General features: G+C 47.8%; 1 protein-coding gene and 1 non-coding gene across 4 annotated transcripts; both read left to right on the forward strand.

The window, feature by feature from the left end:
* Nucleotides 1-14016: 14016 nt before the first annotated feature.
* Nucleotides 14017-14088, forward strand: TRNAE-CUC. Its single transcript has one exon. It is a non-coding gene; the product is annotated as a tRNA-Glu (tRNA).
* A 6063-nt stretch (nt 14089-20151) lies between these two features.
* Nucleotides 20152-76937, forward strand: DNAJC5 (DnaJ heat shock protein family (Hsp40) member C5). Of its 3 annotated transcripts, none has more exons than XM_040330003.1 (6): nt 20152-20254; nt 63217-63335; nt 63979-64192; nt 66774-66945; nt 73024-73136; nt 76159-76271. In XM_040330003.1, exons 2-6 carry the CDS (start codon nt 63226-63228, stop codon nt 76177-76179), a joined length of 630 nt encoding a protein of 209 aa, XP_040185937.1. In that variant the 5' UTR covers nt 20152-20254; nt 63217-63225; the 3' UTR covers nt 76180-76271. The 3 variants fall into 3 exon arrangements, with proteins under 3 accessions (XP_040185937.1, XP_040185939.1, XP_040185938.1); XM_040330004.1 differs by lacking the exon at nt 20152-20254 and adding an exon at nt 58896-59052; XM_040330005.1 differs by lacking the exon at nt 73024-73136 and having other exon boundaries at nt 76159-76937.
* The last annotated feature ends 48125 nt before the right edge of the window (nt 76938-125062 follow it).

Genomic DNA, 125062 nt, shown 5'->3' on the forward strand with positions numbered 1-125062 from the left:
AAAGTAGTTTCTGTACTTTTTGCGATTTCGGCCCACGGTTTATATTGATATCTGTGCAGAAGCTGCACAGATATCGCTGTAATCGCAGGCTTGATCGGGACTGACAGGCGGCAGTAAAATTGTGCGACTTCAGCTGAACTCGCACGGCTTCATTCCCGCAGCCCGGTGTAAACCTAGGCTTACTTAGGGCCGGTTCACACTGGAGCACTGTGTGAGATCGCATGTCATTTGCACCGCACTGCAAATCACATGCGATGCAGTGCGATTTCCACCATACAGATAGTATGGTGGATATCACACCGCATTCGGATCAAACACACACGGGACCCTTTTTTTGTTCCGCACCAGAATCGGATCGCATGGGTGTTCACACCTATGCAATCCGATTCATGGCCGAACTGTCAGTTCGCAGTGCGATATGCGAGCTGAAATGGGGGTGTCGTTAACATTGTATGATACTCCCCAGCAGTTTGCATATGGCAGTGTGAACTGCTGTGCGATGCGGGAATCCAAAGTGGATTCGCAAGGTTCTCGCATCGCAGCAGTGTAAACCCACCATAAAACTGGAGGCTGCAAAATCTGGTGCAGCTGTGCATGGTAGCCAATCGGCTTGTTCAATGACAATAAAAACCTGGACGCTGATTGGTTCCTATGCAGAGCTGCGCCAGGTTTTGCATGCTCCGGTTTTAGTAAATCAACCCCTGTTTGTGGTCGCAGGAGAGCCATTTCTGGTTTAGTCACTCCAGTTAAAGAGCAGACTCTGCATCGCCCCCAATTTCCTACATCTTCTAACCCGCGTCGGTTAACGGTCTCCTTTTTGTTGTTGAGGTTCTTAGTTTTACGCGTCTTTCTGCACTTCGCTTTCCGAGCGCTTCGAGAATGTCTCGTGTCCTCGCAGGAAACTTTAGAATGCAAAATAAACGCACACCCGCTTACAGGAAAAAAATAAAGGCTTCTCGTCCCTCTCTCCGATACTTGAACTGCTCTGCGAACCCCGAGCAGAACAATGCAAAGAGAAGCGATTCCAAATACAATATATAAAAACGTATAAAGAAATGTATCCCGCCAACCTTGTCTGTGGCTCATGTTAAGTATGCCTTCGCTTGTGAGATGCGTGTGCCATTTCCGTCGCTTCATGGTCACTTTTTTTCTTTATTTTTACATTGGCACCTGTCATCTAAAATATATGGGAGCCGTTTTGTGGGGTAAAAGGACAACTTGACAGTTGGCTCGGGTACCTTGAATTTTGAATTGCACATGGGCCGCCTAGTACAGTGATGGAGAACCTCGGCACCCCAGATGTTCTGCAACTACATTTCCCATGATGCTCATGCACTGCTAAAGTGTAGGTGAGCATCATGGGAAATGTAGTTCCAAAACTTGTGAGGTGCCGAGGTTCATCATCACTGGCCTAGTCTATTCAGCCCGTGCATAATGCAGCCTATTGAAGCTGCCAATTCCAATTTTTTTATTTTTATTTTTTGCAGGGGTCCAACTAGTTCAGGGGTCTTCAAACTACGGCCCTCTAGTTGTTCAGGAACTACAATTCCCATCATGTCTGTGAATGTCAGTGTGCTACAATGCATCATGGGAAGTGTAGTTCCGCAACAGCTGGAGAGCCGTAGTTTGAGGATCCCTGGACTAGTTGTTCAAAATCTGGTTGGTTGCTTTGTCCTTGGTGTCTCATCATTGCTGTTCCTCATGGCTGTTTACATATGCTCCTTTTAGGATGGAGCTACATGGGCAATTTCAATCTCTTGCTACTAAGAGATTTAACCACTTTCATGCCGTCACCTTATCAGGGTTAAGCTGCTTAGGGGATGTTTAGTAGCTCATTCCTGCTAAATCACTAGCATTGTATTACTAGTGGTAGCAATTACTCACTATGGGGTTGGATACACAAGTAATATGCAGCAGCCTCTTGTGATCATTTGCACATGAGGGGTTGATTTACCAAAGGTAAATAGGCTCTTTGCTATGGAAGGAAATCCTCCCCCCCTGCTTGGTGAATGTGATGAAAATGTACATAGAAAATCTCTTAGGGCTCTTTCACACGGGCGGCCCGTTCAGGTCCACCTCCCAGTTTTTTAGGCCGACCTGAACGGGCGCTCTGTGCTCCTCTATGGAGCCGCGGATGTCAGCGGTGACATGCCCGCTGAAATCCGTTCCGCTCCGATCCGCTAAAGTGTGACGGAGGAAAAACCTACTTTTCCATCCGTCTGGCGGATCGGGTGAACACGGACAGACGGTCCGTGTTCATCCGATCCCCCCCCATAGGGGAGAGCGGAAAAAAGACAGGGCGGTCCCTGCACAGTGTGCGGGGACCGCCCTGTCATCCGCCGGCTCAGCGGGGAACAACGGAGCGATCCCCGCTGAGCAAGCGGAGGTTCGCGGGGCGGATCATTGCTGATCCGCCCCGTGTGAAAGGAGCCTTAGTCTATTTACCTTTTACTAAATCAATTTGAAAAGAATCCCCAGAAATTTTGAGGAAGATTTAAAAAGTTTTTTAGGCGGACCTGAACGGGCGCTCCGTGCTCCTCTATGGAGCCACGGATGTCAGCGGTGACATGCCCGCTGACCTCCGATCCGCCAAAGTGTGACGGAGGAAAACCCTATTTTCCATCCGTCGATCGGATCGGGTGACAATGGACTCTATGGTCCGTCGTCATACGATCCCCCATAGGGGAAGAGCGGCACTCTTGACAGGTCGGTTCCTACACAGTGTGCAGAGTCAGACCTGTCATCTGCCGGCTCAGCGGGGATCGACGGAGCGAGCCCCGCTGAGTAAAGCAGAGCCCGAAAAGGTCCGCCCCGTGTAAAAGAGCCCTTAGTCTACTTGCCTGACTCTTTGAAAAGAATACCCAACAAGTGCAAAGAAATATTTATAAGAATAAAAAAATTGATATTTTTGCTACAACATGATTGAATAATGGAAGTCGGCAGCGCTTCATCTCATTCACTACCCTAGGGGAAAGATCCCTTAGTCTATTTGCCTTTAGTAAATCCCCACCAGTGGTTGCGGCATTGCTCAGTTGTGCGATTATTTATCTGCTGCCGTGTGCTTGCATGTATAGTATACACCAGGAATATGCAATTAGCGGACCTCCAGCTGTTGCAAAACTACAAGTCCCATCCAGCCTCTGCCTCTGGGTGTCATTCTTGTGGCTGTCGGAGTCTTGCTATGCCTCATGGAACTTGTAGTTCTGCAACAGCTGGAGGTCCGCTAATTGCATATCCCTGGTATACACCATAGGCAGCCATTTGTTCTCTATGTTTAGTGATCAGTTGCTGCTTCTAGTGATTTAGTAGCATGATTAAAGTGGACATCCAGCCTAACACTATGTACCCTTCCCCCTCCTGCTACCTATCCTGCTCGTCCCCTGTAAAAAAAAAAGAAGAAGAAAGTGTGTATACTTTTATTTTTAGTCATGTCTGGTTATGTGATCCCCTATTTCAGTGAGTAGCAGCTGCAGGGGAGAGGAGGGAGTGCTCAACAGCAGCCATGACATTACTCGTTAGGCTTCCATGTCCCATCCGTTGTTGGCGCTTACTCCTCTCCTCTGCAGCCACTGCTCACTGACACCGGAGCTTCCAGGGAGGACTAATAATAAGTACAGTGGAACCTCGGATTACGAGTATAATCCGTTCCAGGCGATTGCTTGTAATCCAAAGCACTCGCATATCAAAGCGAGTTTACCCATAGAAGTCAATGGAAACTAAGATAATTTGTTCCGCATTTCCTTCTATTGGATGCAATACTGCATGTGGCCAGAGATGGGGGGAGGGTGGCGGAGAGCCTCGGAAATACTCTGGGACAGCTCGGCTGAACTCAGAAACCCTTGGAAAAGGCTCCGAGTGTCACCAGCGCCCCCTGCACCTCTGGCTAAATGTGGTACTGCACACCCCATTAGCTTGAATTCTGCTCGTTTTGCGAGACAACACTCACAAACCGAGTCAGGATTAGAAATAAAATAAAAAAAGTTGCTCGTCTTTCAAAGCGCTCAGGTTAGGTAGTGGGAGGGAACATTTTTTTTTTTTTTTTAGCCATGGTTGGTGTCGGGCTGTAATTTAAAAATTTCTGCATATATCTCTAGCTCAAGGAGATGTTTGTCATCAAGAGGATATATCTATCAGATTAAAATTGTACATATTATAGTTTAGCCTTTATTTTCATAAATGTTGGTTGGTTGATCTGGAATGTGTGTGGTCAATCACCAAAGATGATGAGGGAACCCCAAGCATGCTGGGAGTCTCGCAGGTCACCCATCGTCCATAACAGAGGACACTTCTACTCCACAAAACGATTGGGTCAGTTGTGGTGACAGGTGCCCTTTTTAGAGCTTATATATAGAGATTGAGCGCCATCTACTCGCTTGAAGGGAGAGACTGCTGCTATTTAGTGATAATTCAGATGACTGGGTCAATGGGTGTGTGTATTAGTAGATTTGGTTTGATCTGCTAGAGGTAAGAAAAAAAAAAACATTTGCAAGAGTTCCACTTCTGTCCGCATAAAGTCTGTCTGTTGTCTGCATTATTAGTTGTTGCTGTGCCGTTTTCAATTTATCACTGTGACACATATAACCAAAGCATTCAAACTGTCCTGCCATCTTGCAAGTTCCTGTTGTGTCCACTAGGGGGCCTCTACCTCTTTCTGTCCCCGTTGCAGCATAGAGGCGTGGCTGAGGTTTGTCAGAAATGTGATCCGGGTCCTGCATGCAAGAAGGAAGGCTGCTGGGCTTGCAGCTCTGTATACTGCCCCTCCCCCCTCCCGTAAGAGGGCAGGACCCAGGGCTTTCTCTTGCTCTCACCCTATGTTACCGTTGGATGCAGAGCTATGTTAATAAAGCATTTACTAGTAAGTTTTTGTTGTTTGTGGTCTTTTCTCGGGGTGGATTGTGATTTTTTTTATATGTGTGAAAAATGGTTTAAACCACTTCAATACCGAGCACTTTCGCCCCTTGCCGCCCAGGACAATTTTCGGCGCTGTCGCACTTTGGATGACAAGTGCGCGGTCGTGTAACACTGTACCCAAACTACATTTTTATCATTTTGTTACCACAAATAGAACTTTCTTTTGGTGGTATTTGATCAGCGGTTTTATTTTTTGCTAAGCAAACTAAAACATAATGAAATTTATAAAAAAAAATATTTCTCTTCCGTTCATAGACGGATACAGCCTTCTTTGACATTAGGGTTATGCTTCTTCCTACCAGGAGAACTCTCCTGGTAGGAAGAAGCATAACCCTAATGTCAAAGAAGGCTGTGTCCGTCTATGAACTCAGAGAAATGGATTTTACGGTGAGTACAAAAATCCTATTTTTCCTTCACTGATGAGTTGGCACTGATATGTAGAATTGATGGGCACTGATAGGTGCAACTGATAGGCGGCTGTGATGGGCACTGGCGGGTGGTTGTGATGGGTGGTACTGATTGGCATTGACAGGTGGCACTGAGGTACTGTGGTTTTACTGCTGGGCACTGTGGGTGGGCACTAATTGGCACTGTCAGTTTTTTTATGGGGCACTGACTGGCAGCTTATTGGCACTTTTTAGTAACTGTGGTGGCACATCTGATGGGGCTGTGCTGATAATCAATAAGCTGATTATCGGCAAAGGCCCCCCCCCCATGACAGGGAGAGCCGCCGATCGGCTCTCCCTGTCAGCGGGAACCGAGGAATGCTGTTTAGCGGCACTTCCTGGTTCACGCGATGATCAGCTGTGATTGGTCACAGCTGATCACGTGGTAAGAAGCCTTGGTCAGGCTCCATACCACGATCGGAGATGCGGCGTGTCGGGCTGACACGCCGCACTCGAGATCGCTGCGCGCCCCTATGTTATCCAGCTGGACGTCATATGACGCCAAGTCAGGATAACTGAACCATTTCCCGGCCGTCAATCTGCTTTAGGCCGGGCGGGAGGTTAAACAAAAAAAAAAAACGCAGAGGTGATCAAATACCACCAACAGAAAGCTCTACTTGTGGTAAAAAAAAGGACGTCAAATTTGTTTGGGAGTCACGTCGCATGACCACGCAATTGTCAGTTAACGCGTCGCAGTGCCGAATCGCAAAAAGTGGCCCGGTCATTTGGCTGCATAATGGTCCGGGGCTGAAGTGGTTAAGAAACCTGTGAGAATACAAATGTGAACTGTACTGTTACTGAATTGTATTTATATAGCAAACAACAGCCAGTGTGGCAAGGAGGTGAGAAGGCTCTAGAAAATGTGTTTTTCTGGCGTATCGACAAGCCCGCCCCCAAGGTTCTCAGCTGGCTAATGATACCTGTGAGAATAGAAATGTGAGCTGCCGTTGCCATACTGCTCTTTTTACAGCAAATTAGCAATGGCAGTGACCATATTTATATCTCAACAGGTTCTCTTTAATGTAATGGTACCCAAAGTATGAAAAAAGGAGTGCCAGTATTTAGCGTTGGGTAAGTAAAAGCTGCGCATGTTTCTGGGCCGTGATTTAAAAGTTGGTGTTCACAAAGCCTACTTTCTCTTCACCTTGTGAGTTGGCCTCCTGCCTCCTGTGTCAGACATTTATAATCACAGTCAGGGACGGCAAAGGTGTCCAGGATTGATACGATTGCATCATAGGTGAGTCAGCATCCTAGTCTAGGAAGTAGTGACCTTGGATGAAGCCTGAACAAAGTTGGCACCATCCTTCGAGGAAAGTTTATATGTTTACAAAAGTATTGGGACGCCTGCCTTTACACGCACAGGAACTTTAATGGCATCCCAGTCTTAGTCCACAGGGTTCAATATTGAGTTGGCCCCGCCCTTTGCAGCGATAACAGCTTCAACTCTTCTGGGAAGGCCGTCCACAAGGTTTAGGAATGTGTCTATGGGAAGGTTTGACTATTCTTCCAGAAGAGCATTTGTGAGGTCAGGCACTGATGTTGGACAAGAAGGTCTGGCTCACAGTCTCCACTCTTATTAATCCCAAAGGTGTTCTATTGGGTTGAGTTCCTCCACCCCAAACTCGCTCCTCCATGTCTTAATGGACCTTGCTTTGTGCACTGGTTGCTCAGTCATGTTGGAACAGGAAGGGGCTGTCCCCAAACTAAGTCTATGCCAGGGATATGTAATTAGCGGACCACCAGCTGTTGCAAAACTACAAGTCCCATAATGCCTCTGTCTCTGTGTGTCATACTTGAGTCTTGCTTTGCCTTATGGGACTTGTAGTTCTTCAACATCTGGAGGGCCGCTAATTGCATATCCCTGGGTTATGCCAACAGACCTGAATTTGTAAATTAGCCGATTATAGGGAACTGTATCAAATGCTTTTGCAAAATCTCGGGACACCACATCCACAGCCCTTTTTTTATCTTGGTGGCAGATCACTTCCTCGTAGAAAGTCAACAGATTGGTCTGGCAAGAATGATCTTTCATAAATCCATGCTGATTATTACTAATAATGATCCTGTTTTTATCAGCAAATACTTGTAAATAGACCCTTATAATCCCCTCCAATAATTTACATACTATCGATGTTAGGCTGACTGGTATGTAGTTTCCAAGTATATAGCTCAGTCCTTTTTAAAATATTGGTACAACGTTGTTGTTTTTTGGGCAATCAGCTTGTACCATTTCAGTCACTGAAGAGGAGTTTGTCTCCTGTGAAAAAAATAAGTCAGCAGCTACAAAAACTGTAGCTGGTGACTTTTAAAAAAACAACCACTCGCCTGTCCCACGATCCAGCGATATGCTCACCCCAGTGAGTTTCCCCTGCTGTCTTCTTTTCTCAGCACCGGCAACTATGGGCACCCGGCTGTGACAGCTTCACAGCTGGGTGCCCACTGTGCTCTGTGCCTATGCGAGCAGTGCTGTGCATCCTGGATGCAGACTTCTGGGACCTGTCACGAGTCCCAGAAGACTGCAGGGGGGAGGCAGGAGAATTTTGGCTTCCGATCAACTAGGTTGGGGGTAGGCAACCTTGGCACCCCAGCTGTAGTGAAACTACAAATCCCATCATGCCTCTGTCTCTAGGAGTCATGCCTGTGGTTGTCAGGATCTTGCAATGTCTCGTGGGACTTGTAGTTTCACCACAGCTGGATGGCCGAGGTTGCCTACCCCTGGCCTAGGCGGTCGGAGCAGAAGTGGGAGCGGGTTCCTGTCAAAAATCAGGTACCCACTCCTCAAAAGTGCCAATTAGTACAAAAAAACAAGATTGGTTAAACCCACAAGTGGGACAGTTGGGAGCTATGCAGTTACAATACAATTCAATACAGGAGGAATCGGAGGGCCCTGATCCTTAGAGCTTACAATCTAAAAGGGAGGGGTTTTTCACCAGAATTGACCTTTACCATTGATATCTGTAACGTGGTCGCGTTCAGCAAAAATGCAGCTGGGATCGGCGTTTGACCTAAACCAGTAAGACTTGTTCATTGCATCTGCTGATTGACATTGTATTGTATACAGTTCTCGCTGCACAGAAATAACAATGGGCCGTACCACTGCCGTGGATAAATAGGTGGAACAGAGTGACATGTGATACCAATCAGTGCCGCCTTGTTATATACCTCCCAACTTTTTGAGATGGGAATGAGGGACACCTATCGGCAAAAGTATGCAGGCATAGGACACACCCCTTGCCACGCCCCCTTAACCACTTACCCCCCGGACCATATTGCTGCCCAAAGACCAGAGTACTTTTTGCGATTCGGGACTCTGTCGCTTTAACAGACAATTGCGCGGTCGTGCGACGTGGCTCCCAAACAAAATTGGCGTCCTTTTTTCCCCACAAATAGAGCTTTCTTTTGGTGGTATTTGATCACCTCTGCGGTTTTTAGTTTTTGCGCTATAAACAAAAATAGAGCGACAATTTGGAAAAAAATGAATATTTTTTAGATTTTGCTATAATAAATATCCCCCAAAAATATATAAAAAAAACATTTTTTTTCCTCAGTTTAGGCCGATACGTTTTCTTCTACATATTTTTCGTAAAAAAAAATCGCAATAAGCGTTTATTGATTGGTTTGCGCAAAAGTTATAGCGTTTACAAAATAGGGGGTAGTTTTATGTCATTTTTATTATATTTTTTTTACTAGTAATGGCGGCGATCAGCGATTTTTTTTTTCGGTACTGCGACATTATGGCGGACACTTCGGACACTTTTGACACATTTTTGGGACCATTGGCATTTTTATAGCGATCAGTGCTATAAAAATGCATTGGATTACTATAAAAATGCCACTGGCAGTGAAGGGGTTAACACTAGGGGGCGGGGGAGGGGTTAAGTATGCCTGGGTGTGTTCTTACTGTGGGGGGGGGCCTCACTAGGGGAAACACTGATCCTCGGTTCATACATTGTATGAACAGAAGATCAGCATTTCCCCTGCTGACAGGACCGGGAGCTGTGTGTTTACACACACAGCTCCCGGTCCCCGCTCTGTACCGAGCGATCGCGTGTGCCCGGCGGCGATCGCGCCCGCCAGGCACACGCACGGGAGTCGGGGGCGCGCGCCCCAAGTGGCGGCTGGCAGAGAGGACGTCATATTACGTGCTCTCGCCCAGCAGAGCCACCTTGTGGACGTATTTCGACGGCGCGCCGACGGCAAGTGGTTAAAGGAGAATTGTAAAAAAAAAAAAACAAGATTGGTTAAACCCACAAGTGCTTTTATTTACCATTACTTTTCCTTTATATTGGCTTTTGCTGGGCCGCCATCAGGGGGGTACAGGTATTACACCTGTAAGGGGCCCGGCTGGCCCCCCTCCCTTTTGGTGACAGCGTATATTTAAAAATGGATCAATACTGATATACCGACGGCCTATCTAATTTCTTGAGGCCCCAAAATGTCAGGTCAGTACAAATACCCCCCCACCCCCCAGGTAAGGGGCATGGGTGCTCAAGCTGTGGCCCTAAAGCTGTTGCGGAACTACAAGTCCCATGAGGCATTGCAAGGCTAACCGTTACAAGCATGACTCCTCAAAGGCCGAGGCATGATGGGAATTGTAGTTCCGCAACAGCTGGAGGGCCTCAGGTTGAGCACCCATCGTCTAAAGGCAGTGATGGTGAACTTTGGCACCCCCAGATGTTTTGGAACTACATTTCCCATGATGCCAGGGCCGTCTTAATAGCATCATGGGCCCCTGGGCAAAGTAATGCTCTGTGTCCCCTACAATGGAGACCTCGCAGGTAAACAGACCCGATATCCCCCCAGCACTCTGACCCCTCTACACCCCAGATATCCCCCCAACACTCTGACCCCTCTACACCCCAGATATCCCCCCAACACTCTGACCCCTCTACACCCCAGATATTCCCCCAGCACTCTGACCCCTCTACACCCCAGATATCCCCCCAACACTCTGACCCCTCTACACCCCAGATATCCCCCCAGCACTCTGACCCCTCTACACCCCAGATATCTCCCCAGCACTCTGACCCCTCTACACCCCAGATTTCCCCCCAGCACTCTGACCCCTCTACACCCCAGATATCTCCCCAGCACTCTGACCCCTCTACACCCCAGATATCCCCCCCAGCACTCTGACCCCTCTACACCCCAGATACCTCCCCAGCACTCTGACCCCTCTACTCCCCAGATTTCCCCCCAGCACTCTGACCCCTCTACACCCCAGATATCTCCCCAGCACTCTGACCCCTCTACACCCCAGATTTCCCCCCAGCACTCTGACCCCTCTACACCCCAGATATCTCCCCAGCACTCTGACCCCTCTACACCCCAGATATCCCCCAGCACTCTGACCCCTCTACACCCCAGATATACCCCCAGCACTCTGACCCCTCTACTCCCCAGATTTCCCCCCAGCACTCTGACCCCTCTACACCCCAGATATCTCCCCAGCACTCTGACCCCTCTACACCCCAGATATCCCCCCAGCACTCTGACCCTCTACACCCCAGATATTCCCCCAGCACTCTGACCCCTCTACACCCCAGATATCCCCCCAGCACTCTGACCCCTCTACACCACAGATATCCCCCCAGCACTATGGCCCCTCTACACCCCAGCTATCCCCCCAGCACTCTGACCCCTCTACACCCCAGATATCCCCCCAGCACTCTGACCCCTCTACACCCCAGATATCTCCCCAGCACTCTGACCCCTCTACACCCCAGATATCCCCCCAGCACTCTGACCCCTCTACACCCCAGATATCCCCCCAGCACTCTGACCCCTCTACACCCCAGATATCCCCCCAGCACTCTGACCCCTCTACACCCCAGATATCCCCCCAGCACTCTGACCCCTCTACACCCCAGATATCCCCCCAGCACTCTGACCCCTCTACACCCCAGATATCTCCCCAGCACTCTGACCCCTCTACACCCCAGATATCCCCCCAACACTCTGACCCCTCTACACCCCAGATATCCCCCCAACACTCTGACCCCTCTACTCCCCAGATTTCCCCCCAGCACTCTGACCCCTCTACACCCCAGATTTCCCCCCAGCACTCTGACCCCTCTACACCCCAGATATCTCCCCAGCACTCTGACCCCTCTACACCCCAGATATCCCCCCAGCACTCTGACCCCTCTACACCCCAGATATCTCCCCAGCACTCTGACCCCTCTACACCCCAGATATCCCCCCAGCACTCTGACCCCTCTACACCCCAGATATCTCCCCAGCACTCTGACCCCTCTACACCCCAGATATCCCCCCAGCACTCTGACCCCTCTACACCCCAGATATCCCCCCAGCACTCTGACCCCTCTACACCCCAGATATCTCCCCAGCACTCTGACCCCTCTACACCCCAGATATCCCCCCAGCACTCTGACCCTCTACACCCCAGATATCTCCCCAGCACTCTGACCCCTCTACACCCCAGATATCCCCCCAGCACTCTGACCCCTCTACACCCCAGATATCCCCCCAGCACTCTGACCCCCTCTACACCCCAGATATCCCCCCAGCACTCTGATCCCTCTACACCCCAGATATCCCCCCAGCACTCTGACCCCTCTACACCCTAGATATCCCCCCAGCACTCTGACCCCCTCTACACCCCAGATATCCCCCTAGCACTCTGACCCCTCTACACCCCAGATATCCCCCCAGCACTCTGACCCCCTCTACACCCCAGATATCCCCCCAGCACTCTGATCCCTCTACACCCCAGATATCCCCCCAGCACTCTGACCCCTCTACACCCCAGATATCTCCCCAGCACTCTGACCCCTCTACACCCCAGATATCCCCCCAGCACTATGGCCCCTCTACACCCCAGATATCCCCCAGCACTCTGACCCCTCTACACCCCAGATATCCCCCCAGCACTCTGACCCCTCTACACCCCAGATATCCCCCCAGCACTCTGACCCCTTTACACCCCAGATATCCCCCCAGCACTCTGACCCCTCTACACCCCAGATATCCCCCCAGCACTCTGACCCCTCTACACCCCAGATATCCCCCCAGCACTCTGACCCCTCTACACCCCAGATATCCCCCCAGCACTCTGACCCCTCTACACCCCAGATATCCCCCCAGCACTCTGACCCCTCTACACCCCAGATATCCCCCCAGCACTCTGACCCCTCTACACCCCAGATATCCCCCCAGCACTCTGACCCCTCTACATCCCAGATATCCCCCCAGCACTCTGACCCCTCTACACTCCAGATATCCCCCCAGCACTCTGACCCCTCTACACCCCAGCACTCTGACCCCTCTACACCCCAGATATCCCCCCAGCACTCTGACCCCTCTACACCCCAGATATCTCCCCAGCACTCTGACCCCTCTACACCCCAGATATCCCCCCAGCACTCTGACCCCTCTACATCCCAGATATCCCCCCAGTACTCTGACCCCTCTACACTCCAGATATCCCCCCAGCACTCTGACCCCTCTACACCCCAGATATCCCCCCAGCACTCTGACCCCTCTACACCCCAGATATCCCCCCAGCACTCTGACCCCTCTACACCCAGATATCCCCCCAGCACTCTGACCCCTCTACACCCCAGATATCCCCCCAGCACTCTGACCCCTCTACACCCCAGATATCCCCCCAGCACTCTGACCCCTCTACATCCCAGATATCCCCCCAGCACTCTGACCCCTCTACACCCCAGATATACCCCCAGCACTCTGACCCCTCTACACCCCAGATATCCCCCCAGCACTCTGACCCCTCTACACCCCAGATATCTCCCCAGCACTCTGACCCCTCTACACCCCAGATATCCCCCAGCACTCTGACCCTTCTACACCCCAGATATCCCCCCAGCACTCTGACCCCTCTACACCCAGATATCCCCCAGCACTCTGACCCCTCTACACCCCAGATATCTCCCCAGCACTCTGACCCCTCTACATCCCAGATATCTCCCCAGCACTCTGACCCCTCTACACCCCAGATATCCCCCCAGCACTCTGACCCCTCTACACCCCAGATATCTCCCCAGCACTCTGACCCCTCTACACCCCAGATATCCCCCAGCACTCTGACCCCTCTACATCCCAGATATCCCCCCAGCACTCTGACCCCTCTACACCCCAAATATCCCCCCAGCACTCTGACTCCTCTACATCCTGCTTTGGGGAAAGTGCAAGGGGCCCCCATGCAGCTGGGGCCCCTGGACAGTGCCCAGGTGTTCCCTCTCATTAAGACAGCCCTGCATGATGCTCACCTACACTGCAGAGTACATGAGCATCATGGGAAATGTAGTTTCAAAACATCTAGGGAGCCAAGGTTCCCCATCACTGGTCTAAGGCATTTAGTAGGAGGCATGGAGGATCGGGTGAGTAGAAGCTTTATGATCACCCCTGTACAAAACAAGCAGTGAAACCCATACAGTAATGGCACAGCCCCATGGGGGGAAAAAAAAGATTGCCCAGGGTTCAATTCACGTTCATGCGTTGCGGGAATACACATCAAATGCGTTGCAGTGCCATTCATTTTGGGCTGATCGCCTTCAGAAAAGTCTATAGATCTCCAAGATTTGCAATAACAAATAAAAAATAGGTGTATATTCCACGAAGACCAGCAGAGGGCACCTGTTCACTTTAGCTGGCTTATCATAAAGATGTCACAACTTCCCTGGTGGTCTAGTGGTTAGGATTCGGCGCTCTCACCGCCGCGGCCCGGGTTCGATTCCCGGTCAGGGAAAGAGAATTTTTATGTTTTCTTATTATTCCCTGTGGGCCAGATTGACAGAATAAGTACGCCGGAGTATCTGCTGATACTCTGGCGTACTTTCAAATTTGCCGCGTCGTATCTTTATTTGTAATTCACAAACAAAGATACGACGGCATTTGGCTAAGATCCGACAGGCTTACGGCTTCGTACGCCTTTCGGATCTTAGGACGCAATACTTCGGCGGCCGCTGGGTGGAGATCGCGTCGTTTTCCGCGTCGGGTATGCTAATTAGCTGTTTACGGCGATCCACGAAGGTAAACGCGTTCGTTACGTCGTCGCTAGTCGGCTTTTCGCGTCACAAAGTTACGGCTGCTATTGCTATAGACAGCCCATGTTAAAGTATGGCCGTCGTTCCCGTGTCAAATAACCTTAAAAAATATATTATTGTTATTAATAATAATAATAAAATAACAAACGCCCAAACTCGAACAAAAAAATACATTAATAATAATAATAATAATCATAATAATATTGTAGTTAATATTTTTTAAGGTTAGAGCTTAATTATTATTTATTAATGTTATATTACATATTATTTGTTTATTACACATATGATGATTTTTAGTTATTTGTGTATTTATTTTACATGTATTTATACAAATAGTGTTTAGTTGTTTTTTTGTAATAATATATGAATAAATAAATAAATAAATGTATGAATAAATAAATAATTGTAAAATAAATACACAAATAACTAAAAAATAAACATAAGTAAGTAAAATAAATTAATAAGGTGTAAATATACATTAATAAAGTATAATTAACCTTAAAAAAATACATTAATAAAAATCATAATAATTATAATAATAATATAATAAACACCCAAACTCGAACAAAAAATACATTAATAATAATAAAAATAATAATTTATTTTGTGTTAGGGTGTTTAGGTATTTATTATTATTTTATTTTTTAAGGGGTAAGGGTTGAAGTTAAGGGTTAATTATTAATTTATTGTTACTTTATTGAATGTATTTATTTTTTATTTATGATTTTTATTTATGTGTGTATTTATTTTACATTTACTTATGAATTTGTTATTATTCATATAATAATATATAAAATAAAAATAAATAAAATAATAATAAATAAAATAAAAATAAATAAAATAATAATAAATAAAATAAAAATAAATAAAATAATAATAAATAACCCCAAACCTAAACTGAACTCGAACCCCTTACCCTAACGAAAAAACATTATAATAAATAAATGAATAATAATAAAAGAAGAAATAAAAGCTAATGGAAAAGCTAAAAACCCTGCAACAAATGATGCAACAGATAAAAGTTTTCTCTATTGGCTAATAAAATAAAAAAAAATAAAAAAAACACGCCAAAGCTCAAAAACGCTGCATACAAATGCACACTATTTAGCTTGTAGGAGCAGAAAAAAAAATGCTAATAGCTTCTAGGAGCTTAAAAAAAGTCTCATCAGTACTGCCAATCAGTGCCTCATTATCAGTGCCCACCAGTGCCACCTATCAGTGCCCATCAGTACTGCAAATCAGTGCCTATTAATCACTGCCCTCCAGTGTTGCAAATCAGTGCCCACCAGTGCCACCTAATAACTATCAGTGCCCACCAGTGCCACCTATCAGTGAAGGAGAAAAATTACCGGTTTGTAAAATTTTATAACAAAATCTGAAATATTTTTATATTTGTTTAGTAAGCAATACAAACCCCAGAAGTGATTAAATACCACCGAAAGAAAGCTCCGCCTCCTCCATTCATCCCCTACACCCCCACCTCCTCCATTCATCCCCTACACCCTCCACCTCCTCCATTCATCCCCTACACCCCCACCTCCATTCATCCCCTACACCCCCACCATTCATCCCCTACACCCCCACCTCCTCCATTCATCTCCTACACCCCCACCTCCTCCATTCATCAGCTACACCCCCCACCTCCTCTATTCATCCCCTACACCCCCCACCTCCTCCATTCATCCTCTACACCCCCCACCTCCTCCATTCATCCCCTACACCCCCACCTCCTCCATTCATCCCCTACACCCCCACCTCCTCCATTCATACCCTACACCCCCACCTCCTCCATTCATCCCCTACACCCCCACCTCCTCCATGTATCCCCTACACCCCCCACCTCCTCCATTCATCCCCTACACCCCCCACCTCCTCCATTCATCCCCTACACCCCCCACCTCCTCCATTCATCCCCTACACCCCCACCTCCATTCATCCCCTACACCCCCACCTCCTCCATTCATCCCCTACACCCCCACCTCCTCCATTCATCCCCTACACCCCCACCTCCTCCATTCATCCCCTACACCCCCGTCTTCTCCATTCATCCCTACACCCCCCACCTCCTCCATTCATCCCCTACACCCCCGCACCCCCGCCTCCTCCATTCATCACCCTACACCCCCACCTCCTCCATTCATCCCCTACACCCCCCACCTCCTCCATTCATCAGCTACACCCCCACCTCCTCCATTCATCCCCTACACCCCCACCTCCTCCATTCATCACCCTACACCCCCCACCTCCTCCATTCATCCCCTACACCCCCCACCTCCTCTATTCATACCCTACACCCCCACCTCCTCCATTCATCACCTACACCCCCACCTCCTCCATTCATCCCCCTACACCCCCACCTCCTCCATTCATACCCTACACCCCCCCACCTCCTCCATTCATCCCCTACACCCCCACCTCCTCCATGTATCCCCTACACCCCCCACCTCCTCCATTCATCCCCTACACCCCCACCTCCTCCATTCATCACCCTACACCCCCCACCTCCTCCATTCATCCCCTACACCCTCACCTCCTCCATTCATCCCCTACACCCCCACCTCCTCCATTCATCACCCTACACCCCCCACCTCCTCCATTCATACCCTACACCCCCCACCTCCTCCATTCATCCCCTACACCCCCACCTCCTCCATGTATCCCCTACACCCCCCACCTCCTCCATTCATCCCCTACACCCCCCACCTCCTCCATTCATCCCCTACACCTCCCACCTCCTCCATTCATCCCCTACACCCCCACCATTCATCCCTACACCCCCACCTCCTCCATTCATCACCTACACCCCCCTCCTCCATTCATCCCCTACACCCCCACCTCCTCCATTCATCCTCTACACCCACCTCCTCCATTCATCCCCTACACCCCCCCCCCTCTTCCATTCATCCCCTACACCCCCTCCTCCATTCATCCCCTACACCCCCACCTCCTCCATTCATCCCCTACACCCCCCACCTCCTCCATTCATCCCCTACACCCCCACCTCCTCCATTCATCCCTACACCCCAACCTCCTTCATTCATCCCCTACACCCCCACCTCCTCCATTCATCTCCTACACCCCCACCTCCTCCATTCATCCCCTACACCCCACCTCCTCCATTCACCCCCTACACCCCCCACCTCCTCCATTCATCCTTTACACCCCCACCTCCTCTATTCATCCCCTACACCCCCCACCTCCTCCATTCATCCCCTACACCTCCCACCTCCTCCATTCATCCCCTACACCCCCACCATTCATCCCCTACACCCCCACCTCCTCCATTCATCACCTACACCCCCCTCCTCCATTCATCCCCTACACCCCCACCTCCTCCATTCATCCTCTACACCCACCTCCTCCATTCATCCCCTACACCCCCCCCCCTCTTCCATTCATCCCCTACACCCCCCACCTCCTCCATTCATCCCCTACACCCCCACCTCCTCCATTCATCCCCTACACCCCCACCTCCTCCATTCATCCCCTACACCCCCACCTCCTCCATTAATCCCCTACACCCCACCTCCTCCATTCATCCCCTACACCCCCCACCTCCTCCATTCATCCCCTACACCCCCACCTCCTCCATTCATCCCCTACACCCCCACCTCCTCCATTCATCCCCTACACCCCCACCTCCTCCATTCATCACCTACACTCCCCACCTCCTCCATTCATCCCCTACACCCCCACCTCCTCCATTCATCCCCCTACACCCCCCACCTCCTCCATTCATCCCCTACACCCCCATCTCCTCCATTCATACCCTACAACCCCGCCTCCTCCATTCATCCCCTACACCCCCACCTCCACCATTCATCCCCTACACCCCCACCTCCTCCATTCATCCCCTACACCCCCACCTCCTCCATTCATCCCCCTACACCCCCACCTCCTCCATTCATCCCCTACACCCCCACCTCCTCCATTCATCCCCTACACCCCCACCTCCTCCATTCATCCCCTACACCCCCACCTCCTCCATTCATCCCCTACACCCCCCACCTCCTCCATTCATCACCCTACACCCCCACCTCCTCCATTCATCCCTTACACCCCCACCTCCTCCATTCATCACCCTACACCCCCCACCTCCTCCATTCATCCCCTACACTCCCCTCCTCCATTCATCCCCTACACCCCCACCTCCTCCATTCATCCCCTACACCCCCACCTCCACCATTCATCCCCTACACCCCCACCTCCACCATTCATCCCATACACCCCCACCTCCTCCATTCATCCCCCTACACCCCCACCTCCTCCATTCATCCCCTACACCCCCTCCTCCATTCATCCCCCTACACCCCCACCTCCTCCATTCATCCCCTACACCCCCCTCCTCCATTCATCCCATACACCCCCACCTCCTCCATTCATCCCCCTACACCCCCACCTCCTCCATTCATCCCCTACACCCCCCTCCTCCATTCATCCCCTACACCCCCACCTCCACCATTCATCCCTTACACCCCCACCTCCTCCATTCATCTCCTACACCCCACCTCCTCCATTCATCCCTTACACCCCCACCCCCTCCTCCATTCATCCCATACACCCCCACCTCCTCCATTCATCCCCCTACACCCCCACCTCCTCCATTCATCCCCTACACCCCCCTCCTCCATTCATCCCCTACACCCCCACCTCCACCATTCATCCCTTACACCCCCACCTCCTCCATTCATCTCCTACACCCCCACCTCCTCCATTCATCCCTTACACCCCCACCTCCTCCATTCATACCCTACACCCCTCACCTCCTCCATTCATCCCCTACACCCCCACCTCCTCCATTCATCCCCCTACACCCCCACCTCCTCCATTCATCCCCTACACCCCCACCTCCTCCATTCATCCCCTACACCCCCACCTCCTCCATTCATCCCCTACACCCCCACCTCCTCCATTCATCCCCTACACCCCCCACCTCCTCCATTCATCCCCTACACCCCCCACCTCCTCCATTCATCCCATACACCCCCACCTCCTCCATTCATACCCTACACCCCCCACCTCCTCCATTCATCCCCCTACACCCCCACCTCCTCCATTCATCCCCTACACCCCCTCCTCCATTCATCCCCTACACCCCCACCTCCACCATTCATCCCTTACACCCCCACCTCCTCCATTCATCTCCTACACCCCCACCTCCTCCATTCATCCCTTACACCCCCCACCTCCTCCATTCATACCCTACACCCCCACCTCCTACATTCATCACCTACACCCCCACCTCCTACATTCATCACCTACACCCCCACCTCCTCCATTCATCCCCCTACACCCCCACCTCCTCCATTCATTCCCTACACCCCCCGCCTCCTCCATTCATCACCCTACACCCCCCACCTCTTCCATTCATCCCCTACACCCCCACCTCCTCCATTCATCCCCACCTCCTCCATTCATCACCTACACCCCCACCTCCTCCATTCATCCCCTACACCCCCACCTCCTCCATTCATCACCCTACACCCCCCACCTCTTCCATTCATCCCCTACACCCCCCACCTCCTCCATTCATCCCCTACACCCCCACCTCCTCCATTCATACCCAACTCCTCTTTTTACCCCCCAACTACTCCATGCATCCCCCTTAATCTTCTAAATGCACCCCCCACTTCCTCCATGCAACCCTCTACACTCCCCCATCATCTCCTCCATTCATCCCCCCCCTCCTTGTCTCCTCCCCCCCTCGGCTCGCTCCCGGGTCCCTCCTTATCTCTCCCCTCTCGGCCGGGTGCGCGCTTTCTGCGGTGCTGCGTGACGTCACCAACCGGAGCCGCGCACGCACCGCCCCCTTCTGCGCCTGACTGACTAGACGTGACCGAGCTGAACCGAGCGGTACCGGAGAGAGAGGTGAGACCGGGGGCCCGGCGAAGTGGCGGGTGTGAGGTGGTGGGGGAGGAGGAGGGGGTGTTCTGCTAACCGAACACCGGGCCTGAGGAGAAATGCAGGGGGGAGGGGAGGATCCGGATATCATCACCGGCCATCATCTCCATTCATTTCTATGTGTGTCTCTGTCAGGAGACCCCCCACCCCTATATATATATATATATATATATATATATATATATATATATATATATATATACTGGACGCCCCTTCCTATAATATATATATATATATATATATAATATGAGACCCCCTCCCCCCATATATACAGGCGACCCCCCATATATAATAGAGGGCACCCCTCCCCCACATAGGAAGGAAACCCCCAACCTTATACATGGCACCCCCCCCCCCCCAGATATTAGAGGAACCCCCCCCCCCATAAAAATATATATATATATGACACCCTTCCCTCACATAGGAGAGGAGACCCCTCCATAAATTATATATACAGGTATACCCCCCCCCCCCCACCGTCCTTCACAGGAAGGATACCCCTCCCTATAATGTATACAGGGATTCCCCTCCCCCCATATATACTGTATACGGGGATGCCCCTCCCCCCATATATACTGTATACGGGGATGCCCCCCCCCATGTATACTGTGTACGGGGATGCCCCTCCCCTGTGTATACTGTGTACGGGGATGCCCCCCCCCCGTGTATACTGTGTACGGGGATCCCCCCCCCCCATGTATACTGTGTACGGGGATGCCCCTCCCCTGTGTATACTGTGTACGGGGATGCCCCCCCCCGTGTATACTGTGTACGGGGATGCCCCCCCCCATGTATACTGTGTACGGGGATACCCCTCCCCATGTATACTGTGTACGGGGATGCCCCTCCCCTGTGTATACTGTGTACGGGGATGCCCCTCCCCTGTGTATACTGTGTACGGGGATGCCCCTCCCCCGTGTATACTGTGTACGGGGATGCCCCTCCCATGTATGCTGTATACGGGGATGCCCCTCCCCTGTGTATACTGTATACGGGGATGCCCCTCCCCATGTATGCTGTATACGGGGATGTCCCTCCCCGTGTATACTGTATACGGGGATGCCCCTCCCCGTGTATACTGTATACGGGGATGCCCCTCCCCTGTGTATACTGTATACGGGGATGCCCCTCCCCATGTATGCTGTATACGGGGATGCCCCTCCCCCATGCATACTGTATACGGGGATACCCCTCCCCCATGCATACTGTATACGGGGATGCCCCTCCCCGTGTATACTGTATACGGGGATGCCCCTCCCCTGTGTATACTGTATACGGGGATGCCCCTCCCCTGTGTATACTGTATACGGGGATGCCCCTCCCCATGTATGCTGTATACGGGGATACCCCTCCCCCATGCATACTGTATACGGGGATGCCCCTCCCCGTGTATACTGTATACGGGGATGCCCCTCCCCGTGTATACTGTATACGGGGATGCCCCTCCCCTGTGTATACTGTATACGGGGATGCCCCTCCCCTGTGTATACTGTATACGGGGATGCCCCTCCCCCGTGTATACTGTATACGGGGATGCCCCTCCCCCGTGTATACTGTATACGGGGATGCTCCTCCCCGTGTGTACTGTATACGGGGATGCCCCTCCCCTGTGTGTACTGTATACGGGGATGCCCCTCCCCTGTGTATACTGTATACGGGGATGCCCCTCCCCTGTGTATACTGTATACGGGGATGCCCCTCCCCTGTGTATACTGTATACGGGGATGCCCCTCCCCTGTGTATACTGTATACGGGGATGCCCCTCCCCCGTGTATACTGTATACGGGGATGCCCCTCCCCTGTGTATACTGTATACGGGGATGCCCCTCCCCTGTGTATACTGTATACGGGGATGCCCCTCCCCTGTGTATACTGTATACGGGGATGCTCCTCCCCCGTGTGTACTGTATACGGGGATGCCCCTCCCCTGTGTATACTGTATACGGGGATGCCCCTCCCCCGTGTATACTGTATACGGGGATGCCCCTCCCCCGTGTATACTGTATACGGGGATGCCCCTCCCCCGTGTATACTGTATACGGGGATGCCCCTCCCCGTGTGTACTGTATACGGGGATGCCCCTCCCCCGTGTATACTGTATACGGGGATGCCCCTCCCCTGTGTATACTGTATACGGGGATGCCCCTCCCCTGTGTATACTGTGTACGGGGATGCCCCTCCCCGTGTGTACTGTATACGGGGATGCCCCTCCCCCGTGTATACTGTGTACGGGGATGCCCCTCCCCGTGTGTACTGTGTACGGGGATGCCCCTCCCCCGTGTGTACTGTATACTGGGATGCCCCTCCCCGTGTGTACTGTATACGGGGATGCCCCTCCCACGTGTATTCTGTATACTGGGATGCCCCTCCCTCGTGTGTACTGTATACGGGGATGCCCCTCCCCCATGTGTACTGTGTACGGGGATGCCCCTCCCCCGTGTGTACTGTATACTGGGATGCCCCTCCCCCATGTGTACTGTGTACGGGGATGCCCCTCCCCCGTGTGTACTGTATACTGGGATGCCCCTCCCCCGTGTGTACTGTATACTGGGATGCCCCTCCCCCGTGTGTACTGTATACGGGGATGCCCCTCCCACGTGTATTTTGTATACGGGGATGCCCCTCCCCGTGTGTACTGTATACGGGGATGCCCCTCCCTCCCCCTCCCTTAACCCTTACCTTACTCCAATCACTGATTGGGTGCTTTTCCCAGCTGCAGCACCGCTCTCCTACCTCATGGGGGCAGCAAGAGTCATAAGCTCCTTCTGTTTTCAGTCTGACTTCTGTGAGAAGGGAGCAGGGGGGGGGGGTGTGGCTTGCTGGTGCTGGATGGGTCTATGGATGCACACAGCCTGGCTCAGCCCACATGGGTGTCCTCTTAGCACACGGCTTGCTGAGGGGTGCCCAGAGGAAGGGGGAGGTAAGGGACCACTCTGTGTAATACCAGCACTGCCATTGCACAGAACACGCAGGTATAAGAGATTGGTGTGTTTCACGCAGAAAGAAAAACTAAAAAATGATCCTTTCCTCACACTTTAATTTACATGTTTACAAAAAGGTGTGTGTGTGTGTTATATATATATATAGATTACTTTTTTTTCTGTTGTGTTCTGTAGCCCTGATGAAGGGGGAGTTTTGAGTCCCCTGAAACATGTTGGTTCCATTCTTCATCAGAAGTCACACTGGAGTAAATATTTACCTGGACAGATGATTCTTGGTGTGGCGCTTTAAAGCGGTTGTGAACCTCACACATGAAATCTGAACAAAGCACATCCTTCTATAGTGAGCACCAAGTGTCATTTCTGTCTGCTGCTCCGTTCCTCTGCTTTCAGCATGAGTCTCTTCTGACAAGTTTTCCTGACACCGACTAAAAAAAGGTGACAGGGGAGGGAGCTCCAGCACACAGCCTGTGATTGTCATCCTCATCTCTGTTACTGTGTGAAGGGGGTCACCCCTTTCCCCCTTTGCTCTTTCCCCCTTTGCTCTTTCCCCCTTTGCTCTTTCCCCCTTTGCTCTTTCCCCCTTTGCTCTTTCCCCCTTTGCTCTTTCCCCCTTTTAGATGGTGTGTCTCTGTATATAGAGCGGTATATAGATGGTGTCTCTGTATATAGAGCGGTATATAGATGGTGTCTCTGTATATATAGAGCGGTATATAGATGGTGTCTCTGTATATATAGAGCGGTATATAGATGGTGTGTCTGTATATAGAGAGCGGTATATAGATGGTGTCTCTGTATATAGAGAGCGGTGTATTCAGGTATATAGAGAGCGTTATATAGATGGTGTGTCTGTATATAGAGAGCGGTATATAGATGGTGTCTGTATATAGAGAGCGTTATATAGATGGTGTGTCTGTATATAGAGAGCGGTATATAGATGGTGTCTGTATATAGAGAGCGTTATATAGATGGTGTGTCTGTATATAGAGAGCGGTATATAGATGGTGTGTCTCTGTATATAGAGAGCGGTATATAGATGGTGTGTCTGTATATAGAGAGCGGTATATAGATGGTGTGTCTGTATATAGAGAGCGGTATATAGATGGTGTGTCTCTGTATATAGAGAGCGGTATATAGATGGTGTGTCTGTATATAGAGAGCGTTATATAGATGGTGTGTCTGTATATAGAGAGCGTTATATAGATGGTGTGTCTGTATATAGAGAGCGGTATATAGATGGTGTGTCTGTATATAGAGAGCGGTATATAGATGGTGTGTCTCTGTATATAGAGAGCGGTATATAGATGGTGTGTCTCTGTATATAGAGAGCGTTATATAGATGGTGTGTCTCTGTATATAGAGAGCGTTATATAGATGGTGTGTCTGTATATAGAGAGCGGTGTATTCAGGTATATAGAGAGCGGTGTATTCAGGTATATAGATGGGGTGTCTCTGTATATAGAGAGCGGTATATAGATGGTGTGTCTGTATATAGAGAGCGTTATATAGATGGTGTGTCTGTATATAGAGAGCGGTATATAGATGGTGTGTCTGTATATAGAGAGCGGTATATAGATGGTGTGTCTGTATATAGAGAGCGGTATATAGATGGTGTGTCTGTATATAGAGAGCGGTATATAGATGGTGTGTCTCTGTATATAGAGAGCGTTATATAGATGGTGTGTCTGTATATATAGAGCGGTATATAGATGGTGTGTCTGTATATAGAGAGCGGTATATAGATGGTGTGTCTGTATATAGAGAGCGGTATATAGATGGTGTGTCTGTATATAGAGAGCGGTATATAGATGGTGTCTCTGTATATATAGAGCGGTATATAGATGGTGTCTCTGTATATAGAGAGCGGTATATAGATGGTGTCTCTGTATATAGAGAGCGGTGTATTCAGGTATATAGATGGTGTGTCTGTATATAGAGAGCGGTGTATTCAGGTATATAGATGGTGTCTCTGTATATAGAGAGCGGTGTATTCAGGTATATAGATGGTGTGTCTGTATATAGAGAGCGGTGTATTCAGGTATATAGATGGTGTTTCTCTGTATAGATGGTGTGTCTCTGTATATAGAGAGCGGTGTATTCAGGTATATAGATGGTGTGTCTGTATACAGAGAGCGGTGTATTCAGGTATATAGAGGGTTTGTGTGTCTCCCGCCGGTCTCCTCTCATGTCACCTAAGGGGACCATCTGTCAGCGGCAGCCCGGAGCCGTGTGTATGTAACACGCTTTGTACTCTGTGTATTATAGCATTAGGGTTTACCCTGTAATATGTACCGCCGCCGCTGCTGTCGTCGTTGTAATTACATCAGAGATGAGAGTCTCCTGTACTCAGGTGCAGCAGAGGAATATATATATATATAGAGAGAGAGAGACTCTCCTAGACTGTCTGTGGGGGGAGATTTACTAAACCTGGAGAGTGAAGAATCTGGTGTAGCTCTCTCTGCATAGAAACCAATCCGCTTCTAATTTCAGCTTTGCTTTAATGAAATCTGATTGGTTCCTAGGCAGAGCTGCGCTTTTTGCACTCTCCGGTTTTAGTAAATCATCCCCTATCCATCGGTTGTCTATATGCGCCGCCTTCCCCCCCCTTTTTTTTTTGTGTTTTCTAAAAAATAATTATCTATCCTGGCATCCATTCATTGCTCCTCTGCTCGGCGGGGATCAGCGGAGGGCTCCTCTGCTCGGCGGGGATCAGCGGATGGCTCCTCTCCATGGGAGAGCATTGAAGCCACCACTGGCTCTTCTATCACAATAGCACCCTTGTGTATGCAGGATCATAAACCAAGATGTCAGGATTGGTCAGCTGCAGCTTCTTTGTTTTTATGTTCTCTTAGGTTGTATACATAACATCTGAGCTTCTGTTTTGTCCCCCCCCCCCCCCCCCAAATATTTTGACTTTGACATATCTCCTGGTCTAGGGTGAGAACATTGATGGCTCATTAACAGTGCCCCACCATGGGTGTCAGTGGGAGAAGTAGTGCCCCACCATGGGTGTCAGTGGGAGGGGTAGTGCCCCACCATGGCTGTTGGTGGGAGGGGTAGTGCCCCACCATGGCTGTCGGTGGGAGGGGTAGTGCCCCACCATGGCTGTCGGTGGGAGGGGTAGTGCCCCACCATGGCTGTCGGTGGGAGGGGTAGTGCCCCACCATGGCTGTCGGTGGGAGGGGTAGTGCCCCACCATGGCTGTCGGTGGGGAGGGGTAGTGCCCCACCATGGCTGTCGGTGGGGAGGGGTAGTGCCCCACCATGGCTGTCGGTGGGAGGGGTAGTGCCCCACCATGGCTGTCGGTGGGGAGGGGTAGTGCCCCACCATGGCTGTCGGTGGGAGGGGTAGTGCCCCACCATGGCTGTCGGTGGGAGGAATAGTGCCCCACCATGGCTGTCGGTGGGAGGAATAGTGCCCCACCATGGCTGTCGGTGGGAGGAATAGTGCCCCACCATGGCTGTCGGTGGGAGGAATAGTGCCCCACCATGGCTGTCGGTGGGAGGAATAGTGCCCCACCATGGCTGTCGGTGGGAGGAATAGTGCCCCACCATGGCTGTCGGTGGGAGGAATAGTGCCCCACCATGGCTGTCGGTGGGAGGAATAGTGCCCCACCATGGCTGTCGGTGGGAGGAATAGTGCCCCACCATGGCTGTCGGTGGGAGGAATAGTGCCCCACCATGGCTGTCGGTGGGGAGGGGTAGTGCCCCACCATGGCTGTCGGTGGGAGGAATCATACTCCAAGGGTCGGATAAAGACAAGCAAAGGGCCGCAGTTTGAAGATCTCTGCTGTAGACAAATGAAAAAGTTGAATTGTTTGGAGAAAACGCGTCCCAGTAAGGATCGTCCTCCACTGTGGAAACTCGTACAGTACATGGCGGCATTTGTGGGCGCATGCAGTAAGTTTGGTAAGTGACGCCATAATAATCCCTTAATAGAAGAAAAGAAAAAAAAGAAAGCTTACATCTTTCTCAGCTCTGGAGTTGGACAGTAAAGAGGAGCGAATCTCCTAAACTGCAAACATTTTCTTCCCTTTGCCAATGCGGTTCTCAGGTTTGTTTGATCTGTAGCGAAACGCGTAGTCATAAATCCTGGTTCTCTGTAGAAGAAATCTGCAGCCTTGTCTTCTAATGAATACCTGGTTTGTGATTGATTACAAATGCTGAGATTTGTGTGGGGGGGGGGGGGGGGCTCCTCAGATCATGTGAACTATTGACATTTCTACTAAATCCATTCAGTTCTGTTTTGAGGAATGAGGTTTCCAGCTGCACTAATGATGTTTGCTAAAAACCCGGAGGACACGGCCGTCTGTTTTATCACCATTCAGAAATCATTCTTCTAAGGGAAAGTTCTGGACGTCACCCGGGGTGATGGTTGCTCCCGGCAGCACTTCTGTTGACCCATTTCCAGCCATGGCAGTTACCAACTTATAACTTGGAAAAGTCAGTCTGAACGATTACAGTATGTTTGTAAGGCTTAGAACACAGGTGTCAAACACAAGGCCTGCGGGCCGAATTCCGGCCCTCCAGGCCATTTCATGTGGCCCTCGCACCTCTCTTGCCGCTGCAGGAGAGCTCCGGTCCTCCTCTAGTCCCCCTCCAGACCCTTACTTTCTGCCTTTAAGCAATGTATCCAGCTTCTTCCCAGCAGCAGCATAAGGGAAGGGGGGTGCACTGTGATGTAAGGGAGAGTGGGGGACTCAACTTCTGATGGTGGGGTGACTCTTTACATCTAATGTAAGGGGGAGGGGATGCGCTGGACATCTAATCTTACAGATACAACCGGCCCTTTTGAGGGCAATCATAATGCGGCCCACAATGAAATTGAGTTTGACACCCCTGGCTTAGAACCTCTATCAGTATTGTTTCCAGGGGGCACGCCGTGTGGGGGGTTCCAGGGGGCGCGCCGTGTGGGGGGTTCCAGGGGGCGCGCCGTGTGGGGGGTTCCAGGGGGCGCGCTGTGTGCATGGTGCAACCCCAAGGGCCACGTGATGAGGCCTGCCGGGCTTTGTGTTTAAAGAGGATGTCCGCTGAAAAAAATAAATAAAAGCCAGCAGCTACAAATTCTGCAGCTGCTGACTTTTTTAATATTAGGGCACTTACCTGTCCTGGAGTCCAGCGCCGTCCGCAGCAGAGGACGAGCGATCGCTCGTCACCCTGCTGCCCCCCCCCCCTGCCATCTTTGGCGAGGGAACCAGGAAGTGAAGCGCTCCGGCTTCACTGCCCGGTTCCCTAGGGTGCATGCGCGAGTCGCGATGCGCCGTGCTGACTGGCTCCCGCTGTGTTCTGGGAGCCGAGTGTTCCCCAGAACACAACGGGGGACAGGAGGTGACGTCCTGCCTGCAGTTTACCCGCAGACTGTGTGGCTGGAAGTGGGTGCAAATACCTGTCTTTAGACAGGTATCTGCACCCCCCTCCCCCTGAAAGGTGTCAAATGTGACACCGGAGGGGGGAGGGTTTTCCGATTTGCAGAAGTGGAGGGTGGAGTTCCGCTTTAACATCTGTGCTATATCTTGTATGTCAACTGTTGTCCCATATACAGAAGCAGCCCCCGCTGATCCTGACATAAGCAGACAATCGTGTAATCAGGTAGGTACACATCAGGACAAGTACAGTATCCTTTACCATCATATACATTGTATTGGTATTTAGGACCTATTCACACCAGACTCGGCTATTGCAGCTCAGTCCCACTGCAGCACAAGACTACATGCCTTCCCTCGTACCTTGTGGTGGTGTGTACTGAAAACAAGTCCGACACCCAATACTTTTTATTCAGCGAAGTGCAACACCATCCTGCCACCAGTAGAACTTAATGAAATGTCACTTTGTGACATTTCAATAAAGTTTGTTAAAAAAAAACAAGTAGTTCACAGGCACCACTGTTGTCCTCCAGCAGACCAGCGGTTGCATTCTAGTCTTCATGTCACGCTGGTGAGACAGCAGGAGCTTTCACAATATATCCGATCACATGTCCTACTTCATTCAGAAACTGAAACTTTCACGTGTCTGTGTTTTTATTGCCCTTTTTTTTTATTTAACCACACCCTAACGAGTTGGCATTTTATTACTAGTTTGTCATTCATGCTGACAAACGGGTACACAGAGCGGCAAGGGACAGCATATTGCTGCGGCTGGGCTGATAGGTGTAGCCGGGAAGCCTGTAAATAGCGATGACAGGCTGATAGGAGCCACATGTATCCACACATTATGTGGGGACACACGAGTCCCCGGACTGACATCCGCTATCAACTGGATCTGCGAATACATCTGAAATACAGCGGCTCTTCTCAGTCTGTCGTTGCTTTCACTGCGTTTCAGGAGGCATGGTAGCCCATTGCATTCAGTGTGCAGGTGGTCGTTGCTGGGGCTGCATTGAGTGTGCAGGTGGGCGTTGCTGGGGCTGCATTTAGTGTGCAGGTGGGCGTTGCTGGGGCTGCATTGAGTGTGCAGGTGGGCGTTGCTGGGGCTGCATTGAGTGTGCAGGTGGGCATTGCTGGGGCTGCATTGAGTGTGCAGGTGGGCTTTTCTGGGGCTGCATTGAGTGTGCAGGTGGGCTTTTCTGGGGCTGCATTGAGTGTGCAGGTGGGCGTTGCTGGGGCTGCATTGAGGGTGCAGGTGGGGGCGTTGCTGGGGCTGCATTGAGGGTGCAGGTGGGGGCGTTGCTGGGGCTGCATTGAGTGTGCAGGTGGGCGTTGCTGGGGCTGCATTGAGTGTGCAGGTGGGCGTTGCTGGGGCGGCATTGAGTGTGCAGGTGGGCGTTGCTGGGGCTGCATTCAGTGTGCAGGTGGTCGTTGCTGGGGCTGCATTGAGTGTGCAGGTGGGCGTTGCTGGGGGCTGCATTGAGTGTGCAGGTGGGCGTTGCTGGGGGCTGCATTGAGTGTGCAGGTGGGGGCGCTGCTGGGGCTGCATTGAGTGTGCAGGTGGGGGCGCTGCTGGGGCTGCATTGAGTGTGCAGGTGGGGGCGCTGCTGGGGCTGCATTGAGTGTGCAGGTGGGCGTTGCTGGGGCTGCATTGAGTGTGCAGGTGGTCGTTGCTGGGGCTGCATTGAGTGTGCAGGTGGACGTTGCTGGGGCGGCATTGAGGGTGCAGGTGGACGTTGCTGTGGCTGCATTGAGTGTGCAGGTGGGGGCGTTGCTGGGGCTGCATTGAGTGTGCAGGTGGGGGCGTTGCTGGGGCTGCATTGAGTGTGCAGGTGGGCGTTGCTGGGGCTGCATTGAGTGTGCAGGTGGTCGTTGCTGGGGCTGCATTGAGGGTGCAGGTGGTCGTTGCTGGGGCTGCATTGAGGGTGCAGGTGGTCGTTGCTGGGGCTGCATTGAGGGTGCAGGTGGTCGTTGCTGGGGCTGCATTGAGGGTGCAGGTGGTCGTTGCTGGGGCGGCATTGAGTGTGCAGGTGGGGGCGTTGCTGGGGCTGCATTGAGTGTGCAGGTGGGGGCGTTGCTGGGGCGGCATTGAGTGTGCAGGTGGGGGCGTTGCTGGGGCTGCATTGAGGGTGCAGGTGGTCGTTGCTGGGGCTGCATTGAGGGTGCAGGTGGTCGTTGCTGGGGCTGCATTGAGGGTGCAGGTGGTCGTTGCTGGGGCTGCATTGAGGGTGCAGGTGGTCGTTGCTGGGGCTGCATTGAGGGTGCAGGTGGTCGTTGCTGGGGCTGCATTGAGGGTGCAGGTGGTCGTTGCTGGGGCTGCATTGAGTGTGCAGGTGGTCGTTGCTGGGGCTGCATTGAGTGTGCAGGTGGGCGTTGCTGGGGCGGCATTGAGGGTGCAGGTGGGTGTTGCTGGGGCGGCATTGAGTGTGCAGGTGGGCGTTGCTGGGGCAGCATTGAGTGTGCAGGTGGGCGTTGCTGAGGGTGCAGGTGGGCGTTGCTCGGGCTGCATTGTGTGTGCAGGTGGGCGTTGACCATTATTTTGCTTCATGGTTATTTAAAGTTTTTTTCCTGAAGCTTCCCTCCTAAAATGAAGGTGTGTGTGTTATACGCAGATAAATACAGTAATACAATTGTATATAAAATTGAAATATATTTTAAAAACTTTAATTTTCAGTTTTCGGACACGCCCATTCTGCATTTTCAGTTTTCGGACACCATAATTTCCATTCGGTTCATCTCTAAAAAATAAAATGGGGCGCTGGCACTTTTTGCAAAGGACCTTGAATTTAGCTTTAGCAGCAGCAGAAAAAAAAAATCGAGTCTCCTGTCTGGCCAGACAGGGCCGTGCGGTCTGACAGAGCCGTGTAACCCTTAGGACTGGATGGACAGACATACAAATCCTCTGACCCCCCCCCCCCCCCCCTCTTTACTTGGATTTCAGTTTTGATGTGGAAGTGACAATTGCAGGTTCAGCATTGTTCACGACTCCATAACGGGGATTCCTGCATTGCTGCAACATTGTTGTGCAACACTGTGATACAATTGCCACAACTACGGCAGCTTTTGTTTTATATCCCCATCCTGTCCTGGGATTTGTAGTCCCCCCAGTCACTGCGGTGCCTACACAGCCCTAATTAACCAAAACTGAACTTCACATAAGGAATTCATAGCGGCTTCTTTCTTTTTTTTTTGCACCTCGGAACTTGTGAAAGTCGGCAAGATTTGTTTTTTAATAAGATGGGGGATTACTGGAGTGCATTTAATTTAACGCACATCACACTGTTTTTCAAGCAGCAGCGATTAGCAACTCCACCAAAGAGAGCCGGGTTATATCGGTAGCCGGAGGCACGGCAATGATTCTTCCATGACCTGGGCTCTGTCATATTCTATTCTCCCATTTATATAGAAAGAGAGGAAGTTGTGGTTGGTTGATAGCCACAGTAAGTGATGTCACTTCCTGTGAAGTGTGTGATGTCATTTGGGGGGGGGGGGGGTGTGGTTAAGCTGGCAGTTCTTTAGGTCACACTGAATACATATTTAGGCCAGTAAATACATTCCCTAGTGCAGGGGTTGAAAAATTTGCTTGGAATCTAGGAGCCAGCTAAAAAAGTTAGGAGCCAGAAAACGCACCCCGTCCCGATGAGCTTGCGCGCAGAAGCGAACACATACGTGAGCAGCGCCCGCATATGTAAACGGTGTTCAAACCACACATGTGAGGTATCGCCGCGATTGGTAGAGCGAGAGCAAGAATTCTAGCCCTAGACCTCCTCTGTAACTCAAAACATGCAACCTGTAGATTTTTTTTAAACGTCGCCTATGAAGATTTTAAAGGGTAAAAGTTTGTCGGCATTCCACGAGCGGACGCAATTTTGTAGCGTGACATGTTGGGTATCAATTTACTCGGTGTAACATTATCTTTCATAATATTAAAAAAAAATGGGGATAACTTTACTGTTGTTATTTTTTTATTAAAAAAAGTGTATTTTTTTCCCCCAAAAAAGTGCGCTTGTAAGACCGCTGCGCAAATACGGCGTGACAGAAAGTATTGCGACGATCGCCATTTTATTCTCTAGGGTGTTAGGATAAAAAATATATATAATGTTTGGGGGTTCTAATTAGAGGGAAGGAGATGGCATTGAAAAATAGTGAAAAATGACATTAGAATTTCTGTTTAACTTGTAATGCTTAACTTGTAATACCAACGGCCACCACCAGATGGCGCCAGCTCACACATCTGGTGGTAATAACTTGTAATACCAACGGCTCACCACCTTCCAAGCCAAGTCGCCAGGACACTATTTCTAGTCGCCCTGGCGACCGGGATTTGTCGAGCCCTGCCCTAGTGAATGGATCAGGTATTGATTGCCGTGTGTTTTCTGTGACCTTCATGTTCCTTTTGATGGAGAAATACCTAAAAAATGGCGAGGAAGCCAGTCAACCCCTCTAGCCCCCCCCCCTAAGTTTACACTGATGTAATGAGTTTTGTAGTGCGATTTGAAGGATTACAGCCGGTGCGACTACACCTGCGATTCCACTGCGTTTGCAATGTGATTTTGATGTAACTACGATTTTATTTTATGGCCTGGTGCTTTTCCCACTTATCTCTATCTATCTCTCTGGAAAGCACCAGAGAAACACAGCCCTATCTGCTGGTGCTTTTCCCACTTATCTCTATCTATCTCTCCCTGGAAAGCACCAGAGAAACGCAGCCCTATCTGTTTGTGATTTCTTGCGCAATTATCTAAGGATTGCATACGTTTCCCCGATACAGACTATGGATCCTGTCAGCTGCACATCTCGTGGCCATTGGTTATTTCACACGGCGGTCCTCATTATTCCAGGGCCACTGCTGCAAGGGGGGATAGGTGTGACATTCTATATTTACTAAGCAGATTCAGTCATCCCATAGAGGTGTGTGTGACTCATACAGCGCATGGCGAAGAAATCTCTGCTGCAAAGCAAGCTTTACCCTGCTGACAAAATGACACGGCTCTTAGATTACCATGCTGGGGACATGTCTCTGCTCCTCATCGTTCTTGGTAAAGTAGATGCAAATTCCACTCCATGATATTTAGCTTTCTAAAGTGCCGTGTATTATAAAGTGAAGTTACTTTCAGATATCAGTTTTCATGTTAGGTGCACCTGACCTCTCACACTATACTCTCTTCAGAAAGTCAGAGTCTGTTGTTCAGGCATCATCGAATTTCACTGTCTACTTGGATGCCGGCTCAGAGATGACCAGCCATATAAATGGCTGTGCAGTCCTTGGCTTTTGTTTGACACAGCAAATCGGCCCCTGATGCAGCCTTGGACTTTGTGACTTGCAGCAAAATTAGGCCAGTTGCACACTGGGACCGTCCAGCCGCAGGGCGTCCCTCCGCCCAGCCGCAGGGCGTCCCTCCGCCCAGCCGCAGGGCGTCCCTCCGCCCAGCCGCAGGGCGTCCCTCCGCCCAGCCGCAGGGCGTCCCTCCGCCCAGCCGCAGGGCGCCCCTCCGCCCAGCCGCAGGACGTCCATCCGCAGGGCGCCCCTCCGCCCAGCCGCAGGGCGCCCCTCCGCCCAGCCGCAGGGCGCCCCTCCGCCCAGCCGCAGGGCGCCCCTCCGCCCAGCCGCAGGGCGTCCATCCGCAGGGCGCCCCTCCGCCCAGCCGCAGGACGTCCATCCGCAGGGCGTCCTTCGGCCCAGCCGCAGGGTACCCAGCCGCAGGGCGTCCTTCGGCCCAGCCGCAGGGTACCCAGCCGCAGGGCGTCCTTCGGCCCAGCCGCAGGGTACCCAGCCGCAGGGCGTCCCTCGGCCCAGCCGCAGGGCGTCCCTCGGCCCAGCCGCAGGGCGTCCCTCGGCCCAGCCGCAGGGCGTCCCTCGGCCCAGCCGCAGGGCGTCCCTCGGCCCAGCCGCAGGGCGTCCCTCGGCCCAGCCGCAGGCTGCCCAGCCGCAGGGCGGCCCAGCCGCAGGCTGCCCAGCCGCAGGCTGCCCAGCCGCAGGGCGGCCCAGCCGCAGGCTGCCCAGCCGCAGGGCGTCCCTCGGCCCAGCCGCAGGGCGTCCCTCGGCCCAGCCGCAGGGCGTCCCTCGGCCCAGCCGCAGGGCGTCCCTCGGCCCAGCCGCAGGCGGCCCAGCCGCAGGGCGTCCCTCGGCCCAGCCGCAGGACGTCCCTCGGCCCAGCCGCAGGGTGTCCTGCCGCAGGACGTCCCTCCGTCCGTGATTATTGCTAGCGGCTGTAGCAGCCACTTGCGATTACCTCATGTAAAATCCAACAAGCTGGTTGTACCCAAGTTAATCGATCATCTGGTACATTCAGCCTGCCCATACACGGTTTAAATCTCGGCTGGTTTCTGCTGAACCCCCGGCTGAGATTGGAACCATCTATGGCCGGCCTTAGGTTGATATCAGAGATATGATCTGTTGGGGAGAGAGGTGGTCATCGAGGAATGTCACCTTGCAGGGTAGATGTGTGTTTTCCAGTTGATATTCCTGTTTTTCTTGTTTATATTGCTAGTATTGTTTGTGGTGTTCACAGTACACAAATCAGCCGTCTTATCTCCTCTGCTGTCTGTATTGTATCCTCAGGGATGGACAATATGATGGGCAATTCCAGAGTCAGGTTTGTTCATAGGTTGGCTATTGAGAACTGCTAATTATAGATTGCAAATGTGCAACATAGAATGAACTAGGGCTGCGACTAACGATTATTTTCATAAGTGATTAGTTGGCCGATTGTTTTGATTAATCGGATAATAACCTTGAAGTGTGGTGTATAATTTAGTTAATACGTTAAGCTTAAAAAAAAGAAAATTGGGATTTATCCCTAAATATCTATATGCAGTGGTAAATATAAATAACCAACTACAGTGGATATAAAAAGTCTGCACACCCCTGATAAAATGTCAGGTTTCTGTGATGTAAAAAAAAATGAGACAAAGATAAAAGCACCCCGTCAGCGGGCAAAAAGCTGTCAGCGTGAGGAGAAAAAAAAATCGTCATTGGCTGACAGCTGATCACGTGGTAAGGGGCCGGGATCAGCCCTTTACTCCGATCAGCTGTATGTGTGCTGCACTATATTTCCTGATATATAAACAAATAATGCATTTTGTATGCAGACCAACTAATCAATTAGGAAAATAGTTGACAACTATTTTCATAATCGTGTAGTTGTTCGATTAATCGATTCGTTGTTTCGGCCTTAGGATGAACATATTTTCTTTGCTATTATTGTCACAAGTTACAAAATTTTGCCCAATAGGGTTAAAGGGAACCAGTGCATTGCCATCCACTTTAATGGCCACATTACCCCAAATATATGCTCCCCTTCTATCCGCTCTGCTCCCCTTCTATCCGCTCTGCTCCGCTCCTCTTCCATCCGCTCTGCTCCGCTCCCCTTCCATCCGTTCTGCTCCGCTCCCCTTCCATCCGTTCTGCTCCGCTCCCCTTCCATCCGCTCTGCTCCGCTCCCCTTCCATCCGTTCTGCTCCGCTCCCCTTCCATCCGCTCTGCTCCGCTCCCCTTCCATCTGCTCTGCTCCGCTCCCCTTCCATCTGCTCTGCTCCGCTCCCCTTCCATCTGCTCTGCTCCGCTCCCCTTCCATCTGCTCTGCTCCGCTCCCCTTCCATCTGCTCTGCTCCGCTCCCCTTCCATCTGCTCTGCTCCGCTCCCCTTCCATCTGCTCTGCTCCGCTCCCCTTCCATCTGCTCCGCTCCCCTTCCATCTGCTCCGCTCCCATCCGCTTCCCTTCCATCCACTCTGCTCCGCCCCCCTTCCATCCGCTCTGCTCCGCTCCCCTTCCATCCGCTCCCCTTCCATCCGCTCTGCTCCGCTCCCCTTCCATCTGCTCCGCTCCGCTCCCATCCGCTTCCCTTCCATCCGCTCTGCTCCGCTCCCCTTCCATCCGCTCTGCTCCGCTCCCCTTCCATCCGCTCTGCTCCGCTCCCCTTCCATCCGCTCTGCTCCGCTCCCCTTCCATCCGCTCTGCTCCGCTCCCCTTCCATCCGCTCCGCTCCCCTTCCATCCGCTCTGCTCCGCTCCCCTTCCATCCGCTCTGCTCCGCTCCCCTTCCATCCGCTCTGCTCCGCTCCCCTTCCATCCGCTCTGCTCCGCTCCCCTTCCATCCGCTCTGCTCCGCTCCCCTTCCATCCGCTCCCCTTCCATCCGCTCCCCTTCCATCCGCTCCCCTTCCATCCGCTCCCCTTCCATCCGCTCCCCTTCCATCCGCTCCCCTTCGCTCCCCTTCCATCCGCTCTGCTCCGCTCCCCTTCCATCCGCTCTGCTCCGCTCCCCTTCCATCCGCTCTGCTCCGCTCCCCTTCCATCCGCTCCCCTTCCATCCGCTCCCCTTCCATCCGCTCCCCTTCCATCCGCTCCCCTTCCATCCGCTCCCCTTCCATCCGCTCCCCTTCCATCCGCTCCCCTTCCATCCGCTCCCCTTCCATCCGCTCCCCTTCCATCCGCTCCCCTTCCATCCGCTCCCCTTCCATCCGCTCCCCTTCCATCCGCTCCCCTTCCATCCGCTCCCCTTCGCTCCCCTTCGCTCCCCTTCCATCCGCTCCCCTTCCATCCGCTCCCCTTCGCTCCGCTCTGCTCCGCTCCCCTTCCATCCGCTCCGCTCCCCTTCCATCCGCTCCGCTCCCCTTCCATCCGCTCCGCTCCCCTTCCATCCGCTCCGCTCCCCTTCCATCCGCTCCCCTTCCATCCGCTCTGCTCCGCTCCCCTTCCATCCGCTCCCCTTCCCTTCCATCCGCTCCGCTCCCCTTCCATCCCCTCCGCTCCCCTTCCATCCGCTCTGCTCCGCTCCCCTTCCATCCGCTCTGCTCCGCTCCCCTTCCATCCGCTCTGCTCCGCTCCCCTTCCATCCGCTCTGCTCCGCTCCCCTTCCATCCGCTCTGCTCCGCTCCCCTTCCATCCGCTCTGCTCCGCTCCCCTTCCATCCGCTCTGCTCCGCTCCCCTTCCATCCGCTCCGCTCCCCTTCCATCCGCTCCGCTCCCCTTCCATCCGCTCCGCTCCCCTTCCATCCGCTCCGCTCCCCTTCCATCCACTCCGCTCCCCTCCACTCCCCTCCCCTCCACTCCCCTTGCCTTTCCTTTCCTCACCTCCCCTCCACCATTCTAGGAATTTCCAGGTACTTCAGTGTGTACGGAGCATGTTGATTGTTTATTGCCCAGCAGCAGTACTGTGGTTTGGGGGAAGGGGTCATATCTTTGCTATTGTAGAACAGGGAGTCAGTTTGCCCTGCCTGTTTATATCTTGGTGGACTGGACACATTCTATGCAGATGTAAAGTAAACAACAATAAATAAAAATCTAGTACTACCGGTGCCTTGGTGCTGGTGAGTGATATGCTGGCTTCTTATACATACAGCAAGTTCCTGGATGTCATTCCTGGAATAGTTACTGTGAGCTACTGGCTTTGTCTGTGTGGCTTCAGTATAGGACATGCACTTCAGTCTTTTCCTTCGTGTCGGCACTGACCAATCAGAATCACTCTGCTCCATCCTGAAAGCCCTACAGCAAGAAGAAGCAGGGATTTCAAATCTCTTCGGACAGCGAGACCGGCTGCATGGGCAGTGACTCCTCATCACCCACAAAGGTAAGTACAGCGGGGACCAGAGGGACGGTGTACGGTATTAGTCCATTGTGGCAGCAGGCAGGGTAAATTCCCTGGTTGCATCCAGGATGCAGTGTATATATCCCCTAGGTCAGTGATGGCGAACCTTGGCACCCCAGATGTTTTGGAACTACATTTCCCATGATGCTTATGCACGCTGCAGTGTAGCTGAGCATCATGGGAAATGTAGTTCCAAAACATCTGGGGTGCCAAGGTTCGCCATCACTGCCCTAGGTTCAGGCTTTATGCCAGTTTATACCTCTAGGGGGAGTGCTGGGAGGACTTGATGAGCCCAGCTGTATCAGGTGGGCTCGTTGGGTCCTCTACAAAAACTCCCAGCATGCAGAGAGATGCTCCAACCTGGAAGCAGATCTGTGTGATTAGTCTGGGGAGTGTGATCGCTGTGCGGTGAGACCAAGCCTGTGTGGCTATTGCTAAGAGATTTAAACAGCAGGGAGTCAGGGACTGGGGCAGCACAAGGCTGTACCCAGTTGTTAGTTAGGGACATCAACGTGTATAGCGAGCAGGCCAAGCTGACCAGGATTTATTTTTGTATTTCTTTTGTTTTCTGTCATATTTTTATTTGTATATACCGTATTTATCGGGGTATAGCGCGCACCCCTAAAGTGGACCCGCATTCCTGTAAAAAAAAAAAAACATTTAATACTTACAGTTTTGGTGTCTTGTGCGGCGTCCATCGTCGGGTCCGGCATCTGTCTGCGGCTTCGGTGGTGTCCTCCTCGTCGGGTCCGGCGTCCTTCTGCGCTGTCCTCCCCGCTCGATCCCCGCTTCCCGCGCTGAGTTTGAACCACTGCGCCGGCATATACCGAGCGCAGTACACTCGGGTATAGTCGGGCAGGCTCGGCTCCTCTCGCGGTCACGTCCTGGACGTACAGGACGTGACCGCGAGAGGAGCCGAGCCTGCCCGACTATACCCGAGTGTACTGCGCTCGGTATATGCCGGCGCAGTGGTTCAAACTCGGCACGGGTATCGGCGTATATCTCACACCAACGATTTTTCCCTGATATTCAGGGCAAAAAAGTGCGCGGTATACGCCGATAAATACGGTAGTTCAAATAAAACCGCACCTTTTTTGTTTTCCTCCTACCACTGTCTGCTGTGCCTAATGTTTTTTGTGTGCTGAACCCTTCCAGGGGGTCACACACACCCGCTGCCGGGCTAACCCCTCACACCATCTATTTAATTTCTTTCCAAAAAGGTTAACCAACTCTTTGAAGAAGAACTTCAGCTTGTTTTTGTATTTACAAATATAGCTACAAATACTGTAGCCTGCCATCCAGCGCTGTCTTCCCACAGCTGCAGGTTCCTGGCACCGCCATCTTGGATACAGAAGCCAGCTGTGGCTTCCTGAGGAACCACAGCCAGCTCCCCACAGCACATGCACAAGCTTGCGTGGCCCTTAGTGATTGGTCCAGCGGCCCCTTAGGGGCATGTGACGGGGAAGCTGCGGAAGGGACGGGGCAAGGGAAGTCATCCTCGTCAAAGTGAGGATTGCCGAAGTGGGAGCACATATGGATAAAAACTCACTATGTATGACACCGTTCTATATACCATGATGCCATGGTTCGTGTCTTTTGACAAACTAAATAAAACATAAAAAAAAAAGTCACTCCCCTCTCCAAAAACAAAAAGCCTATAACTTGGTCACAGGCCGGGTGAACCAGCGGGACGTCATTTTTTTGAGCGAAGTTTCTTTTGCATTCTCACCAAATTCTCTTTTCGCGCGCAGCTGCACCCGACATCTTAACTCTTTTTAACTGGGGTGGGCACAGAAAATAAGTTTAACCAGCAGTTGGTCAATCAAAGTTTTTTTTTTTTTTTTTTTTTAAGCAGCCATCACTCATTAATGAATTATCTACTTGGTTTTAGGGAGAAAAAAAAAAGTTAGATGTGACGGACCCATCCGTATACTGGACATATTGTGTTCGTCTGCTTTGCCGTTTTACATGAAGTCGCCCATTCGTATGTCGACCACGAGGCGATCGGACTATGCGGATGGGATCTGGGCGCTATTCCCCAATAATATGCCCTCAGTTCCAGGCTATCTGGGGATACGTTATATGAATATAAAATGTTCGGCAGTTATAAAGTTATAGATTTTAAATGTCTGTTATTTCAGTCTCCCATCTGGTCCCCTAGGGGAGTGTCCACCAGGTGGGAGACCTGCATAAATACGGGCGGGTAGCCCACAGTAAATGATTTCGTGTTTTACCCTCATAATGGAGCTTGGTCTCGTTACTGGAGGGGATTGGGTTACTGGCCACTAAGGACGGTGTATGGAGAGAGTTGCCGGTTGGAACCTATTGCACTTCGGCGGTTAGCGGTGGTTCGTGTACTTTGGAGCTCGGGAAGAGAGGTACCGCAACATTAGATAAGTTCAAAAAGTTATAATGGGCATGACCTTTCCTGTGAAGGAGGAACTGTAGTCTTGTGGATCTGCTTTCTGGTACACATATGAAAAGAATCAACCTAAAATAAAGCTTACCCGCACTAAAGGATACTCGGTTTTGTAGAACATGTGACTAAGAAATAAAAAATACATTCCTCCATCCACAATATGCAGCGCAGATGGAAGAATCGCCTGCTTATGACAAGTTGGATTGGATGCAGCAGTTTTTTTGGCTGACAGTTTATCAGGCGGCCGCTTTGATTTTTTAATCTAGTGACGTCGGGCGGGAGGCGGCCTCCTTGGGAACCGGGCGAAATTTGTACAGTGTGGGCCAGATTCGCGTAGGAGAGCGTATCTTTAGTTGGGCGTAGCGTATCCTATTTACGCTACGCCGCCGCAACTTAGGAAGGCAAGTGCAGTATTCACAAAGCACTTGCTCCGTAAGTTGCTGGGGCGTAGCGTAAATCGGCCGGCGTAAGCCAGCGTAATTCAAATGTGGTAGTGGTGGGCGTGTTGCATTCAAATGTGCTGTGACCCCACGTAAATGACGCGCCTAACGAACAGCGCATGCTCAGTATCATGTTGAATTTACGCCCTAAGATACGCCAGGCCCAATGCCTGTGACGTGAACGTAACCTACGCACAGCCCCAGTCACGTACGACTTACATAAACAACGTAAAAAGATACGCTTGCCGACGTCCATACTTTTCATTGGCTGCGCCACATATGGCAGGGGTGACTTTACGCCGGACGTAAGCCTAACGTAAACGGCGTAGCGGGCGCAAGTACTTTCGTGAATCGGCGTATCTACCTAATTTACATATTTGGCGCGTAAATCTACGGAAACGCCCCTTGCGGCCAGAGTAAATATACACCCAAGATACGACGGCGTAGGAGACTTACGCCGCTCGTATATTGGCCAAATCTATGAGTAACTGATTCTAAGAATCAGGCACATCGATACGACGGCTCGCATTCGGACTTACGACGGCGTACGTGGAGATACGCCGTCGTAAGTCCTTTGAGAATCTGGCCCTGTATGTTCAAGTTTAGAGCCCTTTCAAACTAAGGAGTTTTTTAAGCTCTTTTGCATTTAAAAAAAAAAAAAAGCGCCTAAAAAGCTAGTTTGACACTAAATTACTAATGACTACATTAAAATCCTGCACGCAGCTACAGCATCTTTAAAATATGTGTAAAGAGCTAAAAAAAATAAAACGCCCCTCTCCATTAAAAACCTGCAAGACAGTCATAATGAGCTAGTATGACTAGCATACTAGCTCATTATGCATGCACTTGCCTTAGAACGAAGCACTAGAAGCTGTCCTCGTGTCCCCCCTCCGCCGCATCCATCGCTCCCTGAGGTTACTTCCGGGTATCGCCGCTCCGGCGCTGACACGTCAGACCATGCGTGCGTGCGGGAGCCGTCAAATTCGGCATTGCCAAATTTAAGACGGCTATTCTCAGTGCGCCTGTGTGCCGTTGTCTACGGCAGCGGTGCCTGTCATTGGCGAATATGGTTTAGGAGATATTGCCAACACCTACAGGTAAGTTTTTTTTAATGTAGGCTTACCTATAGGCGTAAATGACAAAAGTGGGGTTACAACCACTTTAAAATGAATGGAAAGCGCCTCAAATGCACCTGGAAAAAACACCTAAAAAAAAACCACACACAGCGTTTTTGGTGCAGTTTTTGAATCGCATGTCCTTTAAAAAACGCACTGCATCCTTTTTAAAAACCGCACTGCAAACGCCTAAAAAGCGCTGAGCGTTTTACTGGCAGTTTTGAAGCGAACCAGTGTGAAAGGACTCTTACTGATTGTGTCCAACTAATCTTCTTATGTCACTATGGAGGTGATTTACTAAAGCTGGAGAGTGAAAAATCTGGTGCAGCTCAGCATAGAAACCAATCGGCTTTCAGTTTTTTTCTTTTTTTGGTCAAAGCTTAAAGTGGTTGTTAAGCCACCAACTGATCATTATATCATCCCCTCTTACAGATAAAGCTTCGTCCTAGTGCCTGTGCTTTATAAAAATAAATGAAAAAAAGAGTCAATTTCTACCTGTTTTAACAGAGTCTCCCAGCGATCACGCGACTCCCCGCTCTCCCCATCTGATATCTCCAGTGGGCGGGGCCGAGATTCCCCTGCTGACATCAGCCAGAGTGGAGCCGAGAGCCTGGAGTCATGTGATCGCTGGAAGATGCTGTTAAAGCGGGTAGGAATTGTGTGTGTGTGTGTGTGTGTTTTTTTTTTTAAAGCACAGGCGCTAGCATACAGCTTTTTATTTGACAGAGGGGACGATATAACGACCAGTTAGTTCTGAAGCAGCAGGGAGAGGAGCAGAGCGGCGCTAGTGAGAGCTGACAGGCAGGGAGGGGGAGGGAGGAGGAGGACAGAGGAGAGCTGCGGATAGCTGCGTATGATGGAGGCACATACACTGACCACAGTGTCAGGGCTCAGCAGCCATGATATATCCGGGTCCGCGTACTGACCGCAGAGGTGATCAAATACCACCAAAAGAAAGCTCTATTTGTGGGGGGAAAAAAAGACGCCAATTTTGTTTGGGAGCCACGTCGCACGACCGCGCAATTGTCAGTTAAAGCGACGCAGTGCCGAATCGCAAAAACTGTCCGGGTCCTTTAGCTGCCTAAAGGCCAGGGTCTTAACTGGTTAAAGTGGTGATTTTTTTTTTTGTTTTATTTTTTTTAAACTTGTTATACTTACCTGCTCTGTGTAATGGTTTTGCACAGAGCAGCCCAGATCCTCCACTTCTGGGGTCCCTCACCGATGCTTCTGGCTCCTCCCTGCCTTCAGTGTGCCTCAATAGCAAGCTGCAAAGTATAGTATAGAGCGCCTGCTATAGCAAGGTAAAAAAAAAAACTTCTGCCTTTAGAACCACTCACTTCCTGCCCAGGACTACATGTCCCATGAGGCATTGCTCCTCACACTTTCACAAATCCTCAGGCACTTAGTGACATGTATGGGTGGTGTACTGAGCTGTATGTGTGCTGCACTGTATTTCCTGTTATGTAAACAAATAATGCATTCTATATGCAGGTCGATTAATCGATTATGAAAATAGTTGATGACTATTTTCATAATCGATTAGTTGTCGATTAATCGATTAGTTGTTTCGGCCCTAAATGATGTATTAATGTATTCAGAGTTGCAGTAATTTATATCTGCCTGCTGAGTGTCTTCTATTCCCAGGAAAATCCTCCATAGTGCTCAGTTTTATGCACAAACCTATATAATGCCAGTATAAAAAAATATATATATAAAAGATATATCAAATTGCACTGTGAATATTAGACAATTAGGGGTAGATTCACATAGACTTACGACGGGCGTATCAGTAGATACGCCGTCGTAAGTCCGAATCCCCGCCGTCGCAACTTTAAGCGTATGCTCAAACTGAGATACACTTAAATGTTGCTAAGATACGACCGGCGTAAGTCTCCTACGCCGTCTTATTTTAACTGCATATTTACGCTGGCCGCTAGGGGTGCGTACGCTGATTTAAGCCTAGAATATGTAAATCCACTAGATACGCCGATTCACGAACGTACGCCCGGCCGTCACAGTTAAGATACGCCGTTTACGTAAGGGGTTTTCAGGCGTAAAGTTATTCCACCAAATACATGGCGCAGCCAATGTTAAGTATGGCCGCCGTTCCTGCGTTGAAATTTGAAAATTTTGCGTAACTCGTCCGTGAATGGGGCTGGCCCGTAAATTTACGTTCACGTCGAAAGCGTGGCGATTTGCCGACGTCATTTGGAGCATGCGCACTGGGATAGGTCCACGGACGGCGCATGCGCCGTTCATTAAAAACGTAAAATACGTGGGGTCACTAGTATTTTACATAAAACACGCCCCCAACCAGCCTATTTTAAATTAGGCGGGCTTACGCCGGCCCACTTACACTGCGCCGCAAGTTTCAGCGCAAGTTCTTTGTGAATACAGGACTTGCTGCTCAAACTTATGGCGGCGTAGTGTATCTGAGATACGCTACGCCCGCCTAAAGATAGGCATTTCTTTCTGAATCCGGCCCTTAGTATGTTTGCGGTTGACACCTCATAGGTTTAAATATAGATAAGGGGCGTGGCCTTACCCATCGGGTATCAAATATGATCCTCTTTTTACACTTTCTATCTGATCAGCGCAGCCGCTGAGCAGACAGTGTGACTTCACATATAATTGCTGTGCAGGAGATACAATGTAATATAAGAGATTGTTGGGTATTGGAAAAATAATTTGAGTGATGACTCCCAATCTCTCTCATTGTATATCTCTGACATAAGCTATTGTGTGACTTCATCATCACGCTCCGTCTCCCATGTGTCACCCACCACTTTCCTCACACTCATTCACTCGCACATCTGCTCCATACTCCTCATTCACCGCTTGTTTGTTCAACAAAAAATGTGTTTGAAAAAAAAAAAAGGAAAGCAAATTGCATTTTTAAAGCTGAGCACCAGGCAGATATAAAATATACAAATGAATGCAGCTCCTTCGTCATTGATACATCATCATATGTATTGTTTCTTTTAAAGTGGTTGTACACCCTGTATGTACCACCACTTTTACCTACACACCCTGTATGTACGGCCACTTTTACCTACACGCCCTGTATGTACCACCACTTTTACCTACACACCCTGTATGTACCGCCACTTTTACCTACACACCCTGTATGTACGGCCACTTTTACCTACACGCCCTGTATGTACCACCACTTTTACCTACACACCCTGTATGTACCGCCACTTTTACCTACACACCCTGTATGTACCGCCACTTTTACCTACACGCCCTGTATGTACCGCCACTTTTACCTACACGCCCTGTATGTACCGCCACTTTTACCTACACACCCTGTATGTACCGCCACTTTTACCTACACACCCTGTATGTACCGCCACTTTTACCTACACACCCTGTATGTACCGCCACTTTTACCTACACGCCCTGTATGTACCGCCACTTTTACCTACACACCCTGTATGTACCGCCACTTTTACCTACACACCCTGTATGTACCGCCACTTTTACCTACACGCCCTGTATGTACCGCCACTTTTACCTACACACCCTGTATGTACCGCCACTTTTACCTACACACCCTGTATGTACCGCCACTTTTACCTACACGCCCTGTATGTACCGCCACTTTTACCTACACGCCCTGTATGTACCGCCACTTTTACCTACACACCCTGTATGTACCGCCACTTTTACCTACACACCCTGTATGTACCGCCACTTTTACCTACACGCCCTGTATGTACCGCCACTTTTACCTACACGCCCTGTATGTACCGCCACTTTTACCTACACACCCTGTATGTACCGCCACTTTTACCTACACACCCTGTATGTACCGCCACTTTTACCTACACGCCCTGTATGTACCGCCACTTTTACCTACACGCCCTGTATGTACCGCCACTTTTACCTACACGCCCTGTATGTACCGCCACTTTTACCTACACGCCCTGTATGTACCGCCACTTTTACCTACACGCCCCTGTATGTACCGCCACTTTTACCTACACGCCCTGTATGTACCGCCACTTTTACCTAGAGGTACGCCTAGATTAGGACTTGCCTGTAGGTGCAACAAATATCTCCTAAACCTACACGGTTTGGGAGATATTTACAATTGAGACGAGCGCCCACGTCTACGGCGCATTGCACTGTTGACAAAAAACGGCGCAGGTGCACTTTAGAAACGACAATCGCATTAAAAAAACGTGGTGCGTTTGGTAATGCGATGTGGGAGACGCACAGGTATCGCTGCGAATCCCACACCCCATCAGTGATTTTGCAGAATTGTTTTTTTTTTTTTTTTTTAAAGTGTAAGTTTACCTTTTACATAAGATCTGTAGGGTGACCTTACACTGGAACTCCTCCCCACCCCCCTGTACCATAATTCCACAATCCCCTACTGTCAGGCCTCGGGACGTCGCTTCAGTGGTCCAGGGTTTTGAACTCCCCTCCTCACAGCACTAATAGGATAGGCTAAATGGATTCTGATTGGTTAGCACTGTACATGTGATGGTGTTGACCAATTAGAATGCCTCTGTTTCCAAACAGGTCATTTTTCTCCTTCTATAATGGGGACAGCACTGATGGGTTCTGATGAGGGTGGCACTGATGAGGGTGGCACTTGTTGTACCCTCTGTGTTGTGAGAGACACAAAACTCTGGTCTGGAACAATGGATGTTTATTTCAGTACAGGCTGTACACTGTAACATGCATCTCAGGACAGTACAGGTTATCTGCTTCCTACATGTGCTCTCTCTAAGATGGCTACTATGCCCCTTGACCCTTGTCATCACTGCTGGGTGGAGCCAGCCTTAAAGTGCCAGTACAAGTGGAACCCTTCAGGTATAACAGCACTGATGGGCTCTGATGAGGGTGGCGCTGATGGGCTCTGATGAGGGTGGCGCTGATGGGCTCTGATGAGGGTGGCGCTGATGGGCTCTGATGAGGGTGGCGCTGATGGGCTCTGATGAGGGTGGCACTGGTTAGCAGCACTGATGGGGACAGTGTGAGACCGACGTCCCTCTTACAGAAGCCGCTGATCGGCTTTATTGTTTTTACCTCACGCTGACGGCGTGATGAAAAAATAAAGCTAATGACAGGCTTCTGTTCACATCACTGTCATTGGCTGATCACGTGTCATTGGCCCTTCATGTGGTAAAGGGCCGCAATCGGAGCGTGCCACCTGCGCGCCTTAGGGAGTGCACTTGAAGCGTGAAAACGGTAGGACATCCAGCGCAGGCCCGGCATTTTAGGATCAGGCTGTAGCCGTCTTTTGGCTATAGCGTGGGCGTGAAGTTGTTAATAATAGAGGTAGGTTTAGGAGATGTCATGCACCTCCTTGGACTTGTAGTGTGCCTGCACATTTTATAAAGTGGCTGAATTCCTGGATTTTAGCTTTATTTAATATTTTAATGGTCTATTTATTTTGTTTATTTTTTTCTTACCACTGGTAAAGCCAGCTGTCTGAACTGCTCCTTGTGCAAACACACAGTGCAATGTGTCATGGGGATGTGAACACTTTGGTGGCGGGGGTGCGGCTGGCGTTCTGGTCTTTTTCTGTGCTGGCCAAGTCTGCCCAGGTCCGGTTAGAAAATAGTATTTATTAGGGCTGACCATGCATACCTTGAAAAATGCAAGACGTGTCATTCATAGACCAGCTGACCCGGTTGGATGCAAGTTATCGCACTGCTTGCATAGACAAAGATGTAAGAACTCAGACTGCGAGAGGGAGAACCAGCACAGAGCGCCAGTTGGTTCTGCTTCAATGTTCATGTGACATGGCGAGAGCAGAGTGACAGACAGATGAGCTTATCAGCCTGCTGCTTCTCCTTTCACTGTCCAGTCACAGGCTGGGGTAGGAAAAAGACCTGTTGGCCCTGGTTCACACTGAATGCAGCTGAATGTGACTCGCTTGAAATTGCATGCTCTCAGAGCCGCATGTCTGTGTGACTTCAGGTGAGATTTGACTGACATCTGCGTGTCTTCATGCACAGATATCAATGCAAATCGCTCCTGAAATTGGCAAAAGTAGTGCAGGAAGCGGTGATGGCGAGTGTGCGACTCTGGGAGAAGCGGCGATGGCGAGTGTGCGACTCTGGGAGAAGCGGCGATGGCGAGTGTGCGACTCTCGGAGAAGCAGCGATGGCGAGTGTGCGACTCTGGGAGAAGCGGCGATGGCGAGTGTGCGACTCTGGGAGAAGCGGCGATGGCGAGTGTGCGACTCTGGGAGAAGCGGCGATGGCGAGTGTGCGACTCTGGGAGAAGCGGCGATGGCGAGTGTGCGACTCTGGGAGAAGCGGCGATGGCGAGTGGGCGACTCTGGGAGAAGCGGCGATGGCGAGTGGGCGACTCTGGGAGAAGCGGCGATGGCGAGTGGGCGACTCTGGGAGAAGCGGCGATGGCGAGTGGGCGACTCTGGGAGAAGCGGCGATGGCGTGTGGGCGACTCTGGGAGAAGCGGCGATGGCGAGTGGGCGACTCTGGGAGAAGCGGCGATGGCGAGTGGGCGACTCTGGGAGAAGCGGCGATGGCGAGTGGGCGACTCTGGGAGAAGCGGCGATGGCGTGTGGGCGACTCTGGGAGAAGCGGCGATGGCGAGTGGGCGACTCTGGGAGAAGCGGCGATGGCGAGTGGGCGACTCTGGGAGAAGCGGCGATGGCGAGTGGGCGACTCTGGGAGAAGCGGCGATGGCGAGTGGGCGACTCTTGGAAAAGCGGCGATGGCGAGTGGGCGACTCTGGGAGAAGCGGCGATGGCGAGTGGGCGACTCACGGAGAAGCAGTGATGGCGAGTGGGCGAATCTGGGAGAAGCGGCGATGGCGAGTGGGCGACTCTGGGAGAAGCGGCGATGGCGTGTGTGCGACTCTGGGAGAAGCGGCGATGGCGAGTGGGCGACTCTGGGAGAAGCGGCGATGGCGAGTGGGCGACTCTGGGAGAAGCAGCGATGGCGTGTGGGCGACTCTGGGAGAAGCGGCGATGGCGAGTGGGCGACTCTGGGAGAAGCGGCGATGGCGAGTGGGCGACTCTGGGAGAAGCGGCGATGGCGAGTGGGCGACTCTGGGAGAAGCGGCGATGGCGAGTGGGCGACTCTGGGAGAAGCGGCGATGGCGAGTGGGCGACTCTGGGAGAAGCGGCGATGGCGAGTGGGCGACTCTTGGAAAAGCGGCGATGGCGAGTGGGCGACTCTGGGAGAAGCGGCGATGGCGAGTGGGCGACTCTGGGAGAAGCGGCGATGGCGAGTGGGCGACTCACGGAGAAGCAGTGATGGCGAGTGGGCGACTCACGGAGAAGCAGTGATGGCGAGTGGGCGACTCACGGAGAAGCAGTGATGGCGAGTGGGCGACTCACGGAGAAGCAGTGATGGCGAGTGGGCGACTCACGGAGAAGCAGTGATGGCGAGTGGGCGACTCACGGAGAAGCAGTGATGGCGAGTGTGCGACTGAGGGTCATGTGTGAAGACATACATAGAATTTTATGGGATAGAAACACAGAAAAGTGACGGCAGAAAAACGCTGAGTATTCCATGGCGTCTGCCCATTTTATCTTCATTCCCTAATTGAGTATAGATCTCTGTTTTGTTCCAAGCCGCTTTCTGCTGACTCACTCACTACCTCTGCTGGTCGTTTTTGTTAAGACCCCTTTCACGCCGGGGCTTGGGGGCGTCGGCAGAGCTTTGCCTTCATTTTAGCTGCGCTTTTCGGCCGCTAGCGGGGCGCTTTTAACCCCCGTTGGCAGACGAAGCGCAGTTTGGAAATTTGGACAGAGCATTAGGATTTTGGTGATTGAGTTTACATCTACTTTACATAAAACCTCTGCGACCCTTCATAGGTCACTATAGGTGATTGTCGGTGGATATTGATTAGTCGTTCTATTTAAGTAACTAATTAAAGGGACAATCCTCGGCCTACTGGATTCTTCTGACCTTTCACATTTATTCCCTGATGCTGTGTTTTTTTGTTTTTTTTTTTCTTGTTTTTTCTTGTTTTTTTTTATTGCTACGTCTGCTGGTATTGGTTCATTAACACAGTCGTCATACTCTTCTTCAGACATGTCTCTTGTGTTTGGTATGGGCGATGGAGGGATATTTCGTTCTCCACATTGCTATGAGTTCTGTGCTTCTCTAGTAAAATATCAGGGCTCTGTACTCGGGGAAAAGTGATTTATGTTTTTACTTCCTATCTTCAGACATGAAAGGCATGTAATGTTTTATTACTCCCAAAGATCAATAAGGGCTGAGGTTTAAATACCTCTGATGGTGCAATGAATCTCCCACGGTATGATCTGCCCCGACGACCTACACAAATTCTTCCAGCTTGTTTATTCAGCACTTCATCCGACTGCAGTGCCCCTCCGAATGGCAATTTTCACTAGGCATGGTGAGATCTTCAAGAGCCTGTAACCTGAATATTGCTAGGAGGGGCGGCTCGTCCATTGTGGGCGCACGGACACCGCCTCCCCTATCCGCCGCCGGCCTCCCTATCCATGTGCCCGGCCCCTTTCAGGACACCGTGCGCATGAATACCTATGATGGCGGGGTGTGTTTTTTTTTTTTTTTTTTTTTTTAAGCCAGAGGCTTCAATAGGCTTCAAAATGGCGTGGGCTCGGGGCGCAGAGCATTGCGTCTGAATGAATATTCGCTGTTGCAGCACTGATCCTCCTCCCAGCCCAATCGGAAAACGGGTCTGATCCCCGTCGCCCGATTGTCTGAAAGGACAGGCGATCCTATTGGACGCCTAGGAGGAAGGGAGGAGACGCATGGCAGAAGCGAGGAGGAGAAGAGACGAGAGCTACTGCCCGTGGCCTAGATGGGGTAAGTGCCGATGGACTGGCAGATGGAGGGGGGGTTTGAGGTGCCGGGGGGTTGGGGTGGTTGTGTTTGCCGCCACCCCAAACAAAGAAACGCCAGCCGCCACTGACTGCTAGCCATACATGGATTGAGTTTTGCCCGATTCCTGCTGAATCTGATGAAATCTAAGCAATGCATTGGCACAGCATCCATTGATGTACGAGGTGTGACCATTTACCGTATTTATCGGGTATTGCGCGCTTCGGCGTATAGTGCGCACCCCTAAAGTGGACCCGCATTCCTGTGGAAAAAAGATTTTTGTACTTAGTTTTGGTGTCTTGCGCGGCGTCCATCGGCGGCCTCGTCAGGTCCGGCGTCCGTCTGCGGCTTCGGGTGTCCTCTTCATCGGGTCCGGCGTCCTTCTGCGGCGTCCTCCCCGCTCGTTTCCCGCTTTCCCATGCCGTGTATGAATACTGCGCCGGCATATACCGAGCGCAGTACACTCGTGTATAGTCGGACAGGCTCGGCTACTCTCGCGCTCACGTCCTGTACGTCCAGGACGTGAGCACGATAGGGGCCGAGACTGCCCGACTATACACGGGTGTACTGCGCTCGGTATATGCCGGCGCAGTATTCAAACTCGGCGCGGGTATCGGCGTATATCGCGCACCCATGATTTTGCCCTGATTTTCAGGGCAAAAAAGTGCGCGGTATACACCGATAAATACAGTAATTCCCAGAATGGATGATAAAAAAAATAAAAATCAAACACCCCTGCATTCTTCAAAAGATCGCATCAAATTTGAAGACATTTTTTTTATTTTAAAAGTTTTATTGAAGTGTTTTTTGACAATAACAAATAGATAAATGACAGTAACATTCAAGAATACAGAGCAGTACCTATCTAGAGTATCTAAACTTGTGAATCATTCTCCAATAGGGTAAGCTAAAATGGCAATCTATCTCAACCCCACTGTAGTACAGACACAAATAATATCATCACTGCGACCGCTATACCCAATCGCTGGCAATAACATGACGGCCCCTCAGGCACCGTGAGTCTCGGGCCCCCCTGCCCCCCCCCCCCCCCCGGATTGAAGACATTTTTTTCTGATCTTCTTCTATTATGATTTGAGGCACCATCTTTGCGGAAATCTTTCTTATTCCCAAATCCTCAGGTTGTAATCCTGCTGCACTTCCTTGTTCATTTCCATTCTTCTGCCATCATTTGCATACTTATTTTTCGATCTGAGCGAAAGAAGGGTCGCACTCTCTACATTTGCATTTTTGGCTTTTCACGTCTTGTGTCATTGTGGACATTTTCTCACCCCCTCCTTAACCACTTCCCTACCCCCGTATTGTCAAATGACGTCCGCAGGAGAGATCTCCCATCCTGGGCGGGTGTCATATGACGTCCTTGGCTTCCCGGCCGTCTAGGGGGGCGGGCGCGCCCACCGCGTCACTTGGGAGCTGATGCGCGTGACCCAGCCGCTGCGATGTCCGCTGGGCACCCGCGATTGCCTGTCACAGAGCAGGGACATGGATCTGTGTGTGTGTAAACATACAGATTTATGTCCTGTCAGGGGATAGGCGACCGATCGCTTGACCTTTCAGGCTCTGAAGAAAGGGGTACGCCCCAGAAACGTCAGCCGTTTCGTCACGAAAGGGTACCATTGAATCTTCGGTATCAAGTCTTGCTGGCAGGGACCAAGAAGACTGGTCTGATTATTAGACAAAGCTGTATTCAAGATCTCTTTTGTGAGTAGAAATAACTTTTCCTAAAATTAAAATCTCTTATGATAATGCACTAGGTCGGTGCGCCCTCCCTCTTTTGTTTTTTCTTTTCTCTTAGTCTATGAACACCCATGGTTCAGAGAAGGGCGGCAAGACCTGTGATTTTATCTTACGATTGGACTACATTACCCCATAACAAAAACACCAGAGCGCAGGAGAATTTTTGTATTGTAGACCGATCGCTTGTACAGAGGAACACAGATCGGTCACCTCCCCCCCCCAGAGTTAGAATCACTCCCTAGGTAACACATTTAACCCCTTGATCGCCCCCTAGTGTTAACCCCTTCCCTGCCAGTGACATTTACATGGTAATCAGTGCACTTTTATAGCACTGATCGCTGTATAAATGTGAATGGTGTCCGATATGCCCGCCACAATGTCAGTCACGATAAAAAAATTGCAGATCGCCGCCATTAATAGTTAAAAAATAATAGTAATAAAAATGCGCTATATATATGTCTCTCTCTCTCTCTCTCTCTCTCTTTCTCTCTCTCTTTCTCTTTCTTTCTCTTTCTCTTTCTCTTTCTCTTTCTCTTTCTCTTTCTCTTTCTCTTTCTCTCTCTCTCTCTCTCTCTCTCTCTCTCTCTCTCTCTCTCTCTCTCTCTCTCTCTCTCTCTCTCTCTCTCTCTCTCTCTCTCTCTCTCTCTCTCTCTCTTCTCCACTATTTTGTAGACGCTATAACTTTTGCGCAAACCAATCAATATACGCTTTTTTTTTTTTAACCACAAATATGTAGAAGAATACATATCGGCCTAAACTGAGGAACAAAAATTGGAATATATATTATAGCAAAAAGTAACACAAATAAATATATATTTATATTAAAAAAAATTCCCCAACTAGTCACTCTTCTTTTATTTATAGAGCAAAAAAAAAAAAAATGCAGAGGTGGTCAAATACTACCACCAAAATAAAGCTCATTTGGGTACAGTGCTGTTGCATGACTGCGCAATTGTCATTCAAAATGTTACAGCACTGAAAATTGGTCTGGGCAGGAAGGGGGTGAAAATGCCCGGTGTTGAAGTGGTTAAACTGCCTTTTGGCATTCAAAAACATTTGATTTCTTCATGGAATATTCACCATAAGTCTATTGTAACAGAGCTAAAGTGTCACTGTGACCCGAGATTTGCTTTGTGTGTCGCTCAGCCTCTATTGGAGGAGGTGCAAGTCCTATGACATCCACCGCTGGGAGTGCTGGTTTGGGGGGGAACACGTCCTGGCTCCTGCAATGGCTCAGATTGTATAGGAAGTCTCTCTGGCCGCACATCCATGACATCCCTGAGGTGTGTGTGGCAACCTCAGCCTGGACTCCGACCAGGCCATGCCCCCAATGTGTTTCGTTCCGCCCCCCCCCCCCCCCAGATCCTATGACTAAGCTCTGAGGGCCGGAGCGAAACTCATTGGGGGTGTGGCCTGGATGAGTCCAGCCTGAGGTTTCCACACACACCTCAGGGATGTCATGGATGTTTTGTGACTGCGACATTATGGCGGACACATCGGACACTTTCGACACATTTTTGGGACAATTGTCATTTTCACAGCGAAAAGTGCTATAAAAATGCACTTTTTACTGTAAAAATGGCAGTGAATGGGTTAACCACTAGGGGGCACTAAAGGGTTAAGTGTGTACTAATGTATTTTTTTTTCTAACTGTAGGGGGGCGTGCCTGGACGTGTGATGTCACTGATTGTCGTTTCCTATGACAGGGAACAGACGATCAGTGACAAGCCACGGGGAAGGTTTGTTTACACTCGCCACTCCCCGTTCTTCAGCTCCCGGGACACCGGCGGCGATCGGGTCCCGCGGGCGCAGTCACGGAGCTTCGGACCGGGTCACAAACGTGCCGGCGGCGCGCTCGCGACCCATGGCTGGGCTCTTAAAGCGGGAGTTCACCCGAAATTTTTTTTTAACATTAAATTGATGCTCATTTTGTCTAGGGGAATCGGGTAGTTTTTTTTCGAAGCTGTACTTACCGTTTTAGAGAGCGATCTTCTCCGCCGCTTCCGGGTATGGGCTGCGGGACTGGGCGTTCCTATTTGATTGACAGGCTTCCGATGGTCGCATACATCGCGTCACGAGTAGCCGAAAGTCGGTGCGGCTCTATACGGCGCCTGCGCACCGACGTTCGGACACTTTCGGAAAATCCTGACGCGATGTATGCGACCGTCGGAAGCCTGTCAATCAAGAAGGAACGCCCAGTCCCGCAGCCCATACCCGGAAGCGGCGGAGAAGATCGCTCTCTAAAACGGTAAGTACTGCTTCGATTTTAAAAAAACTACCCGATTCCCCTAGACAAAATGAGCCTCAATCTAAGGTTAAAAATTAAGTTTTCGGGTGAACCTCCACTTTAAAGGTCCATGTGCCCAGCCGTACCATTGTGTCGACGTATATCGTCGACAGAATGGCATAGATCTGACTGTCCGTCTCTGCAGTGTGCATAGACGGCCCCATGCCAACAAAAAAACTGTGAAGTCGTCCGGTCCTGTCTCCCCCCCCCCCCCCCCCCCCCCAAATCCATACCAGGCCCTTTTGGGTCATTTATTCAGAGTTCTTGGAACAAAAAAATTTGCAAGTACCATCGGGCACCACAGCAGACGTACCTGTACTGTGAATGAAAACCCATACAGGGATATGGGCACAAAGCTAGAGGAAGACAGGAGCCTGACATTGCACCCAAAATTTGCTGTTTGTGGGTGCAATGCTCTGCAGGCTCCAGTAAAAAGAAAATGAATGTACTTTTTTTTTTTTTTTTGCATAAATATGTGCATTTATTAGACTTTTTTTTTTAAGAGAGGTGAACTTATCCTTTTACACCTCTTGGTATCACAAGTGTGTGTATATATGTGTGTGTATATATATATATATGTGTGTGTGTGTGTGTGTATATGTATATGTACATGTAAAGCTTTTCATAAATTGGCGCATATATATAGGTGCCAATTTATGAAAAGCTTTACATATTCTACATTTACATCGGTCCTTGCCCTCAAGGAGTTTATCTAAGGTCCCTGCATATCTACACATACATACTAGGACCATGTCTTTGGAGTGTGGGAGGAAACTGGGGAACTCACAGGATGGCTTTCTGTTTAAAATGCCTCTTGATTCCCCCCAAACACCAGCGTCTGTGAGTGGAGCATGGTAAGGAAGAGGTTAATGACCCAGCCTGTGCCCCATTATTCTTTCACAGAAGGTTAAATCGCTCTGACAGCGGCATTGATTTCCATCGGGAGGGAGAAGAAGCTGGTAGATGAAGTCTTTCTATTTTCCCTTTTTTACACACATCTCATAGTCGGGGGGCAGACTGACCTTTACATTAACACATTACTATCCACCCCCAGGGATGGACTGGCCATTGGGACTACAGGGAGTTTCCCGGTGGGCCGGCTTCAGTGACAGCGGACCGCCTCCCCCCTCCGCTCCTCTGTCTCTCCCTTCCCGCAACGCTCACCTGGGGGGAACAAAGAAGCAGGGGGAGGACCAGAGGAGCATGGGGGGGAGGGGACAGACAGCTGACTCAACAGCTTATGGCCTGGCAGTTTCTCACTTCTGCCTAATCTTGTCCCATAAGGGGGGGGCACCTAACGTATTCCTTGCCCCGGGTGAAATAATGTCTAGCTTCCCCATTGGTACCGCCTATAGGAGTACCAGTACCAGCCATTCTACTCTAATAAAGTAAAGTGGCTAGTGAAGGGGGAGAGGGGGCTCGGGTGGCCGGGGGGGTGCGGGAGTTGTCCGGCCGCCATGGGAGAGACCTGTCAAAGTGGGCCAGTCTGGATGAAGTCCAGGGCCAAATTTCTGTCCCAGTCCAGCCCTGTCCACCCCTCACCTGATTCACCCTCCAAGGAGCCTCTTCCAGACTTCTCTTACTTCCCTATAGTAAGGCTTACCTGTAGGTAAGTAGAATATCTCCTGGCAGGTTTAGGAGATATTGACTCTGCATGCAGCCGCTGATATCAGCAAGGCATTGCGCTCTGCAGGTCTGGCGCATCCCACCAGAATGACGGGCTCCTGTGCCCATGCACGGGAGTGACGTCATTGCGGCTCCGGCCGCCCACAGCGGCGGAGCCAGCGATCCCGGAAGAAACGCAGAGGGAACATGTCTGCTTACTCAGAACGGGCACTGGTCACCCCTAAGAGAAGTATTTAATTTATTCTATTGTCTTGCAGGGGTTTTTTTTTTTTTTTTGGTCAGCCCCTGTTCTTCCCATAACTCCAACTCTCCAAAATCTTCAACCACGTCGCTTCCGGTTACTCTCCAGCAGTGGTTTCTACTGAGCGGGGGATCTGTAGAGCATGGGGGTTACTACTGAGCAGGGGAGGGAGGGGCGGCATAGCTGGGGGTTACTACTGAGCAGGGGAGGGAGGGGCGGCATAGCTGGGGGTTTCTACGGAGCGGGGAAACGGCAGAGCTGGGGGTTTCTACGGAGCGGGAAAACGGCAGAGCTGGGGGTTTCTACAGAGCGGGAAAACGGCAGAGCTGGGGGATTCTACAGAGCGGGAAAACGGCAGGGCTGGGGGTTTCTACAGAGCGGGAAAACGGCAGAGCTGGGGGTTTCTACAGAGCGGGAAAACGGCAGAGCTGGGGGTTTCTACAGAGCGGGAACACGGCAGAGCTGGGGGTTTCTACAGACCGGGAAACCGGGAGAGCTGGGGGTTTCTACAGAGCGGGAAAACGGCATAGTTGGGGGTTTCTACTGAGTGGGGGGATCGGCAGAGCTGGGGGTTACTACTGAGTGGGGGGATCGGCAGAGCTGGGGGTTACTACTGAGCGGGGGGGGGAATGACAGAGCTGGGGGTTACTACTGAGCGGGGGGGATCGGCAGAGCTGGGGGTTTCTACGGAGCAGGAAAACAGCAGAGCTGGGGGTTTCTACGGAGAGGGCAAACGGCAGAGCTGGGGGTTTCTACAGAGTGGGCAAACGGCAGAGCTGGGGGTTTCTACAGAGCGGGAAAACAGCAGAGCTGGGGGTTTCTACGGAGAGGGCAAACGGCAGAGCTGGGGGTTTCTACAGAGCGGGCAAACGGCAGAGCTGGGGGTTTCTACGGAGCGGGCAAACGGCAGAGCTGGGGGTTTCTACGGAGCGGGCAAACGGCAGAGCTGGGGGTTTCTACGGAGCGGGCAAACGGCAGAGCTGGGGGTTTCTACGGAGCGGGCAAACGGCAGAGCTGGGGGTTTCTACGGAGCGGGCAAACGGCAGAGCTGGGGGTTTCTACGGAGCGGGCAAACGGCAGAGCTGGGGGTTTCTACGGAGCGGGCAAACGGCAGAGCTGGGGGTTTCTACGGAGCGGGCAAACGGCAGAGCTGGGGGTTTCTACGGAGCGGGGAAACGTCAGAGCTGGGGGTTTCTACAGAGCGGGAAAACAGCAGAGCTGGGGGTTTCTACGGAGAGGGCAAACGGCAGAGCTGGGGGTTTCTACGGAGCGGGCAAACGGCAGAGCTGGGGGTTTCTACGGAGCGGGCAAACGGCAGAGCTGGGGGTTTCTACGGAGCGGGCAAACGGCAGAGCTGGGGGTTTCTACGGAGCGGGAAAACGGCAGAGCTGGGGGTTTCTACGGAGCGGGGAAACGGCAGAGCTGGGGGTTTCTACGGAGCGGGGAAACATTCAGGTATTGCGGATAGCGTTCCCCCCCCCCTCCCCCTGCTGGCTCCTCCCACCACCTGCCACATCACATCTGTGTCCTGTTAGTGTATCTTTTTAAGAGATCAAAGATTGTAGTCACCGCCCACTGGAAAGCCGAGTCCCTTCTTTTGGGTTACTTTTTGTTTCTTTTTTGCAGCAACTTTAAATGATATCAGATGGGGGGGGGGATCCAGTCTGTCAGCGTAATACCCAGAACTGGGTATGGGATTTTTGCATGGCGCTGTCCTTTTTTAATTATCTTAAGTTTGTATTTATTTAAAAACTAATCACCTCCAAACAGTGTGAAGCTCTGGGCATTTATGTCTCTTCCTGCAATAAGTATTTATTTTATATTTCCATAGTCCCAGCAATAGAGAGTTGCTGTCCTCTCTGCAGGAGATGAAAGTCTCCTATACATTGTCTTGTTTTAATAATGCAGTGCAAAGCGTAGGGATGTGCTGTAAACCACAGATTAGCTCCTGAAAGCCGGGCTGTGATTGGTTCAAACACCCCCCCCCCCCCGGCTGCTGCATGCAGTACGTCATTGAATAGACCCCATTGGCTGGTCAGCATCCTTAGTGAACATGCTCCATTGAACAGGCTGTACATGCTGCACTGCAGACGGTGTTTGCTGCTGTCTGTAGAAGCCGAGGACCGGTGATCGGCTGCTTTAGTCTGCCAGGAAAAAAATCCCAGAGAAAATGGATTATCTCCGAAAGGTTCTCTCTCTCTCTCTCTCTATATATATATATCTCTCTCTCCATATCTCTCTCTCCATATCTCTCTCTCCATCTCTCTCTCTCTCTCTCTATATATATATATATATATATATATATATATATATATATATATATATATATATATATATATATATCCATATCTCTCTCTCTCTCTCTCTCTCTCTCTCTCTCTCTCTCTCTCTCTCTCTCTCTCTCTCTCTCTCTCTCTCTCTCTCTCTCTCATCTCCGTCACTGCCATAAGGCCAAGATCATCGCAGTGTTATCCTCTTGTCCGCAGGCCTAATGTGCTTACCTCTGTATATGATGCACTTTATATTGCACTGTATAGCTGTATTCAGAATAATGCATGAGGAATCGTATAGCTGCAGCCAATGTAGATGTAGTCTGAGATTTACATACAAAGCTGGTATCCGAGTGTATTTTTATTAAATGTGTTTCTTGCATGTCTTCGGGCCTTCTAGTGGTGAGATCTTTCCATTTTAAAGCAGAGGTGTCATCCGATGTAAGGGGGGGTGGGGTGCTGATACAACCGGCCCTCGGATGTCAAGGGGCAGCACAGTGGTGTAGTGAGTAGAACTCTCTCCTAGCAGTAAAAGGGGTCGCTGGTTAGAATGCCGACCACGACACTACCTGCCCGGAGTTTGCATGTTCTTTCTGTGTTTGCGTGGGTTTCTTCCGGGTACTCCGGTTTCCTCCCACACTCCAAAGACATGCTGGTAGGTTAAAGGGGTTGTAAAGGGAATAAAAAAATCCCCTAAATAGCTTCCTTTACCTTAGTGCAGTCCTCCTTCACTTACCTCATCCTTCCATTTTGCTTTTAAATGTCCTTCTTTCTTCTGAGAAATCCTCACTTCCTGTTCTTCTGTCTGTAACTCCACACAGTAATGCAAGGCTTTCTCCCTGGTGTGGAGAAAGCCTCTTGAGGGGGTGAGCAGGAGTGTCAGGACACTCTCTACTTTGCAGATAGAGAAAGGAGCTGTGTGTTAATGGGTGTCCTGACACTCCTGCTCGCCCCCTCAAGTGCCTTTTTCCCCCTCCCGCCGCCTCTCTGACCGGGCCTCCCGGTGGGATCCTGCACCTCCATCGTACAGGCGCGCTCTGAAACAAAGCCGTAAACGTCACTTCCGGGTTTCTCGGCTGCCAATGGCGCCGGATTTAAAAAAGTACACCATATTCAGAATCACCGTTTTTTGAGATCTGAATACTTTGAAGTGCAAAGGAGGGCTCAGGGGTCTTTTAGACCCCGATCCCTCCATAAAGAGTACCTGTCACCACCTATTACTGTCACAAGGGATGTTTACATTCCTTGTGACAGCAATAAAAGTGATCAAAATGTAAAAAAAAACACTTTAATATTATGAAAAAAAAAAAAAAGGAAAAAAAATTTTTTTTTTTAAAGCGCCTTCCTCCCCGCGAGCTTGCGCAACAAAGAAAACGCATACGGAAGTCGCGCCCGCATATGAAAACGGTGTTCAAATCACACATGAGGTATCGCCGCAATCGTCTGAGCGAGAGCAATAACTCTATCACTAGACCTCCTCTGTAACTCTAACCTGGTAACCGTAAAAAAAGTTTAAAGCGTCGCCTATGGAGATTTTTAAGTACCGTAGTTTGCCGCAATTCCACGAGTGTGTGCAATTATAAAGCGTGACATGCTTGGTATCTATTTACTCGGCGTAACATCATCTTTCACATTATGCAAAAAAATTGAGCTTATTTTACTTTTTTCATTTTTTTTAAATTCATGAAAGTAAATTTTTTTTTAAAACACCGCCGCACAAATACCGTGTGACATAAAATATTGCAAAAATCGACATTTTATTCTTTAGATTCTCTGCTAAAAATATATATATAATGTTTGGGGGTTCTAAGTAATTTTCTAGCCAAAAATATGGATTTTAACTCGTAAACACCAAATGTCATAAATAGACTTGGGCATGAAAGGGTTAAATGAGGCCTATAGTCTTCGGGGTTCAGGGAGACCGAGAACTTCCTTGAGGATGTTTTTCTCCCTGAACCCCGAAGAAGGAAACTTGAGTGTTTTAAAAGGCCTTACACCCCATAATATATTATTCTATCAGCCAATGAAAAGTATGTTCTCCATTTTTTCTATTGCGATCTATGACTAGCGCGGTACAACAGGTTGCCACCACACCTCTGCTCCTCGGACATCTCCATTCACTTTGTGACCTGGAGGCCTCATGTGTTTGCAGCCGACCATCCGTTGTACTACACTGAGCAGCAGATGGCTGGGAGGAGGGGCGGCTCATTAGGAAGACTAGGCCTGAGGGGATTTACAACCCTGAGGACATCATGGGTGAGCGTTTGCCGTTTCCTCAATTTCTTATCCCTTCACCAATATGTAGAAATGTATTATGTTTCTTGGACATCCCCTTAGAGAAATTTTCAAATTTTTTGTCACCAACTCCCTTCCCACAAACATAACAAAAGTATTTCTTCTTGTATCTGTGTTCTCTGATGACTTGTTTACTTTGCACGACGGGGAATCATCGTGGGGGGCGGACATGACGCCATCATTTGGCTCTGTAATAGTCTTTGACGGTTTGAAGAAACCAAAACATATCTTGTTCCTGGAGTCCCCATCCATACAGAAGATGTCAGCATGCGATTCCATTTTCCAGCGACCTTGCAAAGCTGTCCTATCGGATTGGATGCAGTTGATCTTTAAATGACACCTAACCCAGAGGCCGTTGGATGTCCAGACCAAATTTAGCGATGTTCTTCAGTCAAAGTGGCGCTTCAGTCATTTTTGTGTTTATTTTTTTTTGGAGCTGCTGACTTTTAACCACTTAAGACCCGGACTTTTAGGCAGCTAAAGGACCCGGCCAGGTTTTGCAATTCGGCACTGCGTCGCTTTAACTGACAATTGCGCGGTCGTGCCCCAAACAAAATTGGCGTCCTTTTTTCCCCACAAATAGAGCTTTCTTTTGGTGGTATTTGATCACCTCTGCGGTTTTTATTTTTTTGCGCTATAAACAAAAATAGAGCGACAATTTTGAAAAAAATGCAATATTTTTTACTTTTTGCTGTAATAAATATCCCCCAAAAATATATAAAAAAAATGTTTTCCTCAGTTTAGGCCGATACGTATTCTTCTAGCTTTTTTTGGAAAAAAATATCGCAATAAGCGTTTATCGGTTGGTTTGCGCAAAATTTATAGCGTTTACAAAATAGGGTATAGTTTTATTGCATTTTTATTATTTTTTTTTTTTTTTTTTACTACTAATGGCGGCGATCAGGGTTTTTTTTTTTTTTTTTTTTTCGTGACTGCGAAATTATGATGGACACTTCGGACAATTTTGACACATTTTTGGGACCATTGTAATTTTCACATTTAAAATGCACTGATTACTGTGAAAATGAAAATTGCAGTTTGAGAGTTAACCACAGGGGTGCGCTGAAGGGGTTATGTATGACCTCATCTGTGTTTCTAACTGTAGGGGGGTGTGGCTGTAGGTGTGACGTCATCGATTGTGTATCCCTATAAAAGGGATCACTCGATCGATGCGCCGCCACAGTGAAGAACGGGGAAGGTGTGTTTACACACAGCTCTCCCCGTTCTTCAGCTCCGGGGACCGATCGTGGGACTCCAGCGGCGATCGGGTCCCGAAGCTTCGGACCGGGTCGCGGGCGCGCGTCCGCGACCCACGGCTGGGCACTAGAACAGGACGTACCTGTACATGCTTGTGCCCAGCCGTGCCATTCTGCCGACGTATATGTGCAGGAGGCGGTCCTTAAGCGGTTAATAAACACACACTGGACCTGTCCCAGAATCCAGCGATGTGGCCGCCCGGATGAAAATTGCAGACCAATCACTTTTGGTCCCATAGTGGTTGTAATTGCTATTTTTTATTTTTTTTTGTAAATAACATGTTATACTTGCCTGCTCTGTATAATAGTTTTGCACAGAGCAACCCCGATCCTCCTCTTCTCTTCTCACCTGGCTCCTCCTCTCTGCCAAGTGCCCCCAGAGCTAGCGGCTTGCTCATGCAGGTTCGCTCCCGAGCCACCTCTGTGTGTGTGTGTGTGTGTGTGTATAATGTGTTTTGGTTTCATCTTTTTTCAATTTTTCTATTCCAAGGTTTGCTGAATGTTACTTATGAATCTGTCTCTTTCTTGTAGTGAGCAAGGATGGCGGCGGACCAGAGGCAACGCTCCCTCTCCACCTCCGGGGAGTCACTGTACCACTCTCTAGGACTGGACAAAAATTGCACATCCGATGACATAAAAAGATGTTACAGGTGAGTTGGTGCAAAATGTACTCTTGCATCTTCAAGTGGAAGTAAAGTCTTTTCTCTTTCGTTCATTGATGAACCCAGCACTTAGGCCCCTTTCACACTGAGGCGTTTTTCATGCGGTACAGCGCTAAAAATAGCGCTGCCATACCGCATGAAAAAATCGTGCCCTGCAGGCTTCAATGTGAAAGCCTGAAGGCTTTCACACTGAAGTGGTGCGGTAGCAGGACCGCTCCAAGTGTCCTGCTAGCCGCATCTTTGGAGCGGTAGAGGAGCGGGGTGTTTACCGCTCCTATACTGCGCCTTCCCATTGAAATCAATGGGAAACCGCGGTAATACCGCCCGCAATGCGCCTCTGCAGAGGCAACCAATTTTGTAGGCGCTATACCTTTTGCACAAGTCAATATACGCTTATTGCAAATTTTCTTTACCAAAAATATGTAGAAGAATACATAACGACCTAAACTGAGATTTTTTTTTTTTATTATTGTGGATATTTATTATAGCAAAAAGTAAAAAATATTGTGTAATTTCTTCAGTGATTAGCTTAAAGTAAAGCCATGATTAAAAACGTGGAAGCTTCTGTTCCTAAAATCTGCGTCCCATTGAAGTCCCTTGTTGATATTCCTTTTTCCTGTTCACATTGCAGGAAGCTAGCGCTGAAATATCACCCGGACAAGAACCCGGATAACCCAGAGGCGTCTGAGAAGTTCAAGGAGATCAACAACGCACACGGTATCCTGACAGACTGCACAAAGCGCAACATCTATGACAAGTACGGGTCCCTCGGCCTCTACGTGGCCGAGCAATTCGGGGAGGAGAATGTCAACACGTACTTTGTGCTGTCCAGCTGGTGGGCGAAGGTGAGTGGCAGGGGTAGAAAGGCAGGTGAGCAGTATTTGAAGGCTCATTGTGTAGGATATATAGGTCTGCAGTCCCGCAATGTCCCATTGCTTTATCGGTGTTGGTAAAAAGACCAGCTCCAGTTTCTTAGCGGCCTGCAGAGGAGTTTTTGAAAAATAATTTTGTGCTTTGCCTTGTCTGATTTAAGCACTTGCCGCCCAGCGAAGTACCTGCACTTCGCTAAACTTCAAGTGGTTATACCAGGATCATGCCTGCAGCTGCAGGTATGATCCCGGTACCATTTTTAGAGCTCATAATCGGCTCGCTTGTAAAAGCAATCCTAGCGGCTAACTAGCTGTTGGATTGCTTTTAAAGGCAGCAGTAGGGGGCACCCACCCCACATACCACCCCCCTACGGCTTTACCAGGATCTTCCGTCCCACCGAAATACCCAACCGACCATCCAGGGGGCTTCTGCTGGCTGATCATAGAAGTGAACCAAGACCGGAATGGCTTTGATCGCCTATATGATATAGGAACCCAGAAGCGATGAGCTTATATTACTTCCTGTTACTATACAAGACCGTTTTTTTAAATGAAATGGATTTCATCAAACCAATCTTGGTGTAATCAGATGCTTTTAAGGGCAGAGCATGGATTTGGGGTCCTATATACCCCACATCTCTCCATAAAGAGTACCTGTCACATGCCTATTGCTGTCACAAGGGATATTTACATTCCTTGTGACATCAATAAAAGTGATAAAAAAAAAAGTAAAGTGACCATGTAATAATAAATAGAAAAAATTTAAAGTACACCTGTGCAAATACACGCACGCATGCAGACAACGATTGTCCCACACATGTGAGGTATCGCAGGAACCGTCAGATTGAAGGCAAGTAATTCTAGCAATAGGCCTCCTGTGTAAATCCAAAGTGGCAACCTTTAAAAGGCTTTTAATTTTCTAGAAAAAAAAAATACTGATTGTTTACAAGTAAACAAAAGGTGCCAGAAAAGGCCTGGAGCTCAAGTGGTTAATGCGGAGTTCCGCACAAAAATAGAACCTCCGCTTTTTTGAATTCTCTCCCCCTCCCCCCCCCATGTCACATTTGGCACCTTTCAGGGGGGAGGAGGGAGCAGATATCTGTAATACAGGTATTTGCTCCCACTTCCGGGCATAGATCACCGTAGTGACCTACGCCATGTCTGGCGCCTACTCCGGCCCCCACTGTCTTCTGGGAGACACACAGGTCCCAGAAGACAGCAGGGACCAGTGGAATTGCGCAGCATGACTCGCGCATGTTCAGTAGGGAACCAGAACGTGAAACCGCAAGGCTTCCCTTCCTGATTCCCTTACTGAAGATTAAGGATGAGCTCCAGCGTGTTCGCATAGTACACATGCAGAGTCCGCCAAGAAGTCTGCACGGCGCTGTGCTAATCACAGCCAGGGAGACATTGTCCCAATGCTCGGCTGCAGGGATCGTGAAATGTCTCCCTGGCTGTGATTAGCGCAGCGCCTGGCGGGCTCTGCACGTGTACGATGCGAACACGCTGGAGCTCATCCTTCCTGAAGATGGTGGCGGCAGCACCGGAGAGCGGTCGGACAAATCGTCTTCGGGACCTGACATCGCGGGCGCCCTGGACAGGTAAGTGTCCATATATTAAATGTCAGCAACTGCAGTATTTGTACCTGCTGACTTTTTTAAATATTTTTTTTGGCAGAAATCTGCTTTAAAGTGACTATAAAGCTTCGGGTTTTAAAAAAAACAAACATGTTGTACTTGCCTCCTCTGTGCAAGGGTTTTGCCCTGGTCTTCTGGGGTCCCTCAGTGGACGCTCCTGGCCCCTCCCTGCATCGAGTGCTTCTCTGGTGACACATGTGCGGGTGCACTCCCGAGTTCTGCTGCTTCCTCAATTGACACAGACAGCAGGACTCAGCCCCAGTTCCCGCTTCATTGGATTTGATTGACAACAGCAGAAGACAATTGCTGCGCTGCTATCAATCTATCCAATCAGAACCTGAGACACCGGCTGGAGCGGCTCATCCCCAGCGCTGGAAAGATCGGGTTCAGGTAAGTAAAAGGGGGGGCTCTTGGGGCTGCTACACTAAAGGAGGTTTTTACAATCCCTTTAAAGCCCAGTTCTGTAGCTAAAACCTTGCAGGCTTTACACAGTTACTCTCCTCTGACTGGACAAGTGACTGGATCTTTTCAAGGGTAAAGTAGCCATATTGTGACTAAGGATGAGCTCTGGCGTGTTCGCATAGAACACGTGCAGAGCCCGCCAGGAAGTGTGCACGGCGCTGCGCTAATAACAGCCCGGGAGACATTTCACGATCCCTGCAGCCGAGCATCGGGACAATGTCTCCCTGGCTGTGATTAGCACAGCGCTGTGCACACTTCCTGGCGGGCTCTGCATGTGTTCTATGCGAACACACCAGAGCTCATCCTTAATTGTGACACTGACAGAAGCAAGAATCGTCTGCCCTAAAGAGTTTTAGCTGGTAGGACGAGGCTGTTGTAATTGAAAACATTTTCTTTTTGGTCTCTTGCATGGCTGGTGTCTAACATGGTACTTTTGTGTGTTGTTCTTCTCTCCGCAGGCGCTCTTCATGTTCTGTGGCCTGGTCACAGGCTGTTATTGCTGCTGCTGTCTTTGTTGTTGCTGTAATTGCTGCTGCGGGAAGTGTAAACCTCGGCCTCCGGAGGCGGAGGATCCAGACTTCTATGTGTCGCCCGAAGACCTGGAGGCACAGGTGCAAAACGACGAGCGGGGTGAGTTGCTTCGTAAAAACAGTCGGCCCTGTGGAAGAATTGTCATTACAATTAAATTAACGGTCTATTCTTATTTTTATTTTATTGTGTCCATATTTGGAAACACAGTTTCATCCAATCACAGCACAGCTCCTGTATTGCAAAGTTCCTTATTGGACAGTGAAGCCTAACTCCGCTTTTTCTTTTTGTATTTAGATTTTTTGGATACAATTGGAAAGAGTTAACCACTTATCCCCCGGACCATATTGCTGCCCAAAGACCAGAGTACTTTTTGCGATTCGGGACTGCGTCGCTTTAACAGACAATTGCGCGGTCGTGCGACGTGGCTCCCAAACAAAATTGGCGTCCTTTTTTTCCCACAAATAGAGCTTTCTTTTGGTGGTATTTGATCACCTCTGCGTTTTTTATTTTTTGCGCTATAAACAAAAATAGAACGACAATTTTGAAAAAAATGAATATTTTTTACTTTTTGCTGTAATAAATATCCCCCAAAAATATATAAAAAAACATTTTTTTTCCTCAGTTTAGGCCGATACGTATTCTTCTACATATTTTTCGTAAAAAAAAATCGCAATAAGCGTTTGATTGGTTTGCGCAAAAGTTATAGCGTTTACAAAATAGGGGGTTTTATGGCATTTTTATTAATATTTTTTTTTACTAGTAATGGCGGCGATCAGCGATTTTTTTTTTCCGGTATTGCGACATTATGGCGGACACTTCGGACATTTTTGACACATTTTTGGGACCATTGGCATTTTTATAGCGATCAGCGCTATAAAAATGCATTAGATTACTATAAAAATGCCACTGGCAGTGAAGGGGTTAACACTAGGGGGCGGGGAAGGGGTTAAGTATGCCTGGGTGTGTTCTTACTGTGGGGGGTGGCCTCACTAGGGGAAACACTGATCTTCTGTTCATACATTGTATGAACAGAAAATCATCATTTCCCCTGCTGACAGGAACGAGAGCTGTGTGTTTACACCCACAGCTCCCGTTCCCCGCTCTGTACCGAGCGATCGCGTGTGCCCGGCGGCGATCGCGCCCGCCGGGCACACGCACGGGAGTCGGGGGCGAGCGGGGGGCGCCCCTAGTGGCGGCTAATAGGCAGGACGTCATATTACGTGCTCTCGCCTAGGAGAGCCACCTTGTGGACGTATTTCGACGGTGCGGCGACGGCAAGTGGTTAAAATCGATCTCAGGTTTTTTTTATTTCTGTCTGTGACCCTGTTAGGGACATTTCCCCCTACTTTCTCTCCCTGTGAGGGTGCAGTTGTCCTTAAAACACTGATGCCGCGTACACACGATCATTTTTTAGCATGAAAAAAACGTTGTTTTTAAAAAACGTAATTTAAAATGATGGTGTGTGGGCTGCACATAGTTTTTCAGGTTCTGAAAAACGAAAAAAAAAAAAAATTCGAACATGCTGCATTTTTTAACGTAGTTTTAAACGGGAGCGCTCGTTCTGGTAAAACTACCGTTCATAATAGAGTAAGCACATTCATCACGCTGTAACAGACAGAAAAGCGCAAATCGTCTTTTACTAACACAGAATCAGCTAAAGCAGCCCAAAGGCGAATAGAACTTCCCCTTTAGAGTGCCGTTGTACGTCACCGCGCTTTGCTAGATCATTTTTTAAAAACGATGATGTGTAGGCAACATCGTTTTAATGATGAAGTTGGGAAAACTTCGTTTTTTAGACATGCTGAAAAATGATCGTGTGTACGCGGGCGGCATAAGGCCCCTTTCACACTACTGTGACTTCAACGCAAATTTACAGCAGTTTTGTGGCCGCGATTTTGCAGCGATTGCCTGTGTAAACTTGAGGTCTATGGACCTCAACTCGCATCAAAGTCGGTCCAAAGTAGTGCAGGGACTACATTGAAGTTAGTGCGACTTGAAGTCGCACTGATATGAATGGTACTCATTGGAAATCATGGGGTGCGAATTTGCAGTCCCAAGTCGCAGGACGAGTCGCGAAGTGTGAAAGAGGCCTAAGGCACAGACTACAATACAAGAAGTTTTAATGAATCCTTTGTTTGCCTCCGAGCTGCGTCTCCGTGTTGTGCCTTGCTGGGCAAATTTGCTTTATTTTTTTTTCCTGCGTTAACCACAAAGAAAAACATTTTTTTTTTTTAATAAAATTACCTTTTTAAACAAAAAGTGTTTTTAACCACTTCCCGCCCGGCCTATAACGGATTGACGCCTAGGAAGTGGTTCTGTTATTCTAAATGGGCGTCATATGATGTCCAGCAGAATAAAATGCCAGCGCGCACCCGCAGCGCGGCATTTCAGTCTGACATGCCGCATCTCCAATCGTGATAAGTCTCTGAAAGAGGCTTCTTACTACGTGATCAGCTGTGACCGATCGCAGCTAATCATCGCTTGTACCAGGAAGTGCCGGTAAACAGCATTCCTCGGTTTGCGCTGACAGGGAGAGCCGATCGGCGGCTCTCCCTGTCAGAGGGGGGGGGGGGGTCTGTGCTGATAATCGGAACATTGATTATCAGCATAGCCCCATCAGATGTGTCACCACAGGTGAACACAAAGGTATCCATCATCTGCCAGTCATTGCCCCCCCCCAGGATTGCCTGTCAGTGCCAATTAGTGCCCACCACAGTACCAATCACTGCCCTACAGAGACACCTGTCAAAACATCATCGCTTTTTGTCGGTGCCCATCACAGCCCCCTGTCGGTGCCCATCACAGCCCCCTGTCGGTGCCCATCACAGCCCCCTGTCGGTGCCCATCACAGCCCCCTGTCGGTGCCCATCACAGCCCCCCTGTCGGTGCCCATCACAGCCCCCCTGTCGGTGCCCATCACAGCCCCCCTGTCGGTGCCCATCACAGCCCCCCTGTCGGTGCCCATCACAGCCCCCCTGTCGGTGCCCATCACAGCCCCCTGTCGAAACAAAAACTTTTTTTTTTTTTTTCAAAAATGTCAGTCTTTTTTAATTGAGCAAAAAATAAAAACCGCAGAGGTGATTAAATACCACCAAAAGAAAGCTCTATTTGTGGGAAGAAAATCAAAAACATTTTGTTTGGGTACAGTGTAGCATGACCGCGCAATTGTCATTCAAAGTGCGACAGAGCTGAAAGCTGAAAATTGTTCTGGGCATGAAGGGGCGAAAGTGCCCTCTATAGAAGTGGTTAGATTTCTCACCACTTTAATACCTGGACAGGAAGTGAGGGGGAATTCTCTCCAATAGGGACACAGACATAAAAAAAAAACAGGACTTTAACCCCTCTTTGCTGTATCTAAAAACAATAAAAAAAGTTTTAACTGGATTTGGGCTTTAAAATAAACCAGTGCTGTGCTCCAGCAGGTTCAGTTTATTGCCCCTCCTCTTCTGGAGAATATACCTTTCTTCCTTTCTCATGCCCGCTACTCTTGTGTACACTACATGGTCATAGCTTACACCAGGTTATGGACATCCAGGTAACGCATTCATCTCCCTACCTGTGACAGCGCTGGGCCAATCAGCACTGTCACACGGAAAGGAGTCGCATACTCGGGAGTACTGGGTGCTTCCTTTTGTTTCACAATGCTGAATGGAACAGCAGGAGAACAAAGGAAAGGTAAGTATATGTTGCTGAAAAAGGGGGATTAAAGGAAAAACGCATCAGAATGAGGTGTAATGGTGTGAATGAAATCCATTTTGCAGTGGGTGTCAATGAAGTTGTCATGATTAGTGGACCAGGAGCAGCTGATCATGACTAATCGGGCTTTTCAGTGTGGTGACCTATTCAAAGGCACCCGCTTTGTATTCTAGAATGCCAAGTCAATATTTGTGTACTGGGTTTAGGTAAGACGTAGATTAATTATTTATTTTAAGCAATACATTTTTATTGAAAGTTATTTAATTAACAATACAAATTGTCATTTACGTCATATGTATCCAACATAATTACATTGATTTAAAAAGGTATAAAATACTTGATGACCTGTACCAGTCTACCCCTAATGGGTTCCTTTTTCTTTCCTTCCACCATGAGTGAAAGAAAAAAAAATAGCTCGATTCCCCCCTCAATACAGTCAGTGTTGAACTGGGAATCCCTCCTGCAGTCTGTTGTGTTCTGCTGGTGGGGGAGCATTCCTGGCTGGCAGAACATGATTACTGCTAGTGACTATAACCGCCAGCAGTAATCGCTTGTAAAAAATAAATAAAAATCAGTTGATACAATTGGGTACAATCAACTTGTCCATTCATGGATCGAAATGCAGCCAGTCCCTGCTGAACCATCCAAATTTAAATCCATGTATGGCTGGCTTAAAGCGGAGCTCCACCCTAAAGTGGAACTCCCACTTATCAGAACCCTCCCCCCCTCCGGTGTCACATTTGACACCTTTTAGGGGGTGCAGATACCTGTCTAAAGACAGGTATTTGCACCCACTTCCGGTCACAGTCTGCGGGCGTCACGTCACACCCCCCCCCCCCCCCCCGTTGTGCTCTGAGAACACTTGGCTCCCAGAGCACAGCGGGAACGAATCGGCAGGAGCAGCGCAACTCGCGCATGCGCCATAGGGAACCGGGCAGTGAAGCCCGGAGCGCTTCACTTCCTGGTTCCCTCACCGAGGATGGCGGGGGGGCAGCAGAGTGACGAGCGATCGCTCATCCTCTGCTGCGGACGGCTCTAGACTCCAGGACAGGTAAGTGTGCCGATATTAAAAGTCAGCAGCTGCAGTATTTGTAGCTGCTGACTTTTAATTATTTTTTTTTTTCAGCGGACATCCTCTTTAAATGCTACAGAAATTGGAAGTATTGGCAAACTCTCCCATTAATAAAATTGTCCTGCAGTGTACAGTAGCTGCTTCTGACTTTAGCGTTCAAATCAGCCCCCTCACCTTCCCATAAGGTATTGCAATGTGGTGTTTAGAGATGGGCTCGGGGGGTGTTCGGGATCCCACCTGCCCGATCCTGCCAGGAAGCCGGCCCTGCACACCGCCAATCACAGGCAGTGAGACATTTCCTCGTGTGTAGCTGCGGACCGGGAAATGTCTCACTGCCTGTGATTGGCGGTGTGCAGGGCCAGCTTATTGGTGGGATCGGGCAGGTAGGATCCTGAACATGCCCGAGCCCATTCCTGATGGTGACCTATTAAAAAGCGCCCACATTATATTCTAGAATTCTGAAAGTCAATATTTGTGTATTGGTTTAAGCAAGTAATAGATTATGCAATTTTTCTTTCCTTCCACTATGGAAAGAAAATTGCTAGATTCCCCCATCAACACAGTCAGTGTTGATGGGGGAATCCCTCCTGTATTGTATTCTGCTGCTGGGGAGCCACCCTGGCTGGCAGAACACACTGATCACTGCTAGTGGCTTTAGCCGCCAGAAGAAATCTTCTGTAACAAAAATCCAGCAGGCTGGTTGTACCCAAATCAATTATGATTGACCTGTGTACAATCACCTTTCCCATTGATGGATTGAATCTCAGCCACCCCCTGCTGAAGCGGCCACGATTCGTTCCATCTATGGCCAGGTTAAAGCGGAATTCCGCCAAAAAAATTACAAATACTGCAGCTGCAGACTTTTAATATATGGACAGTTACCTGTCTAGGGTGCCCGCGATGTCTGCACCCAAAGCCGATCTCTCCCTCTGCTCTCGGGTGGTTGTGCGCCATCTTCACATCCTGGTTCCCTACTGCGCATACACAAGTCGCAATGCGCTATCCAACTGGGACCTGTGTGTCTCCAAGAAGACTGGGGGGACGGAGGAGGCGACGGACGTGGCATAGGTCGTCGTGGCGACCTATGCCCGGAAGTGGGCGCAAATTCCTGGATTACAGAAGTATCTGCTCCCTACTCCCCCTGAAAGGTGCCAGATATGACACCGGAGGGGAGGGGGGTGGGTAGGGGGTAGGATTCCGAAAAGCAGAAGTTCCATTTTTGGGTGAAACTCTGCTTTAAGCCCCAAAGGTTTAGGTGTTTTCTAGAGGCGATAAAGGGCCAAACATGTCGTGTGTTTTTTTATGTCACAAATTAATCATACATACACCCAAAAAATTGATTTCTCACACCTGAAAAAGTAGTAGTCTCTGACCCTTAACCTTACCGTAGTCTAACCCCTAAACTTTAGTGACGTCCCAGCCAGCTGCTCATACTCCTCCTCATTTGGCCGCCGGGAGCGAAGAGATTCACCCGGTACCTGATGCCTGTTGCCCACCAGAGGACGATTTTGAGAAGCAAGGGGTATGTTGTTGGTGATATTGGTGGAAGTAGCTTTTTTTTTTTCTCATGGCAAGTTGGATTAAATTGGTTAACGGAGACCGCAGGCTTGGAAAATACATCAACTGCCTGATGTGCTGGAACGCTGATGGTAAATTGTGGATGCAGGCAAGAATTCAGGTAAGCCGGCCATAGATGGTTCGAAACCCCCGGCCAGTTCAGCAGGGACCATGTATGAGCAGGCTGAAAGTACCAACGTTTGATTGGTCGATTAACTCGGGTACAATCAGCCTGTCAGATTTTACATGCGATTATTGCTAGTGGTTATATTATATATATATTATTGCTAGTCAGTGTAAGCCGAGAATTAAACAAAGTCTTTGTTTTGCCTACACAGGGCAAAGTAATAGGATTCATTTTTGCATTTTCTTTTCCAAACCCGGCCACTCGGTTCTGTCACGGAGGTCAGCCCAGTGTAAAGTCTCCAGAGGCAGCTTGTACAGGGCTATGGACTTCCCTTGTGACAGCTCTGATTGGCCCAGTGCTGTCACGGGGAGTGAGTCACATGCTCCTCCATACCCAGAAGTACTGACTGCCTATTTAGACTCTCAGTGCCAAAGGAGATGGCAGGGAACAAAGAAAATGTAAATATAAGCAGGACAGATAGACCTATAAGCACTGCCGCATGGACGGGTCACATTAATATCCACCAAACAATAAAGGTTGTTGTAATGGTTTATTTTTTTTGTTTTGTTTTTTCTTTCTTTCTTTCTTTCTTTCTTTCTTTGTTTCTTCTTTCTTCTTTCTTTTTTCTTTATTCTTCTTTCTTCTTTTTTTCTTTCTTCTTTTTTTTTTTTCTTTTTTTTTTTTTTTTTCTTTTTTTTTTTTTTTTTCTTTTTTTCTTTTTTCTTTTTTTTTTTTTTTTTTTTTTTTTTTCTTTTTTTCTTTTTCTTTTTCTTTCTTTTTCTTTCTTTTTCTTTCTTTTTCTTTCTTTCTTTCTTTCTTTTTCTTTCTTTCTTTCTTTCTTTCTTTTTCTTTCTTTTTCTTTCTTTTTCTTTCTTTTTCTTTCTTTTTCTTTCTTTTTCTTTCTTTCTTTCTTTCTTTCTTTCTTTCTTTCCATTAACACTTTTAACATTACCTGTGTTTTTATATGCCTTAACATGAGATAACATGTATTTCCTTCCAGTCTGGCCAAGAATGCAAAACATCTTGCTTGTAAATGTATAAAGTTGCTCAACCAGCCCTAAAGTCCTTTTTTATTGAAGTGACTGTCACTGCAATACAGAAATAAAAGCCACTCTGTACAGAAAAGAATTAGGCTGCTTTCACATTGAGGCGTGCAGCCGCGGTGACGGTATAGCTGCGCTATTTGTAGCTCGGCTATACCGTCGTATTTACCGCGATATTCGGGCACTAGCGGTGAGGTTTTAACCCCCGCTAGTGGCCGAAAAAGGGTTAATACCGGCCCGCGTTGGGGGCGGTATTACCGCGGTATTACCGCGCTTTCCCATTGATTTCAATGGGAAGGCGCGGTATAGGAGCGGTGAACACACCGCTCCTATACCGCAGTAAAGATGCGGATAGCAGGACTTTTGGTGCGCTCCTGCTAGTGCACCGCTTCAATGTGAAAGCCTTCAGGCTTTCACATTGAACGCTACAGGGCATGATTTTTCATGCCGTATAGCAGCGCTATTTTTAGCGCTGTACCGCATGAAAAACGCCCCAATGTGAAAGGGGCCTTAGAGTATCGCATTCTCTAGACTCTAGAACAGAAATGTGATATATTTCAGCGTAGCAGTTATTAGATATGGCGGCTGCAATTGTTTTTCTAAACATTCTTTATTTTTGAGCTTAGGTTCACATATGTGCGATTCGAGAACCAGTTCGATTCCAGTGCCGGTTCCCGCATCGCACTTCTCCCGCAGTCAGTTCACACTGCCTTCTGCGAACCGCTGCGGGTGTCAATACGTTGTTAATGACACCCCCAGATCGGTTCACAGATCGCAGTGCGAACTCGCACAGGAATCAGATCGCATGGGTGAGAACACCCACGCAATACGATTATAGTGCAGGGAAAAACAAGTCGCTGCACCTTTTTCTCTGCGAGTTCAGCTATACAACTCTCTGGGTGAACTCGCATTGCTCAGACATCGCATGTGATCCTCACCTGTGGTGCAGGTGCGAATCGCATTTAATATCTACGGCGATCAATGCCGTGTCCGGCCCCTCCTCTGTCTCCCCGCTGTCTTCTGGGAGACACGCAGGTCCCGGAAAACAGCAGGGACCAGTCAGCATGCGCAGTAGGGAACCAGGCTGTGAAGCTGCAAGGTGCCGGCGCCTCCTCCCGGGAGCCAAGGGATGGGTCGGCTTCGGGTGAAGACATTGCAGGCACCCAGGACAGGTAAATGTCCATATTTTAAAATGCTGCCCTTTTTTTTTTTTTTTTGTTTTGTTTTGTTTTGTTCTGGCAGAAGTACATTTTCTTCAATCACTGAAATACATGTTGCTGCTGCCAGAAGTCCAGTGCCTGTGTCACCTACTGTGTACTGAACTGAAATATCAAAGAATGTTAATTGGCTTTTCCGCTATCTTCTTTGAACTATAAAACGCTTCCCCCTATGTAGAGGAGAGGACAGCATTTGTAGTCCAAATGAGGGGAGCAGCCTAGGGCAGTGATGGCGAACCTTTGCACCCCAGATGTTTTTGAACTACATTTCCCATGATGCTCAGGCACTCTGCAGAATGTGTGAGCATCATGGGAAATGTAGTTCCAAAACATCTGGGGTGCCAAGGTTCACCATCACTGCCCTAGGGTATAGTACTGTGAGTGAGAGTTGTCACCCTAGGACAGGAAGTGTGTTCCTGGCAGGATCAGCAGGTGAAAATAAAGTATTTCAAGTCTGAAAAATGGAAACTGTTGCAGCAACCACATCAAAGGGCTGTAAATTGCAACGTAAAAATGATTTTTTTTTTTTGGGGGGGATTTAGATATTCTTTTTTTAACTTCACAGACTAAAACTTTGTCTTTTTTTTTTTTTTTTCACAGATACCTCTGATATCCCTGTGATGGTACAGCCTAGCTCCGCCACCGAGACCACACAGCTCACCAGCGACTCCCACGCCAGCTACCGCACCGACCCATTCAACTGAGCGTGTGTGGGGCCCCTGGTTCTAGGATTAGAGAGGAGGGGGGGAGAACTGATTCAACCCTACAACCCCCTGTGTAAACATGGCCCCCCCTCCACCCCCTCCCCCCCAAACCCTTCATCTGACCAGCTATTATCTCATCCCCTCGCTGGGGAGACAGGCGCATGCTCACCACTCACCCTCCTGCCCCACCCTCCATGATCAAATCTTTTTAATTTATTTTTATTTTTTGTTGAAGTCTAGTTTTTAATGGGTATATTTTTGTAATGGGGACCTGTTACTACTGCACCCCTCCCTTCTGTGTTTGACCCCCTCCGTTGTCTGGGAGCGCCAATCCCGTGTACCATATTTCAGGTCGGCCTCGACGGGCTGCAAACTCGTCCTCGGTTTAATCACTTCCTGTTTCATCGGCTACTGGACGACCACCCCCTGAAGAATTTTTACCTGTATGTCACGTTGTAGTCTGCGTGTGTGAAGGAGTGTGAGTGTGTGTGTGGCCGGCAAAGCCAGTTCTGTAGTGCGCAAGACACGGGACGCTGGCTAGTCCGCCGATTTTTCTCCTGGCGTGGAAAGGGGGTTCTAGAAAATAAGTTTTTTGCTGCTGTATGTACGTGATACTTTTTATGAATCTCATTGTTTAGTGAGGAACATTCCTTATATGCAGCTTTTTTTATTTTTCTGGAAATTGTCAGGAAGGACTTCTTAAAAGGTCAGTCCTCTCAAAATGTACACGTAAGCTATAGGGCATGGGTGCTCAACCTGTGGCCCTCCAGCTGTTGAGGAACTACAGATCCCATGAGGCATTGCAATCTGCTGACCGTTACAATCATGATTGCCAAAGGCAGGGGCATGATGGGAGTTGTTGTTCTGAAACAGCTGGGAGGGCCACAGGTTGAGAACCCATACCATAGGGTGACCATCGCCCTTTCTGCTCTATTTTGATCTCCAGGACCATTGGGCTCCGTTCACACCTAATGCTGATGCGGCGTGTCCTGGTTCACGGGTTTCAGGCCCGATTCTGGTCTGAATTCGGACCTAAAATGGACCAAAATATGCACAGGGCTCCTGTGCAAATTCGCACCGGAGCCGCTGTGGAGATATGTGAACCGACTCTATAGAGAGCCATTTACATTCTCCTGCTATTGCGTATTGCAGGGATATGCAATTAGCGGACCTCCAGCTGTTGCAAAACTACAAGTTCCATCATGCCTTTGCCTCTGGGTGTCATGCTTGTGGCTGTCAGAGTCCTGCTGTGCCTCGTGGGAATTGTAGTTCTGCAACAGCTGGAGGTCCGCTAATTGCATATCCCTAGCTTATTGGATGCGGAGAAGTCACATCCAATATGCAATAGTGTGAACCCAGCCTTAATCTCAACACTTCCTCAGTGGCAATCCTTTCTGTTGCTTTCTAAGATCCAACAGAAAGGGTAACCCACATTAGTGGGCGGGGATGTGAGCTCAGGTGCAGAGAACTCACTTTTGGTGTTCCCAAGAGGCACAACAAATCCTGACCCACCAGTATCAACCCAAATGGGAATATTGAATGGGACTGACTTTTTTTTTTTAACTTGGTGTAAGTCCAGCCAAAGCTTTTTCTTTTATTTTTGGGTAGGGTGGGAAAAGATTAGAACCCCTGTTGGGTTTTTACTGCTTTCTGGGGCTCCACCAAGGCCAGAAGTGAGGTGAAATCTGGAACACAGACAGCGGGAAAACACTGACAGAGGGTTTTAGCTTTATTCTACTCTACTAAAAAAAAAAAAGGCATTTTTATTTATGTCTTTGTTGCTGTTAGAGAAAGCTCCATTTTGGCTGGCCTTACAATGAAACCAGCAGTATCAATGTTGCTGGTAGTGTCATAACAAATGACTGGTGATACTTGACCTGTCAGGTGTAATAACCTTCACTTCCCATCAATGCCTAGGCACAGAGCCTAGGCACTGACTCTAGAGGTGTGTTCCAGGAGATCAACTGTTTCTAAAGCTGTAAGATTTTCTGCACTTACAGCTTTAGAAACGGACACAACTAATAAAAGTTCATACAATATATAATCAAATGTATGTAGACTCCCTGAAAATGATTGGGGTTTCCTCCAATGCTTCAGCATTTGAACATCGTAGACCAGTGGTCATCTACTCCTGTCCTCAGGGCCCACTAACAGGCCAGGTTTGCAGGATAACTGAAATCCATCACAGGTGATATCATTTGCTGCTCAGTGATTGGAGTATTCTAGTCTGCATCTCCCCAAAGGTAATACATAAAACCTGGCCTGTTAGTGAGCCCTGAGGACAGGGTTGATGACCACTTTCGTAGACAATTGTGTGTGCTTCCAACTTTGGAGCAATAGTTTGGGACAGACCTTTTCTGTTCCCCTGCGCACAAAGCCAGCTCTATAAAGACGTTGCGGTTGATTTTTACTAAAGGTAGATAGTCCAGCAGGGGAGAGCTTAGGCACAGCTGACAACGCTTCTTGGGAGTTCAGTGCAGCAAAGGCAATGGGGAGGATTTACTAAAGGTAAAGAGACTGCAAAGTGCAGTTGGACTCGTTTTCCCCAGAGCATAGTAAATGTAGTGACAATTCTTGTAAAGAACACACCATTAGTAAGGGCCCTTTCACACGTGCGGACCGTATGACCGCATTTTCATCCGTCTGTTGCGGATGAAAACGGGACATACATTTGTCCCTATGTGATTGCGGGTGTCAGCGGATGACCAATCCGTTAACCCCTGTAATCGTTCGCAAAGATCCGCATTTGCGGATGGAAGAAAATCCTATTTTTCTTCCGTCTGCCGGATCGGATGAACACGGACATACGGTCCGTGTTCATCCGATCCCCCATGGGGGAGAGCGGAGGAAAGACAGGGCGGTCCCTGCACAGTGTGTGGGGACCGCCCTATCAGCTCAGCGGGGATTTTACGCAGGATCCCCGCTGAGCTTTTGCGGACACACGGAGCGGATCATTACTGATCCGCCCGTGTGAAAGGGCCCTAAGAAAATAAAATATATATATATTAATTTTTTTGCACAAGATTGGGTGATGGAAATCAGCAGAGCTTCTCCACAGTTACTAAGCTCTGGTGAAATTTAGTGCAGCCGCACTTGCAACGTGCATTGGATTTTGCCTTTAGTAAACCAACCTTCGTGTTCGAGTTTGCTGCAGAGGAACTCAACGTCCTGACATCAACTCTTTCTTTGAGATGAATTGGGGGGAATGATTGTGAGGCGGGTGTTCTCATCCCTGATATCAGTACCTGACCTCACAAATCTACTTTTTTGGTCGGGGGGGGGGGGGGGGGGGGGGGCCGCATGAATTCCCACAGACACAATACAAAATCTTGTGGAAAGTCTTCCTAGAAGAGTAGGGGGCTGTTAGTCACAAAACGGGGGATGGAGGGGACACCTTCTTATACCAATGTTCAAAAAAAGCTTCTATAGGTGTGATGGTCCCGGGGTCTACAACCTTTGGATTATATAGTGTATTGGGAGATGGCACCAGTTTCCCCATTGAGGAACTATAAGGCAGTTTAGAGCAGTGTTTTTCAACTCCAGTCCTCGGGGCACCCCAACAGGTCATGTTTTCAGGATTTCCCTCAGATGAAACGGCTGTGGTAATTAATAAGGCAGTGAAACTGATCAAATCACCTGTGCAAAATACAGAAAAGCCTGAAAACATGACCTGTTGGTGTGCCTTGAGGACTGGAGTTGGGAAACACTGGTTTAGAGTACACACTACTATTTTTTTTTTTTTCGTTCAACCCAGTAGGTCGGAGCCGCTGTTCTAACAGTCCAATGTTGGTTCCGTGGTCTCCCCTGCTGTTAACTGTGTTCTGATAGGGGGATGCCGCCCCCCCCCCCCAATCTCTGCCAGAACACCCCAGTCAGCACTCTCAGCCATTGTCTGGGAGCCGATCGGTAGTCCTCTTTAGGTCATGCCCCATTGACATAAGCCGATCCGACTCCACGGGCCAGATGTCGCCCAGTTTCTATTGAACCCGCCGATGCCACCCGACATTCAGCCCGTGTTTACTAGGCTTTTGTTTTTAGCATCCTGTAAATATATTACACTGTTTGCATAGTCTCAGGTTCTGTATTCTTGCCAGTGGCTTGTCAGTCGCCCCAGTGACAATCCCCTCCTCCAAACAATGGATGTGCTTTTGTGTCAATTGGTATTTATGAATTGATATCTGATCGTTGGCTCCTCTGATTTGTACACTTTATCGATCATTGTTGCTGGATATGTTTTATTTTTGTTGTCCTGTTTCCAGGGAGCAGCTTGGCGAGGCCTGAAGGAATGGAAGTCCTCTATTGAATGAAAAGCCGTTGCACATAGGGAAGGAAAGCCCCCCATTTATCGTAGCGAGCGCCGGATTCCGTTAGGGAGGCCGTAGTGTGGCGACCCCCTTAGTATGTGTACAAGCCTGGCACAGTGACCATGTGCGGTGTGTATTGCTGGCGGTCTTGCCATATTTATTTGTGTATATATGATGTGTGTAGTACTTCTCGGCGCTGTACTTATCTGTATATAGTGTCACTAGTGTGCACAGCGCTATACCTGGTGCCAGGAGTGTGCTCGTAAGTATGCCAAAGACTCTGCCCCCTCTTCCCCCCCCGCTTGACCTGTGTACTATATAGGTTCTATGTAGCAGTCAGTGTGGTGACAGACTTGTATTAGTCTGTATTAATATTGAGAGGTTCACCTGCTAACCCGATCCTGAGCTCCGCTCAACATGGACTTTATCTGTTTTGGTTGGAGTGGATGCAGGATTTCTTTTTATGGCAGGTGGTTGTTTTTTTTTTTGTTTTTGTTTCAGTCTGACGTATAAAGGGGGCGACTGTGGCTGACAAGCAACATGCCTCCCTGTGCCACCAGCATGCCACTTATACGATAAGACAGAGATATGCAATTAGCGGACCTCCAGCTGTTGCCGAACTACAAGTCCCAAGACCCTGACAGCCACAAGCATGGCACCCAGAGGCACGATGGGATTTGTAGTTTTGCAACAGCTGGAGGGCCGCTAATTACATATCCCTGTGATAGGAGAATCCAGTAATGCAGGATATAGATATACTAGTTGCCAAAAAAAATAAAAAAATTCTGCGGTTGAGGGGATGATACATGTTTTAAACGGAGAGATGAAGTAATCCTTACTCTGAGATTTTGGCTTACAGGTTCGGATTTGGTGTAATATTCCTCCATACTTGGCACTGTCTGGTTTTGGTAGTGGGTGCTGCTGTGTAGGATACATAGGATGCATACACATAATTTGTATTGCCCCCAGTGCTTTTGCACCCCCCCCCCCCCCCCTGGATACAGCTAGCACTGTCTGCTTAGGGCATTAACATTTGCCGTCGTGCAATACAAGCGCGCTTATCCATGGAACGACTGCGAGGCGGTCAAAACGTCCGTTTGCCATCTCATGTCTGTGTATACCCTAAAGCAGTGTTTCCCAACTCCAGTCCTCAAGGCACACCAACAGATCATGTTTTCAGGATTTCCCTTTAGATGAAACAGCTGTGGTAATTACTAAGGCAGTGAAACTGATCAAATCACCTGTGCAAAATAACGGAAAGCCTGAAAACATGACCTGTTGGTGTGCCTTGAGGACTGGAGTTGGGAAACACTGCCCTAAAGAGATCTGGTCACGACTTTTCTCATACTAGAATCTGAATCTTCAATTTATAATTGTACTGCATTTATAAACGTATCCTCTTATTTAGCATTGCCTGAGTCTATCTTTAAAGAGGAAGTAAACCCCCCAAAAAATTTCTGTAAAAAAATAAATGCATAGCATACTAGCTCATTATGTGGCACTTACCTGAGATCGAAGCGCTCCTCGTTCCCCTCCACCGCTGCCATGTCTACTCGGAGCGTCTTCCTTGTATCGCCGCTCCGGCGTTGTGACTGGCCGGAGCAGCGATGACGTCACTCCCGTGCATGCGCGTGGGACCGGCACTATCCCCGTTTCCGGCAATATCCCAGTCAGAAAACCGGCACGCTCAGTGCGCTTCTAATAACTTGTGAGAGGGAGATGAACTGATGTCTGCCTTGTGAACTTCCTGACCTCACACGCCACTCCCAGCCTCAGAGTGAGCATAACCGTATAAAATATCAGAGCCCTGTAGTTGTTTACATTTTTTTTTTTTATTAAATATGGGGCCCTGAGTTTTGGTAGTGCTGTGCGCACTCAGGATCCAAGAGGCGGCGTGTGAGGTTAAGCAATTGACGGGGTTAGCAGCAGCAACTAAAGTCAAAATGTTATTTCACATGTGGGTAGGGTGGTGAGGGGTTAGGACCCCCGTCAGATTTTTTATTGCTGTCTGTGTCCTTGTTAGGAAAATGTACTATTTGTACTTGGTCACTAGTGTCACAGGAGTGAAAGCGAGGGGTTTGTTCAGAGTTTTCAGCTGCCATCAGAACAGGAATAGAGGGGACATCTTTCAATGGGGACACTTGTTCCAATAACACCTTTGTGCTAGTTGACACCAGACGCAGTTTCGTGCGCTTTTTTTCCTGCGCTAAAAATGCATGCATAGTGTTTTCCATGCATTCTAAAGGCTCTAGTTCACACCAGTGCAGAAACTGACCGGAATTGACTATTGGTGCAGAAAAAATGGAACTGCATCTGGTGTGACCTGGCCTTTAGTGGGAATTCCCTTGGAAAGATATTCTGTCACTTCCTCATCGTATGCAAATATGGAGAGGGACTTTATATACGTAGCAGAGAAACATATAAAAATTATATATAAAAAAAATATATATCAATTAAAATTGTAACAGTTTAAGGCCCCTTTCACACCAGCGGCCCGATGGGGGTCTGCCTGTCCGTTTTTCAGACCGATTCGATTGGACCACCCATTGTTCTCTATGAGGTACACGTGTCCGCTGTCATCCGCCGGCAACTGATCTGATCCGGTGATCTGCCAATATGGTTCCGGCTATCAGGATGGTTCCTGTAACGACTGTGCCGACAGAAATCTCCGAATTTCCGCCGGCATCCAGGGCGACGTGGTATTTGAGGAAAGTGGCAAGTCGGCCTCACGTCCTCGCTTCGCTCGGATCGCTCGCTCTGCCTCCTGGCTTTTTTTAACATCCTTCAATCTACGGGGATGTTAAGGAATGAGCCTGGATGCCGGCCGAGGTTCGGAGATTTCCGTCGGCAAGGATTGCGCCTGCGCAGTCCTTACAGGAATCATCTGGATAGGGAAACAATACCGACAAGTCACCGGTCCGCTTAAAATAGACGGATGGGGATATGTTCGCCACCCGTCCGGCGGATCGCATAGATATCGATATGCAGACTGTTTCCGTCTGACCGCCCCATAGAGAGCAGCGGGCTGTGTCCGCTCTGCATAGCGGAGTGGTCACACTTTTCATCCGCCTGCTCAGCTGGGATCAGCAGAGCTGGCAGATCTACATGGATGGATTCCTCCCTGTGTGGCCTAAAATATTTCAATTGATTTACATCAAGGGTTTATATAACATCTTTTTACAATGTTTTTGTGGATACTTATGTTTGTATTCCAGAATATTTTCTTTACCACCTGATGAAGACTGACTTGCAACGCGTCAAGGTGTTTTTACAGACTGATATTGAAGATGTCTGCATTTGATGGAATGTGTGTGTGTATATATATATATATATATATATATATATATATATATATATATATATTCCATCAAATGCAGACATCTTCAATATCAGTCTGTAAAAACACCTTGACGCGTTGCAAGTCAGTCTTCATCAGGTGGTAAAGAAAATATTCTGGAATACAAACATAAGTATCCACAAAAACATTGTAAAAAGAAACAAATCTAAGCCAACTAGGTGGTCCGATTTACTTACACAGAACCCAGTAATGCATTCATAAGATAGAGGAGATGTGAGTCCAAGGTGAACCCAGGCGGTCAAGCCTGATGTAATGTAAGGGATGCCGAACCCCCCCCCAAAAAAAAGGAAGTATAAGTGAATGATGACCTGACATATATAATTATATAGGCATGGGGTCAAAGTAGTTTCCGCCTCCCAAAAAAAAATTAAAAGTCGGCAGCTACAAATACTGTACCTGCTGACTTTTACTATTAGGGCATCCAACGGGGACCCTCATCCGAGCTGATTCTTGAATTGGCTTTTGGGTGCTGGCGCCACCATCTTGGCTAAGGGAAAACGACAGTGAAGGAATCGTGCTGCATTTTTTGAATGGGCTGGCTGAAGGGAGTTATAAACAGACAGCAGAGGGAAGCGAACTTCTGTCTCACTTCTCCGTTTGAAAACCAGGTACCCCCAAAAGGTACCAAATGTGGCACCGGAGGGGAAGAGGAGGCAGACACACAGAGCTTCCCCCTTTTGGGTGGAGCTCCACTTTAATGTGTTTTGTGCAGGTTCTTTACCTGTCAAAGCCTCTCTTGTGTAGATGTCCAAAAGCCCAGAGGCTGCTGCTGCGTTTTCACAGAATCCTCAGATCTCAAGGGACACTTTTAGGCCCAATTCACACGGGCTTCAGCTTGTAAAAGAGCAGTGTGAACAGCAAGCGTTCATGAAAGCTTTTGGCAAGCTTCAAACAGCTTTCTCTAAGGCCTCGTACACACGATAGGATAGCCAGAGGACAGCGGTCTGGGGGACTGTTTTCATCGGTCAAAACCGATCGTGTGTGGGCCCCATAGGTTATTTAACCATCGGTTAAAAAACATAGGAACTTGCTTTAATATTTAACCGATGGACGCCTAACCGATAGGTCAAAACCGATCGTTAGTATGCAAAAGCATCGGTTAAAAATCCTTGCATGCTCAGAATCAAGTCGACGCATGCTTGGAAGCATTGAACTTCGTTTTTTTTCAGCATGACGGACCATCAGTCGGCTTCATCGGTTAACCTAAGACAACGGTCCTTCAGACCGTTGTCCTCTGGCTATCCTATCGTGTGTACGAGGCCTAAGGCCTTCAAGTGCCCTTCATCACCTGTTTGGAAACGTTATACACAGATCCTAATGAGAGTACTGATTGTCACTTCAAATAAGCTGCTAGCAGGCTTTCAACAAGCTTCAAGTAGGGGTGAAGCCTGCTAGCAGCTTATTTAAAGTGACAATCGGCACTCCTATTAGGATCTGTGTTCAACATTTTACAAACCGAAGCTGAAAAGCTTCAACAAAGCTTGCTGTTCACACTGTCCTTATACTGTAGGAAACTCGCCTTCTAGCATTCGCCTTCCCTCCTCCCTTCTTATGTTTTCGTGGGCAGGGGAGCTGGGCCAGAACAGATAGTAATCAGAAACTCCTAGAAGAGTAGAGAGCAATCGCGTGCTGCGCTACGGAATTGATTCCTTCGAGAGTGATCGTTATTTTTTTTTCATTCGCCTGCAATGCATCATTGGCCTAGTCAGAAAACGTGATTTTGGAAAGAAAAATATTACAAGTGAATATTTAAAATACTTGATTCCTCTTGCGATTTCCTTGCATTTTTATATTGGTGACAGAGTCTTTTTATTGTCTATTTGCGCACAGATCCAAAAAAAGGACCTCTTTAGGGACTTTAAAGGGTCAGTAAAATAGAGCAGAGCAGTTAATAACGATTACTTTTATGGAAAAGTTTCAGAGCCGAAGATAATAAAGCTTAAAGTTCTGCTTTTGGGAGATTTACGTTTCCTACACCTAGCTAAGTCCTAAAAATCCATTGACAGACTTCGAGGACCGCTTCTGGTGAGCTTCCTTTAGCCTAAAATGCTTATAGATATTTCTCGTCTTTTCTTCTTTTTTTTTCGTCATAGGAAGTGTAAATACAGTACTGGCTTTCTCAAGGTTTACATGTAAATATATGAAAAGATTACGTGTTTATGAATTATTGGCCATTTTATAAGCAAAACTCCAGGCACACAACTGAAAAGGGCCGGATTTCACACGGGCTTCAGTGTAAACGAAAGCTTTCAGCAAGCTTTATTCACCCTTTTAAAAGTACCATTCAGCTCAAGTTTGTAATTGTTGAACACAGATCTTGGTGGGAGTGCTGATCGTCATTTTAAACAAGCTGCTAGCAGGCTTCAGCCCACATTTCAAGCTTGACGAGAGTGCTGATTGTCACTTTGAGTGAGTAACTTATATAGCGCTACAAATTTGAACTAAATCGCCTCAAGGCACTGTAACCAATGTGGTTGTCCAGCCACGCTTTAGCATAGATGGGTCTTACGTTTTTTTTTCTGAAGGTTCCGATGATTTTCCTCCGTCTGAATGTCTGAGGGTAGAGTGTTCCATAACCGAGGTCCTTGGACAGCGAATCTTCGTTCTTTTGTAACAAGCTGCTAGCAAGCTTCAGCACACATTTCAAGCTTGTTGAAATGTTATAGATCTTGACGAGAGTGCTGATTGTCACTTTAAGGCTCGATTCGCTTCTATGCATGCGATTTGGTGCATTCTACTTTGCGTTTTTGCACATGCGATTTATTTTACCCCGTTTTGGAGTGGAGAGCTGCTGCTGTTTGAGCAGAAAATGTGCAATCCTTGTAAAAAGCTCAAGTCCGGTGCTTCTATTGAAGTCTATGGGGCCAAAAAACGCTTGTAATCTACAAAACTCAAGTGTGAATGGCACCTGAATAGTTAAGTTTCAGTTTATCTGCTAAAACATGGGTGCTCAACCTGTGGCTCTCCAGCTGTTGCGGAATTACAAGTCCCATGAGGCATTGCCTGTACTTTTGCGAAAGGCGTTTTTTCCTTCAAGCGAGACAACGCTCCTATGTGAAGAAGTGCCATTGAAATTACTAGGATTAGGCTCATTCGAGAGCTACAAGCTTTTAAGCAGAGAATCGCTCGGGTATGAATGGTGGTCTAAACAAGCTGCTAGCAGGCTTCAGCACAAATTGAAGCTTGTTGAAAACCTGCTAGTAGCTTGTTTAAAGTGGCAGTCAGCACTTAGAATCAAGATCTGTGTTATAACATTTCCAAACAGGAGCTGAAGAGCACTTTATAAAGCTTGGGGGAAGCTGCTCAAAGCTTGCCGAAAGCTTTGCAAAAATCTGCTGAAAGGTCCATAAAAGCTTTGTGTTCACACTGCTCTTCTACAAGCTGAAGTGTGAAACGGACCTAATACACACAAGCAAAGAGTTTGCAATTCTGTTGAGACCGACTTGAGATTTACGCAGTCCCTGTCATCAGCAAGCAACTCTGTTATATCCTAGGCCAGTGTTGGTGAACCTCGGCACCCCAGATGTTTTGGAACTACCGTTTTTATCTTCATATAGCGCAGCCCGGCGTATAGCGCGCACCCCCAACCTGGAAGGGAAATTTCAGGAAAAAAAGAAAATACTTAGTTTGAATGTCCCTCGACGGTGCCTTGCCCGGCATCCATCGGCGGCCTTGTCTGGTCCGGCGTCCGTCGGCGGCCTTGGTGGTGTCCTCCTTGCTTCTCCCGCGCTGTTTTTGAATCGATCCCCGCTTCCCGCGCTGTTTGAACGCCGCCGACGACCTATACCGAGAGCAGTACACTCGGACACGCTTGGCTCCTCTCGCATAAAGGCTAGGAGGCGGCACAGGGCGTGACCGCGAGGGGAGCCAAGCCTGGCCGAGTGTACTGCGCTCGGTATATGGCGGCGTTCAAACACAGTGCGGGGATCGGCGTATATCGCGCACCCACGATTTGCCCCTGATTTTAAGGGGAAAAAAATGCACAGTATACGCCGATTAAATACGGTATGTTTCCCATGATGCTACATTACACTGCAGAGTATATGAGCATCATGGGAAATGTAGTTCCAAAACATCTGGGGTGCCGAGGTTCTCCATCACTGGCCTAGGCCCTGATGCTGAAAGCTGAATCGGCTTGGCACTTGCCTAACTGTGGCTTGCCGAACAGAATCGCATATATGTAGGGGGGGGTAAAATGATTTAGGCTGTTTTCTTTGAGTACACTGTCTTAGAGCATTGCGTTTGCAGTTGGGTTTTTTAAGCTTTTTTTTTTTTAGGCCTCTATCCTGTTGACGTTTTTGTTTTAGCCACTAGGGGGAGATCAGCTAAAAGATCAAATCAAGTGTTTTTTCAGGCGTTCCCATTGAAGTCTATGAGGACTAAAAGGTAAAATTCTGCCTGAAAAGGAAGCAAATGTACTTTTTTGAGCGATGGCCGTTTTGCTACAATGGACAGAATGCTCAGATGTGAACAGGGGCCATTGAAATGAATAAGATTTTGCTTGTTCAGGTGCTATTCACACCATAGCTTAAAAACACAGAATAGTTGCGTTTCAGTTGATCTTATCTGCTAAAAAATGGGTGTTCAACCTGTGGCCTTATAGCTGTTGTGAAACTACAAGCCCCATGAGGCATTGCAAGTTACAAACATGACTCCCAAAGGCAGAGGAATGGTGGGACTTGTAGTTCCGCAACAGCTGGAAGGCCACGGGTTGAGCACCCACATGCTAAAATGTCACAGGGCTACCCCACCCAAACCCTGGTAGTTCACTATTTTTGATACCAACCTTCAGGCCTGGTTCACACTGCCGCGACCTCCGCGCCGTCACCCTAACTCGACTTTTTGTTGCGACTTGCATACATTTTCTTTAATAGAAGTCAATGCAAGTAATGCCGAAGTCAGACCAAAAGTAGAGCAGGAACCTTTTTCTAAGTTGGAGTGACTCAAGTCGCTTCTATTAGAACGGTACTATTGCACTTAATGGGGTCCAACTTGTGATGCAACATGTGCTCTCGAAATCAGAGAGTGTATCGCACCAGTGTGAACCGGGCCTCAAGCTGAATCGCATTCTGGTCCCATGTAGCTCTTGGGTACATCCATAGTGCGATTCCTTTATCACAGTTGCCAGCTCTGCAATCCCTGAGAGGGGGTCCCATCCATGGTGCGATTCCCTTATCACAGTTGCCAGCTCTTCCATCCCTGAGAGGGGGGCCCATCCATGGTGCGATTCCCTTAACACAGTTGCCAGCTCTGCAATCCCTGAGAGGGGGTCCCATCCATGGTGCGATTCCCTTATCACAGTTGCCAGCTCTGCAATCCCTGAGAGGGGGGCCCATCCATGGTGCGATTCCCTTATCACAGTTGCCAGCTCTGCAATCCCTGAGAGGGGGTCCCATCCATGGTGCGATTCCCTTATCACAGTTGCCAGCTCTGCAATCCCTGAGAGGGGGGCCCATCCATGGTGCGATTCCCTTATCACAGTTGCCAGCTCTGCAATCCCTGAGAGGGGGTCCCATCCATGGTGCGATTCCCTTATCACAGTTGCCAGCTCTGCAATCCCTGAGAGGGGGTCGCATTCTTTGTATGTTTTTTTTGCAAGTATAAGACTCTGCAAAGCTGTTCACATCTCTGCCTGCTCAATTAGGAGCTTAATCTGTAATGGCCTCTACCATAGTCATACACCGTAGGGCAGTGATGGTGAGCCTTGGCACCCCAGATGTTTTGAAACTACATTTCCCATGATGCTCCCCTACACTGCAGAGTTCATGAGCATCATGGGAAATGTAGTTCCAAAACATCTGGAGTGTCGAGGTTTGCCATCACTGCAGTAGGGCATGGGTGCTCAACCTGTGGCCCTCAAACTACACATCATATCATGCCTCTGCCTTCGGCGTCATGCTTGTAACTGTCAGCCTTGCAATGCCTCATGGGACTTGTAGTTCCGCAACAGCTGGAGGGGCCACAGGTTGAGCATGCCTGCAGTAGGGTATAACAAGGCAGAGGCTGACTATGCTGACAGGTATGGGTGGAAACCCAATACAGACTCCATGCAGATCCTAGGAGTATTTGTACACAGGACCCCGGTGCTGCAAAGCCTCTACAGCAGGGGTCTCAAACTGGTGGCCCCCCAGCTGTTACAAAACTACACGTCCCATAAGGCTGACAGTTAAGTCTGGTACACACGATCAGATTTTTCGTGGACAAAGCATAGGGCGTTGGCCGCGTAGTTGTCTTGCATACAAACGGCAAAGAATTGTCGGCCAACAAACACAAAACTTTGTGTTTTTTCAGCTCTTTAGCGCCACCCTTTGGGCAACTTCTGCTAATGTTGTGTTAAGGTGAGCACTGCTTCTGAGCATGCGTGTGTGTACTTTTGGATTTTTGTGCGAAGGACTTCTGTACATACGATTGAAAATTTTAAAGCATGTTATCCGACATTTGTCCACGGAAAATCCGACAACAATTATCCAATGGATCGTAGAAACGATTGGATTTCTCTTCCGTTCATGGACGGACACAGCATCCTTTGACAGTAGGGTTATATCCGCTGAAGATCATCTACTGTCAAAGGATGCTGTGTCCGTCCATGAACTCAGAGAAATGGATTTTACGGTGAGTACAAAAATCCTATTTTTCCGACAACAGCCGGTCATCAGACATTTCCCGTCGGATAAACCGATCGTGTGTACTGGCCTTTACAAGCATGACTCCCACAGGCAGAGGCATGATGGGACTTGTAGTTTTGCAGCAGCTGGTAGTGAGTATGGAGGTCTAGAGTCCTTAAGCTATATTAGGAACATGTAGGCATTTTCACTACCGTAAGTTGCGCGTTTGTATCTGTAGGTTTTGGGTACCCCCCAGTTCTGGAGGACCAATCCCTTTTAAGACCTAAATTCGATTCCCAATGGATTTAATGCTCCCCAGTTCAGCTGAATCTTCCGACTCTCTCTTTTTCTCTGTTCTATTTCTAATGCCCCGCCTGCGTTGCGGCCATTCACTGTCCTCCACCCGCCAGGAGATGATGATGATGATGCGAATGTCGGCGTCTGGGCATCTGTGTGTGTCTAGTTACCCAGGGGGGGGGGGGGTGAGTCTGGGAAGGGCCGGGGGTGACGACGTTCAAGGTCCCTCTGACCATTTACAGAGGAGAAAATGAAAAAATCTTAAAAAATTTATAAAAAAATTGTTTTTGTTTGTAGCATGTCATTATGTATGTTTGAATATTGCCTAACGTGAAACAAAGCAAAGAAGGATGCTAAGTTATCAGAACCACTTCTGTAAAATAAATGTTTCAGTGCAGGAACTTCTCTGGGCTGTGGTTTGTTTTTTTTAACTTGATGCATTCTTTTGTTCCGCAGAGTCGCACGTCATTTATCCAGCAGGGTCCTAGGGGAGACCAGATATAGTGAATGCAGAGTCCTGGGGAGAGCAGATATAGTGAATGCAGAGTCCTGGGGAGAGCAGATATAGTGAATGCAGGGTCCTGGGGAGAGCAGATATAGTGAATGCAGGGTCCTGGGGAGAGCAGATATAGTGAATGCAGGCTCCTGGGGAGAGCAGATATAGTGAATGCAGGCTCCTGGGGAGACCAGATATAGTGAATGCAGGCTCCTGGGGAGACCAGATATAGTGAATGCAGGCTCCTGGGGAGAGCAGATATAGTGAATGCAGGGTCCTGGGGAGAGCAGATATAGTGAATGCAGGGTCCTGGGGAGAGCAGATATAGTGAATGCAGGCTCCTGGGGAGAGCAGATATAGTGAATGCAGGCTCCTGGGGAGATCAGATATAGTGAATGCAGGCTCCTGGGGAGACCAGATATAGTGAATGCAGGGTCCTGGGGAGACCAGATCTAGTGAATGCAGGGTCCTGGGGAGACCAGATATAGTGAATGCAGGGTCCTGGGGAGACCAGATATAGTGAATGCAGGCTCCTGGGTTTAGTAACACTTTAAATCCCAACTGTGCACACATTGCCTGCACATGTTCGGGTGATTCACTCAGTTTCTGTTAATGATATGTGCTTGACAGCCATGTTTTATCACTCGGGCCCTCTATCTGTTCAGCAGCCAATGGTGGGACAAACGCATTGTACAACAGATGATCTGAGTGGGAAACCAGCACAGCCGAGAGCGTTATTTCCTTGCTGGAAGTGATGGGGCAATCTTGTCTTTATTCATTTTAAAGTAGTAGCTTCTATAAAAAAAAAAACCTGGCCCCCCCCCCTGATCAAGCAAGTTGGCAAATAAAAGCCGTTTCCCATTCTCATGATGTTCTTTGAGAACTGCAACGGGATCGTCAAGTATCCTGTCAGGGTATATCTCCTAATATACAGGTACTGGACTGTCTACACCAGGGGTGTCAAACTGGCGGCCCTCCAGCCGTCCCATCATGCCTCTGCCTGTGAGAGTCATGCTTGTAACTGTTAGCCTTGCAATGCCTCATGGGAATTGTAGTTTTGCAACAGCTGGAGGGATGCCAGTTTGACACCCCTGGTCTACACACTCTGTTTTTTTTTTTTAGGTATGCATTTGTGAAGAAGCCTATAGGATGCCCAAGAAAGTCCAGCAAGCGGCAGGACCATCTCCTACAGTTGATTTGTGCATTTGTATTCGGCCCCCCCCCCCTCTACTCTAAAACCCCTGACTAAGATCTAGTGGAACCAACTGCCCTCAGGAGTCCCCTAATTAGTAAATAGAGTTCACCTGTGTGTAATCTAATCTCAGTATAAATGCAGCTGTTCTGTGAAGCCCTCAGAGGTTTCTTAGAGAACCTTAGTGAACAAACGGTATCATGAAGGCCAAGGAACACACCAGACAGGTCAGGGATAAAGTTGTGGAGAAGTATAAAGCAGGGTTAGGTTATAAAAAAAAAAAAAAATATATCCCAAGCTTTGAACATCTCACAGAGCTCTGTTCAATCCATCATCCGAAAATGGAAAGAGTATGGCGCAACTGCAAACCTACCAAGACATGGCCGTCCACCTAAACTGACCGGGCCGGGCAAGGAGAGCATTCATCAGGAGAAGCAGCCAAGAGGCCCATGGTAACTCTGGAGGAGCTGCAGAGATCCACAGCTCAGGTGGGAGAATCTGTCCACAGGACAACTATTAGTGGTCTCTCCACAAATCTGCCCTTTTAGGGAAGAGTGACAAGAAGAAAGTCATTGTTGAATTTAAGTCGAAAGAAGTCCCATTTGCAGTTTGTGAGAAGCCATGTGGGAGAAGGTGCTATGGTCAGAGGAGACCACAATGGAACTTTTTGGCCTAAAAGCAAAACGCTATGTGTAGCAGAAAATGAACACTGTACATCACACCATCCCCACCGTGAAACATGGTGGCGGCAGCATCATGTGGTGGGGATGCTTTTCTTCAGCAGGGACAGGGAAGCTGGTCAGAGTTTATGGGAAGATGGATGGAGCCAAATACAGGACAATCTTAGAAGAAAACCTGTTGGAGTCTGCAAAAGACTTGAGACTGAGGCGGAGGTTCACCTTCCAGCAGGACAACGACCCTAAACATACAGCCAGAGCTACAATGGAATGGTTTAGAATTTAGATCAAAGCATATTCATGTGTTAGAATGGCCCAGTCACAGTCCAGACCTAAATCCCATTGAGAATCTGTGTCAAGACTTGAAAATTATTCTTCACAGACGCTCTCCATCCAATCTGACAGAGCTTGAGATATTCTGCAAAGAAGAATGGGCAGAAATGTCCCTCTCTAGATGTGCAAAGCTGGTAGAGACACCCCCAAAGAGACTTGCAGCTGTAATTGAAACAAAAAGTGGTTCTAGTGAGTGAGTATAGCGCTACAAATGCGAACTAAATCGCCTCAAGGTGCTTTTTGCATCCAGTGTCGTCCTGTTTCTTCAGAAGAGGTGGGTCTTAAAGTGGATGTAAACCACTTTTTTTTGATGTCACAATGTAGAGTATAAGATTTTCTATCATCTGTGCCCAGTCTTGCCACACAGAGTTAACCCAGCTCTGAGCAATCCTCTTTTATTGTTCAGTGAAATAAAATGGACTTGCAGAGAAAAACCTTAGTCCGTTCCGCCCCCTTGCTGTGAGTGACAGGTTATTTACATATCTCATGCACTAGCCTGGAGACAGGCATTATTTTTTTAATTCCCCCCCCCCCCCCCCCCACTCCTTTTTTGAAGTCATGTGGTGACTTTTCTGGATTTTGACTGGATGTTAGTGATCATAGCAGAATTTGGTGGAAGGAGTACATGTTGACAAGGGGAGTGTAGAGGAGGGTGGGGAGTCTACTGACATGACTCCACCCACAGAGCTCCAGACAACAGACCCACCCACAGAATCTGCAGTTTTTCAGTTCTTATAACAGACAGAGGGGAGACATTTGACAGATAAGGATACATGCAGGAGGCATCTATGGGCCAGATTCACAGAGGAAATACACCGGAGTATCTACTGATACTCCGGCGTATTTTCAAATTTGCCGCGTCGTATCTTTATTTGTAATTCACAAACAAGATACGACGGCTTTTGGCTAAGATCCGACAGGCGTACGACTTCGGATCCTAGGTGTAATTTTCTGGCGGCCGCTGGGTGGAGTTTGCGTCGTTTTCCAGCGTCGGGTATGCCAATGAGCTGATTACGGCGATCCACGAAGATACGCGCGTTCGTCGCAATATCTTACGTCGTCGCTAGTCGGTTTTTCCCGTCGCAAACTTAGGCCTGCTTTTTCATGGCTTACATTTAGAACAGCCATGTTAAAGTATGGCCGTCGTTCCCGCGTCGAATTTCAATTTTTTTTTTTTTTTTGCGTAAGACGTCCGGGAATACGAAACGACGTAACGCACGTCGCCGTTCAAAAAATACGTCGGGCGCCGTAATTTCGCGCAAAGCACGTCGGGAAATTTTCACACGGAGCATGCGCAGAGCGTTCGGTGCTGGAAAGCGCCTAACTTAAATGGTACACGCCCCATTTGAATTAGGCAGGCTTGCGCCGGACGGCTTTACGTTACATTGCCTTAAGTTTACATGCAAGTGCTTGGTGAATCAGGCACTTGCGCTGAAAACTTGCGGCGGTGTAACGTAAAGGCGATACGTTACGCCGCCGCAGATATATGTGAATCTGGCCCTATATCCTTATAGATCAGCACTATGGCAGTAGTTTAGAAAGGATGAGAGTGGGTTTAAGTTTTTTTTATTCTTCCATGCGGATGTTCGTGGGTCTACAAAGTATTGACTCGGGGGGGGGGGCTTTTATACAAATGCACGCCACACTTTTCAGGTATTTATTTGCAAAAAAAAAAAAATAGAAAATAATTTTCCTTCCACTTCACAACTATGTGCCACTTTGTATTGGTCCATCACATAAAATCCTAATAAAAATACATTGACGTTTTTGGCTGTAACATGACAAAATGTGGAAAATTTCAAGGGGTATGAAAACTTTTTCAAAGCACTGTATGTGGTCGATTTAGAACAAGGATGAGAGGTGACTGGCAGGATCAACCAGGTTCTGGAGAAATAGGGATTTTATTTATAAAATACACATATGCTACGCCCTCCTAGGTAGGTGCTGGGATTAGATAGATTTAGTTTTGGCTCACTGTGTTCAGCGGAGCTGCCGATTGGTTGTTGGGTAAATTTCGTTTGCCTCGCTGTGTGGCAGAGACTCTCGTTCAATGCAAATTAACCACTTAAGGACCGCCTAACGCCGATATACGTCGACAGAATGGCACGGCTGTGCACAATCACATACCTGTACGTAATTGTCTAATGCCCAGCTGCGGGCGCGCGCCCGCGACCCGTTCTGAAACTCCGTGACCGCGGGACTCGCGTACCCGATCGCCGCTGGAGTCCCGCGATCGGTCCACGGAGCTGAAGAACGGGTAGAGCCGTGTGCAAACACAGCTTCCCCGTGCTTCACTGTGGTGCCGTGATCGATCATGTGTTCTCTTATATAGGGAGTCGCAATCGATGACGTCACACCTACAGCCACACCCCCCTACAGTTAGAAACACAGATGAGGTCATACATAACCCCTTCAGCGCCCCCTTGTGGTTAACTCCCAAACTGCAATTGTCATTTTCATTTTTAATGCATTTTTTTGCTGTGGAAATGACAATGGTCCCAAAAATGTGTCAAAATTGTCCGAAGTGTCCGCCATAATGTCGCAGTCACGAAAAAAATCGCTGATCGCCGCCATTAGTAGTAAAAAAAAAATAGTTAATAAAAATGCAATAAAACTATCCCCTATTTTGTAGACGCTATACATTTGGCGCAAACCAATCGATAAACGCTTATTGCGATTTTTTTTTTTATACCAAAAATAGGTAGAAGAATACGTATCGGCCTAAACTGAGGGGAAAAAAATATATTTTTTATATATTTTTGGGGGATATTTATTATAAAAAAATAATGAATAAAACTTTCCCCTATTTTGTAGACGCTATAAATTTTGCGCAAACCAACCGATAAACGCTTATTGCGATTTTTTTTTTACCAAAAATAGGTAGAAGAATACGTATCAGCCTAAACTGAGGAAAAAAAAATGTTTTTTACATCTTTTTTTAGGGGATATCTTATATAGCAAAAAATAAAAAATATTGATTTTTGTTCAAAATTGTCGCTCTATTTTTGTTTATAGCCCAAAAAATAAAAACCGCAGAGGTGATCAAATGCCGCCAAAAGAAAGCTCTATTTGTGGGGGAAAAAGGGCGCCAATTTTGTTCGGGAGCCACGTCGCACGACCGCGCAATTGTCAGTTAAAGCGACGCAGTGCCGAATCGCAAAAAGGGGCAAGGTCCTTTAGCTGCATAATGGTCCGGGTCTTAAGTGGTTAAAGATCCATCAGGAACAGTCCGTATCTGGCGGGTGAAGATACTTTTCTCCGAAGTGTCCGTCGTGCATGAAGGAATGTTCCATGGGCTGACGAACCTGAGATTGACCATTATATTCCACCATTCTCAGGTCAGACAGTCCTAGGGACATCTCTCAGGTGCAGGTGATGGGACCGGAGGAGACTTCGCAAAGAATTCACCTAGAGGGAAAAGGTGAAAAAAATAATCAAAGATTAAAAAAAAAGAATTAGAACAAAATGAATACAAACCGCATAAGAAACAAAATGAAAAATAAACTACCATATTTATCGGCGTATACCGCGCACTTTTTTGCCCTGAAAATCAGGGCAAAATCGTGGGTGCGCGATATAGGCGCCGAGTTTGAATACTGCGCCGGCATATACCAAGCGCAGTACACTCGTGTATAGTCGGGCAGGCTCGGCTCCTCTCGCGCTCACGTCCTGGACGTACAGGACGTGAGCGAGAGAGTAGCTGAGCATTGCTGACGATACGCGAGTGTACTGCGCCGGCATATACCGAGCGCAGTACACTCGTGTATAGTCGGGCAGGCTCGGCTCCTCTCGCGCTCACGTCCTGTATGTACAGGAAGTGACCGCGAGAGGAGCCGAGCATTGCCGACAATACGCGAGTGTACTGCGCCGGCATATACCGAGCGCAGTACACTCTTGTATAGTCGGGCAGGCTCGGCTCCTCTCGCGCTCACGTCCTGTATGTACAGTAAGTGACTGCGAGAGGAGCCGAGCATTGCCGACTATACGCGAGTGTACTGCGCCGGCATATACCGAGCGCAGTACACTCGTGTATAGTCGGGCAGTCTCGGCTCCTCTCGCGCTCACGTCCTGGACGTACAGGACGTGACCGCGAGAGGAGCCGAGCATTGCCGACTATACGCGAGTGTACTGCGCCGGCATATACCGAGCGCAGTACATTCGTGTATAGTCGGCAATGCTCGGCTACTCTCGCGGTCATGTCCTGTACGTCCAGGACGTAGTATTCAAACTCGGCGCGGGAAAGCGGGAAACGAGCGGGAAGGACGCCGGACCCGACGAAGAGGACACCCGAAGCCGCAGACGGACGCCGGACCCAACGAGGCCGCCGATGGACGCCGCACAAGACACCAAACTGTAAGTACAAAAAAAAATTTCCCACAGGAATTTCGGGGCAACTTTAGGGGTGCGCGCTATACGCGGGAGCGCGCTATACCCCGATAAATACGGTATATTAAATTGGCTTTCAACCCTTCCATATACTTAGTAAAGTGACTTGCCTCAGGTGATACACAGAGATTAAACAAATCCTCCTAAATAAGTTGTACCTGTTTTATCTACTGCGGCCTTTTTCAATCTTGAGGTTTCTTCAGGGGGGTCTTGGCAAAATGCCTAAAAATTGATCCAAAATTGTCTGCGGGTGGGTGGAGAATGCCTTTTAGTTACACAAAGCCACGGGCTTTCTTTATGCACCATTATGACTAGTCACTGCCATCCTAACAACCAATGACGTCATCAGCAGTGGCGGCCCGTCCATTGGGGGCGCCCAGTTCCCCCCCCCTCTCTCTCCACGCCACCCCCCTTTATGCAATGGATAGATTCGTACTATGCATGAATCTATCCACGGCCGTGGCGGCCAACCCCTATTCACGCGTCTGGCCCCTTTCAGGAAACCAGGTGCATGAATTATGGCGGCCAGGTACCTGATCAGAGCCAGAGGATCTAATAGGCTTCAAAATGGGGTGTGCTTGGGTTTCAGAGAATGCGCTCCGATCCCACCCAGGTGTGTTACAACAGCAAATCAATATTCGCTGTTAATACACTGACCCTCAATCCGGCCAATCAGAAGCGCGTGTGAGATCTGTTTTCCGATTGGCCAAAAAGAAAAGACTCCTGATTGGCCGCCAAGGAGGAGGGAGGAAACAGAAGTCGCCGTGATGACCTGTGGAGAATGGGAATGCCGACGGACCATCTGAGAGCTCAGAGAAAAGGCGGGTGGAAAGCTGAAATTACACTCTGCAGAGCTCAGTGAGGAGAGCCATGAGAGCTGATTGGAGGGAAGGGACACACCCCCCTACCAAACAGGAATGACTTGTACACACGGGCAGAATTTCCATCGGGATAAACTCCAACAGGTTTTTCCGACAAGCTGTCTTACATACACACGGTCGCACTAAAATCCGACCCTCAAGAACGCGGTGATGTAAAACACTACGACGAGCGCGAGAAAAATTAAGTTCTATGCTTCCAAGCATGCGTAGAATTGTTTCCGAGCATGCGTGGTTTTTAATCCGTAGGAATTTACATCCAGACGGACGGAAATTCCGATAGAACATGTTCTCTATCTAATTCCATCGGAAATTCCAAAAGTGTGTACGCGGCAGAACAGAGCTGAGGCTGTCAATCGGCTAGAGGTCCCTCCCTTGTCACCTTTTTTCTCTTGGTGTCAGGAAAACTTGTCAGAAGTGACTCATGCTGATAGCAGAGGAAGGAGGCTGCAAACAGAAGTGACACTTGTGGGTAGATTCAGGTAGGGGCGCGCAAAACTAGGTCGGCGTAGCCTAGCTTGTTTACACTACGCCGCCTTAAAGTGGAAGTAAACCCGCCTATCATTTTCAGCCAAGGAAGCTGCCATCTTGGCCTCTGTTTAATCTTTAACTGCCATGATGCTGCACATGTGATCAGTTATGACACCAGCCATTGGATGGTGTGACAGTTTGGTTGAGAGCACAGCCAATGAGACCGTTAGCATTTCAGGCATGCCGGGAATGTAACTGTCTTTGGAAACTATTAAAATCATTGGGTTTACTTCCGCTTTAAGTAAGAGAGGCAAGTACATGATTCTCAAGCCACTTACCTCCTTACTTAGGGCGGCGTAGTGTAAACGCGGCGGGCATAAGGGCGCCTAATTCAAATGGGTTGGAGGGGGGCGTGTTGTACGGTAATGAGGCTTGACCTCACGTTTTTGACGTTTTTTGTTACTGCGCATGCGCCGGGCGCCTACATTTCCCAGTGCGCATTGCGGCTAAGTACGCTGTACGGGCCTATTGATTTTGACGTGGACGTAAACGACGTAAATCCCGATTCGCGGACGACTTACGCAAACGACGTAAAAAATTCGAACCTCGCGGCGGGAACGGCGGCCATACTTTAACATTGTTATTCCACCTCATAGGTGGAATAACTTTAGGCCGCCTAAGGCCTTACGGAAACGGCGTAAAGCGACTGCGGCGGCCGGGCGTACGTTCGGGAATCGACGTAGAAACTCATTTACATAATCTATGCCGGCCGCAATGGAAGCGCCACCTAGCGGCCATCCGAAAAATTGCAATCTAAGATAGAACGGCGCAAGCGCTTAAACATACGGCGGCGTAGATTCTGAGTTAGGTCGGCTTATCTACTGATAAGCCGGCCTAACTCTTTGTGAATCTACCTATGTGTGTCTGGATTAAGACAAGTACGCACTATAGAGCAGGGGTCCTCCAGCTGTTCAGGAACTACAATTCCCATCATGCCTAGTCATGTCTGTGAACGCCAGAGTTTTGCAATGCCCCATGGGACGTGTAGTTCTGCAGCAGCCGGAGGGTCGTAGTTTGGAGATCCCTGCTATAGCGGGATGTGCTTTGTTCATATTTCATGTCTGAGGTTTACAACCACTTTAAATGATACAAAAAGCAGGTAATATTCTCCTTTCATCTGTTTCTCAACTACAAAAAAATAAAAAATAACAGGTCAGAGGATATAGGAAATGACCGACATGTACAGTTCTAGGTGCTGATGTTCCCACCTGTCACTTCGCCCCTCCGAATGTTGTGCCCGGGGCAACGGCCCCCCTGCCCCCCCCCCCCACGCTATGCCACTGCTTCAGTGAAAAGAAGAACAAGGAGTCCTAGAAGTGATAATTTGGCCCCCATAGAGCCCTGATCTCAGCATCATGGAGTCTGTCTGAGGTTACAAGAAGAGACAGAAGGATTGGAGGCAGCCGACATCCATACAAGATCTGTGGTTAGTCCTCCAAGATGTTTGGAACAACCTACCTGCTGAGTTCCTTCAACAACTGTGTGCAAGTCTACCTAGAAGAACTGATGCTGGTTTGAAAGCAAAGATGGTGAGTGCGTGTGTATATGTGTGTACGTGAAATATATATATATACAGTACATGTCAACAACCAAAATCGCTTTGATGGGTAAGTCTAAGATCAATCGGGGGGAGTCAAAGCAATGTAAATAAAGCAATGTAAATAAAGCAATGTAAATAAAGGAACAAACAAATGCAATAGCATGAATTAATAGGCACATTAATTTCAGGGCGTGGAAACAAATTAAAAATATGGTTTGGGCGTTGCTTCAACGGCTCGTTTTTGTGGCCACAACGGAAAGAGCCACCTCTTCAAAAAACCTTCTTTGCATGAGAGCCTTGGGTAAATCATCCGTTTATTGCAAAGAAAGATTAGTGGCTAAATAATTGTCTGCTCTTTTTTCCGACAACGCCTGGGGTCCTGGCTTCTCCTCCAGTAGATCCACCATTAGATACTATCTAAACCAGGGGTCTCCAAACTTCCTAAACAAAGGGCCACTTTTCTGTTGTTAAGACCTCAGGGGGCCGGACTGTGGCTAGTGGAAGCAGAAAATGTCCGGGCTTCAATAGGATGAATAGTGACCCATATTCAGTATTAGGGAAGGAGTAGTGTCCCATCATTGGTGTCAGTGGGAGGAATAGCGTCCCATCATTGGTATCAGTAGGAGGAATAGTGTCCCATCATTGGTATCAGTGGGAGGAATAGTGTCCCATCATTGGTATCAGTGGGAGGAATAGTGTCCCATCATTGGTATCAGTGGGAGGAATAGTGCCCCATCATTGGTATCAGTAGGAGGAATAGTATCCCATCATTGGTATCAGTGGGAGGAATAGTATCCCATCATTGGTATCAGTGGGAGGAATAGTGTCCTATCATTGGTATCAGTGGGAGGAATAGTGCCCCATCATTGGTATCAGTAGGAGGAATAGTGTCCCATCATTTGTCTCAGTAGGAGGAATAGTGTCCCATCATTGGTCTCAGTAGGAGGAGTAGTGCCCCAAGGGCCGGATAAAGGCAAGCAGAGGGCCACATCTGGCCCCCGGGCCACAGTTTGGGGACCCCTGATCTAAACTCTTGTTTAAGTTCTATCTACTCGTATTTTGGTGTCTTCTATATACCAGGCTTAGCTATTTTTTTTATTATTGTGTTATGTGGAATTGTGTTAGGGGTCTTCAAACTTTCCTAACAAAGGGTCTTTTAGGGGGGCCAGACTATAGCCAGTGGGAGTAGAAAATGCCCAGTCATTGGTTTTAATAGGAAGAATAGTGACCCATTGGTGTCAGTGGAAGGAATTGTGTCCCATCTTTGGTGTCAGTGGAGGAATTGTGCCCCATCTTTGGTGTCAGTGGAAGGAATTGTGTCCCATCTTTGGTGTCAGTGGAAGGAATTGTGTCCCATCTTTGGTGTCAGTGGAAGGAATTGTGCCCCATCTTTGGTGTCAGTGGAAGGAATTGTGCCCCATCTTTGGTGTCAGTGGAAGGAATTGTGCCCCATCTTTGGTGTCAGTGGAAGGAATTGTGTCCCATCTTTGGTGTCAGTGGAAGGAATTGTGTCCCATCTTTGGTGTCATTGGAGGAATTGTGCCCCATCTTTGGTGTCAGTGGAAGGAATTGTGTCCCATCTTTGGTGTCATTGGAGGAATTGTGCCCCATCTTTGGTGTCAGTGGAAGGAATTGTGTCCCATCTTTGGTGTCAGTGGAAGGAATTGTGTCCCATCTTTGGTGTCAGTGGAAGGAATTGTGCCCCATCTTTGGTGTCAGTGGAAGGAATTGTGTCCCATCTTTGGTGTCAGTGGAAGGAATTATGCCCCATCTTTGGTGTCAGTGGAAGGAATTGTGCCCCATCTTTGGTGTCGGTGGAAGGAATTGTGCCCCGTCTTTGGTGTCAGTGCATGGAATGGTGCCCCAAAGGCTGGATAATAGCAAAGGGCCACATCTGGGCCAAGGGACGCAGTTTGGGGACCACAAGGCGTTATCAGTCTATGCATCATAAACCAATATTGTATACCTCAACTAACTTCTATTACTTGCCTTTTGTAACCTGACTTTTTCTGGAAAATAAAGGAATTACAAATAAATGAGAAAATATGTAAAGATTATTCCTACAGAAACCAGCCCAGCAATACCCCCTTATACCAAATCAATTTATACCCCGGGGGGGGGGGGGAGATGCCCTCTCTTTTAAGACACCATTTTCAAAATACAGATCTCGATGCACCAGGATCTGATCAGCATAGCATGTCCCCAGGCCTTGAGCTGAGGGGATGGCAGCCTATATGACCAGGCTGATGTACACCACACATACAAAATAAAATAAAATTGAAGAATAAATGACCAGCAAACAGGATATTTTTGCAAATCTTTAGCTAGGAATGGTCCCAATACAAATCAACACACTAGCTTTGCAGGTCCAATGGCATATCTGTTCCTTTATACCAGTGGTCTCCAAACTGCTGCCCTGGGGCCAGATGTGGCCCTTTGCCTGCCTCTATCCAGCCCTTGTGGCCCTATTCCATCCACAACTGACACTAATGTCAAAAATGATGGACAGTCTCACGGCACCCTTTAAAAATGATGGATAGTTTCAAGACACCCTTTAAAAATGATGGACAGGCTCAAGGCACCCTTTAAAAATGATGGACTGTTGTGACGTCCGATCAAGGGAACATCGAAATGTACAAAAAAGCTAATAGCATACATATTTACAGCGGCTAGGATTTCAATAGCAAGGTCCTGGAGGCCCCCACCGTTCCTTTCTATCTGCTGAAGGCTAAATTATCTTGGATAATGGTGAATGAGAGGCTATCCGCCATCCTGGCGGACAAGGTTGCAGTGTTTCACAGGATTTGGGACCCTTGGATTGACTATCTCACGACTACGTGAGATGTAGATTACTATTGGAGAATGACCCTTTGATGCTGGAGTGCTCCCCCCATCTCTTCCTTCTTTCTTCCTTCCCTTTCCTGTCTTTTCTAGTCTTTTTCTCTTTGGTGCTTTTCTGTTCTTTTTATTTTTCTTATTATTATTTTATTGCCGATGCATATTACTCTGATTTTACTGAGTAACGGGTCCTTGAGATCAGTTGGGCTCCCCGCTGGGAGGCCCGGTAGTAGTTCTGGTTAATCCCCTTTTTTTTCCCTATATATCCGTTGACAGTTTTGTGGTATAAATTTGGGTAACTCTCATACGCTGGTTATACTGTTGTATTCTCATTGACTCGTACCTGTAACTTGAATTATACTGCATGGACAGATTATATCTGTCCTTCTATTGTATTTCTACTTTATAAATTTAATAAAAACATTGGAAACAAAAATGATGGACAGGCTCAAGGCACCCTTTAAAAATGATGGACAGGCTCAAGGCACCCTTTAAAAATGATGGACAGGCTCAAGGCACCCTTTAAAAATGGACAGTTTCAAGACACCCTTAAAAAATGATGGACAGGCTCAAGGCACCCTTTAAAAATGATGGACAGTCTCAAGGCACCCTTTAAAAATGATGGACAGGCTCAAGGCACCCTTTAAAAATGATGGACAGGCTCAAGGCACCCTTTAAAAATTATGGACAGTTTCAAGACCCCTTTAAATTATGGACAGTCTCGAGGCACCCTTAAAAAATGGACAGTCTCGAGGCACCCTTAAAAAATTATGGAGAGTCTCAAAGCACCCTTTAAAAAATAGACAGTCTGAAGGCACCCTTTAAAAATGATGGACAGTCTCGAGGCACCCTTTAAAAATGATGGACAGTCTCGAGGCACCCCATTCTAAAATGTAAAAACTTTTCTCCTAGTTTTCCATAATGTAACAACATCCACACACACGTAGGACACCCGACATTGGAGGCGATTTATTCTTCCAAAGCAAATACACTTCTGAAGACTGATACTGACTAGTATTCCCATGTTTCCCTTCTCTCTGTTTCTCTCCATCACTCCTTGTAGGCGGCGACATCCTCCTCATCAACTAATGATGCCATTGGTCGTTGGAACGCGGGCCGCTAGAAGGTTGTAATGGTGCACAATGGAAACCCGCGGCTTTGTGTAACTGAAAGACAGGCTTCATCCCCACGCCGGCTTGTATACAATTCTTTGGGCAATTTTTAGGAATTTTGCCAGGGCACCCTTGAAGAAACTTTAGTAATGAATAAAGAAAAAGAGCGCTAAAGTGTCGTAAAAAAGAGAGTGGGTCTACGTCTGTGTGTTTGTACGCGGGCCGCACGTGGCTTGTTGATGACTCTGCAAGAGTCTTAGATGAGAACTTTGATGGACTCGGTAGAATGTAGAAATACACGCATGGCCTTCGGAAAGCACAATGGTGCGTTCGTTAATCAGTTACGCATGGTCTCGGCTTGGTGACTGTACACAGAATGATATTAGCTAGGTATATGCACAATATGTCTTTTTTGGGGTGACCCATTAAAGGTGAAGGTCGCCTTAGAATGACTCTGTGAACATCAAACAAGCAGAAAACGCACACATCACCTTGGTACGGGCGGTACACCTGTAAGGGGCCCGGATGGCAACCCCCTTTTTTTTCATTTTATTATTTTTTTTATTTTTTTGTTTTTGTTTAAAGGGCCCAGATGTCTCCAGGGGCCCGGAGATCCCCGGGTGGCAACCCCACTTTTTATTTTTTTATAAAAAAATGTTTTAAATATTTTTTTTTTATATACTGTATTTTTTTTATTTATTGTTTTAATTTTGTGTTTTTATTAAAGTGCCCAGATGTCTCCAGGGGCCCGGAGATCCCCATGGCCCCCGGGTGGCAACCCCACTTTTTATTTTTTTATAAAAAAAAAATTTAAATAATTTTTTTTTTATATACCGTATTTTTTTTTATTTATTGTTTTAATTATGTGTTTTTATTAAAGCGCCCAGAGGTTCCCAGGGGCCCGGAGGTCCCCAGGGCCCCGGGTGGCAACCCCACTTTTTTTTTTTTATATATTTTTTTATTTATTGTATTCATTTTTTATTTTTATTAAAGCGCCCAGAGGTTCCCAGGGGCCCGGAGGATGGCTACCCCCCTTTTCTTTTCTTTTTTTTTTATATATATATTTTTATTCTTTTTTCTTGTAAGGGGCCCAGAGGTCCCCAGGGCAACCCCCCCCCCCCCAATTCGTGGGACACCCCCCCCCCCCCGCTTCTTAATTTGAGGCGGCAGGGGGCCCATGCCTGAAGCTGTGTAAGGGGCTCCATAATTCCTGATGGCGGCCCTGACCTTGGTACACGCATTGCACATTTTGACTTGTGTCCGCACTCTGGTTGCCCAGCAATCAGCATTAGAAATGCCAGTCAATTACCAGCAATACTATGGGATTAATAAAAAAAAAAAATATATATATATATATATATATATACATTTTTTTATTTACTAATTAAGAAATTAATAAATAAAAAGTGTCTGAGAAAAGTTCTCTCTGGACTGGTGCAGTGGCCCACAAATTTCCACTCGGCTTAGGACACTAAGCTGCGCTCACCATTTTGCCATTGCAAAGCCTTAGAGGCTCCATTCACACCCGGGGGGGGGGGGGGGGGGTTTGGGATCGAGGCGGAACGCTGCCATTCTGCTCACAATCTCAAAACGCACCGCAATTGCAAAACGCTGGTTTAGACGCCATTCTTTTCAAAGGCACCTAAAACGCGGTGCAGTTTTTCATCAATTTATTGCGTGGCGAACCGTATTACGTGAAGCTTGTCGCCCAAAAGATGCCTGACGGGCACAGAAAAACGTGGTGGGGTTTTGCCACGATTTATCACGCGGCAAATCGCATCACGTGAAGCTCGCAAACGCCTGCTTCTTTGTGGGCGAAGAGCTTCATGTAATGCGATTTGCGGCGCGATAAATTGCGGCCAAACCATGCGTTTCGCCTGCTTCTTTGTGTCTGTTAAGCTTCGTGTGATGCGATTTGCCACGCGATAAATTGTGGCAAAGCCAGGCGTTTCGCCTGCTTCTTTGTGGGCGCAGAGCTTCATGTAATGTGATTTGCGGCGCGATAAATTGCGGCCAAACCATGCGTTTCGCCGGCTTCTTTGTGTGTGTTAAGCTTCATGTAATGCAATTTGCCGCGCGATAAATTGTGGCAAAACCATGCGTTTCGCCTGCTTCTTTGTGGGCGACGAGCTTCATGTAATGTGATTTGCGGCGCGATAAATTGCGGCAAAACCATGCGTTTCGCCGGCTTCTTTGTGTGTTAAGCTTCGTGTGATGCGATTTGCCGCACGATAAACTGTGGCAAAACCATGCGTTTCGCCTGCTTCTTTGTGGGCGACGAGCTTCATGTAATGTGATTTGCGGCGCGATAAATTGCGGCAAAACCATGCGTTTCGCCTGCTTCTTTGTGGGCGAAGAGCTTCATGTGATGCGATTTGCCGCGCAATTGAATCGCGGAAAAAAATGGCGTTTCGCTTGCTTCTTTGTAGGCGATGAGCTTCATATGATGTGATTTTGCCGCGTGATATGGAAGCACCCCCCCCCCCCCGGTTCTCTGCTCCAGGGGGCCCATGCCTCTGAAGCTGTGTAGGGGGCCCCATAATTCCTGATTGCGGCCCTGCCAGTCTTAGTCCGGAGGGTTCAATATTGAGTTGGCTCCGCCCTTTGCAGCTATAACAGCTTCAACTCTTCTGGGAAGGCCGTCCACAAGGTTTAGGAGTGTGTCTCTAACAGAATTCAGGAACAAGTCAGTCTATTCTCCAACAGAATTCAGGAACAAGTCAGTCTATTCTCTAACACAATTCAGGAACAAGTCAGTCTATTCTCTAACAGAATTCAGGAACAAGTCAGTCTATTCTCTAACACAATTCAGGAACAAGTCAGTCTATTCTCTAACAGAATTCAGGAACAAGTCAGTCCATTCTCTAACAGAATTCAGGAACAAGTCCGTCTATTCTCTAACAGAATTCAGGAACAAGTCCGTCTATTCTCTAACACAATTCAGGAACAAGTCAGTCTATTCTCTAACACAATTCAGGAACAAGTCAGTCTATTCTCTAACACAATTCAGGAACAAGTCAGTCTATTCTCTAACACAATTCAGGAACAAGTCAGTCTATTCTCTAACACAATTCAGGAACAAGTCAGTCTATTCTCTAACACCCACATGCACTTTAGTAAGCTGCATCAATTTTCTTACCTTGATTGCAAAAGAAAATTAAACAAAAGCAATGTATCTCTTTCTCTATCTTTCTAACCCATCCATTCATCTACTTGCCTGTTTTGCTCGAAGCCTAAAAACATCCCTCCGTACGGATGGGAAATGTACTTACCTGTCGGGTAGGTCTCGGGTTCTCTCACCAGGCACACTCTAATCTTACATGTCAGTTTATAAGCAGCACCCTGCCCCCCTCCACACTCAGCCTATTTATCATTGGCTACTTTGAACCTTGGGGTGAGTTTCCTGTGTATCTGTGTGGTTGGGGAGATTTCCTGTGATAGGCTGGACAGGCGCGCCGAGGGACCAGAACGTCACCTGTCACCTCTCAGCCTGTCCCCGGTGTGTATATATATATACTGCATCTCATCATATCTTATACACTATGGTGTTGTTAATAAAGGATCAGAAATGCTTTTTTTTTTTTTTTATGAAAAGAGGTGAAGCAGTTCACTAAATAAATTGGATAAGTTTGACTATAATTATTTAATTACTTAATTATTTAACTATTTAAATAATTATTCAAATGCTTCTGGACCCCTTTGTGCCCATCCAGCCACTTGGTGCTGGTTTGGGGCAGGGTTGCCAAACGTCAGTAAATTTACTGACAGTTTGTAAAAAATCTGTGATTTATTAGCACTGCCTGGGCTGATAATTTGTCACGCTGTGTTGACTCGTTACGGGTATTGTCAGTGTTTCCATATTGTGTTTTAATATCATTTATCTTCGTCGTTTTTAATAGGAAACCTTTCAGTTTTACATTTTGTCTTCCGTGATCCCTTTTATTATTATTATGCATTTACTATTATTAATAATAATAAAATAATACTAATAATTGTTATTGTCATTTGCAGTTTTACATTTGCTCTCCCGTGATCTTTTTTTATTACGTGTTTATTATTTTATTAATAATAATATTAATAATTGTTATTATTTAAACATCAAATGAGGTTCGCCATTTGCAGTTTTACAATTGGTCTTCTGTGATCCTTTTTATTATTATGTATTTATTATTATTACTATTATTATTATTATTTTATTATTATGTATTTATTATTATTACTATTATTATTATTATTTTATTATTATGTATTTATTATTATTATTTTAAAATAAAAAGGGGCTTGTCATTTGCAGTTTTACATTTGGTCTTCCATGATCTTTTTTTATGAATATGTATTTATTATGACTATTTTATTAATAATAATAATTGTTATTATTATTTTTAAATCAAAAGGGGCTTGCCATTTGTAGTTTTACATTTGGTCTTCCATTATCTTTTTTTTATTATGTATTTACTTAATAATTGTATTATTATTTATTATTATTTTTATTATTTTATTAATAATAATATTAATAATTGTTATTATTTAAACCTCAAATGGGGTTTGCCATTTGCAGTTTTACAATTGGTCTTCTGTGATCCTTTTTATTATTATGTATTTATTATTATTATTATTATTATTATTATTATTATTACAATAATTAATATTATTATTTTAAAATAATAAGGGGCTTATCATTTGCAGTTTTACATTTGGTCTTCCATGATCTTTTTTTATGAATATGTATTTATTATGACTATTTTATTAATAATAATAATTGGTATTATTTTTTAAACATCAAATGGGGTTTGCCAGTTGGAGTTTTACAATTGGTCTTCTGTGATCCTTGTTATTATTATTATGTATTTATTTTTATTATTTTTAAATTAAAAGGGGCTTGCCATTTGTAGTTTTACATTTGGTCTTCCATTATCTTTTTTTTATTATGTATTTAGTTAATAATTTTATTATTATTTATTATTATTTTTATTATTTTATTAATAATAATATTAATAATTGTTATTATTTTAACCTCAAATGGGGTTTACCATTTGCAGTTTTACAATTGGTCTTCTGTGATCCTTTTTATTATTATGTATTTATTATTATTATTATTACAATAATTAATATTATTATTTTAAAATAATAAGGGGCTTATCATTTGCAGTTTTACATTTGGTCTTCCATGATCTTTTTTTTATGATTATGTATTTATTATGACTATTTTATTAAAAATAATAGTTGGTAGTGTCAAATGGGGTTTGCCAGTTGCAGATGTACAATTGGTCTTCGGTGATCCTTTTTATTATTATTATGTATTTATTTTTATTATTATTTTAAAATTAAAATGGGCTTGCCATTTGCAGTTTTACACTTGGTCTTCCGTGATCTTTTTTTACTATGTATTTAGTATGATTTTTTTTTAAATAATATTAATAATTGTTATTATTTAAAAATCAAATGAAGTTTGCTATTTGCAGTTTTACAATTGGTCTTCTGTGATCCTTTATATTATTATGTATTTATTATTATTATTATTATTATTTTAAAATTAAAAGGGGCTTGCCATTTGCAGTTTTAAATTTTGGTCTTCCGTGATCTTTTTTTATTCTGTATTTAGTATGATTATTTTTTTAATAATATTAATAATTGCAGTTTTACAATTGGTCTTCTGTGATCCTTTATATTATTATGTATTTATTATTATTATTATTATTATTATTTTTAAATTAAAAGGTGTTTGCCATTTGCAGTTTTACATTTGGTCTTTCGTGATCTTTTTTTATTATTATTAATAATAATAATAATAATAATAATAATTTATTATTATTTTAAAATAAAAGTGGGTTTGCCTTTTGCAGTTTTATATTTGGCCTCCCATGGTCCTTCTTCCTTACTTCCTTCTTTTTTTTTTTTTTTAACGTTTTTTTTTATTATTATCAATATATCCTGGTATATTGAAAAGGGTTTTGCCATTGGTATGGAGCTTTTGCACATTACACCCTGGAGTGTTGCAGTATTTTTGCGAAATATGTATTAGAGCATTATTATTAAATTGCTATACAGGATTTATATAACGTCAACAGTTTACACGGCGCTTTACAAAATAAAAGGAGACGGAGAAGTTACAATACAATTGAACACAGAGAGGGTTGGGAACGTACAACGAGCAGCAATCAGAGTGGAGAGAATGATGTGAGAAGTGAGCGAGGATCTGGAAATATTTTTAGCGTGTTTAAACTTATTTACATGATTTCGGCTTGAGCAGATCTCGCACTTCTTATCTCCTGTGAAATCCGCGATTGCAGCGATGTGTTCATAAAAAGCTCTGTTCACATCTTATGTTAAGTTGTAACTGTTGTCAGTGGCAGGAATTGTACTCCATCATTGGTGTCATTGGGAGGAACTGTGCTCCATCGTTGGTGTCATTGGGAGGAACTGTGCTCCATTGTTGGTGTCATTGGAAGGAACTGTGCCCCATCGTTGGTGTCATTGGGAGGAACTGTGCTCCATTGTTGGTGTCATTGGAAGGAACTGTGCTCCATTATTGGTGTCATTGGAAGGAACTGTGCTCCATCGTTGGTGTCAGTGGAAGGAACTGTGCTCCATCGTTGGTGTCAGTGGAAGGAACTGTGCTCCATCGTTGGTGTCATTGGAAGGAACTGTGCTCCATCGTTGGTGTCATTGGAAGGAACAGTGCACCATCGTTGGTGTCATTGGAAGGAACTGTGCTCCATCGTTGGTGTCATTGGAAGGAACTGTGCTCCATCGTTGGTGTCATTGGAAGGAACTGTGCTCCATCGTTGGTGTCATTGGAAGGAACTGTGCTCCATCGTTGGTGTCATTGGAAGGAACTGTGCTCCATCGTTGGTGTCATTGGAAGGAACTGTGCTCCATCGTTGGTGTCATTGGAAGGAACAGTGCACCATCGTTGGTGTCATTGGAAGGAACTGTGCTCCATCGTTGGTGTCATTGGAAGGAACTGTGCTCCATCGTTGGTGTCATTGGAAGGAACTGTGCTCCATCGTTGGTGTCATTGGAAGGAACTGTGCTCCATCGTTGGTGTCATTGGAAGGAACTGTGCTCCATCGTTGGTGTCATTGGAAGGAACTGTGCTCCATCGTTGGTGTCATTGGAAGGAACTGTGCTCCATCGTTGGTGTCATTGGAAGGAACTGTGCTCCATCGTTGGTGTCATTGGAAGGAACTGTGCTCCATCGTTGGTGTCATTGGAAGGAACTGTGCTCCATCGTTGGTGTCATTGGAAGGAACTGTGCACCATCGTTGGTGTCATTGGAAGGAACAGTTCACCATTATTGGTGTCATTGGGAGGAACTGTGCACCATTATTGGTGTCATTGGGAGGAACTGTGCACCATTATTGGTGTCATTGGGAGGAACTGTGCACCATTGTTGGTGTCATTGGGAGGAACTGTGCTCCATCGTTGGTGTCATTGGAAGGAACTGTGCTCCATCGTTGGTGTCATTGGAAGGAACTGTGCTCCATCGTTGGTGTCATTGGAAGGAACTGTGCTCCATCGTTGGTGTCATTGGAAGGAACTGTGCTCCATCGTTGGTGTCATTGGAAGGAACTGTGCTCCATCGTTGGTGTCATTGGAAGGAACTGTGCTCCATCGTTGGTGTCATTGGAAGGAACTGTGCTCCATCGTTGGTGTCATTGAAAGGAACTGTGCTCCATCGTTGGTGTCATTGGAAGGAACTGTGCTCCATCGTTGGTGTCATTGGAAGGAACTGTGCTCCATCGTTGGTGTCATTGGAAGGAACAGTGCACCATCGTTGGTGTCATTGGAAGGAACTGTGCTCCATCGTTGGTGTCATTGGAAGGAACTGTGCTCCATCGTTGGTGTCATTGGAAGGAACTGTGCTCCATCGTTGGTGTCATTGGAAGGAACAGTTCACCATTATTGGTGTCATTGGGAGGAACTGTGCACCATTATTGGTGTCATTGGGAGGAACTGTGCACCATTATTGGTGTCATTGGGAGGAACTGTGCACCATTATTGGTGTCATTGGGAGGAACTGTGCACCATCGTTGGTGTCATTGGAAGGAACTGTGCTCCATTGTTGGTGTCATTGGAAGGAACTGTGCTCCATTGTTGGTGTCATTGGAAGGAACTGTGCACCATCGTTGGTGTCATTGGAAGGAACTGTGCTCCATTGTTGGTGTCATTGGAAGGAACTGTGCTCCATTGTTGGTGTCATTGGAAGGAACTGTGCTCCATTGTTGGTGTCATTGGAAGGAACTGTGCTCCATTGTTGGTGTCATTGGAAGGAACTGTGCTCCATTGTTGGTGTCATTGGAAGGAACTGTGCTCCATTGATGGTGTCATTGGAAGGAACTGTGCTCCATTATTGGTGTCATTGGGAGGAACTGTGCTCCATTATTGGTGTCATTGGAAGGAACTGTGCACCATTGTTGGTGTCATTGGAAGGAACTGTGCTCCATCGTTGGTGTCATTGGGAGGAACTGTGCCTCATCATGGATGTCATGTGGAGGAACTGTAGCTCATCACTGGGTGAGGTCATGAGCTGTTCTCCATGTGAGGAGGTTTTTATAGCCGGCATTGCTGGAACCTGCATGGCTTTACCCGATTACCCCGCCAGCCTCGGGACACTGACCAGGGACAATTCCCTCTCACACATTCGCCAAAGTAGGTGGGTGCGAGGCCCTTGTGAGGGCGAGGCCTTAGGCCACCGCCTACTTTGCCTAATTAGAGAGCCGCCTCTGATTGGTGTCATTGGAAGGAACTGTGCACCATCGTTGCTATCATTGGGAGGACATGGGTCCCATCATTGATATCATTGGGAGGAAATGGGTCCCATAATTGATATCATTGGGAGGAAATGGGTCCCATTGTTGGTGTCATTGGGAGTAAATGGGTCCCATTGTAGATGTCATTGGGAGGAAATGGGTCCCATTGTTGGTGTCATTGGGAGGAAATGGGTCCCATTGTTGGTGTCATTGGGAGGAAATGGGTCCCATTGTTGGTGTCATTGGGAGGAAATGGTTCCCATTGTTGGTGTCATTGGGAGGAAATGGGTCCCATTGTTGATATCATTGGGAGGAAATGGGTCCCATTGTTGATATCATTGGGAGGAAATGGGTCCCATTGTAGATGTCATTGGGAGGAAATGGGTCCCATTGTTGGTGTCATTGGGAGGAAATGGGTCCCATTGTTGATATCATTGGGAGGAAATGGGTCCCATTGTTGGTGTCATTGGGAGGAAATGGGTCCCATTGTTGGTGTCATTGGGAGGAAATGGGTCCCATTGTTGGTGTCATTGGGAGGAAATGGGTCCCATTGTTGGTGTCATTGGGAGGAAATGGGTCCCATTGTTGATATCATTGGGAGGAAATGGGTCCCATTGTTGATGTCATTGGGAGGAAATGGGTCCCATGGTTGGTGTCATTGGGAGGAAATGGGTCCCATTGTTGGTGTCATTGGGAGGAAATGGGTCCCATTGTTGGTGTCATTGGGAGGAAATGGGTCCCATTGTTGGTGTCATTGGGAGGAAATGGGTCCCATTGTTGGTGTCATTGGGAGGAAATGGGTCCCATTGTTGGTGTCAGATCGGACGGCGCCGGGTATCAGCGGACATGTGCTGACATCCTCCGCTCCATAGAGAAGACTGGAGGGTCCAATCATGTCCGCCTGAAAAACTGACAGGTGGACCCGATCGGACAGCCCGTGTGATAGGGCCCTTAGGCATATTATTACACATATGCATTGCACCCCCTCACTCTAGGACTGAGAGATCTGATAGATTGAAGATCTGAGATACCTGCCTCAGTTCTGCTTGGTGAACGCTTATGGTTGTGAAATAAGCAAATAAACACAACGCACTCAATGAGAGCTACCCATGGCGGAGCAGAAACAGAACGCAGCTAAAAGTTTGAGTTGGAATCCCTGTTTGGGTATTTTCAAAAAAATTACTAAATTTGTGAAATAGGAAGTTATCTGATTTTTTTTTTAAATGTGTAAATTCAGCCTTCTTGTGAAATAGAAGAACGAACACACCAAGGTTTGAGCACAGGCGATAGCTTGGAGGGTAAGAGCTCTGACTGGTCTGCTGGAGACCTGAGTTCAAATCCCTCTGAGGGAAAGCCTTGTGTGTCCCAGGTACTGTGCAATGCCTGAACCCTCTGATGGTTGGATGGGGCAGTGATATATTACAGACCCTCTCCCATCATCAGAAGTTTCAGGTACTGTGTAGTACCTGGGGGGGTGAGGCAATAAAAACTTAAGTCCCTGCTTTTGGAATGGGCTACCCCAGTAAGACAGCCCATTCTAATTATATATGTTGCAGTGATGTCACAGACCGTGGACCGAAGAGGCGGGGTGTCCACAACCTAATGTGATGCCCACACATGTTACAGGCTTGTGGGGACCTGGGACTGGAGCAGACTGGTGGGTTGTCCATGGCCTCCAGACTTTCACTCAGAGATTTGAGCTCAGGGTCTACAGCAGTTTCAAGCATTTGCCCTCGGAGTCTACAACGCTTCATGGATTCGAACTCGGGTCTACGGCGCCCTGGGTCAACGCTCTTATCCTCTGAGCTACTCGCCTCTGCTCAATCACTTCTGTGTTCGTTCTCCTACTTCAGGTCTATAACAAGGTCTCAAATTTAAAAGAGGAAACCAAGAATCGAACCTGCAACTCAAAAACAGCTTGATGGCCTTGGGTTGGCTGCTAAACCACTGAGCCAACCAGTCTTCTCATCACCAGGAAAGTCAATCAAGACTTAGTAAGCTAAATATGATCATCGACATTCTAATAAATGGATGTGGATTCGAACCACAAACCTGAAGGTCATGCTGGACCATTGGTTTGCTGCTAAACCTCTATACCAGAACAAAGCTCTGGCTTGGAGTTCAGCAGCCAGCCCTTTGTACATCAACACTTTAGTAACCAATTTACTAATCTCCTGACAACTATATTTGCAAAGAGCGGTTTACCCAGGGAGGTGAAAATCAGGACTTAGAATGTTTTTTCCTTTTATCATTTAGGGACTGTAGATCAGCTTTGGATCAGTGATTTAGCAGCCAACCCTTTAAATATCAAGACTTGGTAAATAAATGATCACCAATTTGATTAATTAATCAATCAACCAATTAATCTTTAAGACATAATTGGCCGTCTAATGAAGATTAGCATCCAATATCCCTGCTGGAGGGCGACAATATTTGTAATGAACCTCCTTACCCCAGGTGGGTACAAATGGGGACTTAATAGATTCTTCTTTATTTATGGGCCTTTGGTAGATGGGGTGTGAAACGCCAGGTTTGGAGTCACAGGTTGTGTAGAGTTGATAAAAAATGATCCAAGACATTATGATGTTGAGGAACTGGGTCTTATTCATTTAAAAACCTACTTTTGGAATGAGCTGCCCCGGTAAGACAGCCCATTCTAATTATATATGTTGCAGTGATGTCACAGACCGTGGACCGAAGAGGCAGGGTGTCCACAACCTAATGTGATGCCCACACATGTTACAGGGCTGTGGGGTCCTGGGACTGGAGCAGACTGGTGGGTTGTCCATGGCCTCCAGACTTTCACTCAGAGATTTGAGCTCGGGGTCTACAGCATTTTCATGCATTTGCCCTCGGAGTCTACAACGCTTCATGGATTCGAACTCGGGTCTACGGCGCCCTGGGTCAACGCTCTTATCCTCTGAGCTACTCGCCTCTGCTCAATCACTTATGTGTTCGTTCTCCTACTTCAGGTCTATAACAAGGTCTCAAATTTAAAAGAGGAAACCAAGAATCGAACCTGCAACTCAAAAACAGCTTGATGGCCTTGGGTTGGCTGCTAAACCACTGAGCCAACCAGTCTTCTCATCACCAGGAAAGTCAATCAAGACTTAGTAAGCTAAATATGATCATTGACATTCTAATAAATGGATGTGGATTCGAACCACAAACCTGAAGGTCATGCTGGACCATTGGTTTGCTGCTAAACCTCCATACCAGAACAAAGCTCTGGCTTGGAGTTCAGCAGCCAGCCCTTTGTACATCAACACTTTAGTAACCAATTTACTAATCTCCTGACAACTATATTTGCAAAGAACGGTTTACCCAGGTAGGTGAAAATCAGGACTTAGAATGTTTTTTCCTTTTATCATTTAGGGACTGTAGATCAGCTTTGGATCAGTGATATAGCAGCCAACCCTTTAAATATCAAGACTTGGTAAATAAATGATCACCAATTTGATTAATTAATCAATCAACCAATTAATCTTTAAGACATAATTGGCCGTCTAATGAAGATTAGCATCCAATATTCCTGCTGGAGGGCGACAATATTTGTAATGAACCTCCTTACCCCAGGTGGGTACAAATGGGGACTTAATAGATTCTTCTTTATTTATGGGCCTTTGGTAGATGGGGTGTGAAACGCCAGGTTTGGAGTCACAGGTTGTGTAGAGTTGATAAAAAATGATCCAAGACATTATGATGTTGAGGAACTGGGTCTTATTCATTTAAAAACCTACTTTTGGAATGAGCTGCCCCGGTAAGACAGCCCATTCTAATTATATATGTTGCAGTGATGTCACAGACCGTGGACCGAAGAGGCAGGGTGTCCACAACCTAATGTGATGCCCACACATGTTACAGGGCTGTGGGGTCCTGGGACTGGAGCAGACTGGTGGGTTGTCCATGGCCTCCAGACTTTCACTCAGAGATTTGAGCTCGGGGTCTACAGCATTTTCATGCATTTGCCCTCGGAGTCTACAACGCTTCATGGATTCGAACTCGGGTCTACGGCGCCCTGGGTCAACGCTCTTATCCTCTGAGCTACTCGCCTCTGCTCAATCACTTATGTGTTCGTTCTCCTACTTCAGGTCTATAACAAGGTCTCAAATTTAAAAGAGGAAACCAAGAATCGAACCTGCAACTCAAAAACAGCTTGATGGCCTTGGGTTGGCTGCTAAACCACTGAGCCAACCAGTCTTCTCATCACCAGGAAAGTCAATCAAGACTTAGTAAGCTAAATATGATCATTGACATTCTAATAAATGGATGTGGATTCGAACCACAAACCTGAAGGTCATGCTGGACCATTGGTTTGCTGCTAAACCTCCATACCAGAACAAAGCTCTGGCTTGGAGTTCAGCAGCCAGCCCTTTGTACATCAACACTTTAGTAACCAATTTACTAATCTCCTGACAACTATATTTGCAAAGAACGGTTTACCCAGGTAGGTGAAAATCAGGACTTAGAATGTTTTTTCCTTTTATCATTTAGGGACTGTAGATCAGCTTTGGATCAGTGATATAGCAGCCAACCCTTTAAATATCAAGACTTGGTAAATAAATGATCACCAATTTGATTAATTAATCAATCAACCAATTAATCTTTAAGACATAATTGGCCGTCTAATGAAGATTAGCATCCAATATTCCTGCTGGAGGGCGACAATATTTGTAATGAACCTCCTTACCCCAGGTGGGTACAAATGGGGACTTAATAGATTCTTCTTTATTTATGGGCCTTTGGTAGATGGGGTGTGAAACGCCAGGTTTGGAGTCACAGGTTGTGTAGAGTTGATAAAAAATGATCCAAGACATTATGATGTTGAGGAACTGGGTCTTATTCATTTAAAAACCTACTTTTGGAATGAGCTGCCCCGGTAAGACAGCCCATTCTAATTATATATGTTGCAGTGATGTCACAGACCGTGGACCGAAGAGGCGGGGTGTCCACAACCTAATGTGATGCCCACACATGTTACAGGGCTGTGGGGACCTGGGACTGGAGCAGACTGGTGGGTTGTCCATGGCCTCCAGACTTTCACTCAGGGATTTGAGCTCGGGGTCTGCTGCGCTCTCAGGTATTTGCCTTTGGAGGTCTGCAGAGCTTACGTGGCTTCGAACTCGGGTCTACGGCACTCTGGGTCAACACTCTTATCCTCTGAGCTACTCGCCTCCGCTCTGTAACTACTGTGTTCGTTCTCCTACTTCAGGAGTATAAAATGATCACAGCGCCAAATAGAAGAGCCAAGATTCGAACCAGCAACTCAAAAACCTCTGGTGGGCCACGGGCTGGCTTCTAAACCACTGAGCCAGGGAAAATCTGTGGTTTAATAAGTTTGATTCACAGCCAGCCCTTACATTGACTCAAAATTAGCTAATCAAAATGATATAAAACCCAGGGAGGTGAAAAATGGGACTTAGAATATTTTTCTTATTTATGGGACTGGAAGTCGGCTCTGGCTCAGTAGTTTAGCAGCCTGTCTTCTGAACCTCAAGACAGCAAATAAAATGATCACCGAATAATGTGCTCATTTATCACGTAATTATCGAAATAATGAAGATCAGAGCCAGGTGATCCAATATTCTTGCTGGAGCTGTTCCCAACACTAATATCTGGACTGATCTGTCTTGACCTGGGGTGGTGGAAAGCGGGACTTTTATTTTTCTTAGAGGCTCGGTTCACACTGCTGCGACTTGGGATCCGACTTGAGAGACCCCTCAGGCCCTCTTAGGAACGGCCATTGTTATTTATGTGTTTTTAAACAATTTCTATGTCTTTTTCTCAATAAATTTATATTTTTTATTATAATACGCATATAAAGTCCATAATCTGCTATATATCGTTTTTTCTTTCCAGACCCCAAGTCGTGTAACATGTGAAATCCCATGTTAGTCAATGAGAACTGTCTCAATTAGCACTACGGAAGTCGCTCCGACTTTAGAAAAGGTTCCTGTACTACTTGAAGGTGACTTCTATTTGACGTGTTTACATAGACTTTAATAGAAGTCGGATCCTCATTTATATTGATGGGATTTAAATCCGACATTACAGGAAGATTACCTAAGGCCCTCCATGAAGTTGCTTCGGCAAGGTCGCACTGTAAGCCACACATCTTTCAGGTTGCGGCATTGTGAACCGAGCCGGCATTGGTTCAGCAGCCAGCCCTGTAGATATTGAGTCTGCTTAAAGTGGAGGTTCACCCTAAAAACAAGTATATATACCATTCAATCCAGCATACTGCCGACATGTACAGTATGCTGTTTTTTTTTTTGTTTTGGTTTACATACCGTAGTATAGGTATTTTCCCCCCAGGTTTCCGGGTAGTGAATCCCATGGGAGTTTGCGTTCCTATTCAGAGACTAAGTGATTGACGTATGACAAATGCTTTTCCACGACGCATAATGCGCATCACCAGTTTCCGAAAGAAGCCGAACTACGAGTCGGCTCTATACGGCGCCTGCGCACCGACGTTCGGCTTTTTTCAGAAACTGGTGACGCCCCTTTTGCGCCGGGGGGGAAGCTTTTGTCATACGTCAATCACTTAGGGGGTAATCCACAAAGAAGCGGCGCAACGTAATTTTTCCTATTTAAGTTACACCGCCGCAAAATTTCTACCTAAGTGCCCGATCCACAAAGCACTTACCTAGAAATTTTGAGCGGTGTAACTTAAATCCGGCCGGCGCAAGGCGTTCCTCTTCTCCAGGGGGCGATTCCCATTTAAATGAGGCGCGCTCCCGCGCCGGCCGTACTGCGCATGCTCGTGACGTCATTTTCCCGACGTGCATAGCGCGAAATTACGTTACGTCTGGCTTTGTGGATCGCGACGGGACAATAAAGTTGTGTCGGGTAAAAAAAAAAGATACGGCGCCAAAAAAAAAATTCAAATTAAAAAAAAATCGCGTCGCTAGCAAGAAAGGTCTGTTTTTACATGGTGTAAACAGTTTACACTTTGTAAAAGCAGCCCTAATTTTGCGTTTGCAAAATAAAACTTACGGAGAAAAAACGAAGCTGAAAAGCTTCGTGGATCTCCGTAAGTCCTAATTTGCATACCCGAGGCGGCATTTCGACGCAAAATGCCCCCAGCGGCGGATGCGGTACTGCATCCTTAAGATCCGACAGTGTAATTCAATTACACATGCCGGATCTTCTCCCTAACTATGGAAAACTGATTCTGTGGATTAGTTCCATAGTTAGGAACAGGGATACGACGGAGTAACAGCAGTTACTCCGTCGTATCTCTTTTGAGGATTTGGCCCTTAGTCTCTGAATAGGAACGCCCACTCCCGCGGGATTCACTACCCGGAAGCCGGGGGGGGGGGGGGGAAATACCTATACTACGGTATGTAAACCGAAAAAAACCCCAGCATACTGTACATGTCGGCAGGAATGGTATATACTTGTTTTTAGGGTGAACCTCCACTTTAAATAAAAAGGGCTCACTGCTAACATTCTGTGTTGGAGGGGGGCTCCTGGTGTTAGCATCAGAAAAGCAACCTCATAAGAAAGCTTTTAGGAATGGGATTAATTTTTTCCATCATTAAATTTGCACAATATGCGGAGAGTAAATGGACCTTTAGTATTAGGATTTGAACCCGGGTCTCCAAAGACATCTGCTAATCGGGGGGACGATGGGCCTATCTGAGGACATTTTCAGTTTGGAAGAGTTGGTGATGAAGGTAAGTGTGAGAAATGGAGCCCCAGGTCCGGCTGTAATTAATTCTCATTTGACGTTGCTCCGACGGTGGAGTCGAAAAATGTCACTTTACACATCCAGACTTAGTCCGAGGCGGAGAGGATTAGAAGCCAGGAAGAATGTAGGGCTTTATTTTTTTTGTTGATCTATATTCATATAGATGTTGGTCTTCTGGCTTTTATTAATATCAACTTTTTATACTTCTGAAACCGTAAAATTAGCAGATTGGTATTTAGATTCCAAGTGAGGGACAAACGTGTGGCTCTTGGCCTGCCGCCTCAACTGTCATGTAGCCCAGGATGTGATGTGTATAGGACAGTGATGGCGAACCTCGGCACTACAGATGTTTTGGAACTACATTTCCCATGATGCGCATGTACTCTGCAGTGTAGTGAAGCATCATGGGAAATGTAGTTCCAAAACATCTAAGGTGCCGAGGTTCTCCATCACTGGATAGGGGATTGGTAAGGTATGCTGGCTTCACTTGAGTGACAACAAATTATCTTTTATTACACTAAGGCTCTGTTCACATCTAGGTGTTGCTTTTTTACAGGCGTTTTTTGCAGCGTTTTTGTACAGGTGTTTTGAAGTTCACCAATATAAAATAATTAAAACGCCTGGAATCTGCCAAAAAAATAAGCTCATGTACTTTTTTTGAGTGACGGGCGATTTGCTTTAGTTGACAGAACGCTCAGATGTGAACGAGGGCCATTGAAATGAATGGGATTTGTCTTGTTGGGCGTTTTTAGAGCTGAAGCTTAGAGCAGAAAAAAGCCTGGATGTGAACTAAGGTTGTCCAGATACTGATACTAGTATCGGGACCGATACTGAGCAATTGCGCAAGTTCTTGTACTCGCACAAATGCTCCCAATGCTTGATCCGATACCTGGGAGAGGTGGTGTTTCATCAGATTAGGCTACCCGGCGCAACTGGAAGTCAGCGGGCAGAAACAACGGAAGAGACGCTCCGCGTCTACGTCAGCGGTTGGACATCCAGACACCCATCTTGGTACACCCTGCACTCGGCCGCAGTAAGCCAGCAGCGGACATCTTGGTACACCCAGCCCATGTAGTTTGGGCAGGGTGTAACAAGATGGCTGCAGCTGCTTTTAATGCAGCCGAGTGCAAGGAGTACCGAAGATGGGCGTCGCAGGCAGCCTTTTCTATCATGGCATTTCCCTGCCTGCCCATAAATATCACCTATGAATGCCCATAGGTGCCGCCTATCATTGCCAGCCACCTATCATTGCCACCTGTCAAAGCCGGCCATCTGTCAGTGTCCATCAGTGTCACCTAATCCTATCAGTGCTGCATATCAGTGCCACCTTATCGTATTGTGCCTTGAAAACTGTCACATGACATAAAAAAAAGAATCGGTATCGGCGAGTACTTGAAAAAAGTATCGGTACTTTTCGGTCTTATAAAAGTGGTATCATGACAACCCTAATGTTGTCATGATATCATATCATCAACCCTAATGTGAACAGAGCCTAAGCAAGCCTAAAGTGCATGTCATTGTTTTTTTAGGTTTTGATGAAATAGGAAAGGGCCAATTAGATTTTTAATGGTGTCTGCGTCTCCACTGGGAAGAGTCACCCCTCTTTTTGTCCTGGTGACTACTGGCAACTGGACTGAAAGTGATGGGAAAATTTGGACTTGTCACCAGAACAGGAATTAAGGGTAAATCTCTTAATGGGAATATCTACTAGGTCAGTGATGGCGAACCTCGGCACCCCAGATGTTTTGGAACTACATTTCCCATGATGCTCATGAACTCTGCAGTGTAGTGGAGCATCATGGGAAATGTAGTTCCAAAACATCTGGGGTGCCAAGGTTCGCCATCACTGTACTAGGATGACAACTAAGGTTGGCCATACATGGTTCAAATCTCTGCCGATTAGCAGGTACCAGCCAAGATTCAAACTGTAAATGGCCAGGCTCAATGTACCAAGTCGATCGATTAACTTGAGTACAACCAGCCTGCCAGATTCTCTTGCGATTATCACTAGGGATAATCACTGTCTTCTCCTGGTGGGTATGGCTGCCCCCGCCTCCCCGCCGGCTGAAGACAATTGCAGATTCCCCTGTCAATACTGCTTGTGTTGATGGGGGGAATCGTACATATTGGGCAGGAGTGCCCAACCAGTGGCCCGTGGGCCCCTCTGATGTGGCCCGCGACCTCCTGCTCTGGGACGGAATAGAATACTGTTATTAAAGGAAAATCTATTACTAAAATCACAGTGTATATACGGGCATATCTGTTCTGCAGTGGTTACTGATCCGCAGGTGCAGAGCAGTGTACCTGAGGGTTACCTACACTGAGCCATAGGCCCCTTTCATACGGTAAGTCCGACCCAATCAGACCCTTCATTCATCTCTAAGGAGTAGCAGATATAAATGGACTTGTGTGCGTTTACAAACGCCTACCTCCAATCCGACCCACAAAAAAAAAGTAGAGTGGGCTCTATAGAGTAAAGTGGGCTGCCATTCCCCCATTCCGCCCATTGTGGCCCACGACCGGTTACCAAGTCGCTTAGGTGTCCCTCGCTCTTCAAAAGGTTGGCCACCCCTGGTTTATGGCCTGCCTTAGAGGGGAGTTTGGAGAGCTCTTCTCTCGCTTTCTGTTGTTTCAATGGGACAGGAAGAAAAAACTCTCTAGATAGCAATTCACCTGACAAGGATTTTAACCCTAAAAAAGGTTTTGACTTTGAATTTACTTAAAAAAATAATAATAATCAATTGGCTTAGGCCACATCTGTAAGGGGTTTTGCCAACATACCAAGGACCAGGAAATAGAAATTGCAAAATAGGACTAAAAGCACACCACTGAATAAAATACACATTCTAAAATATATTATTTAATTGCTAAATTGTTCATAGTCACTGGTTTTGGTTTTAAAAATGCAAGGTTAATAGCGTCCGTAACTGGTTTTAAGTCTTATACTGCCAAAGGGCCACAAGGAAGGAGCAAGAGGGCCACATGTGGCTTGGGAAGTGTCATTGTGACATGTCTGAACCATAGGGTAGCCTAGGATTGGCTATGCCCAAAGCCACAGTGGGGGGATAATTAACTAAACCTGGAGCAGCTGCTCATATAGTAACCAATCAGCTTTTAACTTCAGCGCGTCCAGTTATGCTTTGAAAATGAAAGCGAGAAGTTAATTGGTTACCTTGCAGATCTGCTCCAGTTTTTGTAAATTCCCCTCAGTGTGCCTAGATGAACACATCTACAAGATACTTTATTGGTTATCCTTTAGGACAGCATTTGTTTGGTACAGTGACTGTGGGCCAGATTCACCAAAGAGATACGACAGCGTTTCTCCTGATACGCCGTCGTATCTCTGTTTCTATCTATGCGACTGGTCAAAAGAATCAGTTAGGCATAGATATCCCTAAGATCCGACAGGTGTAATTGTTTTACACTGTCGGATCTTAGGATGCAATACTGCGGCCGCCGCTGGGTGGAGTTCGCGTCGTAAACCAGCGTCGGGTATGCAAATTAGCAGTTACGGCGGATCCCCGACGGATTTTCGCGTTCGCTACGTCGTCTGTAGTCAAGTTTCCCGTCGCAATTTTAGTCGTTATTTGACCTGCCCTAACTTTAGTCAGCAATCGTATTGCTGTCTAAAGTATGGCCGTCGTTCCCGCGTCGAAATTTAAAATTTAACGTCGTTTGCCTAACACGTCCCGGAATATGGAAGTACGCTACGCGCGTCGCCGTTCGAAAAAATGACGTCACGGCGCGCAAAGCACGGCGGGAGTTAGGAAACGGAGCATGCGCAGTAGGTCCGGCGCGGGAGCGCGC

This window comes from Rana temporaria, chromosome 12, assembly GCF_905171775.1.
Source record: "Rana temporaria chromosome 12, aRanTem1.1, whole genome shotgun sequence".
NCBI lineage: Eukaryota > Metazoa > Chordata > Amphibia > Anura > Ranidae > Rana > Rana temporaria.

Excerpts from the sequence above, each read along its gene's own strand:
- DNAJC5 (XM_040330003.1), top strand. The coding sequence starts at position 63,226 with ATGGCGGCGGACCAGAGGCAACGCTCCCTCTCCACCTCCGGGGAGTCA. Across the intron at positions 63,336-63,978 it reads GACATAAAAAGATGTTACAG|GAAGCTAGCGCTGAAATATC; the intron begins GTGAGTTGGTGC and ends TTCACATTGCAG. Across the intron at positions 73,137-76,158 it reads ACGATTTTGAGAAGCAAGGG|ATACCTCTGATATCCCTGTG; the intron begins GTATGTTGTTGG and ends TTTTTTTCACAG.